The sequence below is a fragment of the Lynx rufus genome, unplaced genomic scaffold (genome assembly GCF_022079265.1).
Source record: "Lynx rufus isolate CCGP_SWC_20201006 ecotype Redwood Valley unplaced genomic scaffold, mLynRuf1.p SCAF_5, whole genome shotgun sequence".
Classification (NCBI taxonomy): Eukaryota; Metazoa; Chordata; class Mammalia; order Carnivora; family Felidae; genus Lynx; species Lynx rufus.
In genome coordinates, this window is record NW_025814867.1 from 100,624,282 (window position 1) to 100,757,242 (window position 132,961).

A 132,961-nucleotide genomic window follows, 5' to 3' on the forward strand; every position below is an offset into this window, starting at 1 on the left:
TCTGTGTCTCCCTCTCTCTCTGACCCTCCCCCGTTCGTGCTCTGTCTCTGTCTCAAAAATGAATAAATGTAAAAAAAAATTTTTTTTTAAATATTCTTAGGTCTTATGTCCTTTTTTTCTCTAGTTTGATGGTAATAATAACTTTTAAAATGTCCTTTGAAAAGTTAGAACTCTCTCTCTGAATGTTACTTGCTTCTTTTTTTTTAAGTTGAAAATTTGCCTGTCAGTTATTGGGACTCTGCTTTTAAAAGCTCACCTTGTTACACTGTGTTTTCCATTCCTTAACTATTGTGTAATCATGACTGAGTGGCCTTGGGCAAGTCACTTCATCTTGCTGAGCCTTAGTTCTGCCTTATGTAAAACTAAGAGGATCCTGCATGTTCTAAAAGCGTATGACTCCAAGGGAGAAGTGGGGGGAGGGTGGAGAGGGGTTGTGGAGGAGACACAGTGAAAAGGGAAATGTTGTGGGTGTGCCTCAGGAGGCTGACTCTTCTTAATGTTGATTAAATGCAAGGACAAATATTTCTCAGTTTGTGCTTGGGAGATAATTCGATATTTATTTTTGATACAGCTTCCTAGTGTTTCAGCCTGTAAACATTTTTGGTAGATTGACAGAGGTCTCCCAGGCATCAAGAATGCCACATATAGGATGGATTTTAAAAGGCACAGCTTGTAGCAAATATAGAACCAAGGCATTTTGGCCTTTGTCTCATGACAGACTGCGTTGTGGAATCCTTACACATGGATTGAATTGCTTTCAAGTATGGTAGTCAACAATAATAAGAAACAGAAATGCTTGGGGCGCCTGGGTGGCTCAGTTGGTTCGGCAACTGACTTCGGCTCAGGTCATGATCTTGCAGTTTGTGATTTCAGGCCCCGCGTTGGGTTCTGTGCTGAAAGCTCAGAGCCTGGAGCCTGTTTCGCATTCTGTGTCTCCCCCTCTCTCTACCCCTCCCCTGCTCACGCTCTATGTCTCTGTCTCTCAATAATAAACAAACGTTAAAAAAAAAAAGAAACAGAAATGCTGTGGCAATGGCTGGGCCTTGTAGTTACTTATCCAGTGTCTGAGCAGAGAATTAAGAAAGGGTGGGGCTGTTCAATGACCCATGAGATTAGTGTGTGTGTGTGTGTGTGTGTGTGTGTGTGCACGCGCGTGCATCCTCCTAAATAGAATTTAAGCCATTGAAGATTCCATATCGTTCTCTTTTTTTCATTAATATCTTGAGTGTCGACTCTTTGTTCATCACTGGTGTTATGCAGTCAGTAGGGGAAACAGATATTGAATAACTAACTACACTAGCACATAGATAATAATGAATTGTGATAATGCTAAGAAGGACAATAAAGGATATAATGACAAACTTAAACAGGGTTACTCATTTAGATTCTGGAATCAATGAAAGACATCTCTGAGGAAATAGTATATAGGTAAGACATGAGACATGAGTGAGAGGTAGGCAGGAAAAGATTTTGGGCAGAGGAATAGATTAAGCCTGAGGTAGTGAAGAGCTAGGGAGAATTTAAAGGGTGCCTGGGTGGCTCAGTCAGTTGGGCATATGGATTTAGGCTCAGGTCATGATCTCACGGTTCATGGGTTTGAGCCCCGCATCGGGCTCTGTGCTGACAGCCCAGAGCCCTCACCCTGCTTCGGATTCTGTGTCTCCCTCTCTCTCTGACCCTCCCCTGCTCACTCTCTCTCTCTCTCTCTCCCTCTCTCTCTCAAAAATAAACATTAAACATTTTTTTTAAATAAAAAATAAAGACAAACAAAACTGGTTATGTCAAGTACCTAGAGAAGAGCTGCAGAGAATAAGGCGTGAAGGCTTGTAGGCCTTGTAGAACTTGATAAGGATCTTAATTTAATTGTATTGTTATTCTTATTGTTTTATATCATACCAATTAGGGATGGAGCACAATCAGATTTGTACGTTTAAAATCTCCCAATGGCTCTTCTATAAAGAATCCCTTAGAAGTGAGCAGGCATGGATTCAAGGAGATTTGTTTATATTTGATGTAAGAGTACACACAGGGATGATGGTGGCTTGAATTAGATGACAGCAAAGGAGCTGGAGAGAATTGGGTGGCTCTTTGACATATTTGGAAAGTAGAACCACAAGGACAATGTTTTAACACCTCTGGAATGTTTTTAAGAGATATTAGCTTACTTTGTTTTCACTACTCTAGCAGACTCTATAAAGATGGAGAAGTATTTTTCCATTTCCCCTCAAGAAAAAAGGACTTTATTTATGAAAGTTAGGGACTGAGACACCCTGAGGGATTATCCAACAGGGGTATGAGCTGCAGAGGTTAGAGGAAGCAGCACGGGTGGGAAAGAGAGCAAGAGTTTTCGAGACTTGAAGATGTGTGGAAGTGGGTGGTCTTATTAAATGTGTATTTACTTTCAAATAAATATGGTCGGGGCTAGTTCTGCTCCCATGAAGCTCACTGGGGATGGATAGATCTTTAATGGAAGCCATTGTGGAGGCTAGTGTGTAGGGCCTTGATGAAAGGTCCCCAGGGACGCCTGGGTGGCTGTCGGTTACACATCTGACTCTTGATTTCAGCTCAGGTCATGATCTCACAATCTCATGAGATAGAGTCTGCATCTGGCTCAGCACTGGGCATAGAGCCTGCTTAAGGTTCTCTCTCTCCCTCTCCCTCCCCTGCTCGTGCGTGCACACACACACACTTTCTCTCACAAAAAAAGAAAAAAGAAAAGAAAAGAAAAGAAAGTCCCCAGCTCCAGCCTTCCACAGAGAGAATAGAGGTAACCATGTTCAAATGGACTTGGGCAGTATGCACTTTGGTGATGAACTAAATTTTCTAGTTAGGGCACCATCATCTTCTCATCCATTTCTATTCCCATATCATCTTTGCAAGGGGAAGGAGATCTTAAATATTGCTGAGATGCAGTTTCCTATGACTAGAGGGCAGAGACCTAAGCATATTTATCTGATTAAAAATAAATAAACAAATAAATATATAAATACAAGTATATCTGATTGTAGAGGAGCTATTCTTATCTATATACCTGATGCAGCACCTTAAACAAAAACCACACATTAGTTGTTACCTTTAATGATGATAGCGGTGGACAGCAGGCAGTTTATAGAATAGTATTGGCAAATAAATTTTTAAAAATGTTACTGAAAACCGGGTTGTGGCTGAAATAAAAATGGAAACAGCTGGAGCGCATGTGGTTCTCTACACATCTGAGAGCCTTTGAAAACAATGGTAAGAGAGGCCTTCCATATGGTTCCACTCCTCAGTCAAGTGCTACCTAGCCCCTCCTTCGTGTCCCATCTTCCAACACAAGACCAAAATCGGAAGCCTTCAGCAAAGATGAACATGGTAAGGGTTGATCAAATGGCTTGCCATTCATGGATCAGGGACAGGGGTTCCAGTCTCATTCTTCATGCTAGGGCCCACATGGATCCAATTCAACCATTTTCCCTTCACAAAGTAATTCAGGATGAAGTGAAACAGGGACTTGTACATTTTTGGTGGGAATATACATTGTTTAATTTTTCTTGAGGCCGGATCTGGTGATATCTATAAATAGCCTTCAAATGTGCATTTCCTCCATTCTCCTCATTGCAAATGAATTAATCACAATCTTGGTTAATTGCACACACATGGCCTTATTTTGTTTATTTGTTTACTCACTAGCTTATTTATTTGTGATAAATTCTTAGAATGTACCACTCAAAACAAATGCTCAGATCTTTAAAAAAAATTTTTTTTTTAATATTTAGTTTTGGGAGACAGAGTGTAAGCAGGCGAGGGGCAGAGAGAGAGGGAGACACAGAATCTGAAGTAGGCTCCACGCTCCTAGCTCAGAGCTGTCAGCACAGAGCCTGAGGTGGGGCTGGAACTCACAAAGTGCGGGATCATGACCTGGGCCGAAGTCAGACATTTAACTGACTGAACCACCCAGGCACCCCCAAATGCTCAGATCTTGATGATAACTGACATCTAACTGTAAGTTCTATGCATTTCATCCTTCTGCTTCCCTCCTATCTGAAGTCATCTGAATCTCATATTCATCACCCCATGCCTTGGTTTTGATGTAGATTTTTTTGGTAACATTTGTATTTCTAAAATTTTATTTTGTTATGCACACACATACGTGTGTGAGCACGTGTTTTTAGTTTTTATGGGCAATTTTTTTCATTTAATAATATATTGGTAAGATACCCATAGTGCTGCATGTTACTTTGATTCACTCCTTTTGGCTGCAGAATGATTTTACTTTTTATATGGCACAGCTCATTCATGCCTTCTTTTGATGGGCATCTGGGTTTTGTTCAGATTTTACTGACTTAATCCAAACACCCTAATGGAAAATAACCAAAAGGTATCAACGGAAATTTCTAAAAATAGGAAATATATAACTAACAAAAATATGAGATGATATTTAACATCAGCAGAAACCAGGAAATGTAAATCATGATTGTAATAAAATAGCATTGGAGAACCCATTGATTGATAACCAGTACCAGGTGTCAGAGAGGCTATAGAGCCTCAGCATCTTGTACATGTTATTGGGAGAGTCTGAGTTGGTGCAATAGCTTTGAAAAACAGCTTTGCATTATCTCCTAAAGGAGAGCATTCATCTACCCTATGGCTGGGATGACTATATATTGCCGAATCCAAGACACCTTTGAAAATAAAAAAGGACACATGTAGGGTGCATCCCTGGGTCAGCAGGTATTAACTGGGACTGCCACGGGGAAACCAAGCCATATGATCATTTATCTAAAACCCAGAAAGTCTACTCCCACGAGAGAAACCACTGCGTCTGCTCTGTAGGAGTCTGTGTAGAAATGCTCAGAGAACCCTTTTTCACGTGAGCAAAATCCTGCACATAGCCTTTCACTTAGCAAAGGCTGTATCTAGGAGTTGGTACTAGGAAATGATACTAAGGCAAACATTTATTTGCAATGTTATTCATCAAAGTATTTCTGTAATACTGAAAATCTGGAAACTATTCAAAGAGTGACAATTCAGTCTTGGTTAAATGATTGTGGTACATTCATAACATGGATTATTGGGCAGTAAGTTAAAACCATATTACAGAGGAATGAAGAATAAAGAATGTTTATAATATGTTAAGGGGAAAGCATATTACAAATCAGTTTGCTCAACACGACACCATTTAAAAAATGAATATGTACATTAAAAATAGATTAAGAGGATGCATTTTATAGCCTTAATAGCTATACCTTAATAGCAGGTATTGGTGGATTTCCAGAAAACATTTAATTTTTAAAAATTTTTATCTTTATATTATTATGCTTCCTTTTAATAATCATACATTTTTTAAATTTTTTTTAACGCTTATTTATTTTTGAGACAGAGAGAGACAGAGCATGAACAGGGGAGGGGCAGAGAGAGAGGGAGACACAGAATGTGAAGCAGGCTCCAGGCTCTGCGCTGTCAGCACAGAGCCTGACGCGGGGCTCGAACTCACGGACCGTGAGATCATGACCTGAGCCAAAGTCGGATGCTTAACTGACCAAGCCACCCAGCCGCCCCACACATTTTTTAAAGTACCTGTAAAAGGAAGCAAACCAAATGGAAAACAAATCTTATACCAGAGCACTGTTTGGGCTAAAAGCTGTCCAGAGTGGTAGGCAGCCTTCCTTACACTATGCTCACCTCACCAAACAAAAGTTTGTACTGCATCCGTGAAACAAGGTTATCTTCCTTGGTCAAACCCTGCCTGGGTGGCCACAAACACAAGTTAGTTCATTCACTGTCATCGTCTGGCTCCTTAACTGAAATCCCTTATCAACCTAATGAGACAGTCCTGATGCCTTAAGTGTTATGAAAAGAGTATGAAGAGACAGGCTCTTAATTATGTGGATTAGAAACTTCTAGAAGGTAAATCGAAAAATCTTCAAGGACTTTGGACCTTGGTTCCTTATCAGAGGAGACATTTACCTGAGGAGTTTGAATTAATCTGCTTTAGTGGACAGAAAGGAGGCACTTGGAGCCTGCCTGGAGTTAAAGGGCAATCGAGTGAGTCCCTGTAGCGCTCCAATAGCAGGAGCCTCTCTCTTAGCCAGTCTCTAAGTGGAGAATGGCCTTTATTTCTGATAGGGGAGGCTGAATATTCAGGGCCATGCTGTGAGCTCTTCAGAATTATGAAAACCCTAGCCCTTTTCTGACTAGAAACAAACATTAAGAAGCTAGGCTTCTACTTCCTGGTAGCTGACTGACCTGAAACACCTCTGAGGTGATGGTAAGATCCATTTACCTACAATGTTATTTATTCATCAAAGTATTTTTACAATACTGAAAATCTGGAAAATAGATTTTGTTTGAAGCTTTCTGTACCCCCTTCACCCCAGTTAAGCTACTCAAGCTCATAAGACACTATAGCAGATATGGTGGCGATGAACTCCTTTCGAAAGTTCTAAGGTGGTTTTGTCTGGACAGACTCTGACTGCCTAGAACATGGACTTCACATATGGTGTTGGTGAGAATCAGAGAGGTTATTGCTTCCAAGATTTTTTAGGAAGTCTGTCTTGCATTGTTCATTTGGTTGAAGATAAGGGTCAAACAAAAATGCACAAGGCACATAGCCCCCCAGTGATGGTAGCTTGGTTGATTCTGGCAGTTAGTAGTCATTACCACTATATTAACCACTGTTTATTGATCCATTCCCTATAGGGTCAGAAACTATATGAACTAAGTGCATAATACACATTTTCTCATGCAATTCTTTTTTTAAGGCATATTTAAAAATATTTATTCATTTTTGAGAGACAAAGTGAGCAGGGGAAGGGCAGAAAGAGAGAGGGAGACAGAGGATCCAAAGAGGGCTCTGTGCTGACAGCAGTGAGCCTGATGTGGGGCTCAAACTCACAACTCTGAGATCATGACCTGAGCCTAAGTCGGACGCTTAACTGACTGAGCCACCCAGGCACCCCTCATGTAATTCTTAACAACCCTACAAGGTAGGCTATTACCATTGACATTTACAGAGGAGAAAACTGCATTCCATGAAGGTTAAATAGTTTTCCCAAGTCCACAAACCTAGTAAAGAAATTTGAACTCAGGACCAACTGAACCCAAAACTGTACACTCATTCACATGGCTTCCCATGTGTATATGGCAGAGCATTTCATTATTTCTCTTTTTTTAATGGGAAATGTACTTATAAGTATTTACAGCAAAACTATTTTGTTCTTATAGCTTCTGAAATCACCCAGACAGGAAGATGTATGCTAATTGTATAAGCAAATATGAATGGTATTTCTTTAATTGTTGGTTGACCAAGTAACTACCTGGTTCCCATAGAAAGTATATTATTATACCTTCTAAGAAAGAGGACTAATAAGGAGTTCTATCGAAGACAACAATCTTTCCTTCAAAGGAAATCCTAATCTGATGCCAGGAATCTGATAGAAGCTTCAACTACAGGCATAATTTGTTGTTTAGTAGTACCTTCCTTGACTGTGAGGAGCACTTCTTTGTCCAGTGCTTTGTTCTAAAGCCTGAAGTGATAACCAGAGAGAATAAATCTCAGTTTGCAAAAGAGTCACAAAGGGATTTGATGTGTGACCTTGGTTTCTTTCTTACCAATTTAACTCCCACGAGGGGCAGAACCTAATGGAGTGCTTATAATGACACTTCTGTGCCCACATCTTGTAATGTGTTTGCTCTGCCAACAAGGGAAGAAGAAGGGGTTAGTCTATGATGGGCTCTTTCCCATAAGTTATCCTTTAATATTTAAAGTATCCTTATGTGGTAGTTCTATTCGTTTCAATTTTGCCACCACATCTCAGTCTCTCTTCAGAGAGAAAAATAAAAGGTAGATCAGTTAGAGAAATAAGAGAAGGGCCAAAGGGCACTTGCTGGGATGAGCACTGGGTGTTATATGTAAGTGGTGAATCATTAAATTCTACTCCTGAAACCATTCTTACACTATATGCTAACTTGGATTTAAATATAAATAAATACACACACACACACACTCAAAAAAAATACTGGCAAACCAAATCCAACAATATATTAAAAAATCATTAACTACCCACACAAAAAAAGGAAGTGTTATAGGAGCCTTTCCATTTAGGGAGTGTCAAATTAATGTCATTAAAAAAATGTTTTTTAATGTTTATTTTTGAGACAGAGAGACAGAGCATGAGCAGAGGAGGGGCAGAGAGAAAGGGAGACACAGAATCTGAAGCTGGCTCCGGGCCCTGAGCTGTCAGCATGGAGCCCAACTCAAGAACGGCGAGATCATGACCTGAGCCGAAGTTGGACACTTAACCAACTGAGCCACCCAGGCGCCCTCAAATTAATGTCATTTAAGATGATATTGGCATATTCTTTCTCTTCCAGGCCTTTTCTACCATTAGAGTCTAAAGGCCTTGACATTAAATAGCAGGACTGATGGCCACAATTTCCAGGTTCTACTTCTGATCAGGACTGAGTCTATCACTATGTCAGTCTTAGTTTTTAGTCAGAGGAGGGTAACCATGCAGATGAATCCTGTGGCATTCATAAGACACAAAAAGACACCTATCTAAATTAGTACTTTGAAATTAAAAAGGAAAATGTGTAATGGTTCTCTCCACTTGCTAGTTCCTTTGTCTGAATTCCTTTCACTTGTCCTTTAACCACATTTAAGGCTGGAATGTTCTATCGACTCTCTTCCTGGAAACTAATGACCCCCTCGGTTCAGAATGCACGAGGTGATCATACTGGTTAAAGTGAGGAACCTATTTGTGACTAGGAATCTTGGCCCATTTCCCATTCATGCTCCCATTCCAGTCTTTGCTGGATTACAGAGTTCCTTACCATCTATTTTTAATATATTTATTGAAAAATTTACTGCTTTATTCTCAAAGGCTTATTTTGGGGGCCTACAAAGTCTATGTTTGTTTTAAAAACTGTAGAAAAAGTATTTGGTGTATCTTCAACTTGATGTTTTATTTTAGAGAAATATGCAAGAAGGCTGGATCCACCCGAGAATAGCCTGGGTGGGCTGCCAGTGGTTCTACCCTGGGGTGGTCCTTTCTTTCTGGCCGTGGTTGTGGAATGTCTCTGTTTTCTCCCATGGGGGGCGGGGGGGGGGGGTTCTGTCTTCCCCGAGGCAAGGTGGACCAGAAGGGAAATGGCAAGGTCAGAAGCAGAGCTCCAGAGAACAAGGGAGAGAAACTCAGAGTCAACCCAGGCCACCAGCCATGTCTTTGGAAATCTATAGAAGCAAACTGAGCATCGCAGTTCTGGTTTGAAAGTGCTCTAATCTGTGGCAGGTGCTGGGCCACATCACACACCATACAAAGTCAGGAAGAGAGTCTGTGGATGACAGAGTGGAGAGAGTCCTCACTTCCAGCCTTGAAACCCAACTGCGAAGAAAGTGCCGAAAGAGAAAGAAGAATCTTTCACTTCTAAGGACCATCTGATTTGACATTAGCTATTCTCTAAAGACATTCTGATAGCATAGCCTGCTAAAGAGAGTACAATAAATGCACCTAAATGGTGAATTATTGAACTATTTAAATAGAGAATACATTCACTTTGAGTACCTTGAAATCATGAGGGTAAGAATTGTAAGCTGGAGTTTCTCAGGTATTATATGGAGTATGTAACGGCCCAATAGCTACTGCTCCACAGTAGGCACCATAAATACCAAGAAAACAGAAGCACTGGGATACTACTGAAGAATGGGAGAGAGACAACTGTAATCTTAAGTATGTTACCCTCATAAATGGTGTCCTATCTTCCTCATGCTGATTTATATCAGGTCACTGGGTCTACCTATTGTGGATGTGATCCACCTATACAATACATCAAAGAGTCATTGTTCTATTCATATCATTTCCTCTGGCCCCAAGGGAACTCTTAATGATATTTACTTCCAATCTTATCTTTATTCCGTTTCTGAGAGAACTCTCTCTGAAGACCCTTAGTGGATACAGAAGCCTGGTTTGTCTTGAGAAGTTCTTCAAGACGGGAAAGCATTTGTCAAGCATCAGCTGACTATCTTCTAGGACAATGGCTCTCAAAATTTGATGCCTCTACCAGCAGCATCAGCATCACCTGGGAACTTGCTAGAAATACAAATTCTTACATGTCACGCCATACCTATATGAATCAAGAACTCTGGGATATAGGTCAGCATTCCATGTTTCCACAAGCCGTCTAGATGATTCTGAGACCACTATTCTAGGACATGTTTTTCTCTGTTGGGCTGTGGGATACCTGGAGAGGTGTTTTTATTTGAAATCTGGTAGTGGGAGACACAATCACATGCGTCAGGGGACTGTTGAAATGTTCTCTTCTGTCAGCTAATGTACTTTCCTTTCCTCTGTTCCTGATCATGAGGAGCTGGCAGATTATTTCTATTGAAGCAAAAGCTGAGATTTCATAAGGTGAGAGTCTGAGGGCTCAGTGATATACAAAATAGAATATTAGAATCCTGCCCCAATTGTTTGCAGGCTCTAAGAGGCAGATCTTAGAACTATCTCTGCAAAGGCCAGCTTTAGACCACATGAATCACTTTCCAACCATTACTCAAATCAGTGAACTTTGCCATTACAATTACACAAGAAGATATGATCACTTGTCAGTGTGTCATTAGACCCTTCCCTTAAACAAAATGTACTTTTATTGAGCAGATAACTAAAGCACAGAAAGGATATCACATTAGGTTTTATTTATACCATACTAAGAAATCTTAGATGAGCCGGCACCATGGAAAATGTTCACAGAAGGTAATTATCAGGAGGGATTTATGAAGGTCATTTGTGGTTTGGTTGACAGACTCCAGAGGCATCTTTAATCTTAAACAGGCAGTTGTAATTGAGTCTCTGACTTGAGCCTTGGGGGCATTGCTCAGCATTTGTCTTAATACAACTACCGGTTAGCCCTGGGGAAGTGGGCTTGGTAGGCTAGTCTTCTCTCTGATTGAGAAGGGTGCCCAAGATGTACAGCTGGGAGAATCTTCAGATATCAGCTAGACCTACTATTTAGAGACTTGGATAAAAGATGCCTGTGTCTGAACCTACGGCACTTAAAGACACTCACCACGCCTATCACATTGTATTGTAATTGTTAGTCTACTAGGCTGTCATCACTACTAAACTGTGAAATCTGCGAGAGTACGGACTTCATTTTAGTCATCTTTGACCCTCTGGTGCCTAACACAGTGCCTGATACAAAACAGGTTTTTAATTTTTTTTTTTTTATGAATAATGAATGTATGAACCTTGGGTTTATCCTTTGGATTTGCTTCTAAGGGCTCTCAATGAGATAAGGTATTGAAATGACCAAGATTTGTTAGATCAGGCACATGGGTTTCTATTTGGAAACATGATTATAAAGTTTATTTCACCTACTTATTAAACATAAAATTATAGTATCTTAGACTGTGAGAGGGCCCTTAAATCATCTAGTGATATTTTATTTCACTTCTCTAATTAGAATAACAAACTATAGCCCCAGAAACATAAGTCATGTGTCTAAGGTTCTACTGCTTATGACTGGGCGGTGGGGCCTGGGCTAGTGCACCAAGGCCCGAACTTAGTGCTCGTGTCCCTTAACTGTTTAAGCCATTTTCAACAAAAGCCATTTTAGGAACTCAAACCTACTAGTTTGAAGGGAACAAGGGTTATTTATGAAGCCATTTTCCTCAGGCAGGTCAAACATTTTCCAGAATTGTAAACTCTTAGATTTTTGCAGGAGTCTTAAAGATCATTGGCCCGATATCCCAGGGCAGGCAAGGATCTCCTCTACAAACTTCTGATAGCATTTAGTCATTGCTCGAACTCTTTCAGTAATGGGAATATCAATAAATAAAACTTTCTGAACAGATCTCACTGACACAAAATTCTTCCCTTTATTTAAGTGAAATAAACATTTCTATACCTTCTAGTGCACCAAGTGCAGACATCTACAACTACATGGAATGAACCTAGCTCTTCTTCACAGCAGTCGTTCTTAAATCTGAATATAATTTTCATCAGCTTTAATCTCTTCTCCAAGCAAAACATTCCTTGAATTGTTTTTCAAAAGACGGGATTTCTGGAACCACCCTCATTCTGATGGCCCTTCTCTGACTATCCTCCAATTTATCAATATTCCAATTTAGATGTAAGACACAGAGTGCACTTCATAAGTATGGTCCAATGTATGGAGAATGCAATAGAATTTACTTCCTTTCTTGTGTGTCCTAGATTTTTGTGAAGGAAATTTAAAGTTCCCCTCCCCAATTCATGCTCTGTCTCTCTCTGTCCCAAAAATAAATAAAAACGTTGAAAAAAAATTTAAGAAATAAAGTTCCATTAATCTGTTTGTCTGCCTCATTGCTGCTTCTTACTGTGTTTTAGGTCAGTTAAAAACTCTAGGTCCTTTTTTCTTTCCTTTATTTTTTTGAGGGGACAAGAAAAGATTCATATTATATTCAATATTCATAAGTAAATTGTAGATGGATTAAAAAGCATGTGTAGAAAATAAGATATTTAAGGAACATATTATATTTCATTGGGAGATTTCAGGACATATTCTAAGAATGACTTCCAAAGACATAAGTCACATGGGAAAGACTGCCATATATTTTTTTTCTTTAGCATTTATTGATTTTTGAGAGACAGAGAGAGACAGAGATTGAGTGGGGGAAGGGCAGAGAGAGAAGGAAACACAGAATCCGAAGAGGCTCCGGGCTCCAAGCTGACTGCACAGACCCTGACGTGGGACTTGAACTCACGGCCCATGAGATCATGACCTGAGCTAAAGTCTGACGCCCCACTGACTGAGCCGCCCAGGCGCCCTTTACTGCCATATTTTTTTTTAATCTAAAATTTGCAATTTCAATGTGGCAAAAAACATAAATAATATTTAAAAACTAGAAAACTGAAAAATGTCTGCAAAATATATGATAAGGGTGAGTAGACTTAATATCTCAAGAGCCCCTGTGAATCAACTAAAATAGACAACAGAAAAAGACCATGAACAACTGAGTGACAAAGAAAAGAAATAACCTTCAAACATGTGCTGAAATCCTCCAACAAACTAGCTACTAGAGGTGCTGTCCAAATTAGAGTGGTGAATATGAAAATAGCCAACATCCTGCGTAGAAAAGTATCTGACAAAACAGGATTTCTCGCGCACAGCTGGCGGGACTATATATTTGTAGCACTTATTTTAGTATAATTTAAAAATATATAAGAAAAGCCCAATAAGGCAATAATCTTTTTTCCTCTAATACCACTTTTCTAAATTTAACCAACATAAATACTAAGGATATGCACAGAGTGTCAGCATAACATTAATTATCACATAATAGGAAAAATAAGTTTAAAAATAGGGGATTGGTTCAGTAATGAATGCAATGTCCAAGTGGTGAGCTATTATTACCATGCAGTTGTAGAACTGATGCTGTAGAAACATATTTGCTTTACAATATAATAAAGTGAACCGGTACGTTACAAAATAGAGTACCATAAACACATCTCTTCTTATCTTTGTGTTCAGAAATGCTGGTTTATTAGTCTAAATAGGTTAAGTTTTACTGCAGTAACAAAGGTGCCCCAAAACTCAGTGACTTAATAGAACAAAAGATTAGTTCTTGCATATGCTATATCCCAACTCATGCTGTGAGAGAGGGGGCCTACTCATCATTCACTCAGAAACACAGAAAAATGGAGGCTCCAGAAGCTTCCATGACCACTGAGACAGGAATATAGAATGGAACAACTTGTACACGCTGCATGGCATTTCTGCTATTTTGTTGTTAAAAAGAAAATCACAAGGTCATGTCTCATGTCAAAGGGAGTAAGGAAGTGCAATCTTACAATGAACTTGGAAGGAAAACTGTGATTTTTTGGGGGCAGTTCTAAAGACTACCACACTGACGTTTTTTTCCTTCTTATTTGCTTGTTTGTATTTTCTGACCGCTCTATACCAACGTATAGAATGCTTGATTAATAAAAATTACCGTTCACACATATATCCTTCATCATAAGTTTGTGGAATGTTGGTGATTATATTTATTGCCTGTTAAAATATTTCTCAATCTTGATCTTGATTCCATCAACCAGCATATTTTCCTTCCCAGTTTTGTGCTTTTGGCAGTTTCTAAAAACATCATCTAAATCATCATCAACATGATGATGAGCGCTCTGACCTGTTAGAGAGACTATTCCTTCCCAAGGACGTGGCTGCACTAAAGAATTCCCTTTAATATGTTTGTTCATTCAACTTTGAACCCACGCCACTGTTTTCATATAGTCCTCAGTTTACCATCTGCTTCTTAAAATGATATGATAACAAGCTTTGAAAAGAGCCTTACTGAAATAAAAATTGAATTCCTCTCTGGTATTCATCTGACATAGTGTCTTAAATTTGACAAACCTTGATTTTAACAAAGCTCCTTTGGGACAAACGTAAAGTGTTCTGTCCCAGCTGTCCACAAATTGGCTATTTAATGTTCAACCTAGAATCTTGCTAAGGACCAATAAATAGCAAGTTTGTTAATCTCTAAATCAGGACATTTCTGTCTCTGGAGCACAGCTTCCTTCATATGGATGCCTCTCTCCCTGGGGGTTCTCTGATGGATCTACAAGTTTGTTCTGAATGATCTGAAGTTGGAGACTTGAATGCAATTAAAGGAAATGTTTTATCTTATCTCCTAGCCTTGTTTATGCTCCAGTTCCTTTCTAGCCATGCCTGTTCCATTCTTTCTTGTTAAAGAACTTGTCCTTAAGAAAAGTGGAAGTAAATTCCAAAGCACAGTGGACATTCTAGATGTTGTTGCTATTGAGGCTACCCATTTGAGAGAGAAGTATTTTATGCAAAGGTAATCAAGCGTTGGTTCCTGGGCGATTACTCAGTCGAGGACTTGAGCGCATTCATTGGAGGACTCCAGAAACCTCCTTCTGTATGGTAAGGGTTTTCCCATGACCTTGGTGCTGAAGCCACAGACCTCAGAACTCCAGCAAGCACAGTTTCTAGAAATAAACACGTAAAGCAAGAATTCTCAGAATGCTGAAACACAGAGAGCTTTTGAATTTTAGAAAGTACTGTCCTGGAATAGCTGCTGGGTCAGAGGAGAAGAAAGCAAATAGGAACTAAGAAGGAAAACAAAAACCAAAACTGGAAGTAAAATGAAATGATATGTGACATAAGGTTAGAATGTAAAGACTCACTCGAACTATGCAAATAATATGCAAATACATATAAAGATAAACCCGAAAAAGTGGAGAGTATATATAGAAATATTTCAAAATTTCTCTTCTTTCTGAATGAGCTGAGAACAAAATCAAAGCTCTACATGCCATTTTGTATGTGCTAAGCAGCTGTTCAAAATGATGTGGAAAGTAGAGAGCGTCATTGCCCTCAGGGAGTTTACCGCTGACCAGAGACACAGACCATCACTACACAGGAAGAGAAGTGTGATGAATAATCTGCAGGATCTGTCCTTGGCACTACAGAAGCTCTGGCAGGAGTTAGTTCACCTGGTTTAAAGGGAGTAGGGAGGCCCAGGAAGGGTGTCCGGCATAAATGTTCAAACTGAAACCAAAACGATAAGCAAGGACTAGCCATAGTAAAGAGGAGATCAGACAGCATTCCAGATTGAGGAATAATAGGAACAAAAACCTTACAAGATTAATTAACTATAAAAGCTTGAACTCCAGCTCTTGAACTGGAAGAGTGGTCAACATTTCTGGGAGTCATGCAGGCACAGAGCACCTGTCTTTCTTTCCACTCTCACTTCGCATTTGACAGGTGCGGAACATGAACTACAGAACCAGCTCAAGGTTTGACATAACTGTCTGGAGCCTAACATCCTTTCTAAGACTGACCATTTAACTTGGAATAGGTTTCATCTTACCTAAGGTCATTTTCAGTACAAATCTGGACATTTGCTATCTAGTGTAAGGGCAGTCACTGCCTATCTCCACATTCTGTTGTTATTGTCATTTGGATGCTGATTGTGACTTCTGGCTTTATAGTTTGTCTTTTTCCTTTAAATCCCCTCACCGTATCTTGGTCCTGGCCTTGGAACCTGTCCCATTCCCGAGATATTAAATAAGTAAATAGAATTTTTGCCTGAGAGAGCCAGAGCGAAGTCATTGTTTCCTTGCTTGATAAATTCAGAATAGGCAGGTTGCATCATGGCCTTTGTCTGGGGTAATTTGGTGCTGGAAGCAATACTGCCTCTGTCTACAGCTGCCACCTCATACTTCAAATACAGAGGGCTGTGTTTCATCTGCACCAAGATGAAGGCTGAGGAAAGCAAATCTCTCTCAAGTTTTCCTCAATTAAAAAAAAAATCCCAAAACTTCTGTGCTTAAGAATTTGAGAGTTGAGAGTATGGGGAGAAAGAAATGCACCTGCAGAAGGCTGAAGAAAATTCTTGCTTTTAAGTCGAACCATATTTGGAAAACTAGTGATCATTTCTACCCTCCGCATGAGCCCAAACTTCCTGTGAATGTCCACAGAGGAGAAAGTCAGTTGTGATTCGTTAAATATATTTAGAAAGCAGAAGTGAAGAATCCTAGAAGAATGGGCTCTTGGGATGAGGCTACTGTTATTGAGGAGATCCTAATAAAACCCTCAATTAAGTTCAGTATTTGGGCACAATATGAGTATTCCACCAAACTCTCTTTGTAGTCTTGCCTTAGAAAGACCCTTAATACAGAGTTTGTTACAAAATTTGGAGCAAAGGGAGAAAGATAGAGAAGGATGAGAGGCATGGGGGCTGGAGTTGTGAGAAAGAGGTTTCCTTGGGAGTGTTAAATAAGTTTGGGAAGAGAAAAGCAGGTGGAGAAGGAAAAAGAAATTTTAAGGAAGTGATCACCATGGTCAACAGATTCCCTTCATAGTTCTTCAGAAAAAAGTAAAGTAGTTATATTTTGAACTTTCTTTTTTAGCAGTTAGATTTTTCTTTAACTGTGATATTACTCTGTCATTGGACCACAGGGGTGTCAGCTTGAATCATGAAAGCTGAAAAATGGCAGAGATGATGCCAATGGAAAGATTCTGTTACTACACAAATATAAAGAATGGTGACCAGACATTCATTGATCAAGTACTTACTAAACATCTACTATGTATACAGCTCTATGTGTGACCCAGGGGAAAACCAAGATTTAGTATGCTGTAGAAGAGCAGAGAGTCTACTTATAAAGACACACTCAGTTAATATACCTGCATGTAAAAACTCCTACGGGGGCACCAGGGTGGCTCAGTCGGTTAAGCGTCCAGCTTGGGCTCAGGTCATGATTTCACGGTTCGTGAGTTCAAGCTCTGCATCGAGCTCTCCAATGACAGTGCAGAGCCTGCTTGGGATTCTCTCTCCCTCTCTCCCTCTGTCCCTCCCCAACTTGCACTCTCTCTTCCACAATAAATAAATAAACTTAAAAATAAAACCTACAAATATCCCCTATAGATTTTATCTTTATTTTTTTATTTTGAGAGAGAGAGTGTGAGCAGGGAAGAGGGGCAGCGGGAGAGAAAGAGGGAGAGAGAGAGAGAGACAGAGAGAGAGAGAGAGAGAGAGAGAATTTCAAGTGGGCTCCATGTTCAGCATGGAGCCTGATGTGGGGCTCAATCCCATGACGCTGGGATCATGACCTGAGCCAAAATCAAGAGTCGGATGCTCAGCTGACTGAGCCACTCAAGTGTCCCATTTTGTCCCTGCTTCTGATGCTATTGCTGCAATTGAGTCCATCCCCTTGTCACTAGAGCTACAAGTCTGCCACAGTCCATCATAATTTTACTGAAGAATCTCTATGAGATAAAAATTCTAGGAAGCCTGAGTTAGAACCATGAAGGTGCTTTTTCCTTAGCATGACTCTGTTCAGTATGATTTTGAAATGCTATGCTTTTTAATAATAATATAGTATGAAGTCAACATTTGAGAACTCACTGTGACAATTATCTATAAAAATAAAGTTTTGGCCCACATTTTGTACACCAGACCATGGTAGACTCCTTGGCCAATGGACCTACTTATAAAATGTAGGGGGGTGGGGCACTAAGTAACTAAATGTGGGGATGCATACTTAATCTTTCATTGGCCACAGCTGATTTTATTACTTACACTAAGTGTTCCAATATATATGATGGTCAGGGACTTATGTAGCTAAGTCAAAAAGATTTAGGTCAGAGCTCTTTAAAAAATTTTTTTTAATGTTTCTTTATTTTTGAGAGAGAAAGGGAGACAGAGCACAAGTAGGGCAGGGCAGAGAGGGAGGGAGACAGAATCAGAAGCAGGATCCAAGCTCTGAGCTGCCACCACAGAGCCTGATGCAGGGCTTGAACCCACAAACCATGAGATCATGACCTGAGCCAATGTCGGGCACTCAACTGACTGAGCCACCCAGGCGCCCCAGAGCTCTTTCAAAAATATCATTTTTGGTAAAAATAAAAAATCATATGATCTAATAATTCCACTATTGAGTACTTACCCAAAGAAAACAAAAACAATAATTTGCAAAGATATATGCACCCTTATGTTTAATGCAGCACTATTTACAATAACCAAGATATAAAAGCAAACTATGTGTCCATCAATAGACAAATGGCTAAGGGAATTGCGGAACAGATAGATAGATAGATGATAGATAGATAGATAGATAGATAGATGTAATGAAATACTATGCAGCCATATAGACATATAAAGGGATGAGATTGTGCCATTTCAGACAACATGGACAGATATAGAGGATTATGCTAAGTAAACTAAGTCATACGGAGAAAAACAAATACCATATGATTCCAGTCATAAGTGGAGTCTAAGAAAAAAAAAAGAATAAATAAATAGCAGAATCAGACCTATAAATACAGAGAACAAACTGATGGTTGCCAGAGAGGAGAGGAGTGGAAGGAGAGCAAAATGGATGAAAGGGAGAGAGGTTTATAGGTTTCCAGTCATGAAATGAATAAGTCACAGGAACAAAAGGCACTACATAATGAATATAGTCAAGGATATTATAAAGTGATGTCATGGGACAGATGGTAGCTATGCTTGTGATGAACATAGCCTAATGTATAATCGTCATATCACTAAGCCATATTCCTGAAACGAATGTAACATTGTGTATCAACTCTACTCAAATAAGTAAGTAAATAAGTAAGTAAATAAATAAATAAATACGTAGAATATTGATTTTGGGAACCTGAAGGGTTGTTGATGAGTAATCAGTGAAAACGGAAGCAGAAACGTCATATTATATACCAGTTGTTCCCACAGTGTGGTCCCTCGACCAGCAGAATCAGCATCACCCAGACGTGTGCTAGTGCTCCTTCAGACCTACTGAATCAGAAGGTCTGTGAGTAGGGCTCAGCAATGTGAGTTTTACAAGGCCTTCAGGTAATTCTGATGTCAATGAAGTTTGAGAACCGATCTTGTAAAAGTAGCCAAAGAGAGGCTATCTGAGTGGCCTAATGGACAACACAGAAACTAAAGTGAGTCACTGAGGAACTCTGTGTGGGTGAAAGAAGACTGTAGGTAGAGGAGAATGGATCCCATGACAGAAGAGAACTGGGGAAGAACCTTGATCTCCACAGATCCCTCAGTTCCAGGTTTTGCCCAGTTATTTCTACACAATAATTGCCATGCTTCTTTTAGGGATTCAGAATGGGGCTTGGGCTTCTTAGGACCAGCCTGGCCTGTTTTGAGCCCTAGGTGGTAAGCAGAGATGTTCTATACAAGATACTCTAAGGTCATGGATATTGTAATGAGAGCTGAAGTGCATTTCATGTGAGAGCATGAGTTGTCTTCCAATTTCACTGAAACTGTAGTCAAGTGCAGAGTTTTAGGAAGGGCAGCGCCAGCCCTCAAACAGTTACAGCCCAGTGAGGTGGATCTATAATGGGCTCTGTATTAGTTTGCAAGGGCTCTCATAACAAAATACCACAAACTGGGTGGCTTAACCAACAGAAATTTGTTGACTCACAGTCGTGGAGGCTAGAAGTCAAATCAAGATGCTGGCAAAGTTGGTTTCTTCTTAGCGCTGTGAAAAAAGAATGTGTTCCATCCATTCTTCTCTCCTTGACATGTGGATGTTCATATGGTATTTTCTCTGTGTGTGTATTTGTGTGTAAATTTCCCCATTCTGCAAGGACATCAGTCATCAACTCACCGTAATGACCTCATTTTAACTTGATTACCTTTGTTAAGACCCTATTTCCAAATAAGGTCACAACCGGAGCTATTGTGAGTTAGGACTTCAACATATGAATGGGGGGGAGTGGTATATAATTCAACACATGGTAGTATACCTATTTTCAGTTTGGTTGGGTGATGGCATGCAAACCCAAAGCCCTCCACATGATTCTGCTGACCCCTATGCATATAAAATATCTTTTCTAGGGCTTGTCCAGTGGTCTGGATTTGCCAGAAACCAGTCCCCGTACTGGGATAAGGGTGTGGGGACAATGGTATAGGAAAAATACCTAACATCTATCTCAGGGGAAAACACGTTTCACATCTGAAACTAGTTGAAGGATTTAGCGCCCCTGATTTTTGCCCACTAGAATAGTGCCATATATTCCTTGGAGGAGGATCAAATGAATTCAGCTGACGTGACAGAACTCTTAATTCTTTTCTATTGTGTTGCACAGATGGCATCAAAAACAAGTTGAGAACATGATGCATTCGAGGGTTACCACAAACCAGCATCCTTTTGAAGGAAAGAAAAATGTGGTATGCAATTGAAAGAAATCACATAAAGATGCACAGAGAAGGAAAAGGCTGTTTCTAGTAATCTGGAACCAGAGTGTTTTTGGTCTTCTTGTTCTTCTAAATATTCACATTTGAGAGTAGACTGGTCTGCTTTATAATAACATATTAAATGTCCCTTTGTTAGAAGAAAAGAGAAAATAAATACCATAAATTCTGAGCCTAAATTTTAGAGCTAGATAGTAACTTCAAATCATATTCTGTATATTTGGGGTTGTTTTATAAGAAAAAAAAAGAAAAGAAAAAAAACCCTATATATTTATTTGGAAAAGTAGAATGACTCAATTTTAATAACGACTTCCTTATTCCTCTTGCATAGTAGAGGCATCTTTCATAAGCAAGAACCACTGTCTACATAGAGTCATTTTCTCAGAACTTCCTATGGCACATGACGTTGCCTTCTGTCAAAGCCTTTCTGTCTAGACTTCCTGTGTCATTGCATGAGACTGCCTCTTGGCTTACCTTTCTGTCTTCTCTTTTTTTATGCTGTCTGGAGGTGTTTCTTCTTTTGGCTCTTAAACTGTACACACTTTCCAAATTTTCTTAGCTTGACCAGAAGTTCCTTAAGACTAAGAATCTATCTTCCGTTTCCTTAGCAATATACTTAAGTGTTTTCAGCGTAAGCATCTTTGGATAGAATGTATTTCTATCTTTGAGAAAGATTAGGAAGGAGCAAGTATAATCATTACCATTGGCTCCAGGGCCAGTTGCCAAATCTACAGGCAAATGCATGTTATTGAACTTCCCTATAACTAAGAAAAGGTGAAGGTTACATGCAATATCAAGGGTGAACTGTGACTATTTTATACTCTTATGCTGGCCTAGATTCTTTGAGTTTCACATCCAGGTGCATGAATCATTACAAATCCCTTCCTTCGTATTTTCCAAGATAAGGTACAGTTGATTCAGTATTTTGGCAGGGAAAGATTTACCCTCAGGAAGCTGGATTTTCCAGAATGATGGTGGGAGATCCCAACTGGATCAACGTGGAGGGTGAGGCATAATTGTAGGAATGTGCACTCAGATAGTAAATTAATATTTGGCTTATAAGACAGATATAAGCGCCCATAAATCATAAGTATTTTGGAAATACGGTGTAAGAGTAGAGAGGGACTTTCCATAAATTGAAATGTTGCCCTATGCAGCATACTAAAGAAAGAGACTTTGCTTTTCCATCTTCTTCCTTTTCCTGCTCCCTTTCCTCCCCATAGTTCCACTTGATTAGTGAAGAAAGATTTAGAATAGGACTCAGGAAAGTTTATGTAACAATGGGGATTCTCGTCCAGATCCATCTATATGGTATTTCCCCAATCTACATTTAAAATGCACTTCGAGAGTGCATTCCCCAGTAGCGGTCACCAGGGTTTCTCAGGGTTTCTCATTCTACTTACTCATGCACCTCAGCCTCAGCCCAAGAGCTTTTTCTGTGCTGTCACACTATGCTTCAGGATCTCCTGCCTTTGGCATTGCTGTGGGGGAGCTCAACATCTCTGAAAAACAGCTACCTATGTTCCAAAGTTTGCACCAGCAGCTCTGAGAATTCTTCAGGGCTGATTTTATAGCAAAGCAATGAGGCACACTTAAACACCTTATTTGAGAAACGAGTGTACATTTTCACAAAGTCAGTGTAAATTTTGGGCTCTCATTAATTTGGCAATAAGAAATAAATGGATTCCTAAACTGTAGGAAAAAAAATATAAGAATGTATTTGCTAGAGAAAAACATATCTAAAATAATTATTCCCCGGGTCAAATTTCAAGTGAAAATTTCATTATGCCCAAGTTTATAAGAACATTATTTTTGCTTAGTCTACATTACCTCCATGGTAAACCAGATTTCATGCATACGAATTGCATGACGTTAAAAAAAAAAATGTACAGTTAGAAGAAGGTCTGAGAGAGGCTGCCAAAAATCTGCCAAATCTGTCATTTAGGAGTTTCCAGGCCCCTTTCCAAGACCCTTTCTGCCACCAGAGTGCTCTGGGCTGGAGCAAATTCAGGCCATACACTCTGCGTCTTCGACCCTTACTTCTTGACTCACTAGTCTTTCTAGACTATCATCTACATGCCCTTCCATGTGATTTCTTTCCACGGTTACTCACCTTTTAATCTCCGGGGCGGGCGGGAGGGGGCGGGGAGACTAGATTAGACCTGAGTTCTTTTACTACGGGTGTGGACCGACCCTGTACCTCTGGCAAAATGATAGGCCGAGCCACCTCCCTTTGTCGGCCTGCTCCTCTGCTTCGGTTGTAAACGATGATGGTGACCATGATAGTGTCCACTCATAGGTTGTTGGGACGATGATGTATCTACAAAGCTACTAGAGGAGGGTGCTGGAATAGTCGGGGCTCGGTCATTGGTAGCTATGATTCTCATAACTGCTGGGAATTGTTTTGATAAAAACCTTCATATTTTTCATATCACATGTAACACTATTAAATATAAATCTTAATTTGGTTCTCCTGTTTCTGCATTGCATTCGCCACGGTGCGTCTCTCATCAGATACAGGCGGCAGCCGACCCATCCACGGTATTTTCACATTTCAAGCCAACCACTGTGTTTGTTTCTCAGCGGCCAGAGGCTTGCCGAACCGGGGAGTGAAACCACACCCGAGCTGCGGAGTCAATAAGAGAGCTGGATAATGAAAATATTTCTCTTAGGGCTAGGCTTGGCAAAACCCTCTGCTTAAATTAAAAACACCATGAAGTTTGGGCCTTGTAAATTGACAGTGCTCTTTGAAATGCAGGGAAGTTAACAGGACACAGAATGTGCCGGAGTTAGGGTATCCATACGACTGAAATTCTTTCAAGTCAGCTTTATGTCAGCTTTTTTCTTTTTAAAAGATGAAAACAGAAAAAAACAAACAAACCCTGAAAACCACCCCAAGCCACGGTGGCGGTGCCCTTTCCCAGGACCCCGTATTCCCCCTCTTATTTCTGGTCCTGGCACTTCTTCAGTCGGCCCGTCTCAAACCAGATGTGCCCAAGCACTCAGCGCTTTCATCCCCGGCCTTTTCCTGTCCGATCTCCCATTAGTTTCCTGGAGATAGAGTGCTGGTTAGCGCCAGGACTTGGGACAAAATTTGTTTGTTTGTTTCTGACTTTATTAATTTCCTAAACCACTAAATCATCCCTGAAGGGTCACTAGTCAGAGGGTAAACGCTTCGCCAAGAGTAAGTTCGCAGAGCACCTGCAGTGGGTGTTGTTCGTGCAATCGTGCATCGGCACCGGGTGCCTGCCAGCCTCTCCCTGAGCCTACCTGGGAGCCTCAAGAACACTCCACAGGGAGGAAGGAGGAGTCAAGCATGAGCAGCTCTCCAGGGCACTGATCTTCCTTCTCTGCTGAGTCTGTGGTCCCTGTGCACTTGGAACAGCAATATGCAGAGACCAGCACCTTCCTAGAGCCTCTGGTAGGTGATCCTAGGCCTTGGCTAGATAGACAGAGTCCTGAATGTATAAGTCAACTAAACACCATTTGCCACTTTCTTTCTAATACGGCCGCACGGCCCCCTTCCTGCTACCTGCTATCAACACAGCATTTCCAAAAGGGGTGAGAAGAGAGTGCTTAAACATGTTTCCAACTCGAGAGATGACGTGGAATCTAAAAAACAAAACAAGTGAAAAAACAAAAGCAGAACCATGGGCAAAGTGGATGAAGGGGAGTGAGAGGAACAGGCTTCCAGTTATGGACTGAGTAAGTAACCGGGATGAGAGGCACAGCCTAGTGGATATAGTCAATGGGATTGTAATAGCGTGTGGTGACAGATGGTAGCTACAGTTGTGGTGAGCAGAGCATAATGTGTAGAGAAACTGAATCACCGTGTTGTGCACCTGAAACTAATGTAACATTGTGTGCAACCTATACATCGATAAAAAAAGAAAGGTGATGGGGGTAGCATTTGTGATCAAACTCTACAGTTTGGGGATATCAGGAATAAAGCTAAAGGTCCAGGGGCGCCTGGGTGGCTCAGTCGGTTGAGCATCCGACTTCAGCTCAGGTCATGATCTCAGTTTCTGGGTTCAAGCCCCACACCGGACTCTGTGCTGACAACTCAGAGCCTGGAGCCTGCTTCGGATTCTGTGTCTTCCTCTCTCTCTGCACCTCCCCCACTTGTCTCTCTGTCTCTCGCACTGTGTCTCTCTGTCTCTCAAAAATAAATAAACATTAAAACAAATTAAAAAAGAATAAAGCTAAAGGTCCAATCAGACCTGGCCTCATAGTAAGCCTGTGCTGTAATAAATCTCAATAGTTTACTGAGATTAAACACAAATCCTTTGCTTGCTAAATTCCCGGTGGGTGAAGCAACTATGTTTATTTATTTAACCATCAAAGGTTTATTAGGCAGGAGCACTGCCAAGCCAAGATATATAGAGTTGCAGAGATAATAAGCCTTTGTTTCTGCCCGAGAAAGAAATTCAGGTAAATCTGATCACAAAAATCCAACAGCCTGGAGGGTGTGCAAAGCGTTGGAGAAAGCACTGAGGTATAGAATCGCACTTAGCAGAGATGTCAGGAGTCATGGGAGAGCCTACCTACTTTCTCTAAAGCTGGTGTGACAAATCACTGATTTTCTGAGTCCTCCAGGGACACGCAGGGACATGTCGGGATCCATATTCACATAACCCTTGGCTCCTCACGTACATGTGGGTCATGCAGTGGCTCTCATACCTTATTGTGTGTTGAAGGCACCTGGGCAACAATACAAATGAGATTCCTTTGTATCGTGAGATTCCTCGTAAGAAGTTCGGATTACGTTGGTTTAAAGCGGGACCTGGGAAACCTTGCTCATTTTTATTCACAAGCGTTCCAGGTGGTTCTGCTCAAAGTGGTTCTCAGACTGCACCTTGAGTAATGCTGTCAGAGCACGGAATCTCCCGTTTGCCTCCACCAAGGGCTGGGCTCAGACCTTTACGGTTGCAATCCCAGTAGCAAGAAAGTTAACGACTTATCTGTTTCCTGGAGTTGTTTGCTTCTGTGCTTAACCATAGGAAAAATATACTGGGAATCAGAAGTGTCTGATCTACACATGAATGGGAGTAGACAGAGGAGGGGGTCTGGGCCTCTCATCTCTCTGTGGAGAAAGCCCAAACTGCAGTCCTCATCTGCCCCAGCCCTCACATGGCAGTGCAGCCTGCGGGGCCTCTGAGGAAAGGGTGCAGAGAGAGGCTGTGTGAGGGGTCTCTTTAATGAAATACTGTCTTTCCCCGAGGCACGAGGATATATGAGGAGAACAGATACATTCTCGGGAAATAGGTAAGCGCTAAGCCCTTTGATGAAGAAAGCTACGTTGGTTGTTCCCTTATGCTGTCACCTGTGAATCCGAACCGAGAAGAATGCTAACGCATATCAAAAAGAGAGACGTGGCACAAAACTGCTTTATAACAAGCAAGCCATTCATTCCCAGCGTCTGGCTAGGACAGGGATGACGCGGGCACTTCTGAGCCCAGAGATCAGACAGCACGCAGAGCTTCAAAACGTTCTCCAGCTTTGGGGTTGACACACAGTCACGGACACCTGCAGCCACAGGCATTTACACGCTCACTGCTCGTGGGCTTCCTCTTCCTCCTCTCCTCTCCCTTCTTCTTACTCCTTCCCTCTTCTCCCACTCCCCCCCACCTTGTGAAAAAAATCTTTTACTATAGAAACTATAAAGGAATTTGTTTTAAAAAATAAATCAGAAATATAAGGTTAAATCCTTTAGAAAATACACCTTGTACAACTTTCCCAGCATCACACTGGAAAAAACTTTCCTCTGAACAAGGTCTCCTGAGTAATAATAATAATAATATAGATTTTGATCCATTTTAAGTATGTTGCTTGTTCTCCATGATGTGAGTGGACAGAATTCATAATTCAAGTAAGAGAGAAGTAATAAATTCCCGTAATGATGGCAACTTTGTATTTTAAGAGAGCATTTATCTCCGGGGGGGGGGGCGGTAAGAGTGAAGGTATCCTGTACTAAATTCAAAGGGTCATTTGTCAAAATACAGAAATTAAAAAAAAAATTTTTTTTTAATGTTTATTTTTGAGACAGAGAGAGACAGAGCATGAATGGGGGAGGAGCAGAGAGAGAGTGAGACACAAAATCGGAAGCAGGCTCCAGGCTCCGAGCCATCAGCCCAGAGCCTGACGCGGGGCTCGAACTCACGGACCGTGAGATCGTGACCTGAGCTGAAGTCGGACGCTTAACCGACTGAGCCACCCAGCTGCCCCCAGAAATTTTAAAAGCTTAATGGGAAAAAATTTGATCTTTCTAAAAAAATAGTTAATTGCTATGGTTAGGGTAGATGAAACCAAAATGGGCATGTCAAGGGTGACTATTTTGGAGTAGGGGTGATCTTCAACAAGAAACACTGCATTTACTGCTATGGACTGAAGTATGTCCCCCAAAAGATGCAGAGATCCTAACCACCAATGCCTATGAATGTGACCTTCTTTGCAAATAGATTCTTACAGATGATCAAATTAAGATGAAGTCATTAGGGTAGGCCCTATTCCAGAATGACCGGTGTCCTTATAAAAAGGGGAAGTTTGGGCACAGACATGCACACAGGGGAGAACGCCATGTAATGAAGAAGGCCAAAATTGGAGTGATACATTATAGGGCAAGGAACGCTGCAGTCAGCCAGCAAATCACCAGAAGCCAAGGAGTAAGGCATGGAAAAGAATTTTCCCTCATTTGGCCCTCAGAAGGAATCAAACTGTCTACACCTTGATTTGAAATCCTAGCCTGTAGCATTATTAGACAAGAAGCTTCTGCTGTTTAAGCCAGCTAGTATATGGCACTTTGTTTCAGCAGCCCTCGGAAGTGAATGCATTTACCGCAGGCTTGCTGATTGACCTGAGTGGGTTGACTATATCAGAATTGGGGGGAAAAGGGACAGGTTCACACTGGTGTGTGAGGAACCTTGGGAAGGTGGTCTGGGATGCCACGAGGCTATTGGGCTCCATGTCTTTGCTACAGAGACCTACCAGCCTTTACTCCGGCTTACTGGATTGTCCCAGTTATGTTTTGTGCTGGGGCCACTCCTCTCTGTAATGAGCTCTTCTCTGTTGGTGATCAGATCCCTGATTAGCCCACTGGGACTAGGATGTTAACATTATCTTTCTTTGCTCATCTTCCAAAGGGAGCCTCACAGCATATACTGGCAAGTTCCCGAGTTGAGAAGTCAGATTTTTTACTTTGGGTTTCTCATTTTAGCTCTGTAACATGGTCACGTAATATTAGCATGTGACTTCATATGTCTGAGAAGCTTTACATTTGTGAAATGGGTACAGTGAGCTTTGTCATAGTATTCCTATAATAACATAAAAGTATTTTGTACACTGTCCAGCATTTTCCCAAGTGTGCTTCTGCAGTCTTATAACCTCGTAGATTCAGGTATATGGGCATGTGTGCGTGTGTGTGTGTGTGTGTGCGCGCGCGCACATGCCTGGGCTGAGAAAATCATTCCTCCTGGAAAAAAAGTACAGCACGAAAGTCACAGAGGACAGTCACTTAACATTTGCATGAAAAACAGTAACAAATAAATGCCAAACTAAATCTGCAAAGTCTTACTAATTGATAATCTCTAAGGAAAAGTGTACAAACCTACACATACACACGGGGAGATTAGAAGAAAAAGTAATGAACAATCACAGATCTAAATACTTGCTTAGGGATGATAAATGTTTCACCAGACAGTTTCAACATCCCAAGGGAGCCTGGTATCTGGAAAAATACGTTGATGATGTAATGAGAACCTTTCCCAGAGGAAGCACCTTCTGCTGAGGGAGACAGGGGCCTCTGGCACAGCCAGGCATTCTCGACTGTGGGGCTCTGGCCTGTCTTTCTCATCGCCTCAGTTTTCCACTTAGGAATCGATGATCCTGCTCCTCTCTCTAAACTTTTTTTTAACGTTTATTTATTTTTGAGACAGAGAGAGACAGAGCATGAACAGGAGAGGGTCAGAGAGAGAGGGAGACACAGAATCCGAAACAGGCTCCAGGCTCTGAGCCGTCAGCACAGAGCCCGACGCGGGGCTCGAACTCACGGACCGCGAAATCGTGACCTGAGCCGAAGTCGGACGCTCAACCGACTGAGCCACCCAGGCACCCCCTGCTCCTCTCTCTAAAATACTATGTTGGGATCCTTGAAAGTGAACTCAAGTGTGAAATTACATGAGAAGCTAAAACAACAAAGGAACTAAAATTCAGCAATACATTCTACGGGTTAATTTATCTTTCTCTTCTAAACCACCAGGACCCTTGTGGCAATCACTGGTCAAGCATCCCAAGCCAGCAGGGCCCTTCATCTCCATCTGTATAAACCATGTGTGTTTCATCAGTTTGCATCCGTCTGCCCAAACACTTACTGAACAGAGCCGCACAAGATCACACGGTCTAGGGATGGAACAACACACAGAGGGTTGATGGGAAAACTTTCCAGAGCAGCAGGTAGTAGACAGAATTGCACACGTAGAAAGCTAAGAGTGTACGTACAGTTTCCCCGTGTGCATTTTTGGCCTGGGAAATTGTGAGGATGAGGACAGCCAATTCTCCAGCATCCTTCTCCTAGTAGATTACACAGGCTGGAACGCGCCATTAGCACTTTGACTCTCTTATTTGGGAATAGAGTGGTGAAAGTCCAACAAACCTTGATTTAGAGCTGTAAGATGTCCAGATTGAGGGCAGCCAGATGATGACTACTTGGTTGGCAGGGTCGTGTCAGACAAAAGAGGTTGTCTTTATAATCACTGGGCTGTCAGAATATGGAGAGAGGAAGGTGTGTGACAGCATGGCCGAACAAGGCTCCGGACCCAAGTAGAAACATTTATTTGGACATTGCACTCCCTCCCAGACCAGTAGGCCCTAATATTTGGACTGGCTTTTCCATTCTCCCTCTGGCTCAGGTGCTTGTGAAGGAAATCAAAGGGGGCAGATTCTTTTCTCTCCCACAGGCCAAGTCACGTCCAAACACAAGGTTTCACACACAAGATTGAACTCGTATACTAAACAAGAGTCAAGCCCACTGGGTAACTGAGGAGTGCTGCTCTTAGGTCACAAATAAAAGTCCCATTGAATGTGGATCTTCACTAACAATTTCCATCTGGCAACACTCACGGCCACGTGTCTGACCACGGGTCAGAGGTGAAAGGAAAGCAGCAGTTCACTGAAGGCCCTGTTTGCATTGGCCCATAATTAAAGACACAAGACGTTGTTCACTGGTGGCCAGAGGGCTCCTTGGGCATTTGTGAATCTCTCCCTCAGGCAAAAATGAGAGTGGGAGTTGGTTGGATGGTATGTTGAAGCATTCCAGACGTGAATCTGAGTATTGTCTCTGAGGACCTCTGCACGTAGGCCCAGCCAGACAATGCAAAATGAGCTGGCAAGGCAGAGCGAACTCTGAGAATGCAGGAGACTGGGTGCTGGGAGTGAGCAGGAAGCCGTCTAAATCGTAGGCAGTTGTACAGACCTTTGGTCGGCAAGGGTCTGTTAGCCGCACCGGTGATTCACGTGTTTGTGGCCAGAGGGTGAGGGTGGAGGCCGACTGGCTCACCGATGGGTGGACCTACAACTCTCCAGGTAGTCCCTGAATGCCTGAGGCTAGTCACTTCCAGTGTTTTCACTCTGGGTCAAGGTTTGGTCCGGGAGAGAGAAGGGCCTTCCGTACATCATGTTATCAGTACCTCAGCTCTCACCGACTGTCCTTTTACATTTCCCTCCTCCCCAGGCCATCAGAACCTAGTCCGCTGTATGCAGAGAATAAGAACCTTACTTCAGTGTGGAAGACACTGTGACAGACTACATACACGTAGGAAAGTCAGCCATGGAGGCCAGGTTGACGGGACAGGATTTGATGATAACGTGCCTGTTTTCCTTGGTGTGTGGCATCACTTCCCAATTCTGCCCCGAGCACAGATTCTCTTATTTCTGCGATCCAGTTTCCATTCAAAACCATCCAAAACAAAATGAGATAATTTTCCTGGACATTATTCATGTTGTTAACACAATCTATTGCCCTAACTCCTTCCTAATAAGGGTAAGTGCACCCACTGGTTGCTTCTCTTCTTGCCTTTTGCTAATTTTCTTCTGGGCACTCTCAGTGAGGATCAATCATCTCTCTTTCTGCTTCTTCACTTCCAATTTAACTTCCAAGCCTCACCCTTTTTTTTTTTTTAATTTTTTTTCAACGTTTATTTTTTTTGGGGACAGAGAGAGACAGAGCATGAACGGGGGAGGGGCAGAGAGAGAGGGAGACACAGAATCGGAAACAAGCTCCAGGCTCTGAGCCATCAGCCCAGAGCCCGACGCGGGGCTCGAACTCACGGACCGCGAGATCGTGACCTGGCTGAAGTCGGACGCTTAACCAACTGCGCCACCCAGGCGCCCCGAAGCCTCAGCCTTTATCACATCTTACCAGCTCTTCTCAAATTCTACCTGCTTCCCCTATGAAACCCGATTCATATACCTCTCAGTCCGGAGCTTGGAAAACCGAGCCTCAGTTATTACAAAAAATTAACATCTTGGCAGACAAATCTAGCGGCCAGATCTCTAAAATAATATTCTGGACAATAGCAGCTACAACAAAACATGTTTCCCATTGCTAGTAAACTCAACGGGCCTCTGGCAATAGCTAAGGATACAGCTGTTGGGAACGGGGTCATGATAGTCAAAATTGTTACCATTTGCTGAGCTGTCACTAAGTGCTGGGAATCATTCTGAACACTTTATATAAAGTATCTCATTTAATCTCACAACTAAATGCAGACGTCATGATTATTTTCAGAAGGAAAATATGCTTTTTTATGATTTCTCAAACTGGAAAGGGTAGAGTAATTTAAACCGTAGGTTGATTGAAGGAATTTAAAAAGAAAGAAAGAAAGAAAGAAAGAAAGAAAGAAAGAAAGAGAAAGAGAGAAAGAAAGAAAGAAAACCTTTCCTCACAGTGAGAATGCCAATTTCTGATTTGGGGTTATATTACTGGAAATATTTGATTCTCTAGTTTGGCAGCAATAATCTGCAAGATTCTACTTAGTAGAATGTGGAAGAATGGCAGATGTTTACAGATGCCCTTCTATTGGCATAAAGGGTTCCCACTGGGAGACTCAAGGACTGTGAGGAATAGTGTTTCGCCCAAAGCTGAATACAGTTTCCCTCTGGTTGTCTGCACCCAGATCTTTCCTTCACAGAGCTGGGAAACATCCCTTGATATTTTTGTACACAGGTTCCCTGTCTCAAATAAGCTATGACCCCACTGCCCTCTAACTGACCAGAGTAACCCGACAGGGGCTTTGAGGCCAGATGCCAGAGTGAGGTGACCTTCTCAGTTGATACAAAGCATAGGAAGGAACTCTTTAATACAGCTTTAGGATTATTAACTCCTAAAGGATAAGGATATCTGTGCCTCTACAGACCCAGTACCTAGTAAGACACAAGTAAGGGTTTATCAAATAAATGAATGCCACACCCTAATTTATGCCGCCGTGGGAAAATTCTTCATTTGTTCAGACTGGAATATTCCACATTTGGTAAGCACTTTTAGAGCAGGTGTTACGCTGAGCTCTTCAGGTAGTCTGTGAGCCCTCTGGAATTACATGTAAAACTTTACGTCTACATGCAGGAATTTTGGTGGAGGTCTTTAGCATTCATTAAATTCTTAAGATCTCAAACCAAACTACTTTGGAATTACTGCTTCATGGTTAAAAGGCAGTCACACTTCATTATTTTATCATACAACAATGCTATGGGAAGGACATTATTGTAATCCTTAATTTACAGAAGGAGGAGATGTGAAGTTGTGAAAGATGACACAGGTAGCCTATAAAAAAGCCTGGTGTTCTCACTCCGGATGCCTGTTCTTCCCACTTGCAGAGTGTGTATATGAGTGCATGCAGAGAAAGAAAGGACAACAATGAAATGTCAAAGTAGATTCGACATTACTAAATGAAGGCTGGCTTTCTTCCCACCTCAAGAGTCAAAGAATGGGACCATGTCCTCCCAGCCATCTATCAGTTTCACTTCTCTGGAAACTGCTTGAGAGAAGCTGGCTCTGATTTTTAGTTCAGGCCCCGAGGCATCGCCCAACCCAGCAGAGTAGTTAAAGAACCAGAAAAGAAATGTATCACCGTTTACTTCTGGACTGTAGTTTCTTTATCCACATAATGGAGCTAAAAATACCATTCACTCTGACCCAAATACATTTCTCTCTCCTTTAAAAAGCAGCTGAAAGCATAAGTGACTTCTGGATCGATCATCTTTCCTGGATGCTTCCACTGCCTGACATCTGGGACTTGTTACCTCGTCTGCGAACTGAGAGCCTTAGGACGAGATAATTTTGTCGATGACTTATAGCTCGAAATTGCTTTTTCTATGATACTGTTGTGGAAGAAGCAAGTGGAGTGTGGGGAAGGGGAAGTATAAAAGCAAAATAACATCCACTTGGTTAGGGCTCCTGGAGTCATCACTTTCCATGATCTCTTTCCACTGGTGTCTGGGTTCATCCATTTTTTCCTCACTGTACCTTGAGTGGCGACATCACTACTTTCTCCTGCATCTTCAGGAAATCCTGAATGTCATACCTAGGCACTTCAAACACAGATGCTGGTGGAGGTAGCCAAGGGCCAAGGGTGCATCAGCTCTCCTGGTATTCCCACCCTCCTGCTGTGGGAATGACAGGTCCGGGAATTCTGACACTCCTCGCAAGTGGTTTTCCTCCCAACAAAAGGCAAATCGGAAGCGTGCTGACAAGTTCCCCCGGAGGCACTGGAGGGGGTTGGCCTGATGACCTGTGTAGGTTTTCCAACTCTCAGAATTGGTGATTCTGCAATTCCTCTTCATGGCTAGATCACCCAGGGATGAGCACATTCCCCCTCAGCAAGTATACATGAAGGCTTGGGAGGCAGAGTCTGACTCATGAAAAGTCAGGGAGGGGGGTGGTTAGACTCCGAGTGTGAATAGGTGGACCTTATATCCTGTGTTTTGGGATCAGAGCTATGCTGTTGCACAACTCCAGGGGATGCTTGCTCTGTTGTATTCTCTGTCAAAGTCACCCCATGAAGCACAGTTGTAACACAATGTGACAGAATCCACGATCCCTGGAGTTGAGCAATGCTATTACCCTGCTAGTGATACCTTAAGGACCTTCATTTCATCACAAAATTTCACATCCTCTGGAGGTTGAAATCTGAAAGTCTGGGCAATACGTTCATCCTGGTTCCCTTATGAAACCTGGCAACTCCACACCAACATGCATACGCTGGAACAAAAATGTGATCAACAAAGAAAAGAGGCTAAATTGAGGCTACATAGGGATGAGAAGTAATTTATCAACCCAGACAGCAAGCCAAGTTTAATGCAAGAGACAGAAGAGCGTGCTATTGTACCCTGTACTCTTTGACAAGACAGAACTTCCTCGGCTTACAGGGAGGTTGCCACCGGGATGAACTCATGGTAAATTGAAAATATCCTAAGTCGGCAATGCATGGGGTACATCTAATGCACAGAACATCACAGGTTAGCCTGGCCTACTTTAGACATGCTCAGAACACTTCCATTAGCCTCCAGTTGGGCAAAATCATCTCACACCAAGCTCGTTTGATAAGAAAGTGTTGAATATCTCCTGTCATCTATGGAATGGTAATGAAAGTGAAGACCAGAGTGGTTATAAGTGTATCGATCGGTGGTTGACCCTCGTAATCATGGGGCCGACTGGGGGCTGTGGCTCGCCCGGCTGCCCAATATCCTGGGAGAGAGGTGGGCTGCCTACTGCCTGACAGATCAATGTTCCAAATGTCACGTATGCTTTCTACGGGATGCATATTGTTCTTGCACCATCATAAAGTTGAAAAATCCTAAGTCAAGCCACTGTAAGTCAGGAAACTAATGTACACATAGTTTTATTTTTTTATTGAAAACTTTTTTAAATGTTTATTTTTTAGAGAGAGAGAAAGAGAGAGAGAGAGAGAGGCAGCACGAGCAGAGTGGGGCAGAGAGAGAGAGGAAGACACAGAATCCGAAGCAGGCTCCAGGCTCCGAGCTGTCAGGACAAAGCCTGACGCAGGGCTTGAACTCACAAACCGCGAGATCAGGACCTGAGCGCTGCTTAACTGACTGAGCCCCCAGGCCCCCCACTAATATTTTTTTTTGTAAGAATCTTAGATGTTGGAATTATTTTAGTCAGTTGTATCAAGTAGGGCGGTCATAAGTGATTTCTGCAGTTAAGGGGTTTCTTTGTTACGTGACCAGTTTACCATATAATCCCCATCCTCTGGCTACTGACCAAAGGCCAAGTGCTTCCTAAATATTACTTCATTGGATCCTCCCAGGAACCCTAGGAGGCAGGTGTTACTGTCTCCATTTTATAAACGGAAAACTGCATCTCAAAGAGGTTCATAACTTACCCAAGGTCACTTAACTCAAGCAGCAGTGTTAAGGGTCAAAAGGTCAAGTCTACCTGACTCCACAGGTGTGCCATTACCAGAACACCAGACTGCTTCCTTCCTCTTATGCCATTATGTTTTCTTGAGCAGATGTAGCCGGAACTTCTCCATTACTTGCCGTAGGGCAGAAGTAGTAATAATAATAATAGCACCAACTGTAGAGCTTACTGTGTGCCAGGAACTTTCTTGAACACTGTATAATGTATTAAATAACTCATTCCTTGTAAAATCTTACAAGGTGGGGATCAAGCCTCATTTCTGGATGAGGAACGAAGACACGGAGAGGTCGAGAAACTGGCCCAAAGTCAGCCGGTGGGTTAGTAAGGGGGCGGGGCTGGGAATAAAAGCCAGGCAGCTGGGCTCCAGAGGCTGTGCAGTCCCCCACTAGGTCGGGGCAGTTTGTCAGAGAGGCAAATCACTTAGTGGAAATCCATTGCCCTGTTGAGATCGGTCCAAGCTCGCATTAGACACAGTTTGTGAAGGGTTGATGCCCTAGGAGGGAAAAATGCTAGTGAGTCAGTGACTCAAAACTCTAATCCTTGCTTTCCATGGTTTGACTGTCTGACACACCCAGTTTCAGGCAGGGTCATCGAGCTAAGGGCAGCCAGGCTTTCTTGTCTTTCCTCGGTGTACCAGTGGGAGCGGAAATTACAGCACACCACGGGAGGGGAGCTGAAGAAGAGGCCAGCCCACAGAGCCACATGTCCCGCATCAAAAGAGCAGGTAGTTTTAATTTTCCCATTTCTTTTCTCACTTCTTAGTTGTGGCTCTGCTTTTTCAGAAAAGTGAAATTAGTTGTTTCGAATTCCTAGGCACCAGTGTTCTGCTGAGAACACTGGGAAATGAGGCTTCTTTTTGCACATGAAGTCATAGTTTAACCCAAACCAAAACAAAACAAAAAAAAAAAAAAACAACAACCAACTTGAGAGTCTGTAGGGATCAGAGCTGGGTATTGTGTTACAGAAATTTTCCATTTCAGACACAAACTACATACAGCAGCATGTGGGCCAAAAAAGGCAGAGTGAGAATCCAGGGGGGCCTGAAGAAATAATATCTCCTCCTTTAATCCTGAGGAGTGTGGCCAGGTTCTCGGGGAGGGCTGTCCAGAAGTTCTGGATCAGATCACACTTAAATATCTGGGATTAGAATGATGATCAGAGCGGCATCTCGGGGCATAACTTCAGAGAGCTCCCGAGGATGCTCCTGGGCAAGACGCTTAGCCTCTCAGAGCCTCAGTTTCCAATATCTGAAGATAAGACAGACACTACAAAATTTGTTGAATGTCATAAAAGTGCTATACATAAGGCTATATAATAATGGCGTAATAAGGCTAGTTATATTACTACTGAACAGTACCTAACAGCTAGTGTTTACGGAAGCTTTATTACACTTGAGTCACTATGTTAAAGATTTCTAAACGCCATCTCACTTCATCCTTACAACTCAGATCAGTGGCATTATTTCCCGATTTTATACGTGAGGAAACTGCGGTTTGGAAAAGCTAAGTGACCAAACAAGGTCATAATCTTAGGTAGTAGACTTGGGTCTCAAATCTAAGTCGAGTCTGGCACCAGTGAACTGGTACCTTATCCTGCCTCCCCAAGGACAAGCTGACCTTGGCCCATACTGCTCTAGTCCTGGGTAGAATCTGGTGAGAATTCTCTAGATGGCCCTCAGAATAGGGGACATTACTTGTTTGATGAAGTCTGGTCCTTTGGCCTCTCATCCCAGCTCTTAGCAGCTTCCCTTCCAGGTTAACATGGAAGTCCCTACTTTTAAGAAATATTGGGCTGGTTTTCCAGGTAGATAGACTGGTCCTGGTCCCTTTGGCTCAGTTCTTTAATGGGTAGTACCTGGAGCCCCGGGTTCTTAGAGTTCAATATCCTTGACCAGCAGCATCAGCACCACCAGGAAACGTAAGCAATGAGAGTCTGTGGCCCCGCCCAGATCTACTGAACCAGAAACCCCAAAGACTTGGCTCAGCGATCCGTCCTTTAACAAGCCCTGAAGCTGATTCTGAGCAGACAGTGCGAGAACCAAGAGCCTCTGGGGCAGATAAAAGAGGGAGTTAAATCAGGAATAGAGGCCTATGATTCTTAACAGCTGCTGGTGACTCATTCTCCCCAGCCATTCCCTTCTGGGTTTCTGTCCTTTTTAGGATGAAGGATTTGCTCGCATCCCATCCTGTGTGATAAATGTCATCAACAGTGTCTGTTCCTTTCTGAATCGACGTGCCTGAGGAGACTTTTAGCTTTATCCGCTCCCGTGTGCGCCCATAGCCCACTTCTGTTCTGGGAACCACTTGCCCAATTTCCAGTCTGGGTGACTAGCTACAAGTTACTCTTCATGTCAGAAGAGAAAAATAAGGTTTATTCAAGCTGAGGTTCTAGGCTGAATTGAAGAATTGCAGAATTGGGGTAGCGTTCCAAACTTGCTTAGTTCTAAAGGCTCTGAACATTGTGTACCACTGTCCCCCCTGCACCCCACTACTTAATATTAATGGCACAAGGTGAAGCAATTAAAGCTGAAAATGGGGGAAACGATTGCTTTAATTTTTTAATGTGAGCTCTGCCTCTTGGGCTCCCTGACCCCACACGTCTCTCGACGGGAAAAAAAAATTAATGGGTGTTGCAGAAACAAGAAAAAAGAAAAAAAATTTCTTCCTTCTGGTTCCTTCCCCAGAGACTAGTGTAAAATGGGTCCCCAGTCCAACACAAATCTGCCTTTTAATAACCACGCAAGCCTCACTTTCAATAAGAAGTATTCCAAGTTTGCCGGTTTGTTCTAAAAGCCTTTCGTGTCATCTGAGATGCCGCTTTTCCTAGTAGGAAATTTTATTCAACTCTGCCAGAAAATGGAAGCTTTGGTTATTGATGTGACCCATATTAGCATCGTTGGGGTGGGACATTTTCTTTTATCTCAGCAGAGATTCACTGACATGAAGTTCTGGTTTGAGAGGGTCCCTGAAGTATGTCTTACGTCTCTAAATGAGGTAAAATCAGAATTTAAAAAACGAAAACTTGGTTTCTGTTGCCAGAAACTGGTTTTGAGTTTCAAAAGAGTTTTTTTGCTCAGTACTTTGTGTTTCTAATCCAGTCTTATTTTAATTCACTGTAGACTTACTGAAGAATGTCAGCCACGAGTAGGGGTTAGCAACGTGCAAACGAAGACGAGCTGTGTTATAGGTATTAAACCCTGACCTAGTGGAAGAGGAGACCCAGCCGAGAGATCTTTCCTGAGATGCTTTTGCAGAAGTGTTGCAGCTACAGCCTAAATCCAGGGGAAAATGACGAAACTGGGACTCTACGTGGTCTTCCCTTTTGACACATACACCAAGTTCTCTGCCTCAAAGACCCTTGCCTTACAAACTGCATGTTGCTGCTATTAGGAGCCAACAATAAATATTGTTTATTGCAACATAAAAATTTGAATAAAAATTTTGGAAAAAGATATGCCTGAGTCCAAAATCTGACTTGTCTTTTTATAGCTGTGTGCCCTGAGGCAAGTTACTTAACCTCTCTGAGACTGGTTCCTCCCCTATAAATTGGGGGAAAAAAACGATAACCATAGGGTTGCTATGAAGACTGATCTGGGTAACGTCCAATGCTGGCATTTAGTAGCTTTGTTATTATTATTATTCGCATCTTACACATCTTACACATATCTTACACTCTTGTTCGCATTCGCATCTTACACGGCTTGTTGTATCTGTCTCTCCCGAGCCTAGTACAGTCCTGGCTTCATCATGGTGGTTGACTCACCCCATGTCAAGCTATGGATTCTTCAAGCTATACCCACAGCAAAAAATATATATATTTGAAATATTTTGTTCAAAAAGAATTTAATGATAATTTGATGTTCCTAATAAATTGTAATTCTGGTATTGAAAGAATGTATGTGCTCAAAAAGTCAAGAAATAAACTTTTAATATCAAAACATTATTATTTCTATGTGTTTTATAAATAAACTTTTTATTAAGGTCCCTCACAAATTCAGGATTAAAAAAGTGGGGAGTCTGTGCAAAAAGGGAATTTTAGAATGTGTTAGGACATAAGTACAGGCATTTCTTTTGAAAAACAAACAAACAAAAACCACATACATGCACACGCTGACGTTTAGAAAGTGCCCCTGGTAGATGGAGGCAGAGAGAAGCAGAGCATGCGCGATGGAAGCTGGTGGAGGAAGCGTTAGGTCATCTGCTCCACCCGCCGCAGTGAGATTATCCCCCATACGGCAGTTTATGTTTCTGCGGTTTCCTGAGGGCTTGGGCTCGTTTTAAGTAATTTTCTTCAAGGTCCTCTAAGTCAGTTTAAAATTATTTTGTGAACTATTCACGCTATCATACGCTCCAGCCAAATCTACCACAATCTAATAAGCATCTGGATATGCTCAATGCGACACAGCCTGGAGTCTCCTTTCCTTACATTTCAGCTCTCCACTCGGATCTCTTTGCCTCCCTGGTGTTTCAGTTTTTCCCAGGCACTGAGTGCACCCCCTCTTGCGACACCAATCCACCAGAGACTCGTTAAGATGCGTATGTGTGTCTCCAAACAGAGATTTTATAAAATGAACTGAATATAAGGTGGTAGGAAGTAGGTCATTCTTGAGGGTTATAACTTTTTTGGTCTTTGCTTCAATTTTCATTTCAGCCAGCATCAGGTATTTCTTGAAGCTCAATGATGAGAAAGACACTGAGCCATAGCTGTTCGGCCCTGGACTTTGCACAGATTTTCTCTCCCTCCTCTGCCTCAAGGTGATCATACCCACTCACTCACTCACATAAACATCTTTGTCCCCATCTGCTTTTTTTCTTTTTTCTTTTTTTTAACATTTAGTACTTGTTTAATGTTTTATTCTCTGAGGTCACAAAGTTGACTTAGAAACGTTTTTTTCTCAAACTTCCCAGTTGAAAATAATCACCTGGGACAAAAATACAGTTTCTTGGGCCTTCTGAGTCAGTTTAGCATTATTTAATGAAATTATATTTAATTATTTAAATATAAATAAAAGAAGGTTCACATATTCCTTGGCATATATGTTCAGTAGGGCTAAGGAAGGCATTGTATATTTTATTTATTTTATTTTTAAGTGTATTTTTACCTTATTTTTAAAAACAGTTTTTAAATGTTTATTCATTTATCTTGAGAGAGAGAGAGTATGAGCAGGGGAGGGGCAGAGGGAGGACAGAGAGAATCCCAAGCAGGCTCCGTGCTGTCAGCTCAGAGCCCAACGTGGGGCTCTATCTCATGAACGGTGAGCCAAAATCAAGAGTCAGACTCTGAACCGACTGAGCCACCCACGTGACCCAATTTATTTTTATTTTATTTATTTTATTTATATTTAACTTATTTCTTTTAGTTCTGACAGGTTTCTCATATGATGCTTGTCAATAGATACGTTTAGGAAACACTTGAGGCGATGATCTCCCGAGTCACTTCCAACTTTAACACATTACACTTCAGACAATCCTGATGACTTTTCTCAGAGGCCTTCATTGATAAATGACATCAACCTTCTTCTGTAACCTCTGGCCCCCAAACGCTCTTCCCTCCTAAATTCCATAGCAACTATCTGTATTCTTCAGCAGTGATCCATGCACTAATTTCTTCAATGCCTCAAACATTCGCTTAAACCTTTCATTTTATTGAGTGTTTTGAAATTTTTCGTCTTGCCTACTGAGGCTATGGCAGACTCCTCCAGAGGAAGGTAACGTTTCATATATTTCTATTTATTCTTCATTTGTGTTCACACAATGTTTTGCTCTCAGATGAATAAGGTTTTGTTCCTAATTTAATTTTCCCTGTAAATGTATTTTGCTACATGCGTAAAGAGTATATCATTTCATTGCATACACCCAGAGGCATACGATTTAGGAACCCCAGTTTTATCCTCGCTGGTGCAGCTGTTAGGTACTCATATAACCCCCTAATCCTTTATAAAAACTTAACAGGACAGCTGCCTTGATAATATGCAGTTTCAATAACAGCCTCTGTTGAGGAAAATAATATCCCATTGTAGTGAGTCTCACAGATTAATGATGTTTCTGTGCAAAGAAATGTCTAATGGACAGGAGTCCCCTAAACTGGGAATGAAGCTAAACACTGAACAAAAGTCACCCTTAAAATTTCTGCCACGAGATGGAATTATATTCTTTGGATTTAGCAACTGCTGGTATCTTTGTTATATTAGTGGTTTAATGAGACTGTTTCAGTGTAGTGGAACAGCTCTTTAAAGTACTTTTAACAAGGATACTATTGTTAAAGAAAAACAGCTCTTTCATTTGAGCCATTAAAATTATAGGGGGAAAAAATGAAAAATTATCCCTGGCAGCATATTTTTGAGTTCAGCTGTGACTTCTCCAGCCTAATCACCAAAAAACTCTGCAAGGCACTTCTTGTTTACACAGCAGTTTGATCTGGATTCTTGTAAAATTAACATAGGTTGACAAATTAAAGTTAACACCACCACCCTCCAGGACATAGAAGGTAAAGGAGATTAAAACAAACATGGGGAATGTTACTGGAATCACACAGTATACAGTCAGATCCAGTAAAACAAAAATCTTACTTGTGAATATAACTGAGTGCAGAATATCAACCCGTAGGTGATATTAATTACTTTTTATATGTATCTACATCATCTCTCATACACCGCTAAAACAGATGTCTTTATTTCCCCACAGATTTTTTTTTTTTTTTTTTACCGGAATTTACCAGAGACATCTACTTGGTTCTCAGGTTAAGCAGTTCAGTGGTTTTGTGCTATCACAGTTTAAAATCTCTTTCAAGAATTCATGAAATAAGCATCTTACATTGTTGGTGATTAATCACATTAGAAAGCTCAGTCTCTTTGAGCTTATCTTCAAACTGAATTTTTTTTTTTTTAATCAAAAAGGCTCACAGGTAATTCGAAACTTATGTCCTAATAGAATTTAACAGGAAATACTCCTCAGCTTCGTCCAAGTTTGTTTAGAAGTACACATAGAGGGGCGCCTGGGTGGCGCAGTCGGTTAAGCGTCCGACTTCAGCCAGGTTACGATCTCCCGGTCCATGAGTTCGAGCCCCGCGTCAGGCTCTGGGCTGATGGCTCAGAGCCTGGAGCCTGTTTCTGATTCTGTGTCTCCCTCTCTCTCTGCCCCTCCCCTGTTCGTGCTCTGTCTCTCTCTGTCCCAAAAATAAATAAACGTTGAAAAAAAAAAAAAAAAGAAGTACACATAGAAAGACTCAAAAATTTTAAATGAGAATCTCATGTTTGAACCCTGACTTTAAAAGGAAAGGAAATATATGTTATGTAAGTGTATTTAATCCAACACAAGTTACTCTGTTTGGCAAACTGCTCAATTTAACAAGGGAAGTGAGGTGAGAATAAAGAGAAACATGGTTGCTCTGGTACTGCCTCACAAAGTCACCAAGTGAAGTGGGCTTTTGTCATTTTTGCCTGCCCTGCCTTCCTATTTCAGGGAATCCCAACAAAGAGACCCAGGCCCAGAGGGCCAGATGTTTCCTACCCCAGTTCCCTGGCAGTTCAGGCCGCCAGCCGCATCTGCCCGAGACTTTGAGCTTCGCTGAGGATTGCAAATGTGCAGGAGGCCTTTCGAGATTACGGCCAGTGCCCCCGAGGGAGGGTGGCATCCAGATGTGGCCGGTGGAACCATAGCTCGTATGTGTGACAGCATCTTGAACTGTTCTGTGGTGCCATCTTGGCTCTGTGTTATCTTTCCTGTTTCCTCCTGTGTTTCTCTTCAGCCTGCCTACCCGTTCCGTCAACCATGCGACATCTTTCCAGTAAATCCTTTTCTGCTTAAAGCAGAGTTAGTGTCTGTGTGTGGAACCAAGAACCCTGACTACAAGGTTAATTCCAGCCACTTAGGACCAGAAACTCCAGTGTATCCATCTGCCCACAGGTTCGTAGGGTTAGTGTCATTGATATTACTTAGATAAACTCTTCCTCAGTCCAAATAAGATTTGAAATTAACACAGAAAGACACAATAAGATTAAAAAAAAAATAGTGAGAAATAGGAGTCTGCAAACAAAGGTATGGGCGCATGAGCCAGGTTCCTAAATGTCCTACTTTATTATGAGAAATGGAACTTGGAGGCAAATGAGGGCATTCCTTTCAATGGATCCTCACCCTCTCTTCCCTGCAGGAGACCTTTCTGGGGAGCCAAAACAGTCAGAGGCTCCCATGGGGAGGGTGAGGAATATGGAGTCTAAGCCAGGGAAACTGGGCTGTCTTCAGGGGGCAAGTCACAAATAATAGTCCCTGGGCTCCTCTGCCCTGGCTTTGCTGTGGCTGATGAGTATCTGCTTTTGGCTCTGCAGTGTCTTTTAAGGCTCTTCTTTTAAAATGTAAATATAGGGGCGCCTGGGTGGCGCAGTCGGTTAAGCGTCCGACTTCAGCCAGGTCACAATCTCGTGGTCCGTGAGTTCGAGCCCCGCGTCGGGCTCTGGGCTGATGGCTCAGAGCCTGGAGCCTGTTTCCGATTCTGTGTCTCCCTCTCTCTCTGCCCCTCCCCTGTTCATGCTCTGTCTCTCTCTGTCCCAAAAATAAATAAACGTTGAAAAAAAAATTTAAAAAAAAATGTAAATATATTTGGATGAGATAATATATTAAGCCATTAACTTTAGCAAAGTGTTTCCCAAACGTCAGTCATTCATGTACTATCCTCACAATCTTGCCATATTCATATACTGTCTGTTCTATTATATTTCTTTTTGATTCCTATATCCCTCTGATACTTTGGTTCTAAATAATTTACATGAATGTGAAAGCTTGTTATGCCATATGTTTTTTCACACTCGTGGAAATAAACCAGTAGTATTAAAACAAGTATACACCATCTTGCATTCTACAGAAAGTTTGTCAAGTGGACTAGGACCTTGTCGTTTAAAAGATTGTGCAAAGAAGTTAAAGTTTTGGAGTTCTTAGTGTATCTACCCAAAATGCCTATATTGTACTCTAACCCTGCATTTATAGTTTGGCTGGGTGTAGGATTTGGGGTTGAAATCATGTCCTCTCAGATCTTTGAAAACATTTTCCCAACATCTATGGGCACCATACGTGATGTTGATGAGACGTGAGAAGTCAGTCTAATTCATATTCCTTGTAGGTTTCTTTTTTCTCCTCTGAATGTTCTTTTATTCTTTTAATCTTTGGTATTCTAAAATATCACAAGGTGGCTTAGTTGTTTTGTTTGTTTCTCTGGGCTTTTTGTTTGTTTGTTTTAAAGTTTATTTACTTTTGAGGGAGGGAGAGAGAGAGAGTGTGTGTGTATGAAAGGGGGAGGGGCAGAGAGAGAGGGAGAGAAGATCCCAAGCAGGCTCCACACTGTCAGTGCAGAGCCTAACCCAGGGCTTGAACTCATGAACTGCAAGAGATCATGACCTAAGCCAAAATCAAGAGGGACGCTTAAGTGAGCCACCCAGGCGCCCCCTTTTTGTTTGCTTTTAAATTCATTTTGCTGTACGTGAGCTCTTTTAATCTAAGTATTGTGACTTCTGAGCGCTAAGATTCTACTTTTGGATACTTAGTAAAAAGGGATACTTTTTTCCCCTTCAATTTGCTGTGCCGTTTCTGGGACACCTACGAGTTAGATATGGGACTTCCTGGATTGGGTCTCAGTGTTTGGCACCTGAATCAGTCAGAGTTTGATCAGGGAAACAAAAGCCCTTCTGTGTGTTTTCGGTAGGAAATGTTTTAATACAAGGAACAAACATTGGAAAGGCTGGAAGAGGGCAAGTTTCTTGAACTGTTACTGACTAGCTCAGTCTGCAGTCCCAGTGTGTGGGATTCTCTAGATGTTCATCTTGAAGCTGCTTCAAACTTCGCATGCAGCTTCTGCCTGTGCATCTGCTGGCCACTGCTCCGGAGAATAATGCCTCTTCTTTTCAACCTTCCAAATCACAGAGACCCACCAGCAGGCTCTAACCTGAAGCCAGGTGGGGAGGGCAGTCTGGGAAATGCAGTTCTTCTTTCTTTGTGATGCAGAAAAGCCCTTAGCAGGCGTGGCAGCGAGCAAGGTGACAGAAACAATCTAGCACAGAGCGACACCGGCTCTGTGCGTGTCCAAAATCCATCACATACTAGCTGTGACCTGGGGAAAATTTCTTAATTTCTTAATGCTTTAATCTCTCCAATGTAAAGAGAGAGACTAATATTACTAGCCACCTCATTGGTTTTCTGGGACAACTGTTTGAAATAATGCACGAAATGGGTGTGAATCAGTGCCTGACACAAATTCAGGGCTTTTTGTATATGTTGGCTATTGTAATTTTTTTAATGTTTATTTTTTTTGGGGGGGGAGAGAGAGAGAGAGAGAAAGAGAGAGAGAGAGAATGAGCAAGGAAGGGGCAGAGAGAGAGGGAGACACAGAATCCGAAGCAGGTTCCAGGCTCTGAGCTGTCAGCACAGAGCCCGACACTGGGCTCGAACTCACGAACTGGAACTGGGAGATCATGACCTGAGCCAAAGTCAGACGCTTAACTGAGTGAGACATCCAGGTGCCCCATATGTTGGCTATTCTAATTTTTCTTATTACTGCTTAATTATCTTTTATCTTACATTTCCACCAAGGTCATTTTGCTCTAAATTTTGGGAAAAAAAAGTCTTCAATATTGTTTTCCAGTCTATCCATTTTTTTATAGCAGTAATAATTTCAATCACAAAGGGAAATTTATTAGATTGTTTTCTTTTTACAGTGTCTCCTTTTCTGTTATGAGTTTATTCTTTTTTAAAACATTTTTATTTTAATAAGGTCTTGGGAAGATCAAGACTCCAAACCTTGGGTCTGTTTAGTTTGTCATTTTGTGCGGAAGCTGAAAGTTTGGGGTCAAGAGGCTTGGTCGCCAACAGCGCTTGGGCTATTCTGTCCTTGGTGGGTCAAGTCGTAGTCTGAGTGATTTACTTTCATACTCTCACCCAATTCGGCTCCATTGTAAGACACAGGTAGTAGTATTGTCTTTGTTTTTAACGATGAGATAACAGGCTTAGGTCAAATGACTTACCTGGGTTACACAGCTCATAACTGGTAGACATTCATTAATCATAGATCTATTGGTGACAAAGTTCGGTCCCTGACACTAGATGGAGCTCATCATGTGAAATGGCTGCAGAGTACCCACAAGTATGGGTGTGTGCGCGTGCGTGCGTGTGTGCGTGTGTGTGTGTGTGTGTATGTGTGTGTATTCATTCAGTCCTTCTCTGATGAATAATTAGGCTTTTTTCAGAATTTGCTGCTATAAACAAGCCTTATACAGATATATGTGTACTGTGGGAAGTTTCTAATGCATCCTTCTATTATTGTCTAAAAGTAAGTCCTAGAAGTGAATTTGCTAAGTCAAAAATTACCCACATTAAGACATTTTTATGATTTGACAAGCTGCCCTTAAAAAAGGGGGTTGCAGCAGTCGGCACTTGTACCATCTCAGTGTGTGAAAGTAACCTGTTTCCCACTTGCCCACCAATACGTTGTGTTACCCTAACTTTGCCAATCTCATAAAAAAGAAAATGTCATCTTATTGTTTAACTTGCCTTTATTTTCATTTTTAGCGTGGCTAAACAGCTCTTCAAATGATTATAGGTTATTTATCTTTCTTTTTTTGTGAACCGCCAGTTCATTTTCTGCCTAGCTTTCTACTGAGACAGTGCCTCTGGCTGGTATGGATTTTACTCTTTGGGGATAGTAACCTTTTGCCTGTCATTTATATTGCAAATATACTTTCCTGTTCACTGTTTCTATTTTTACCTTCCCTTATATGTAAAAGGAGTTTTAAGTTATTTAGTTTTTAAGTATTAGTATTTATGTGGTCAAATCTATCCTAATCAACTTTTACATATATTTTTCCCTCCAGTGGATGAAAGAGTGAAACCAACATGTAAGTTGGCCCATGAAAAGTGTGATTTATGATCTGAGTTTCGAAAAGATTCAGACAACTCCACAATCTCTTGGCCCAATTTCAGGAAATGGATGCATTATTTAAGATGGTGAACATTTTCACTTACACACTAAAGATTTACCCAAACCAACTTAAGAAGATTGGGAAGGATTTCCAACCTTCCAACCCAGGTTAGGTTGAAAGCTACTAAGCCCACCCTTCTACCGTATGTCCTGCTTCAGACATGCGGTGTTAAAGTTGGAGTTGGAGTTCGATGTTAATGGAGGCCATTGGGATGGGTGCTGGTAAGGTTATCCCTCTCCTTAAACCTTGAGCTTCCAAACTGGTGCCAGCTGCTGACATCACAAGACTTCTCTGCTGTTTCTCTAATGTGTTGTTCTGTGTTTCTATTTAAGGTTGCTCCCAGGATATATGGAAATTCAGGTCATAGCTGAGTAGAGATCAGATTCATAACAAGACAGTTCGCCAGGCAAATTTCCCCAGTGTTCGCGAGAGCTTGTGAGGCCTGGGCTGCAGAGAATGATTCTAAATTGAAGCTCCAAGTTCAAGGAATGTGAATGAGGCATAGACTCTATTTTAGGGTAAAGTTTTAGTTCTTCCTGTTCCTGCCTTTCAATTAGAAGGATCGCTCTGGACCTTCCTCTTACCTTCCTTCTCCAGGGAATCAAATCTGCCACAGTCATGACTACCACAACTATCTCTACTCTTGCATTTTTTCTTCTTAGGATATTCAGACAAATTTCTAAAAGGAAGCAGCCTTCTCTTTGAAGTCTGAATTCTTGAAAAGGAAGGATGCAAATACAAATTTCCTTTTCTTTAAAACACCACTTGGACCTCAACTTCGTTGAAGGTCTTCTTGAGCATCCATCTAGAACTTTTCTGTGGTATATTCAATTATCACTGTCCCTATAGCCTCATACATACATTGATGTGCTGGCTCCTTATTGGTTCATTTGCCCTATGAAAGGTTTGTCCTCCTCAGGGCAAAACTGTGAGCTACTCATTTCTGTATCTATAGCACGTAACACAGTGTGAAGCATATATTAGGAACTCTATAAATGTCTTTTTATTGGATCTGTGTTAGAATAATAGAAAATGTTTGATTCCAACATGCTGTTATGACCTTGGCTCGGGGAAAGTGGGAGTTAATAGCTTCTGATACAAATTTATATGAAAAATAGCAGTATCCCAGTGGGAATTAGGTTAGATAGTCATTCAAAAAGGAAAAATGGTGACCTTCAGATAATCCCTTTAGGGGAACAGCCAAAAACTGAGCATAACCAGACATGGTCAGAGAGCCTGTCTGCGAAATAGGAGAAAAAAATTTGGAGAGTGGGCTAAGCACACAGTGCAACCAAATAACACTTAGGCCATTGTATCCATTGACCAGCTTACTCAAATTTCATTGGTGAATCTTTTTTAAAAATCATATTAAATAATACGCTAATGAGATATAAAATCTGGCATGCCAAGAGTTACTTGAAGATATGAAATCCAATATACGGATTCATTTAGATATCTCAAAGGAATGTTTTACATGCCAAACCTTCTTATAGTGTGCCTTTTCTAAAAATGATCAAAATGTGTTGCAGCAATTTTAGAGAAGGGCTATGCTATCAATAGAAGTCATTTAAGCCCATGTTTTGAACAGACATTTGCTAATTAATTCCAGAAATTAAACAAGTACCTAGATTTGTGTAACGTACATCCAGGAATAGTTCAGATAACGGATTTTTCTTCCTGCACAACTGATCTAATGCCTTTCTCATATTAAAATTCTTTCCATGCATTGCACACATGTACACACGCACACAACTTGTAAATTATTTTAGGTTTACTGCAATTACGTTAAAACACTTGTTGCCCCCAAATGCCTGAAGATTTATAGTATGAAAGTCTCTTCGGTTTAAAATGCTGCCTCTTTGCCTTTCAGACTATTGGGCAGTAAAAAATGGGATTATAGGAACAGTCTCTGCATTTTCTGGAAAGTCTCCACAGGATAAGCCCCTCCTTAACTTCACTACCTGGCAGAGTCTTGGGCACAGATAGAATACTTATGGACTCTGGCTCCCCTGACTATGTGCTTAGTGAGGACTATGGGTAGAATAAGAATAAGAATGGCCAGATGACTTTTTGAAAGTAGGAAAACAGCATTATGTTGCTTCTGAAATGGTTTTTCTCTTACTAGAAAACTGACAGGGCTGGAGAATCCAGTCCCATATTGGGAATTCAGTTCAAGAAATGATGGTGTGCTCACTGGCTCCGTAGAAGAACCTGTGACAGGACTCACCGGGGCTTTGTTACTTGGTCACTTTGTCACATGCATTAGAGAATGCATGGGGTTGTCTCTTGTTTCAGCACTTGACTGTTTTATTTAGTGTTTGTTTTTAATTCCATGAAGTCTGTGTTTGAGCTACATTTGATATTGATAATGCTTCTTGGAATTATGGGCCATTTTGGTTTTCTGGCTTCATTAAGAAGTAGTCCATGTTTGAATCATAAGCTTATTTTCTTCCCATCCCGCCTTACCTGAATGCATTTGGTGGGCAACCCAAGGGTGACTTTTGCTATTTGGTTGTTTGTTTTGTGGCTTCTAAAAAGTGAGCCTAGGGGCACCTGGGTGGCTCAGGAGGTTAAGCGTCCGACTTCGGCTCAGGTCATGATCTCGAGGTTCATGAGTTTGAGCCCGGTGTCGGGCTCTGTGCTGACAGCTCAGAGCCTGGAGCCAGCTTCAGATTCTGTGTCTCCTCTCTCTGTCCCTCCCCTGCTCATTCTCAGTCTCTCTCTCAAAAAAATAAAATAAAATAAAATAAAATAAAATAAAATAAAATAAAATAAAACAAAAATAAAAATAAAATATAAAGTGAGTCTAGCCAATATGGTTGTGGACAGTATCAGCTACACATTGCTGTGTTACCCATCCCTTTCCCCAAGAGACCACCTTAGAAGAAGTCAATTAGATACTAGAAATGGAGTCAAATATTAGAAATACACACTGAGAAAGTGTGTAGATGCAGTAACATTTCTGTTGAGTACAACAGAAAATCACTTGAGGACCCTGCCAGGAAGTCAGTCTATTCTTACTGAACTCACGGTGTTCCCTTATCACCTGGAAAATTACCAGATATCCCTTGGTGATCATAATTGAGGTTGACTTTCCCTCTCTCATCTTTTCTTTTGTTTTCTGTTTACTTATTTATTTTTGAGAAAGAGAGAGTGAGTGGGGGAGGGGCAGAGAGAGAGGGAGACAGAGAATCCTCCCTCCAGAGAGGGAGACAAGACAGCGCAGAGCCTGATGCAGAGCTCCGTGTCACAACCTTGAGATCATGACCTGAGCGAAAATCCAGGGTAAGAAGCTTAACCAACTGAGCCACCCAGGCGGCCTTCTCATCTTTAAAAAGGGACAAAAATGGGCAACAAAGTGACGCAGCTTCCTACTGAAAGCATGAGACCATTGATGCCTAATTTCTTTCAGTGCTTTCCTGTTGGGGCCAGAAGTTCTTCGCCATTACTTGTGAGTGTGGTTCTTCAGGGCCTTAGAGCTCCCCAGGTGTGGGTCCCAACTGACAAGTAAACCCATGTGGGCCATGACGCTGCATGCTTTCTTTACCAGCACTTCCAGTCACGCCTTGGTGCTTGGTGCTTGGTGCTCGGTGCAATTAGCTCTTTCCTTTGAATAGTCCTGCCCTGGGCTGCTTTCTCCTTGTCACAGTGAGCAAGCATTATTCTTTCCTTTTTATGGGAGAAATAGAGCAGAGAGGAGTGAAATAACCCCAGAGGTGAAAAAATAAAAATTATCCATGCTTGGAACGGGACGTCCTAATTCTGTCAGTCATCCCGATGACTATTTCTGTGGAATATAAGAGGGAAACCAGCGTGTCTCCCAGGAAAACTGCCCTTTCAGTCCAGGGCCTCAGGGAAGATCTTTGATGCATTCTTCTTCCTTGTTGTGCCCTCTCTTCATTACACATAGCCTTTCATGAAGCTTACAAGAAGGGACATGAGCACAGGCGCCCAGTTCGCAACAACCTGGGTGAGTAACCCTGGGCAGGGCAGCCGGGAGGGGAGTCCGGGAGGGGCAGGAGGATGAGAATGATCCCACGATTCAGAGCCAACTTGCAGCTCTCCCAGAGTCCTTGACCATTGTTTTGTGAACTTAAGAAGAGGTGCCGATATGTCCCTCACTCTTCCGCCTTTTGCTTGTAATGTCACCAACGCACACAGTTCCATCTGACTCACTGCCATGTTTCTGTAACCTTGGGCAATCATGTCACCTTTAAGGACTTTTGTTTGTTTACAAAGGGAGGATAATAGTCATGACCGCCTGCTCGCTGGAGCGCACATTAGTGACAGGTGTGGCAAAGCTGAGTGTCAGCGCCAGATTTGGTGGCAGCTGGACAAGAGAACTCAGAGGTGCTTGCCTCCAATTTTCCAGCTGAGTGGGCTTCTTCTCCAGAAAGTATCGATGCCCACCCTCTCCGATCTTATAACAACCTCGGACTTTCGTTCCTGAGATCTTTGTAGCGGTTTCTCACTCCTCCCAGTTCACACGCCTGAGAGGTAGGGAAAGTGGCTCAAGAGAAATAAAAACCATATGTGTATTTTCTTTTTAATTTTTAAAAAATGTTTATTTTTGAGAGAGATAGAGCATGAGCACGGAAGGCGCAGAGAGAGACACACACACAGAATCCAAAGCAGGCTCCAGGCTCTGAACTGTCAGCACAGAGCCCGATGCAGGGCTCAAACTCACAAACTGTGAGATTGTGACCTGAGCTGAAGTTGGACGTTCAACCGACGGAGCCATTGAGGTGCCCAATGTATTTTCTTTCTTTCTTTTTTTTTTTTTTTTTTACTGTTTATTTATTTTTGACGGAGAGAGAGAGACAGAGCATGAGCGGAGGAGGGGCTGAGAGAGGGGGAGACACAGAATCGGAAGCAGGCTCCAGGCTCTGAGCTGTCAGCACAGCTGACAGATCGCGAGTTCATGACCTGAGCTGAAGTCGGATGCTCAACCGACTGAGCCACCCAGGCACCCCCCCAGCGTATTTTCTTTTGAAAAGAACTGTCGATCTTAACTTTTCTAGTTTTTCCTAGAAGATGGAATATTACAACTAGAGGAGACCATAAAAAAGAATACATGCCGACCTCCTTATCTCCATTAAAAAAAAAAAAGAAAAAAGAAGAAAGGTAATTGAGGCCAAGAGAGCTGAAGTGATCTGCTCAGTGTGGCACCGTCAGCTGCAGCAGTAACAGAATCAGACAAAACCAGTCTCCTATCTGCTGTGCTCTTCTGTTACTGCACATCCAGAGAGCAAGGTACCTTCAACGCACCGTTCCCTCCACACCATAGGTTGATACTTCTCGTCCTTTCTTTAGCCATCTCTGGCAATGACAAAGTCTTTTTCTTTTTTTAAAATCACTCTCTCTACAGGGGCACCTGGGTGGCTCAGTGGGTTAAGCGTCCAACTCTTTATTTATCATGACACTCAGGTCCTGATCTCACAGTTCTTGAGTTCGGGCTCTGCACTGACAGCGTGGAGCCTGCTTGGGATTCTCTCTCTCCCTCTCTCTGTCTGCTTCTCCCCCACTCTCTCACACTCTCTTAAAATAAATAAATTAAAAAAAAAGATAAATCACTTTCTCTACAAAATCTCCGTCATCTACCAATTTATTACCATCAATGAATATTTATTGAGAACTCGTAATCTTCAGACTACTGTACAAATAATTAAAAGTTCACACACACACACACACACACACACACACACAGACCCAAACAGGGGACTCTAAGGAGGCTGTGGTTTGGCTCACTTGATAAATGAAAAACCTTCAAGATTATTTAATCTTGTCTCGAAAATAGTGCCTAATATGTTTCTCGGAAAGAGTAAGTGACTCTAGCAGAACTGAGGATGACCCATTGATGACCCATCAATGAATGTTTGTGGTTATTCACAGGGAAGATGCAGAGAGTAAAGAATCAGAACTGAGTCACCACCAAGAAGTTCAAAACCCACAGAGCAAAATACTGGTGGAGTCAGGACCAGAATGCCTCTGTTGGGCTATGTTTTATGTTCTATTGTTTGGACTACGAGTTACCAAAACAGCTACATTGTATAATAATACCTCTTATCGAGGGCTTTTCCATCTTGCAGAGAGAAACAAAATGAGATGAATTTTTGAAGTGAACAGTCAGATTTCGGGAAGTCTAGCCATTGGTTCTTCCCTATACTCAGGATTCCGGTCCAGCAAATAAAGCTAAATTTTGTGGAATACATATACTTGAACTTGAGGGCAAATCTTTTCAGGATTGAAGGATGGACCTTCTTCGGGTCATAGAGAACCTACCATCTGTTCCTTCACTGCAACATCCTTGCTTGGCCTCTGTGTGGTCTCTGGGTTTTTTGTTTGTTTGTTTGTTTGTTTGCTTGTTTTTGTTTTTGTTTTGCAACTTGTTCACTTACTAACCACAAGCTTCCAGCTGCTTATACTGTGAAATCTAATGAGATTACAATAAAGCAGGCCCCATGCACAGCCGTCATTATGCAGAAAGACACAAGAGCCTCAGCTAAACACACCATAAAGGGTTTATCTTAAGATATGAATCCTTGAAAACATCAGCTCAGCGATGACAAAAAGTTCTGCCTAGAGTTCTCTGCAGGAAATATTTTTGATATTGTTTTGACTTTAGGAAAAGAAAAACAACTAGACTTTGTGGGGGTTACCTAAGTGCACAGTGAAACTGCAAATTCAGACTGAATCCTGTCCTCCAAATACAGAGTTCTTATGTGGAAACAATCTCATTTTCATTTTGCTTTCTGGGAAACCCTCCAAGGCACCGTGAACTGCCAGCTTTTTGTGACCTTCAGTTTCCTAACTGCTCCCAAGGGAAACTTGACCTTGGAACTGTGGAGAGGAGGGGAACAAGTTGGCGTGGAACAGGGCAGAGGTTTCATTCTCTCTGTTTGCTCATTTCCCAGAGCATATGGGTTCTCCTGCACCCTTAGAGCCTCTGAGGGCAAGGAGATGGGGACAAAAAGTGCAATGCAAATGCACATTAACCCCAATGCAAGGACACATACAAGACTGTCACATGGGATGGAGACTCAGATGGCCAGCTGGGAGCAGTTCCCAGTGAAGCATTAGGAATAAGAAAACATTCGGCCACCTGCAGATGCACAACTGATACAGGGCTCCCTGACTCCTCAGAGCATCGTAGGACCAAAATGAAGTTCCTAAGTCACAAGAAAGCTTCCTGTAACGTTAGCTGGCTTCCATAGGTATCGGGGACACACCCATGACAGATTCCCGATTTGAAGAAGGACTTTCTTGGGTTTCCTATCATTTGGCAACTTCTTGACTCACAAGATACCATCTGGTCATAGAGTTAACCAAGAGAGGAACTGTGTATATCAAGAGACGCTATGGGGGCCCTGTAGCCCCTACCTACATATACTGTCCTATAGGCATATAGCCAATGAGAGGAGAGTGGTTTCTTAGCTTTTTCCCAGCAAGAATTCCTTCCATCTCTTTCTTTGCTTATGGGCACATGGGTTGAACAAATTTGCCTTTAAGGCAGATTTTATTAAGTATCAAGTAGTATCTTCATTTCCATTACTCAATGAAAATCTAATTAGAGTAACATTACCACACTGACCTGATAGAATCTCCACCCAAAGCAAAGCGATCAACATTTGAGTAGGTCTCTGAAGCCTGAGAACAGGCTATGTAGTCAGTTGGCATTTTTAATTTCTGAAAATAGCTTGTATTGTCCCATTCGCACCATTTGTAAGCCTGAAGGATCCAGGGAACTGCTTGTTTGTTAGAAAAAAAAGAGAGCAAAGCCTATAGGACTTGTTAGCAGAGTGATTCTGAGAGAGCAGTCACCTTTATGGAGTCTTAGGTTCCTTATCTGAAAGGATGTCATTTTACCATGACACCCTTCTTACAGGGTTATGATGAAATTAAATAAAACCAGACTAGAAACTTTAGACATATTCAACTTTCCCAAAGAGAGAAATTTGCAGAAATAAAAAATCTGGGTACAATAAGTGAAAAAGTTTGTCTCTGTGTTACATTTAAATCAAACAAATAAACAAAACAATGTTCGCAAACCAGGAGAAAGGACAATTTTCTTTTTCACAGTTTCAGAAAGGGATGGAAAAACTGATGTAAGGGCAATTGTGTGTGTGTGTGTGTGTGTGTGTGTGTGTGTGTGTTTTCTTGTTACTTTCCTGGAGGAGAGGAAAACCACTGTGATGTTGAGTGTTATGCCTGTATGGGATCAAGAATGCCTGGCTGAGGGAGTCATAAATATGTGCCCTGAGGATCCAAGCTAATAATTTACAAAGGACTCCGTACTCTTTTACCCTTAGAACACAAATAGTATAGACACTGCTGAGTATTTTTCCCAAAACAGAGTGCCAAAGAACATGGGTTTTGGCCAGGCAGACCCCAACTCAAATTTCACCTCATCTTACTACCTGTCCAATATACAAGAACTGAGCAAATTGCGTAAGTTTCTTATAAGGATTAGATTTTTTAAAAGGTAGATAAAAAGGCAGGAGTTCATTTCCTGCACGTCATAGGCACTGGTTAAAGGTGAAATGTTGTTATGCGTCCTCATATTTCAGCTTCAACTTTTCCTCTTTATCCTAATGTTTTAGTTAGCAAAAATGATAGCATGTGAATACAATTCTTGTGGGGTCAGCTGCATCAGGAAAGGGTACTTAGCGGCCTTGGCAATGCGATCTCTATTTGTAATGCCTTTGCTATCACACGCTTAAGTATGAGGTGGGTCTGGAAAAAGAAGAAATTCTTTGTTCAAAGATATTCAGCCAACCACATTTCACGATGGCACTTCTTTATCTTGATCTTGTAAATGCTCAGGAATTGTGGCTGCTTTGGAATTTCTGCCAGACAGCTAATGGAAGTTTTAGGATGTATCCAAACAAAAGCAAAATGGAGGTTAGGAGAAAAGGGAGATTTGCTGCTGTGCCTTACTGGTTCACTGCTTGAATGACAGCTGTCAGCCATTTGGACTCCAAGCTGACATGGGCCTCTTTGGGCTGCAGATACTGGGAACCTCGATATGATAGATTGTTGAAGGTTCCTCTTGCTTTAAGCCTCTTTCTGCCCAAATCCCTTGGATTTAGATGAGTAGAGATTAGCTAAGGTGAAGTGAAATTGTAATTATTAATTTTCGTTCCCAGAGGAGGACTGGAATGGTGTCATTTGTTTCCCTGGAAATAGTTCAAATGTTGTACTTAAGTTGGGGCTCATGTGTTTGAGTCTCTGGAATAGAAAGGGGCAGAGATCTAGCCTGAAAATTCCCTCGGTTTACTTAAGAAATATCCAGGACTGGGGGCACCTGGGTGGCTCAGTCGGTTGGACGGCCGACTTCAGCTCATGTCATGATCTCACAGTCCATGAGTTGAGCCCTGCGTCGGGCTCTGTGCTGACAGCTCAAAGCCTGGAGCCTCTTTAGTTTCTGTGTCTCCCTCGCTCTCTGCCCCTCCCCCACTCGCACTCTGTCTCTGTCTCTCCCTCTCAAAAATAAATAAACATTAAAAGAAAGAAAGAATGAAAGAAAGGGGAAAAAAAAAGAAATATCTGGGACTGGAAAGACTGCAGTGACTGTCACTCCTGGAACTGGGAACACTTCCCTCTGCTCCCAGCCCGTTGTTCCCTTTACTTGCTCTTGCAGAAGGTCTAGTCTAGTCCATGCTGCCATTTTGGTAATAGTGGTACCCAGCTGCCCTCGAGCATGGCACATCCAAGGGCCAGTGGAAAACCTCTGGCTTTGTTAGTCAGCCTTGCTTTCCTAGGTGACTGCCCTCTCAACACCCACACACCCACAATTTATGTTCCTGCATGTGCTTAACTCCACGACTGCCTTGGAAAAGCATTTGATAGGGAATGAGGCAGGATTTGGTAGAATCCTGGCTCAGCTTATGACTGAGTAAACATGGGCAAATTAACTTCTGGGTTCAGGGCACCTGGGTGGCTCAGTCGGATGAGCGTCTGACTTCGGCCCAGGTCATGATCTCACAGTTTGTGGGTCGGGCCCCATGTCAGGCTAATTGCCCACTTTGGATGCTCTGTCCCCCTCTCTTCTGCCCCTCTCCCACATATTCTCTCTCTCTCTCAAAAATAAATAAACATTGAATTGACTTCTGAGTTCTCATTTCCTGACTTGTAAAAGGACTAATACTGTCTATCTAGTTTAGTCAATCCCGAGAATAACCTCCTCCTACCTAATATCCAATATGCATGAAATGGGAAGAAAAGCTGGATATATTCTCAAGGGCCACCAGTGTTTTGGCCTATTCCAGATGCTGCAGAGAAAGGACAGATAAGACCTATCTGTTTCTAAGGCAGCCTAAGGGATTGTGGGTAAATCTGGCCAATGCATTGGAATGCTCTGGCACACTTTCCCCAGTTCCAAACCACCTCCATCACATGCATTATCTACAAACATTCTCTGGAAACCAGCCAGACACACACTTAACATTTTACAGAGTTAATATCTTCACAGAAATGTATCAGTTACCATAATTCTTCACCACATTCCTGGGAGTTAGCCACAGACTCAGCCCAAATCACACATGGGATTTGTGTCCAGGCCACCCTCTGCAGTGGCTTACACTCCTGCATCTAGTTAACTTCCCGAGCCACATAAAAATTCCGGCCACAAACCGCACCAAAGGGGATTCACTTCAGTTCCATAAATGATTGACAAAAATACTGTCAAACATTACCTTGTTGAATAAATTGCCCGATCCCTCTCCTAAAGGGAGTTCAGAAAAATAGGGCTTCTCTTTCACCATACTTCTAAAAGTGGAAGAGCTAGGAACCATTGCACAGACCTGACAAGTATATGGGTAACAATATGACAACATTTCTGGAGGGGTTGTATTCAGATCTAAATGTTTATTTAAAATAACATATTTTTGGAATGTGTAGACTTGAAAGAAAAATTCCATGTTTTTTGGTGATTACTTAATAATCTTATCCCCCCTCAAGAATCACTCGCTAACTTGTTCTATAGTCAATTTTTTCTCTCTAAACCTCCAGAAGTAAGGGAAGCTTCTTCAAAATCACAAGCTCTTATGCCTGAGGTGACATCAGGTATTCAGTTTGTTCATGAGTCTCGTTCGTGTTCATTTATTGTTGAGCTAGGAAGGAGCCCGTGGCATTTACTACTCTGTGTAGGATAAAAATGTCTCTGGTCAGCTATCACTGCAGAGAACAGTTATCTTCTACATTGCCTTGTGTCTCTTCTATAGAGATAGGCATGGGCTTTAGCGGTCTTCTGTCAAAGTTAGGAAACAGCCTTTCATCAGTAAATGATTGACCTGGCCAGCCTGGGTGATAAGCTTAGGTAAACAGACTTGATTCTGCTCCAGCAATTTGAAGACTTTTAACTCCTTAGGTTCCAGAGCCGAATAATGCACATGGCTTTCTGGGAAATCCTATCACTCGAGTTGGAAAGCTTTTTGCATAGACAGTGTGTTCCTCAGATTTATAATGCAAACTGTCCTGGTATATCTTGAAAGTGGAAAGAACTTATGCCAGCAAAATCTGGAACAAAACCATGTTTGAAGAGTCATAACTAATGGAAGAATTTCATGAAATCACAAATACAATTTTTATGACGAAAGATAGAAAACTTTCTAAACCTTTGAAATATGTAGAGGAAACACAACAATTTTCAAAAGGGAAAGAAGATGGAAGAAAAATACAACCCACTTTGCAGAACACGTTGGTGGACGAATGATTGAATTCTCTCAGCATGCACCCACAACTAACACATCTCCTTCAGTAGACCATCATCAGAGACGCTCTGGCTACAAGGCTGGGCAAAATGCCTGTTTTGTGATCTTGAGAGAAAGGCCCATGACCAGACAGATCGCCTACCTTGATTGCTGCTTTTGGAATCTGGACTCTTCTCTCAACTTCCTTCCTGACTCAGCAGTGGTGTCCCACAACTGTTCCAATCCTGGCCAAAGAGTTTGGGACGATGGTAAGAAGCATCAACACAGGATTTCACTTTTTCTCAAGCACAAAATCAAGGTGTTCCCCTCCATTTCCTTTCCCGCTTTCACTGGCCCCTGCGGACAGTGGTCACGAGCTGCAACTTGCTTGCAAGCAGGTATGTTGACAGATGTGAAGGAGGGAACCTGTGCTGGTTTCAGCTGCCTGGTCTGGCCAATCACTACAGACCAGTCCAGGCTCTCAGTCCTGCTCAAGCCCAACCAGCGATCTGGATGACAGAATCAGATAGCAGCACTGCAGGGGAAGAAAGCAGATTTGTTAGCTATTGACTATCCAGAAAAGCAGTGACCTTTCTACAGGATCTGTGAAGTAGACAGGTATATATGGGAGAAAAATACCTTTTATTTCACCTCTTTTTCCTGTAGCAATCTCAGAATGCAATTTCAAGGTCATTTTAACAAATCTCTCATTTAATAGAATTTGTTCTATTGAATTCCTGTCTGGTGAGAATCATTTGGAAATTCCTTGAGCAAATATGGCTGCCACTTACTTGAACCTTGAAATTTTATTCCTATTTTATAGATGAGGGAACAGAAGCTCAAAGGGGTAATAGTCATGCAAGGAGTAGGTGCTTAAATCAGGATTCGAACTCACTATTCTAAAACCAGTACCAATGTCCAATGTCCATACACTTTCCATAGTATTCTGTGGTAGACTGAAGAGGCCCCAAAGATGTCTATGTCTGAATTCTTAGAACCTGTGAATATCTCACCTTTCATGGTAAAAGGGACTCTGTAGATGGATCAAGTTAAGAATTTGGAGATGGAGATTGGTTATCTTGGGTTGTCCATGTGGGCCCAGTATATCACAGGGGGGCCTCAGAAGATGCTAGGATCAAAGGAGACGTGGTGACAGGAGTGGAGTCAGAGAGAGATTGAAGATGCCACGCTACTGGCTTTGAAGAAGTCAGGAAGGGCCCCTGGCCAAAGAAGGTGGCTTTTAGAAGCTGAAAAGGCAAGGAAATGAGTTTTCCTCTAGAACCTCCAGAAAGAACACTGTCCTGCTGGCCCATTTTAGACTTCTGACTGTAGACTTGAAAGGTAATACATTTGTATTGTGTTGCTGTAAGCCACTCAGCTTGTGATGACTTATAGCAGCAATAGAAAACTGGGAGAGCCAGAAATATTCTGCCTGATGGTGAGCTCTACCTTCTCGAAACGGCAACTCATGGCTCTAGTTCTTTTTTGAACATCAGGCACTCAGGGGGGCAGTTGCAAATGATGGGGAAGGACCCTGGGAGGAGACTCAGAGACCAGTTCCAGGCACTACCTTAGACCAGTCATTTATCTCTGGCTTTTAGTTTTCTCTCTTGTAATATTAGCACCTGGACAAATGTTCTTTGGTCCCCTTTACGTCTAAATTCATGAGATTCTCGGTTAAGCGTCCAACTGTGGCTCAGGTCATGATCTCATGGTTCGTGGTTTCGAGCCCCACATCAGGCTCTGTGCTGACAGCATGGAGCCTAGAGCCTGTTTCAGGTCCTGTGTTTCCCTCTTTCTCTCTGTCTCTCCCTCACTTGTGTTCTCTTTCTCTCTCTCTCAAAAATAGGTAAACTTAAAAAAATTAAAAAAAATTAAATTCATAAGATTCTAATATCTCAGTCATACAACAATTCAAAAATAATTGAAGATATCCCCATCATGTTTCTCTTGGTATTTTTTAGTTTATTTTTTGTAATTTTGTTTATTTATTATGAGAGAGAGAGCAAGGGAGGCTCAGAGAGGTAGAGAGAATGAATCCCAAGTGTGGGGCTGGAACTCTCGAATTGTGAGATTATCACCTGAGCTGACATCAAGAGTCAGATGCTTAACCGATTGAGCCACCCAGGCTCCCCTTTCTCAGTCTTTTCTAAACACAACATCCCCAGTTCTCATGTGACACCACTTCTAGACCCTTCGCCCTCCTAGCTGCCTTTCTCTGAAAAGGCTCCAATCTGTCCACCTCCTTCTGAAATGTGTTGTTTGGACTCGTGTGGGATACCCAGCCATGCCTCCATATCTGCTCCTGTGCCTGGTTTCTTCCATCTCCCGCTGCCCTCTCTTGCTAGAGCCCATCTGACTCTCATTCTTTAGGGTCTTTTGGACTTGCTTAGTCTGTTCCTTTTTATCTTCTTTTATCCAACCTTACCTCTTGAAAGAGAGCATCCATAATCAACAAATTCATATGAGTCTTAATTTAGTTCATTTTTTAAATAGGAAAGACCAAAATCTTCTAGAGCTAGCCTATGTCAGCCATCTTTGCTTGCTTAACAACCTTGAAATGATAGTTAATTCTCACAAATATTTGAAAGACAGTGGTATGTAAATTTCTTAGAATCATAGATTCCTTTGAGAGTCTGATGAGAGCTATGGATTCTCTATTAGAAAGGTGTGCTCATAGTTCATAGTTTCAAATTATTTTTTACTTTTTTGAGAAAGAGAGAGAGAGAGCAGAGGGGGAAGAGGGGCAGGGGTGCGTGGGGAGAGAGAAAGAGATAGAGATGAGAGAGAGAGAGAGAGAGAGAGAGAGAGAGAATCCCAAGCAGGCTCCATGCCCCGCGTGGAACCCAATGTGGGGCCCAATCCCATGACTGTGAGATCATGACCTCAGCTGAAATCAAGAGTAGGACACTCAACTGACTGAACCACCCAGGCGCTCCAGTTCCAAAATTTTGTATGTCATGTCAGGGCATTCTGGCACCAATGAAATAGACCACTGAACCCTCTGACGTGTGGCAGGTTAGTTCTAAACCTGCAAGGTTGTTAGGGAAGGGGGGAGCTTTTGCAAAAGGCAGTCTAATGTCTTCTTCCAGATCCATTTATACTTCATGGAGGCCTACAAATGAGACTCCCGGGCCCAGATTGAGCAAACACCCATTAAGCGTCAAAGCAGGAAAGTCTTTAGGCCACAAAGCAGAGAGGTTAAACAAAGAATAGCTTTCGGTGGCCTTCTTTTGCAATAAGAGCTCTGCTTCTTAGGGCCTTTCTCCACAGGATAAGTCCCATTCTTTAGACACCAGGCCCCTTAGATTAAAGCCATCTGCTTGCCTAAGGCTTCTCTCAGTTGCATGATGCTACTGGACAGAGGCTGACAATTCTGTGTCCCCTTTCCCCACCCATGCTTTCCAAAAACACTGCCCAGCTGTGCAAACACCCTGGTCTGACTAGCACTTTTGTTTAACTGGCACTTGCCCAGGCCATCCGGGGTGAGGTTTGAGGCACATGGGCTTTGGACACTGTTCCTCCCTTGCAACCTTCTACCCTCTCTGAGAATGAAAGGTTTCAAGTCTTAAAGATAATAACAATCCTTCAGTCACAGTGAGCAGATTTGCAGAGGGATAAACAAAAAAACATACTGCTGATCAAGAATTCCTTTGGGGAGAAAAAAAAAAAAACAACAACAAAAATCCAGAGCATTCAGGCATTCTAACCTCAGGGATTCACAGAAGAGGACTCACTTTCCAAGTCAAAGAAGCAGGGTCTGGTCTCTGCATTGCACGTATCTCCAGCGCAGCCATCCGTAGGACTAAGTGACTCGGGCACCTTTCTCCTGCCACACTGGATGGCACGGAGAGAGGGCATGGACTGGGCACAGACTTCTACAGGAGACATTGAGAGTCTCCTTATGAAAGAAGAGGTGGTTTTCTAGATCAAATAGCAGTCTGTTTATATACTTATTTACTTAGTTAAGGATGTTTGAAAGAGCATGGCCAAACCCAATTCTTGACAAAAGCGTGCAGTGGAATCAACTATGGTGGTTTTCAGCCTGGAAAGGATCATAAACAAAGGCCATTCCCATAGCTTCACAGTGGAATTTTTTTTAAAAACTTAAGGAAATTTTATATCACTGTTGAAAAACCCAGTATCACTTGCCATAGAGAGAAGGTAACCATAAAAGAAAGAAAATGCACACAAAATTATATTAAATGTTAGCTGGATATTACTGGCCTTTTTGGGGTTGTTGTTTTTGCTAGAAAAACAAGGGTTAGAGAGTTTTCGTCACTAAGCTGAGACTTTCCTCTCCACTAATCAGGATGATTAAGGGATTGATGATATAAATTCTATTCAAAGCTATGGCCATTGTCCCCCTCACATCATCTGGCACACCACCAGTGGTGGGAACCCTACTCACTCTCAGAGCAGTGCACAGATAGTCCAGTGATTGTGCAACTTTCTCTTTCACTCTCTGAATTTATCTGCTTTCCTTCTTATTAATTAGCTCCTGCTAAGTCATTAGCAATAAACACAAGAGTTAGTAGTCAACCATGTTGAAGGGATTGTGCCAGGTACTCTTTGGAGGGGGTGGGTGCAAAGTCACCACCCCTAATACTAACTACTCTTGAGAGTTTATTGTGTGCCAGGCTCTGTGCGGAAATGTTTTCTGTATAGTGTCTTATGTAGACTTCTCAAAAACCCATCAGAGCAGGTATTAGTAGTCCTATATCCTGTATATTTAGAGATGTTAGTTTTGTTTAGAGTTATACAGTCGGGATGTGATAGAGCCGGGATAGAAACACAGGGCTATGCGTCTCTGAAATGCCTGTTGCCCCAGCTCCTGTACTCAATAGAATGTTCATAAGCTAGTTGTAATATGAAAAATTAATTTGTACATAATATACGCGCTCCATTTTCACAGAGGCAATGTTTCAACCCAAGTGTGTGTTCAGAAATTGAGGCAGTAGTCTTTGCAAATACATCATGTGGATGTTGGGACTCAGACCTATCTCCATCATGCCATTTTCTACTAAAAGCCAATGGGGATGACTGAAAGCAGTGCTTATGAAAGCCCATCAGAAGACCATATGGTAGGAGTGCCTGGGTGGCTCAGTCGGTTAAGCGTCCGACTTCGGCTCAGGTCATGATCTCACGGTCCCTGAGTTCGAGCCCCATGTCGGGCTCTGTGCTGACAGCTCAGAGCCTGGAGCCTGCTTCGGATTCTGTGTCTCCCTCTCTCTGACCCTCCCCCATTCATGCTCTGTCTCAAAAATAAAAAAAAAATTAAAAAAAAGACCATATGGTAGATTTACTAACCATGACTAAAAGTACAGGTGAAAAATCTATGATGTGTTCTTCGATTGCTAGGTTAACTTGAACAGAAATAGAATCGTCCCTAATTTGCTGCTGTAACATTCAACTATGTGAAATGAATGATTACTTAGAATTAACTTCATCTCTGCTAAATTCATACACAGGTGTTTCACCAGAGCCCGTTATTTTTGCAGGGCATAGGGCAAAAAGAGAAAGTCACTGAAATTAAGTGGGCTCAGGCATTCTACTAAAAAGAATTAGGAATGAAGAAAATATTGGAATCTTCCTTGCCAACAGATTGGACGCCCACTCTAATCTCTGCATTGTTTTATCTCGGTGCTTGGCAATCACTCAGAGTAACAAGGGCTCACCATGGTGGTCAGGTGAGAATATGGATGCAGGACCTGGCCCAAGCCTAGCAGAAATGGTTGAAGTGCTGAGGGCAAAGCATAGAAAAGGATGGGTGACAAGATTGGGTGCACATTTCGTGCACGGCTCATCTTGGGGACTGCAGGTGTGGTCAGCTGATTCCAATATGTCTTCATCCAAAGTCGTATACTAAGATATTGGATTGACACTGGGTCTATAACCTTTAAAAAAAAAAAAAGATCAGAAGTGGGCCAACAATAAAACGTACAGAGAAACAAGGAAACATGCCTGCTAAAGCTTTATATTTATTATTAGGTTTAAGCCTATTTAGGTCGTTCAAATAAAATACAAGAAAAGACATAATGTCATCATACCTATTAAATTGTTTTTTCACAGTTAAAATGAGGTAATCTGGCTTTACAATGTTTTAGGTTGAATTAAGCAGAATAATCCAGGTTACAAGAAAGAAGGAGAGATATATTTGAACAATTACTTCCTCGGAGGGAAGAAGCCAAGTGAAACGTGTGTGAATAAGATAATTAAGCCACAAAATACATTTCAGAGTACCAAGAAGCATATAAGTTAAGTACCAAACTTAACTCTAACCTTAAAATTGGTACAATTTACTATTCTGATTTTATTACTTTTTGTTACTTAACTTAGCAAACAGCATGCACTGTAATATAAAACAAGCATAGAGGACAAACAGAATATCTAACAGAGTATTTATCAGATTCACATATCATATCTGAATTGACCAAGACTTATTTTCACTATGACAACCTCTGTATTTTCTAATTGCTGATCGGCGAGGTTAAGTATAACAGTTGGCATATACACAATACAAACACTGCCCACACAGTCTGTATGTGACGCTTATTAACACAGGGGTGCAAACTAGTAAGTATAATAGCAGCAAGGTACCGCCGTGCCTAGAATATGTTCTAAGATTTATCATGTTGATACTACAGATTCATGACTGAAGTGTTACTAGTGCTATAAAGCAATAACATATGTTAAACTGCAAATATACAAAGCAACGGAAGGCCTATCTGACTTCAAAGTGCTGTGCTTCTCATTGGGCTCCAAGCTTGTGAGCATGCCCCTGCGATTTGAATGAAGTATTGGCCCCGAGTTCTGGGCCCCAACCAGATTGTGTATGTGTGTGTGTGTGTGCGCGCGCACGCGTGCATGCACGCACACATGTGTGTGTCGGGGTCAGAATTACGCATTTGGGACCAGTAAGGAGCAATAAAAACCACTGTGACAGGAGTGGGCTTGGGCCTCATTGAATGTGTGTGTCTATTTGGATGAATTTCACCGGTATTCTGTTATTAACAGTAATCAGCAGATGATCAAGGATGGCCAAGAGGAGAGGAGAGAGTGGTATTCTGTGCAGATCAGAAGGAATGAGAAGGAAAATGCCTCTAGACTATTGAGGTTATCTCAAGATTGTGGGATTGGATTCCCAGCAAAGAGAAGAAAAATATTTTATCCAAACTATGTGGCTTAGAAAGGAGTTTGAAAAGTACTAAGAATAAGTGTCGTTGGAGAAAAGACCAGAACACGGTATCCACTGCAGGATAGAAAGAGTTATCTTAGAATATTTTCTGAGCATTTAAGACTGTGCTATTTCAACACCACCAATAGCATTTTGTACTGTATTCTTCCAGGTTAAGGGCCAGTTCAGCAATATAGTACCTTTCGTGTCACTATTTCTCCTAGGAAGCTGGGGAAGCCAGAAGGTAAGAAGATAGTAAGTCTCTTGGGAGAGTAAAGAGCTGTTCATTACCATTTGGAGTTAGGGTGAAGTTTCCAGCTAAATCACTTATCACCTAATCAATTCACTCCTGTGTGTCCCAAGGCAACATTTCTGAGTGACAAAGCCATGATGGCAAACACTAGGAAGCAGTCTGAGGCCGAGGGCCGAGGACTACTGCAAAGTTAGTGGAATTGAGAGGGACAACCATGCTCTATGCCACACAGAACAAACTTCCTGTTTGTATGGACATTTGACGTGATCAATTTCTGTGCACTTCCTTTTGGCATAACATGACTGCTTAGCATGCATTTGGGAAAGCCCCCTCTTGGGAACTCAAGTGTGTCAGCAGATTTCATTCAGCTCTATTCATCTCACTATATGGATCACTACGGAGCCAGTGTTGCACCAGCTGTCGTCCTAGACCACACTTTTGAGAAATGAACCCAAAAAGCATTTCTTCACACACGCCACACGAGGAAGAATTACCATAACTGCACACCTCGCTCCCTGAGTATAAGGCATTTAATTTAATCCTAAGGGACCTGACATTTTGGGGAGCTAGTTGACCAAGGTTTTCAGAACATCACTAAGGTACCCGAAAACATCTTTATTGCAGACTAAGGAACCGAGGTGGATTTAGCACAGGGTTGCTTACTTGCTCAGCCACGAGAGAGAAGTCTCATGCCTGTGCCCCACTCATTAGGCTGTTCCATTTCCCAGAACCTAACAATAAAAATCTGCAGTTAGCCAATAAAGAACATTCCAAAAACTTCAACTGGGCCATGAATTCATTCTGTAAGACGGCCTGAATTTGTGTAGCCCTACTGCGTCCACGAAAAGAAATCGTTTCATTTCCGTCGTAATTTCTTCTGTTTCTCCACCTTTAGCTTAGCACTAAGCTTTCTCGCCAGGTTGTAATGATGTCTCTTTGGGGAGCACTTTCTTATGGCAGGATTCAGAAAAACAGAAACAGAAAATCCTGACACACCATAAAACTGCATTTAATTCTAGAAGGCTCCACTTCATTGTCTTCTTGAACAGAAACATAACCTTTGTGATGTGAATATGAGGTCATGAAAGGAGAGCCAGGATTCTTAACCTTGGTCATGACCTGGGCTCAGATCTTGTGCTTTTGAGTCTATATAAAAATCCTGGGTTTGGACTGTGGCTCAACTATTTCCAAGAATTCAGGGGTCTGGTCTCAGTGTTAAGGAAAATAAATTACTGGAGAGTCTAATACAGCATATATATCATTTTTGGTGGGGCATGACACCCTTAGGTCTGTCAATAATTTAAAAATTAATCCTCAATAATTTATCATTCCCTTCCATCAATTCCATCTTGACTTCTCTCTCCAACCCTAAGGATATCTTTTCTGCCCATGAAACCGCAGTGGTATCTCTAATAGGCTCCAAGTTCAACCCTTTAAACATTGCTCCAATCTAACTGAAACCTGTGATTGTCCCCTTTGCCACAAAGCCATGGAAATGTGGCAAATGGTCTAGGGAGTTCATGAAAAACCATTTGGAGTTACCATTTCAGAATCACTATGGCCTACATTTCAGAATAACTATGGCCCCAAATCCTATGAAACTAAAGCCCTCTTTGGCTCAATCAAGTAGCTTTTTCGTTGATCTTGAAGTTAATTCTGAGAAAGTATGGTAGGCTTGTTTGATCTCGTGAGAGTGAATGATGCGGTTGGGTCAACCATTTTTATTGTTGGCAGTTGTAGAATGAGTCATAGAACTAAAGTCTCCTCTCCCTCTGTCCCGTCACTGAGTCTTCTTCTTGGCCTCATGTCCAAGAGCAGAATGCATATATCCTTTGCATTATATCAAACAACTTTTTCCTGGAGCAGAGATTCTGCCAAGTCAAGGTGTTTATCAAGGGCGAACTGCCAATAATCCTCCCATCTCCCAGAACTCTTGTGTAGAATTTCAAAATGCAAGCCAGGCTGGCAACCCAAAACAGTATGAAGGAGTGAACACCTGCATGTGCCACATAGAGTAGGACTCCATGCACACGTCCTTGGGACCATTTTCTGTGCTTCTGTGTCACGCTTGATGTCTTTCCTCTTACTATGCAAACACTGAGGTGTACTTCAGTGTTACAACCCAAGTGAAGTGCGGTTATGTATCTTAAGACGAAAGGAACAAAAATCAAGTAAACATTTCACTGAACAGTCAGCAGCCCTTGGGTGTCACTGGCATCCTCTGTAGACACCCTGCCAACACACCTGGCCTCGTAGCACCAAGCACCTGGACAAAGCTGAGGCTCAAATAAAACAGAGCAGAATAATTCTCCTCTTGCCTCCTGATCTCTTTGCCAAGTAACAAAGGGTTAAAAGAGGGGAAATGACCTAGTCCCTAGCAATTGACCAAGAGTTAAAAAGAAGACCAACTGAAACAATGAGACCACAAATAAAACCCTGAGGGGTGGCCAGGAATTTCAGAGCTTGTCACTGGGGTTTAATATTAGAATTGAAGAAAAGTTGAGAAAGTGAGGGCACTTCCTTTCTTACCCCTTTCCAGAGAAGGCCCCCCAAAATTTGATGATACAATCCCAGGAACCTCTTTGGAGAGGGGGCTCAAATGCAAGAACAGGAAAAGTTAGACCAGATTTTCCCGGAGGCATTTGTGTTGTGGCCCTCCTCAAACTGCAGAAGCTGGAGGTCAGGGATTAAATTATTTTACAGACAGTAGAGGCTGGAAGACCAAGATTTGGGGGTGTGCTTTTGGTAGCTCACCCCGGATACCCGCCATTGCAGGAGACATGTAAGATCCAGCTGTGAGCATGGAAGAATAGAAATGGGAAGCTCCCGGGGGGGGTGGCCTAACGGTCTTCACACATACACACATCCATCCAGGATTCCACGTTTATTTTTCCTTCTTAAGAATCCAGATGCTGACATTTCCTTACGGATCCTCAGACAGTCCTGAGGAGCCTCAGTATGTACACACTCCATGCCCAGTTTTCTTTCCAGCTCCTTCCTTTTCAACCTTCTACTGGAGAGTCTTCCTCAAGAACTGAGAGTTCTTCATGACCCATTGTATCTTCTGACCCAGTGCGTGGCCTGGCAGTGGCTTCTCAAGTCTGGACCACACCCACGCATGAACACTGTCCCAGCATGACTGGGGGAGCTGGGAATATCTGTAGCTGAGTCAGAGGTCACTCACAGTGCTGAAATGCACGGTCCTATTGAAGGGAGAAAGATCAGGGCGGCATCGGGCCTGGGTGAAAAGAGTTCGGGAAGCTCCTTTGTGAGTGCTCTTGAGGTGAGAAGCACTGAAGATACTTAATCTATAAATAAATAAGTGGATAAATAAATAAATAAATAAAACACAAGAGGACTCTTTATAGATAAGTACCTCTTACCAATTAAAAAAAAAAAAAATCCCCCCTTGAGTTTCAAAGCCCTCATGCAGTGGTGATTAGCAGGCTCAGAACAACCTGCAAAAAGGAGAACAATCAAGACACAAACTGGAAAAGTTCCCACACTGGGTATTTCTCACTTGATGACCCACAAGTCATCCTAAATGTCCCCGAGGTAGTCTTGTTTTCAAGGAGTTACAGAACAGCTCCCAACCCACTTGGAGCTTCCTCATTAAATCCATTGCACTTTCCCATGCTTCCTGTGTCTGCCTCCCCGGTGTCACAGACAAGGCGCCTTCCATTAGCGTTGTGTCTCACAGCACAGACCGAGTCCTAGGCAGATGACAAGGAAATGCGATTCCAAGATCTGGCTTGAAGATCCCACTCTTCAAAAAGGACTTTGCCAAAATGATGCAGGAGTTTACCTGGCAGCCATTTTGGGGAAAGCTACAGATTTAAACCAAAGAAATCGGGCGTGCAGCAAACATGCATGTCTATCTCCTGTTGGGCCCCACACTGAAAGGATCTTCCACCACTGTTCCTTTCACTTTTAAAAAGGGGCCAATAGAAATAGAAAGGGATCAATGTTTTAAAACTGGGAAACACATTTCTGATACCAAAGGCAGTACGTATTGTTTATCTAAAGAATGAAGGTGACCAGTTCCCAAGCATAAGCTATGGAAGAACAGATTATGGCTGGTACAGCCTGGTGATAAAGAAGTCTTACTCTCTCAGGGAAGAAGTGGTGACATTCAACATGCCAGAGAGAGCTGGTGCTTGGCCCTTTTTCCCCTCAAAGCCTCGGGTTGATGTTAGGGCCACCCCATAGGGCCATCCACACCTGCAATGAGCCATTACTTTGACTAAGGATGCCTTTCTGATTCATCTCCTCACAGGCTCAAATACAACATCCTGGAAGAAAACAGGAAACTGGGCCAATTACGGGACACTCAATGGAACCTGGAGACTCCATTTCCATATTACATCCAACATCATGAGCCACTGGGGAGACCTTGACCTTGATCACATGAGATATGCTTCTTCCCTTGGACTTAAGTTTTAGTCTCATTTGGGAAAAATGCAATTAAAATCTCTGTAGTTTAATCCAAATGGCCCTATGAAGAAGGGAAAACACCCTCCTCCTCCTACTTCCCCATCACTGCCCAGGGACCATCCTAACAGGAAACCCTTCAGAACTCTGGCCTGGATCAACAAAGTCAACATTAAGTTAAATAAATTTAAAAAAAAAAAAATCAAATCAGCATTTAGCCAAAGCTCTATCCTCCTGTAGGAGGTCGTTCAATTCAATGACAGTAGTGGCAAAGTCCACAAGGTCCACGAAGTCCGATGTGATGATGTTGACACCCATGGCTCCGGGCTTCTGGGTTTTCACCCAGTCCAGGATGGCAGGAAGATTCCTGCACAGAAGAGAGAGCAGGGAGCAGAGTTTAAAAGGACTCTTCCAGAAACAGAAATAAGACGTTTCCATTAATGTAACACAAGTATGTCAATAAAAGCACAAGCCCCCAGAAGTCCATCTGTTTAAACTTTGTATCTCTTTGAGGGATGGAGTGATGTCAACTCCAACAGAGAATTGTACTTTCAAGGTTTCTGCGCTGGAAGACAAGATTATTTGCCGCAAGCACCAAAGAAACAGCCATGTCAATGGGACCTTGAAAGACTAAGATCGAGACCTAATTCTTGGCAGGCTCTTTAATTATTTTTAACATGAAAAAGTTCAAACATATTGATTGCAACACTGAAAGAAATTTATAGTAAGTGCATCCACCATCTAGCTTCCAGCACTAACATTTTACAGCACTTGCCACATAACCGTCCATCGACCCACCACTCTATCCTTCCATCAAAATATCTTACATTTTTGACAAGTTCCAACTGCACAGATCTATACACATGCCCTAACGCCTCAGTATGCATCTCATTAAGGAGGATTCAATATCTGTTTTAATTTGTTTCTCTTTTGACATAAACTTGCATCCAATAAAATGCACAAATCTTACATGTAACCTAGCTGAGTTGTGACAAATGTAAACACATAATACATACCCCGTGTCAAGGTACACAAAGAACATTGCCAGCATGCCAGAAGGTTCCTGCATGTACCTTCCTCATCAATCCCTGTCCACATCCTCCCAGAGGCAACAGTTGTCATAACTTTTGTCCTACCATTGATTAAATTTGCCTGTTCTAGAACTTCATGCAAGTTCACGCACTCTGTATTTTTTGTGTGAGGTTCTTTGACTAAGCATTCTGGTTTTGGATTCATCTGTGTTGCTATATACGTCAGTAGTCTGTTCTCCTTTTTAATCACTGCAGTATTCCACTGCATGAATACAGTAGGTTGTTTATCCATTTTCTTATTGATGAATAAATGGGAAGCTACTTGTTTTTAGATATTGTGGATAAAACTGTTATGAATATTCTTATCTAAGTCTTTTTGTGAACATTTATTTTCATTTCTTTTGGATAAGTACCAACACCTGAAATTGCTTTATTATACGGGAGGTTTACATTTAGTTTTATAAGAAACTTCCAGATCTTTCCCCAAAGAGGTCGTTCCATTATATATTCCCAGCAACAAAATATGAGACTTCCGGTTGCTTCAGAGCCTCACCAACATTGGCACGATTAGTCTTTTTAATTTTAGCTATTCTAGTGGGTATGTAAAGATATATGACAGTGTTTCAGTTTGCATTCTTTTGATGAAGAATGAGGCTGAGCAGTTTGTAATGTGCTTATTGGCCATTTGTATGTCTGCTTTTTGAAGTTCTTGTTCAATTCTTCTACGTATTCTTTTTTTTCTTTTTTCTTTTAACTGTTGAGCTGTAGAAGTTATTTATATATTCTAGATGCTAGTATTTTCTCAGATATGATTTTTGATATTTTATCCTTGCCCATATGTTGCCTATTAATTTTCTCAGTGGCATATTTTGGTGAGTTGAATTCCTTGATTTTAATGGAGTCTAACTCATCAATTTTTCTCTTATAATTTATGTGACCTATCTAGGAAACTTTTGCCTAGTCCCAAGTCACAAAAATATTTTCCTGTTTTCTTCTATAAGCTTTATGGTTTTAGCTTTCCTGTTAGATCAAAGATCTACCTCCAGCTAATTTTCATGTATGGTATGAAGGAGGTGGTCATTTCCCATCTGTATATACAGTTACTCCAGTAGTATGTGTGGCTTCTTAATGGACCAGTGCTTACTCAGTGGTCTCACAAACACAGCCTGCGAGTTACATTGTACAATTTGAGGGTTTTCTATGTGATAGCCAGAATGTTTTGTCCAAAGCAGCTCACAATTTAGTGACATAAACAAATGACAACAATTTAATGTGATGCCTTCTGTATTAGCAGGAAATGGAAATATCATGAGCGGTACAGAAACTTCATAGCTTTGCATCATGGGAAAAATAGCTCACTGAATACCTGATAAGCTGAGAAGACCGTGAGGAAGACAAAAACCGTGGCTTACGTTTTGGTTAAGGGACTGGGGATTTTTTAGGAAGAATTTGCTCTAGGCAAAAATTGAAAATAAGTTCATCTTAGTGGACTTCGTTCTCTTGTGGTGACGCTGTCCTTGGTTGTCATCTTCTCCTTTCCTTTTCTCTTTCAGAGCTGCCCTTCCTGACCTCTCCGTCTTCTTGACAACCTTATTGAGGCCTTGGTACCATTTTGCCTTCCTTTCTCTTTTCCTCTTACCGTGACAACGATGGTCAGTCCTGCGTTGTTTCCCTCACTCAGTGGACTTGATAACTGGCCAGGGGCTAAAACGCATCTCATAAGTCAATTTGCATTTTTATATTAGTAGCCTAATTGGGATTTAAAAAACCACGATCACATGAGTAATTACATTTTTAACTGGGTCTCCTGAAGACTTAATAACCTCAACTTGACCTCAACTTACTTAATTTCTTTGCACCTCAGTCTATCCCCCTGTAAAATGGGGATAATAATACTACTAACTTCATACAGATTTTTGAAGAATTAAATAAGGTAATACATGTGAAGTGCTTGGAACTACGCGTGGGATATAGTAAGCACCATGTAAGTGTTTGGCAGGAGAGAAGGAATCGTAGAGTGTAGGGTAGAGATATTTGAAGGCTGAGAACAAAGCGCCACGAATAGTCTTCCCTTGGCGATAGAGGCTTGGCATACATACAGTGGCCCACAGGAAGGCCACTGCAGTCCTGAGCCTGATCCATTCAAGACTTCTTTTTAAAATGTACTAGTCAGGGGCAGCTGGCTGGCTCAGTTGGTAGAGCACAAAACCCTTGATCTCGGGGTCGTGAGTTCAAGCCCACGTGGGGTGTAGAGCTTACTTTAAAAAATGATAATCTGCCAGTCAGTGTTTAGGTATGTAATGCTGGCGCCATCTTCTGGTCATCATGGGAAAATGAGAATTACAGGCTTGGTGGCAACTCCAGGTGACTCCAGCCGAGCCAAACCACAGGGGATCCCCGGAGCCTGAGCAGAGAAATGTGGGAAATGTGCGGTCTCTGGTGACAAAGAGCTCTGTGTCAGCCTCAGGTTGCTCGTATCAACCTTTCCTCAAGGCAAGGATCAAATAACCAGGATTACGTACAACGACAGGAAAATGTAGAACTCATTGTGAGGAAAAACTGCTTTGTTTTCTTAACTCCTGGCCTTTACCAAGGTGGGATCAGTGCAGAAGGGTGAGCCAGATACTGCTGATAGGCCTGTGAAGCACCAGGCCCCACGAGCAGAGCAGTTGCTTAGAAACTTCCCTTTGCCTTTGAAGCCCACTGGGAACAAGGCTGGCCCTCTCCGTTTCTGGCTTTCTCTACAGGTAGAGTTGGCATGCCTACTTTGTGCCAGGCACTGTGGTAGGCATTGTCACGTAAGATTCTACAGTTTTGTGCAGTATTGTTAATCCTCTTTAAGTGGCGAGAAAGGGACAGATCAGAGACCTCAGGAAACTTGTCCAAGGCCACCTGTTAAGAGACAGCCTTAGTTTGCTAGGGCTGCCATAGAAAACGCCTGACTGGGTGGCTTACACAACAAAAACGTATGTTCTCCCAGTTCTGGAGGCTGGAGTCTGAGACTGAGATGTTGACAGGTTTGGTTTGAGTCTTGTCTCCGTGGCTTGCAGATGGCCACCTCCTCACATCAGCTTTTCTCTGAGCACACCCATCCCCGGAGTCTCTCTGTCCAAATTCCCTCTTCTTATAAGGAGACCAGTCCGACTGGATTAGGGCCCACTCTAACGACCTCATTTTAACTTAATCACTTCTTTAAAGACCCTCCAAATACAGTCACATTCTGAGAGACTGGGGCCTGGGGCTCTAATGTATGAATTTCCAGCGAACATAATTCAGCCCATAACAGGGACCAAGTCAGGTTTCAGTCTCAGGCCTCTGATTTCAGTCTGTGTCCCTTTCTATGGCCTCATGGCTGCTCTGTCCTTGGGCTTCAGCATAACCTTTTTTCCAGTTGATTTCAGTGTGAGTCCAAGGTTTCTAAGAATCTAGGGGCAACTACCATAGACATTCAGTCAGAATGGCTGTATTTTTCATGGCTTCCTTTCAGGGTGATGAACCATAGCAAACAAGATCTCAGGTCCAAAATTTCACCCAAGAGTTAGGTTAACTTCCCACTGAAAAAGAAAAAAAAAGGCACCTCTACATTTGTGGGAAAATATACCTGATCTTTTTCCTCTTGGTGCAGCTGATAACCAGTGCCCAGGACCAGTCTGACAGCACCCTTGTACCTTAGTTAGGACAGACTTTTGGCATGTTGGAGTTGCTTCTTGGCTATGCTTCTTCAACTGCCCAGAGAAAATAACAGCTGCATGTCATGCTGGGGGTTTGGGAACAAACTCTTGACTGGGTTTGTTTCTCCTGTCTGTGGATGTGGAGGCCTGGCAATGCTTGTACTATTCTTGAGACCAGCACGGTGGAGAGGCCCAAGTGTCTTTCCAGTCTCGAGACACCTGCTTACTATCAGTGGGCAAGGGCTTGGCATGCTAGGATCTCTTGGCTTTGGGCATTTGCCGCCATCATTACCACTAAGGTCAAGACTTTTGTGCTTCATTTGCAGCCAGATTAAAGTTCTAGGAATTGACAAGTATGAACAAGTATGAATTGTGACTCTGTGGGTTCACAGCTGTAATCAAGAAGATACGACCAGATTCAGGTACTAGTAAGACAATTACAGGCCAGTGGAGCAGAAAGGAGCAGAGCAATGAAATATGCTATATTCAAGTCAGTGGTAAATATGGAAAAGGGCAACATTAGAATAATCCAGAGTTAGGGCTTTTACCCTAACTCTGAGTATTGACTCAGAGTCTCAGAATATTGACCCTTACCAGCTATGTGGGTCCGAGTCACTTAACTTTACTGAGTCCCATCTGAAATGGGGACAATAATGTACTCTAGACAATATGCCCACCTGGAGGCTGGCTTAATTTAAGAATGAAATGAAAACATCTGCAAGAAGGTAATTCATATTCTGAGTTACAGTATGCGGATATAACGTATCCTTATTTTTAAATACTTCCTCTCCCTTGTTAGTACAGCTCCTTGTACAGGCTTTATTATAGTTATTTTCACAATGTTTATAGAAATGTACATGTTTATTTTTCCTGATAGACTTAAGTTCCATGAGGACAGAGACTATATTGTTAACCTTGTATCTTTATTTTATTTTTTGTTTACCTTATGTATTTTATTTATTTATCTTTTGTTTACCTTGTATCTTTAGACCTAGCTCCTCCCAAGTACTCAACCTTTGTTGGACTAATGAATGAATGAATGAATAAATAAATAAATAATGTTAATCCATAAATTTACCAATGCATGCAGAAAATAGTGTGGATACATAAACATATATTATAAAAAAAGAAAGTTTGTAATTCTGGGTCTTTCAGAGATATATCATTGGTTTATGACATTCTCTTTTCCAAGTTCAGCACAAGTAATTTAGTCAAAACTTAATAGAGTCACAAAGTAAAGGTTTCTGGTTTTGTTCATGGCCAACATAAGGCAACATAGGAATTTTCACCAGCAAACAAAAGTGCAGGTGCTCCCTGCTATGTGAACTCCTGCCAGGTAAACTCCTGTTATCTGGAATGATGCTATCCAAACTCAGAACCAAGCAGGCAGGGACACATTTTTGGAAGAACCTTTCTCTATGTAAACGCTGGTGCTTACCACCTGGAACTCAGGAACCAAAGTGAGTCTTGTAAATATCCTTTATCACCCCAACACTTCCTCAGCTTGGATAACACGGTTGCCCTGTTATCCAAATGTATTTATAACATTCCCTTTATCCATATCCATATGCATAGGCACACACACACACACACGTGCGTGTGTGTGTGTGTGTGTGTGTATAAGTATCTGGAGCTTCTCCTACCTAATTGTACAGTGAGAATAAATTGTGCTCTGAGGAAGTATTTTAAGCTGTGACAGTGCAGGCAGCATCCTCAGTTGCTTCTTAGGATTCATGGTCACAATGGAAGGGACAAACCGTGGCAGGCTATCTCTGCATACCTAGCACCTAGCACAGCTGCCTCACTTAATGCTTTTTTTTTTTAATTTTTTTTTAACGTGTATTTATTTTTGAGACAGAGAGAGACAGAGCATGAACGGGGGAGGGTCAGAGAGAGGCAGACACAGAATCTGAAACAGGCTCCAGGCTCTGAGGTGTCAGCACAGAGCCCGACGCGGGGCTCGAACTCACGGACTGCGAGATCATGACATGAGCCGAAGTCGGACGCTTAACCGACTGAGCCACCCAGGCGGCCCACTTAATGCTTCTTAAATGAGTGAGTACTTGGGCCGGCTGCAAGGGCAGGGCAAGTTCACAGTGTGACCACGTGCCAGAAATGAACAGAGTGCTGTTGGCTTAAAGTGCTTTGCCTTAGCATCAAAGTTCGGAGAGTAGTTACGGTATACTGTATATTCCAACAAAGTATTCTGAGATCCTTTGGCCACAGTTAATGCAAACCACCTCAAATGCACAGATTTTTCAAATATAAGGTTTTCTGTTTTGTCATTATTCTAAATGTTCAAACTATACAATTTTACTGTTGATTCAAAAGAGAATCAAGTTGTTTTTTTTTTTTTTTTAACCTTACTTCTGGGGTGGAAGCAAAAATTTTTTTTTTTTAATGTTAATTTATTTCAAGAGAGAGAAAGACAGAGAGCATGAGCAGGGGAAGGGCAGAGAGAGAGGGAGACAGAGAATCCCAAGCAGGCTCTGTACTGTCAGTGTTCAAGTTAGAGGAAGCAAACTCTTACCTATGAACCAGAGTGTTCTTGAGGCCACCAACCAGGCCTCGGGCGATGGTCTTCACTCGGGGGGTGAGAATCGCTTGAGAGACATGGAAGGAGCCCCGTGGGGCCCGCTCACTCAGAGTGGTCTCCAAGAAGAGGATTAGTTTGCGCACACTTGTGGTGTTTGCCCAGGGCGCTGGGATCTTCTTTCCGGGCCACAGGAAGGGGTATTGCTTGTAGAAGGGGCAGTGATAGAAAATAAGAACCTGAAACATTCAAAACAGAAAAAGGAGAGCAATTTATGAACAAGCTGAGTGTTAACTCCCTGCTTTGTCCTGATTGCTAGGATTAAAGACAAACGAATACAAGCATACAGAAATTAAATCATTATATTTAATATATATTTATATTAATTATAATATATTATATATTATATATATTATACATATATTTAGAAAAATCAATAAGCAAAGGTTTAAGTACTTGTATATGACTTGAAGATTCTTAGCTTTATTTTTGTCACAAACACCTCTAGAAGTATGGTAAAATCCCAAACCCCTTCTCAGATTATGTTTTAAATGAATGTCTAAAATAAAATAGGATTACAAAAGAAATTATTAAGACTGAAATATAGCTATTAACATATTAAGTTTATAATAAATTAATGTATGTGCTTCACAATACATACATTAAATAAAAGTATTTTGTTGTAAGTGTACTAAGTTCCATCATTTTGAGTTATGATGAATTTAAGTGATATTTCAAATGACTGAAACGTAATATGGAAATAGCTGTGATTTCTGTGGGGACAAAGTCACCCGTACGGCCGATAGTGCTGTGGCTGACTGCCTGCACTCATTGTCGATGAGTATACTAATTTTCAGCTAAAAGTGACAGGGAATAGACATGTAGATTTTTCCCATGCAAATTCACAGCCTACTTAAATTCTACCCATGCCCCTTCCCTTGGGGCTCTGAGCCCCTGATGGAGAGCCCTGTAGCTGGCGCGGTCTACAAGTCATGGCTCCTACGCTCGTGAAACTGACACTCCTGGGGTTGTGACCAACACCTTGAACTCATCTGGGAGTACCTAGAGTTTCAACAGTGCGAGCTGACTGAATGAAATAACCCTTCCCACGAGGGCGTGGGAGGGCACTACTCCAGGCAGGGATGACTTCCAGGAGGCGATGGGTCTCCAGCGGGGCCTCTGGGGACTGGTAGTGATTTTGAAAATAATTAGCAAGCCACAGCCACAGCATTAATTAGTTTCTGAGAGGCAGCTGAGGGACAGGGAATTGCTATTTTGATTGTCCCAATTCAGAGCTCTGCTGCCTAGGTTTCTAGAAGTAATAGATTCCCCCTGCTCCCAGGCACCAGTAATCTCTTCCCGGAGGAATGTCCAGCGTGTTTATACTCCCTGGACCGCAATCCTCAGAGAGCTAGCCCGAGAGCATAATCCCCCAGGCACCCAAGAAGGAAGGCTATGAATGTGTGTTTCCTTTGCAGTGTGTTTAGCTGGTGACTAAGGTGCCTGACCAACTGCTCCTGGGGGCCTAGAGCAAGGGCGCACCAGGCTGGATGCACCCAACAGGCAAATAGTTGTTCTTGTTGTTTTTAATGGTGTTGAGTAATGTCTGACTGACTGCTAATGATGCCTGTGGTAAATACGTGTGTCAGTGAGGTTAATCACAGGCTCATAGTAAGCAGATTGCCTGGGAGATTGGGAGGATTTCCCGCTGGCGGTGTAATTGGCTGGCTGGAAGGCTGGGGTCTCCAGCCTGGGGAAGGGGAGAAAGCTGGCCTTGGAAATGGACTGTGGGAGAGGCGGGAGGCTGTGCGACCCTTCTCCGGCAGGCCATTTTCAGAGCTGCCTGGACCCTGAGCAGTGTCAGGGGATAAGAGGACCGTGCTATTCTTTAGTCTTCCTTGGAAAAGGTGTAAGGAGTACAAATTGTACAAAAGGGGCTTTATGCCTTTCCTCAAGAGACTTCTTGAGCAATCTGACCCTAAGAGTTATAGGGAGAATTTCTGCTGACAGCAGGAGGCTGACCTAGCAAACCAACCTTATTCTATGGAATTCTAGGGCAGTAACTCTTGCCCCAGGGCCTGTGTTTCGCATCTGCCTCCCTCCATTGCCCTGCTATATTTTTCTCTTCCTTCCAGCTCAGCAATTTATGTTCAGGGTTTCTCTTGAGGCTCAGATTTGAAATCGAATTTCTTTTGAGAATTATTCCTTGATTGACTTCCTCTTTATTTTGATGGGTCCTTTACTGGCGGCCCCTGGGCTGTAGATTTATGCTATGTACTATTTTTCAATTGATTGATTACAAACCCCTTTCTTCATAGAGTGCAGGTAGGGCAGTTTTATCCTGCAATTGTATATCGGTCGTTTTGTATTTTAGGAATGTTTTGTACTCCCACCTTCTCATTAAGATTCGAAATACTGCCACATTGTAGAATAAATCTTCTAATTCACTGTACCTCAAAACCCATAGCCGCTACGCACATGTATCAGTGAGCTGGGACGTAACTGTCGGGTAAATGAAATTTGACTGAATGGTAGTACGCTTCGTGCTATTAAATTGTAGTGATAAAATACTCAGGGGGTTACATGCCAGGCAGCTCATTACGTAATGAATATTTAAAGTTTAACCACCAGCACAGGGTAGGTGACTGATGACTGTGAGGTCTCTGTTTAGGTGTTAAGAAGAGACACGGCAAGGAAAACTTCGGGAAGCGAAGAACAGGGAGATCCTCCAATTCAAATGGATGACAGGCTCCCTTTTTCTGATATGTCATCGTAATCTCTTCCCTTCGTAATTTGAGGTGTGTGGTAGTTGGAAGACACAGATTAGCCCATACTTGAAAATGAGGATAGCTCGTCCCCCTGCTGCTAGAAATTCACTGTCTGCCCTAGTCAGTATTCCTGAAGATAACCTGTTACTCTTGCAGACTTCCAAACAATTTCGTATGCAGGAAGGCATTCCATCCAGGATACTCCCTGGGAACAAAGTATTAAATCTATATTTATGCCAGATATCTGATTATCAAACTTAGCTTTACTCAGATTTGTTCTTACCTGAATCCCAAATTCAAAGGCCCTCCTACAGGTCTCTAGCCCTTTCTTCCATTCTGCTAACTCTCTGTGACTCTCTGATAATAGGGGCTCAAGGGTAAGGAGAACATGTTTTTATGAGCGTAAGTAACCCACGATATCTGTTCTGAATGAAAACCACCAAGGTGAGGGAACGGCGCTGGGACGGCATCAGAAGCTGCGGGAGCTCTGGGGAGCCAGGCAGGCTGTGACTCAATCCTGGCTCTTGCCACTCACTAGCAATGTTCTCTCCGGCAAGAGGCTTAGTCTCTCTGTAAGTCTCATCTATAAGATGAGGATAATAACAAACACCTACCTCATAGTGCTGTAGAGAGGATTAAATGTGCCAATCCATGTACCAAACACGGAGCAGAGAGGCTCAATAAATGTTAGCTGTTAAGGCGACATTGTTATTACTATTATTTCATATCGTAAGAGAGACTCCACTGAGAGAAAAATCTCTCCAAATTAGGCCTTTGAGTCTGAAAAAATATCAACGTAGGTTCAGGGGCAGAGGTGTGATAAATATTTGGCAAACTATCACAAAGTTTCAGCGAGGAAAAGTGGTTTAGAGAAATTTTAAGAGATACTAAGAGTTAACTCATTAGCCTCTGTGGAGTCAAAGACGTTTATTTAGCCCTTTTATAGGTGTGCAAAACCACCTGGCATCTCCAGTTACTGAGGCCAAACCTGGGAGGCATCCTGGAAGCCTGTTTCTTTTGCACCCTGAATCCCATCCACTAGCAAACCTTGTTGGCTCCACCTTCTGGTAGATTCCAAATCTGACCACTTGCTACCAATGCTCTCCTCACCGGTTCCCCTCCTACCCCTGGCTTCTTCCTAACAGACACAGAGACTCCATTAACGTGTAATTCAGGACACAGCACCCTGTGCTCAGAACCCTCTCACAACCTTCCTCCCTCAGAGCGAGAGCTGGAGTACCTAACCGATCACCCACGGGCTCTGATCTTTGCTGCTCTGCTCTTCAGCCCCATGCCCCTGCTTCTCCTCAAAGACGTCAGGCACTGGCTGGTTCCTCTGCTGGCAAAGTTCTTCCCCCAGTGTCCACACGATTAACTCCCTCGAATGTCTACCCTGATCAACCTATTTACAATTGAGATCGACCCTCCAACCCACAGAACGCTGGTTCCTCCTAATCACACTTGCCTTTCTGTTTTCATTGCTTGCATCCCTTTCTAGCATTTTCTGTAATGGTTTTGTTATGATGATCATCTATGATCTATTTCCTTGCACCTGAATCAAAGCCCCATGAAGGCAAGGATCTTTGTTTTATTTATTAATTTATCTCAGGTGCTTAGACTGGTGCTTGGCACATACTTGGTGTTCAATAAATATTTGCAAGTGAAAAAGCTTTAGTTGATTTTTAATTAAAAGCTCTTCCCCAAGTTCAAAAATAACTGCCTCTTTAAGATGCTTTGGTTGATGTGCATGTATGAGTAAGTGAGCAGCTGTGAATGAAAGGGACTTGCTTTTTTTCTTTTTTTAAAGATAGTCCAAATGGGAGGCTGACCTTTCCTGAAGCTCCCCTCTCCCATTATCTATCATCCTGTGGGATCAGAGCAGCATATATCTGAGGCCCACATTCCTTTTCTGGACGTTCCTCAAGGCCTAGTGTGGAGGCTCTACTAAGCTTAAGGGACCTGGGAATTCTCTCCAGCCTGGATCCCTTTGTTGGGCTCTTCCTTCCTTAACTCTCTCCAGCCATGACCCCAAATCTGTGAAGGGAGCCTTTTAAAATGTTAAGCCTCTGAGTCGAATCACTTACATGCTTTGTCAGCTAACGCAGGGATTTTCTGACATTGAGGTAGAGGCAGAATGGGCCGGCCTATCCCTGAGGGGAAGTAGGAGCCTGAAAATGGGATTCTATGGGAGATAAAGAAAGTGGTAATCACCAACTGGTCCAATTTCACCACACTGTTGTGCGCTGGTTCTGGCCAGGCCATTCAAAGGCAACCTAGATGCTTCGAACAGTCTGCCAAGCAAATTGTAAATACTTGGCAGGTGTCAATCCCAGTTCACAAGCGCCCAGGAACTGGTGTGTGTACATTGAACACTCCAAATCATCTCTGCCATCCAGCCTAAGAGCTCTGGGGTGAGCTGCCCTCCAGCTGGTGATATAGAAAAGGGAGAAGGGGGGGCTCCTGGGTGGCTCAGTCAGTTAAGCGTCCAACCCTTGATTTTGGCTCAGGTCATGATCTTGCAGTTTGTGAATTCGAGCCCTCAAGTCGCTTCCATGCCGGCAGTGCTTGGGATTCTCTCTCCCTCTCTCTCTGCCCCTCCCCTGCTTGGACATTCTCTCTCTCAAAATAGGTGAAAAATAAAAAGCAGACAGACTTACGTTCGTGCCCTTGCAAGCATGTCTGTTTCCACTTACCTGGCACTTCTTCTCCCACAGGGCCTGCAGTGTCATGCTCTCCACGCTGCAGGCTGAGCACAGCTTGTTTCCAAAGGCCTCCTGGATCCGGAGAACGAGGCGTTTGTGGTGGGCCTCATCCATGGCGTAGAAGTGGTTGAAATCCAGGAAGACAATCTCTTGGGGGTGCTGTGTAAGAAATGAGTCAATCTCCATCAGCCCATCCGAGACCTTGATGCCAAAAAGTCCGTGAATGAAGTAGATCTCCTGGTCGGCATCCCCGGGTTTAGAAGACACACGTAGGTCGAAGTAGCGGATCCCAGCTTCCAGCTGCTCTCGGAACGTCAGGTTCTGAGTCACGGACCATTTCTTCATTAGCTTCTTCACCAAGGAGATCCTGGCGAGGCGTTTGATGGCTGGGGTTTGGTCAGGCCCCACTGGGGACTTTTCATCTACCCAGTAGCTAAATGAATCATGTGACCCTGTGCAAAGCAACAGAGGTGAGAAAAGCGGTTGAGACTGGAGCTGGGAAAAATAAGCCAGCTGACAAGGAAATAGCGCAAAATTAGCAAATACGCACAAAAAATGTAAATGAACACTTGCAAAACTTTCCAAGCTTGCTATAAGCACAAATAAAAGTCATGTAGTCTTATTAGCAGCTTGTTAAGCGTGGAATATGGCTGTAATTCTCGTATATTACTCACAGAAGGTGAATTAATAAATACCCGTTTGGAGAGCTGCTTAGAAACATGCTGAGAAAGAGGAGCTTTAAAATATTCATACCACTTGATCCAGTAATTTCATTTCAGGAAAGCTATTATGGGGAAATAAGTTAATGTTTGGAAAACAAAGATGTTTGCTGAAGAATATTCCTAAGACGACAAACTGCGGTTGCTGACGTGTCTCCTACAGAAGGTGGCTTAATGCTGGCCTATCTGCTTTATTCAGGCAGCCATTGACACAAAGATGAAAACCCTACATCTACCTCGATAATTCTGGGACAGGCATTTAAATTCCAGGAAAGGCAGAATTTTAAAGAAGACAATTGCTATTATGTATACTATTTTTTATGTTATTGTACATGCTATTTTACTACTGTAAACACCTGAGTCAGTGGGAATAATTTCTTGACAAATCAGATAATGATTTTTAAGAGCTCAACACAGGTTACTCAACAGAGCCCTCTTTTTGGACGCATATTTTAAAAAGTCAAATCGGCTATTAAATGATCAAATGTATGTTCCATTCCTCTGCCTTCGAGAAAAGAGGGTAGTTTTCCATCTAGACACTGAGATGATCTTATTGTTATAAAGTCTAAGTGACTATGACAGACACAGTTCTAACTCTGGTATGAAAAAATTTCAGGAGTAACTTCAAGTGAAAATTATCGTGTGTGGGGGGGTGTGCGCGCGTGCGTGTGTGAAAATTATCTCTGACAGATATCTTTCATTTGTCATTGGTTTCTATCTACCAGCAGCTAGATGGCTCTGTGACTGGCTCTGACACTGGGGACCCCACATAGGTGACTGCACTTGGCAAGCAAAGTGTAGGAGGAGAATGTCCTTGTGTTGACCTTACTAACTTTGTTCTTAACCACTACCACCCATTTTAGAATCAAAATTATTTATTTATTTATTTATTTACTTCTTTATTTATAATTTTTTAAAGTCTATTTATTTTTTTTGGGAGAGGCAGTGCGAGCAGGAGAGGGGCAGGGAGAGAGGGAGACAGAGAATCCCAAGCAGGCTCTGGGTTGTCAGTGCAAGACCTGACTCGGGGCTTGAACTCACAAACCGTGAGATCATGACCTGAGCTGAAACCAAGAGTCAGATGCTTAACTGACTGAGCCACCCAGGTGCCCCTAGAATCAAAATTTTTTAATTCATAGGGTTCATTATTATCAATTATTATTTTGACTAAATTTTAATTTTTTTTTAATGTTTATTTATTTTTGAGAGAGACAGAGACAGAATGTGAGAGGGTTAGGGGCAGAGAGAGAGGGAGACACAGAAGCAGAAGCAGGCTCCAGGCTCTGAGCTGTCAGCACAGAGCCTGACGTGGGGCTCGAACTCACGAGCTGTGAGATCACGACCTGAGCCAAAGTCGGACGCTCAACCGACTGAGCCACCCAGGCGCCCCTTGACTAAATTTTAAATGTATGTTATTTCTATTTTCTTTTAAAATAAATCAATCTGGGATGGCTTTACTATTTTATCTTCTCAGAAATAAAGCAAAAAAGCAAAAAAGCAAAAAGATGACAAGAAATGTTTTGTTATCCAGTCTCTAGAACATGGAGGCTATTCAGTAACTATTAAGAGAAAGCATATTTATTAATCCTTAGGCAAAGTCAATTTTACAAGCGAGAAAATTACTAGCATATTTCAGGTAAAAAAATTGCCATTACTAACAGAAATGTGGAGCAAGTCCCCCTGGATTTTCCGTATTGGTTGTTTCTGTTAATGAGACTCACTGGATACTTGCCTAATGCTCTGTTCCTTTGGCTTATGCAGCAACAGGAAATCTTTACACCTCCTCATTGAGAGATTTATTATGAATACATTATACATTGATGGTGAACAGCCAGTTCTCTCTTCTTTTTAAATTGTACTCGCAGCCCAGCTGTTCAGGGCTGAGTGTGTAATATAGTGTGAGGCACACGTTGAACTTAATTCTTCCCTGGGTCTCAGGGAATAGCCATTATCCAAGCACGGAGAAGAGACAAATCCCTTCTGGTGTTCTCTTGGTGCTGAGCCCAGTTTCAACCTCCAGACAGTGATGTGCTAACAACCTCCAATGCTTTTCTTCATGCCTGAGGGTTGTGCAGCAATGTGACAGCAGTGGGGCCCCAGGGACCATTTCTGAATACACAGGGACACACACGGTACCCAGGCCATCCCGCAGAAGAGGGAGGGTGTGCACATTCCTTAGGAACACTGAGTCTATCTCTTTGTTCCCTTCTCCAATTCCTCTTTTCCTTTCTGACATCCTATGTCCAGTGCCACACCCCTCCATCCCCTTGATAGGAAAGGATGGGACAATGGAACAGATTGCTGAATGTTCTACAGCATTGTCCTACCTAGACTTCCTACAGCAATCAAAGCCAGCCATCACTCATTAACCACTATCAATATTTTTGCTTTTCCACCTTTTTTGTTTTTTTCCCCAGGAAGCTTTTACCTCATATAGAGTGAGTGAAGTAACCTTCAGGCCTGAGTGCATTTAACTATTTGTTTTTCAAAACACAGGGTAAAAATACCCTCCCTTCTCCTGCACATAGGATATTTAAAAGGTACGCAATTTGCTAACAGTTCTTATAAAAAGAAAATCCTAATATTTTATAGCCCAAATTCATTAGCAAGATTTCTTCTTCCTATACTCGATAGAAGTTATTTTACTTTTTAAGGTTGCCTATAGTGATGGCTCCTTCTCCCCCTTTGCCCTGGGATGCGTGCATTAAATTCATGCATTCCTCCAGAAGAGGAGGAAATACCTGTTTAATTGGCCCTGGCCTTATTTTCTTGGGAGAACTGTTGTGTGGGAGTTAAGGACGGCAGCTCCATGAGTTCTGGTTTGCTTTATCATAAGGTTTGAAACAGTTTTAGGACCTCATCCTGCTGGGATTTCTGCCATGGACAGTACTTTTGCTGCTTACTTATTTTTGCTTAACTACCGACAGTACCTATGCATCCTCACTCATCCCTCTCTGTGGCTCATCGGATCTCTAAAATAGGTTTAATTGGTGCCCTTTACCTTAAGAAGGAAACAAAGCACTTTCCCTCACGTCTCATCCCTTGCAGCCACTGTCTTCCTTTTCTTCATGCTCAAGCTCTCCAAGGTTGCCCCGCCCTGCTGCCTTTGCCTCTTTTTCTCCACTCCCTCCTTCCCGCCTGAGGCCATCTCCTGTCCTCTTGATCCTTAGAACCTTTCAATCAACCCAAATGGCTTAATTTTTCTGGGTTTCTCTGAGGGTTTGCTAAGTCAGCTTTTTTTCTGGAACCTTCCATCCCCATGTGTCCTGTGATGCAAACTTCTAGATGTTCATATTCTTCTGTTACCACTCTCCTTCTGTCTCCTTTGCTGGTTCCTCTTCCTCCTTGCCCCCAGATGTAAGTATTTTCCAAGGATCTGTTCTTTATTTTCTTCCTTTTCCCGCCTCCAGAGATCTCATCCACTCCCCAGGTTTCCCATAGCACCTTTGTGCAGATGACACCAAAATCTTCGTTTCAAGCTCCGATTCTAAATTCCAAACATGTTTCCAAGTTCCTGTGGAACTCTCCCACCTCGATAGCCTGCTCACTGACAACAAATCGCGTATTTTCAGAGTCCAGCTACTCACGCTGTTCCTCTCACCCCTCAAAGTGCCTCTTCTGAGTTTCTGTCGGTAGTTCAGTGACTGGAACTTGAAACCTTGGATTTTATTCTCCCCTCTCCCTCACTCTCTTCATCCACCCAGTTACCAAAACTTTGCATTTGACTTTTGCAACATAGATCAAACTCACCTCTTCTTTAACCTTCAACGGATAACCCCCCTGCTCATACACTCATTATCTGTCATATAATCCAGACCAAAAGGACCCTAACCTAATCCCTTTCATTCCAGCCTCTCTTCAGTTTGTTCATATTCAAAAGTGAATCATCTCAAGATAAAGTGCTGATTATGTCATTTTCTTCTTCCCCCCTTCCAAATCAGATTCAAACTCCAAACACCGGTGTTCAGGACTCTTCACTATGATCCCTGTGCATTAGTTTAGACTCCTCTCTCACCAGGTCTCTACATGAAGCCTGGCATCTGTTGGTGTCCAATATCCATGGATAGGCAGGCCTCCTCCTGGACTTAGTCCACTTCTTTAGCTGAACTTAACTTTCCGTAAAATATTCCCTCACCTAACCCTGTCTACAGCTTCTCCCCAGCATTTGTAGCCCATAATGGACAAGCTGCCTACCCTATTTCTGTTTTCTCATCTGTGAAATGGGCTTAACAGTGCCTCTTGTCACAAAACTCGTTGTGAATATTGGAATGGGTACGGTGTGCTTGGAACAATGCTGACATGTAGAAGTGCTGAGCTATTGTTATTCTTACTAGCCATGCTCTGTGAGTTAGAAACTGGAGGCAGGAGGGGTAATTAATTGGAAGTCCTCATCTTAAATATTTAGGGTCTGGAAGATTTTCTTTTCTGCACCTGACGTGCTGTCCCTCTTCATCTATTGGTGGACATGGAGACAACAGCTTAGCTTTTACTTTGTTCACAGGAGCTGCCACTCTCTCTCTTGGTCACAGCCTAAGCTTTGTCATCACCCATTTCTAACATCTTAAAATTCAGTATCTTACTTTCTGAATTCTTACTTTCTGATCACAACTTACTTTTCTTCTGCCTCCTTGTGACTTTACTTCTATTTCCCCCAATGGGAGAGCCCCGTGTTGGCTCTACTTCTCCTTCAGCTATAACCAAGGTTGTCAATTGTCACTTTCATGTGTGGAATTATTACTTATAACTATTTGAAAGCTGTGAAGGTCACGGTTGGGCACGTCTTCTGCCTATACATGCAGATCATGTGCACTGCCCAAAATGGACTTGGAAATATTAACATGATCTTTTCTAACATACGTCTTGACTATCAACAAATGTTTTTCTTCTTTCCTCCCATACTTCTCATTTATAGAGTGGACTCAATAAGGTTTAGGAACTACCAGACATCAAATATTAGATGACTATTTTCAGACTCTGGGTAGGGGATTTTGTTGTCATCTCAGGAACAGTCTACACAGAGCAAGAAATGTGGCCACACAAGCTCCTCTTTCATGTTCTGCACTCAATGGACTGCTAGCATCTCTAACGTTAGCGCTACAAAGGTGAGGCTTTTTTGTCCAATACTTGGAAAATTCTTTTCTGCTCACCTTGCATTTTCACAATTACTACTCTTTCTCCTACTGTTCCCTTATACAATCAACAGGCATTACAAATGTTTCCCTTTCCTGTTTTTAGGTGTACAAAACCCTGGCTAAAGTATGTGAAAACACTTTGAAATCTAAATCAGGGGGTTTAGATTTAGGGGGGTTTAGAAATCCTCTCAGGGAGCTTTTAAACACAACAGTGCCCAAGACCCAATCCAGACCCATTGAGTCAGAATTTCTCTGGGGTGGGCGTTGAGAATAGAAAACTTGGAAAACCCCCAAGTGATTCTATTGTGCACCCAGGCTTGACACCTGCTGCCATAAATAGCAGGTCTTCTTTTCCCAACAAGCTCTCTGACTTCTGGGATCACCTTGTCCCGTTGGTTTTCTAGCACTTTCAAATCTTCAAATAATAATCGGGCGGACTGCCTTTCCCATATCTTGGTAGAAGCTTTCTTCACCATATCTTTCATTCCAGGAATTCCTACTTCCTGCCTTTTGATCAGTTGGATAACCACTGTTTGTTTGTGAAGAAGAAAAATATGAGGGAGAACATAACTTTCCTTACCACGCTTTCTAGTAAGTGATTCAATGAGGTTATGTAAGGTTAATAAGGGTCTTTGAGATAGGGGCTGGGTTACAGAGTTCGGAATAAAGTCATCGTGGCAGCAAAATCATGAGGAAAGAGATCTGAATGGGAAGAGTTAGCAAGCTGTGTGCTCAATGTTATTTTCTCCTGGATAGCATTAGGTTACAAGATTGTCGAAGAGAACAGGTCCAAGAAAATGAGCTGGTCTTCTGGGCACCAGGGACAACCAGTTTGCTCTTCATCTGGAATACCAGTTGCTACTTGATTCTTTCTGAGGTTTGTTAGTTTGGAAGTACTAGATCTCAAGTGAGCACACAGCAGTTTTTAGTTACAGCATTTTCATTACCCATTTCTTGCAATTTGGAGTAGCAGCCATTTTTTTTTTTTTTTTTCCTGAATTCACTTAATTAAAAGGAATTTAAAGCAAGCTTCTTGGGAAGCTGGTCTCTACATGAAATAGGAAATTCAAACCACACACCCTGAAATGATACATTTCATTAAAACACAATGGTAATTCAGATTACACGGTGACCTACAGCCACGGAAGGAAGACTGAGACGAGAGTTAAGTGAATAGTAGGAGAAAAAGAAACGCCTGATCACATCTCTGGGTGGCACTGGGGAAGTGGGGATGGTGACCCCATGACAAAGAACTTCTGACCTCACATATTTAAGAAGATCTCTCCCCCCCTCCCCCCCCACCCCCTAGATACTACTTCACCTTTGGTGAGCCCTTCTAACTTTGAAGCCCATTAGCCCCCTCCAAGCTGGTTTACTGAAACCCATACTCCCACCACGCACCATTCAATGTCTCTCTCGGTGCCTCTAGGCTATGTGTTCTCAATGGGGTGACATTCTGTCCCAGGGGACAGAAATCGGTTCTTGGGGGATGAAAAAATCCCACTCTTTTTATGTATAAAGCAACACAGTACTTCAACAGATATACAGTATATCTGTGGTATTAAAATATCATTGTGTGTGGAGGGAGGGGGAGTGGTGAACAGGATAGAAATGGCTAAAGAGACTCCTGAAGTGATAAAAAAACAAAAGGCTGAGAAATATCACTCTAGACTGAACTCTCTGGTAGCCAAATGGACATCTGACTTGTCCGGGCTGGACCTCTGGCCCTGCACCTCTTCTTATCCTTAACCGGCATGTCTCTCAATGCCTCCAGCAACTGTTTCTCCATGGACATCCATCCATAAGTTGCCCCAGTACTGGAAGGTTCTCTTCCCTGCTGCCAGAACACTCATAAATTGGGAACCAACTCAATTCCCTCTTGTCCAGTTATCTTCTGAATATTCCCACTAGGCATCTCCAAGTTCAACAAGTAATTTCTCTGCCTCCTCAGCCCCAAAGGACCCAGACTTGACATTTACAAGGTACCAACTGAGCAAGAGGAATGTTCAGTCCTGAGACCCAACTTGATGAATTACCAGAGCTCTGAATAAGCTAGATGGAGAGTGACCACGGTGGGTAAGAGCATGGGGTCTGGTGCCAGGTTGCCTAAGTTCATAATCGTGGCTCTCCTGCTTACTAGCTATGGGACTGAAGTGCTGTGCCTCAGTTTCCTCATTTGTGAAATGGAAATAACAACAGTACCAACATCAATGGTTTGTGATTAAGGTTAGATGATTAACTCAGGTAAGCATTTGGAAGAGTCCCTGGCCAACAGGATGAGCTCAAACATATCATTATTATTATTTCACTATTAAAGAATTTGTGTCATCTTCCACTTGGATGATATTATCCGGTTTTTAAATAATGTTGTGAAACTTCATTAAACATTTTATATTCAGGATCTACTGTGGCGGTTGAATAGGAAAAATGAAATTAGCAGTTGAACTGATTTATTTTAGGTTACATCCAGAACCAACACCAAAAAGAGGAAGTTCAGATCATCATATTTACAGTTTAAGTGTAAGCTGGCACTAAACATAAAATAATAAATTATCTCTAGTCTGCTCCCATGTAAATAACTCAGGAATAAATAAATACACTGACTACAGAATTTGAAAGTATAGGAGAGGAAGTTCCAAGGATATTCTTTATTCTTGAACTTTCTGTTTTTAACATCATAGCATTAGACATCCTCAAGAGATTTCTGTACTAAAACAAGTACAGAAAAACAAATCCAGCCTCTTTCTATTATTTGAAACGGAAAAAACGGCAATACCTTCCCGACCCATCAGTGTTCACAAATATCGCTGCAACACTCAAACGCTGAGATACCCATCCAAGAAAAGAATTTTTCCATAATATAGTTTAAACACCAAATACCAGAATCAACAATACTTTCAGAAGTTTCTCCATATTTTCTTACACATTTGAAAATATTGATGCATAGTTCCTAGGCACAGGGGCATGACCAAGTTGATGTTAATTTGCCTCTCTCAATATGCTTCATCACCTCCTAATTTTCTTTGCATGTATGGGCTTTTCAGGCCTCTTGGGCTCACCTGTTTTATTCATAGGCTTTTCACTGTTTTAGAAGACATTCTCACCGACATGGGAAGTGGAGAGCACATCCACATAACTCAAGCCTGCTGGGTGAGCCGCTGAGCCATGGATAACAACATTCTCCATCTTCTCGCCTGGATATCCCTGCAACTTCAAGGTGTTTGCCCGCCCACACGAGTGAATTCATTCTGAGGGGATTTTGACTCGTGGATTCCAGGTGAAATGAATTTACAAGTTGTTACAGCAAACATTTAGCCAGTGAGCCTTCATAGCGGGGTCATGATAGGGGTGTTTGGGGCTAATGTCTCACAGTTACCAAAGCTTTTATGTACATGTTTGTGTGTATATGCTGACACTAAAATTGGCCCATCTGAGATGAAATCCAGATAAACTTCTTATTCAGGAGGAAAAAGACACCATGCTACAATTACTTCGAAAAGTATGCTTTTAGGAATCGAAAAAAAAAGACACCACTTCATGGGAAGTATTTTTACTAATATCAACAGAGAGCTTCAAATAAACATAATAATTATTATGCTACATTTCTTTTAAAGACAATTATTATGTTGAGCTCATTTTTTAAGGTGCCATCTAAACTCCACGTAAACTCCAGACTTTTATCAGGACTTAATCGTATCATCTCTATCGACACCTAAGACATTCTGGTCCATTGCGAGCTTGCTCTTAAAATGTATATTGAAAGTGTATGCATTGTCTATTAGGAATGTCAGAATGTCCAATTAGGGCTTGTCTATTTTATCTCAGTTTGAACTTTGGGTCACATGGTTTGTCATTTACATGTTCTTTCCCTGATTATTAGCCTATACCCTGTCAAGTGAGGCCGGAGTAATGCAGGCAGCTTGCAAGAAAACAGATGCAGTTACCCATTGGAGCCAGTTACCCATTGGAGCTGATGCTGCAGAAAATGGCACTGAATGCCAAATTAATTTTGCCAAATTAAGGTAAAATACAGATGCTAAAAAAAATATCCAGGGCAAGTTAACAAGATCTGAGCTGCAAGGAAGACTCCTCCCCTTCCCCAAACAGCAAGAACTAAAGCATATTAAGGATACCCAAATACAAAAGACCACAACCTTGCTTACACTCTATTGTAACAGAGCTACGCCATTCATATGACCAGAAGGTTTCTGGGTAGGAATATAGGCTCAACTAGACCCAAAGTGCAAACAGCAGAAGAGAAGCAGTATCATACTTTAAAAAGGGAAAAGATATTACGTGTTTAAGCCAAAGAAAGAGACTAATCTTCTCCCATCTCTTAAGGAGGAAAGGAAGAGAGAACAGATCCCAAATGGAACTGGGATCAGCACCTGAGAGGCCCAGCTGAATAGCTCCTCCAGATATTGTCCGTCCATCTCTGAGGTTCAGAGATGATAGCCTGGTGCCTTGTTAAGCCATTTTATTTATTTAATTAATTTTTTTTTAAATTTTTTTAACGTTTATTTATTTTTGAGACAGAGAGAGACAGAGCATGAACGGGGGAGGGTCAGAGAGAGGGAGACACAGAATCCGAAACAGGCTCCAGACTCTGAGCTGTCAGCACAGAGCCCGACACGGGGCTCGAACTCACGGACCGCGAGATCATGACCTGAGCCGAAGTCGGTCGCTTAACCGACTGAGCCACCCAGGCGCCCCCAATTAATTTATTTTTTAAACATATTTTTTTTTATCTTCTTAAGTCTATTTATTTATTTTGAGAGAGGGAGGGAGAGGCAGAGAGAGACAGAGAGAGAGAGAGAGAAAATCTCAAGCAGCCTCTGCGCTGTCAGTGCAGAGCCTGACATGGGGCTCAAACTCACAAACCATGAGATCATGACCTGAGCCAAAATCAAGAGTCGGATGCTTTGTTAAGTCATTTTAAAGGGTTAAATTTTTTCTGAGAAAATAAGAGGATTTTATGCCTTATTATGTTTCTTTTTGAGAGAGAGAGAGAGAGAGCGCACGCACGAGCGAGCATGAGTGGGGGAGGGGTAGAGAGAGGGGGGAGACACAGAATCTGAAGGATTGGAGACACCACTACTTAATTTTAGAAATGGCTAAACATACACCTCAGTATGCACATGGAACTTATCAGCAAGGCCAAGTTTAGAAAGAAGAGCTATTTAGGAACTACTCACTCCCTTAGCACCAGTGTCCACTCTCAGACTCAGATGGTGACAAGGAATACAAGGGACCCCTCTGGCCCTTCAGAGATCATTGGCTCAACTGGACTCCAGATCCCTTACTGTTCAGCTCTTTCTGTGGACGCCTGTTCAGCTCCTTCTCTGGCATCTTCCTGACTCATGACAGCCAGTTCTGCCAGGACTGTGGGCTCCCAGGGACAGCCATGTGGACGGGTGCACCAGCAGGGCGGGAGCTGAGGGGACCAGTCCACAAGGGACCTTGGGTAAACTGCAGATTTGGTGCCAGATGACACAGGTTCTTACCAGTGACTTCTTATAAAATAGGCAAGATTTTTTTAAAAAGAAAGAAAGAAAGAGAGGGAGAGAAAGAAAAGCTCTTTTTAGCGCACATAGTAAACTCTTTATCTCGGATATGAACATGTGATAAGGAAAAAAAGGTCCTTTTTAATACATACTCTCCTCTAAGCAGAGTGAGTCCTGGTAACTGTGGTATCTTTTGTTTGCTAAGCACAGCTGAAATATTCATCTTGGGCACCAACGGCTTCAGACACACTTGAAGCAGTATTAAGCGGGGGTGGGACGCGCGAGCTTGGAGACAGAAACTTGGAAGGCCCTGAAGGGCTCTGCTGAGGAAAGGGAGACAGGAGGGTGGGAGGCCCGGAGGAAGGCTGGGAATCCGAAGGGGAACAACGAGGGAATCACAGGGGCTGCAGGGCTCAAGGGAGACTCAGGGGAGGGAACAAACCTAATAGGGAGTTTTCAAAGGTGTGGTACCGTCTCAGTTCTGCCTTTTTCTCTAAGTCGAGAACCAGTAGGGTTTAACGAGACAGTGAAGGGGTGCTGCACTATTAAGCTGCTCAAAGCAAACTGTGTCTCTGTCCAGCCCTGCTTATGGCCCCGTCACAGCAGGGCTCCCCTTCACGGAACTGTCCCTCTCTGCCTCTCGCACCCTGCCTGGGCTGGAGTCTGCAGGCAGGGGTACACCTGGCTGGGGAGTGGGGGTGGTGCCACATGGAGGTGGGAGAAGGCGGGAAAGCAGGAGGAGGCTTCTCTCTGATTGAGATGGTCTTCAAAAAGATCCCTTTACGAAAAGTCTTTTCTTAAGTATGCTGGAATTAAAACCCTACCACAGGGCTAGCAAGGTTAAGCATCCATAAAAGCAAGATGTATAAATTTTAGGGCCATTCTACGGAGAAAGGCAATGTATCAAGACACAAGAGCACAATGCAGAAAAAGGAGACAAACGGCAGGAAGAGCGAGTTTCACAAATGCTACTGAGGTCACGAGAGCAGCCACACGATATACTGTTCAGTTAATCCATACAAATAGGAGGCCTGCAAGTGTGAGTCAGGGAATACCTTTCTGTTAGTTGACTAAAGATTTACGACCACAAGGCGAGTCTAGCTCAAGCTTGCCACTGCCCAGAAGAGCACCGCAACCGTGCAGAGTAGAGCCTTCTGGAGCTGACGTGGCACCGCTGTGCGTGTGGCTGAGCGTGCTGCTTCCCGCTGTGCGGTGCTGCTGAGCATGGTGTCTCACTGCTGGGACTCACACGCTTCCATTCTGTTCCTCCACAGACAGAGGTAAGCTCGATGAGCTGCCCATAAATAATAAATGCCTTGGCTTCGTGTGTGCATTTGCCTTCTTTAAAGGCACCAGATTCCCAGAAAGGATGAACGACCCCAGGGGCGAGGCTTGCAAGCTCTGAGCAGCCTTTTATCTGTTCTTGGAGTGCCATCATCTAAGGAAACCTCCCAGGGACAATGGTATCTAGAATAAGCATTTAGAAAACAGAGGCCGGCCCAATCTTTCCTTTCCTTTTCCCCAGTGATGTAAGGACAAAAAGATCGAGGATCAATGCATAGGTGACGTGTTCCGTCACCCCACCACCTTTCCGGCTCACCTACTATTGGACTATTTCTCTCAACTCTCCAACAAGTTCCTGAAAGGTACAGACAGAATCGCCAGACTCTGCACTTCCACTAACAGTTAAAAGTCAAGTCTCGGGGCACCTGGGTGGCTCAGTCGGTTAAGTGTCTGACTTCAGCTCAGGTCATGATCTCACGGTTCGTGGGTTCGAGCCCGGCATCGGGCTCTGCGCTGACAGCTCGGAGCCTGGAGCCTGCTTCGGCTTCTGTGACTCCCTCTCTCTCTGCCCCTCACCGGCTCACACTCTGTCTCCCTCTCTCTCAAAAATAAATAAACATAAGAAAAAAAAAAAAGTCAAGTCTCCTTGTAGTGTACGTAATGATATCTCCCTCCCACGTGTATGAAAAGGATGGCTGTGAGAATTACTGGAGGGAGGAAGGAACCTTTGCTCGTTGGGGCAAGAACTTGATTTACAGCAGTTCTGCCCAACACTTAGGCTGAGATAGTTTGTTTCACCAAATAAACAGTTAAGGCAAATTAAAATCAAAGGATGAATTCATCCAGCTATTGTTTTTCACCTCTGCTCTTATTGATTTCAATATAGTTACCCCTCTCAAAAAATAAAGACTTCGAAAAGAACTGGGTCAATGACATAAATAAATCCAATTTTCAGACCTTTTTTCAGAGTAGAAACTTTTTCTTTGATTGCTGGACCCTTGGTGCCAGGGACCAGATGTTATCTCTGAAAGAAATTTCACCTATGGGAGAGCCATTTGGCCTAGTTCCATTTAAATTTCCCCATCTGAAGGAAGAATTTATTTTGGACGAATCACATATCGAGTACATATTTCTTTAAAAATTAACTCCTTTTCCCTCTGCCCCTGGAGCTCATGCAAACCTCTTTATCGGAGAGCTAAAAGTATCCCAAAGACAATCTGTCGACCTCCCCAGCATTTGCATTCCATTCCTTCGTCATGTACTCGGCGGGTGATCCCTGGTAAGGGCTCACGTCTGACAATAACAACTACTTCAATCTGCCGAGTATTTATTATGTACCCAAATGTCCAGCTGGGCATTTTGCTTACACGATCTCATTTTATGATAGGAAAAGATAGGATTCAGTAGGCAGAGAGGGAAAGGATAGGACCTGAGGTCCTGGGTGGGGAAAAACACGTATTTTGGAACAATGCTGGGAGTGTCTGACCACGGCAAACCCCTTCAGACATAAGGCTCCTCTTAAGAATGTAACAGAGACCACCTATTCCCCCCAGATTTCTCTCAGGAATTTGACAAAAGACCTGACTAAAAATGAGTAGACCATAAAACCTATGACCCACAAGGAATGATGTGGCCTTAGACCATCCCTCATACAATGGAAACAAGCCAATCAGGAATGGACAACCCAACACCTAGAGTTAGTTATCCAGCCAATAAAGGTAAAAAGTGAGAAGGAACAAGGGAGAAGTTGGGGGGGTGGGGATGACCAGAACCTTATAAAACAAGGACCCTTTCCTATTATCGGTGGGCACTCACTTTCAAATGCCCCCTCTCTGAAGAGAGCTTTCTTACTGTTCTTCCTTTCTAATCTTATACTCTAATAAACTTTTGCCTGCTGCTCATTTTGTGTCCACTTCTTTCTTCATTCTTCCAAGTGGCAAGACCACGAACCCCGGGGATTGAGGTAAAAAATCCCACAACATTTTCATCTCTGCCACAATCCTGCAGGGCAGTGATTACCAGCATTTTACAGATGAGGAACTGAGGGGCAGGCTGGTTTTGCGACTAGTTCAGGGCTACAGAGATCTCAAGTGGCCTGGGACAGAAATCCAAGTCTGTTCAACCAGAATCCACACAAAGCAGCTCTAGGGATATTGTTGCTTCCATATCCTTAATGATGAAATAAGTCAAATGCACTGCATATTTACTTCTGAAAACATGGTGATCGCAGGGTTTGTTTTTAGTGCTAAATACCTGCCCTCATCCCAATGCAGGAACTTGAAGGAGAGATTAAAGCGACTCTCTATTTTGTAAAGACATGAATAATTTCTATGTAGGGACACACGAGGGCACTGTAACCTTCTCTCAGTTGAGGAAACATTTTCTTTGTCGTTCCTCAGCTCAGAGCTTTCAATCCCAGTGCTGGTTCTGCTCTGATTACTTGTGTGAACTTCACATTGCAAATTCACACTGGAGGTTGGTCGCTCCATTTGCAAATTTAGGAAGGTGGGTCAAATGAGCCTTAGGATCTCTTCTTCCTTAAGAACCGGATGATTCCAATTTAGTAACAGTTCACTAACGGAATTCATGACCCTATTTTAACAAGGATTATTAATCATTGCAAAGCAATAAGATACGTTTTTTTCATACTGCCTATACTTAAGCAGAAAATGTGCTTATGAACTTGACTCATCATATTTGCAAGAAGCAAATCAATCCAAGCCTGAGGGGTGGTCTTTTATTTATTTTTGGCTCATCTGAGCATTTTGTGAAGTTGCTGGAGAAATTCCCTTCACACAGGTGGAGGTCCTCATTTTCCCATCTTGCGATTGGCTAGTGGTGGATCTGCACATTGAACACACTGGCCAGTAGCTCACTTCTTGTTCAGCCTTTATGTGACAGCTCCTTTCACTCCAAAAGCTGGTGTTTGATGGCTCTGTGGGACATCTTTATGAAATTTATTGTGGGGACTTTAAAAAAAAACACCTTCATTGTCACTTAGCTCGGCTGAAATTTTTCACAGGGCAGGGTTATTTTAAGATTCATTTGACAAACTGCAGAATGGTCACGATCCAGGGAAGCTCCTCGGCTAGTCCCCTCAGGAACGAGGGTTTTTTTCTCTGTCCTGTAAATGAAAGACTAAGCTTGGTACTCTGACAGAGGAAAGGGAAAAGGGAGGAGGAGAAATCCAACAAGTAGCAGTCTAAATAACATGAAATGATAGGTTTAAAGGAAATTTGTACATTACACACAGCAGGGAAAGTGAATGAAAACACACCCCACTCTGGAAGATGAGTGTCCTGACAAGCTTACACACATGCTCAAAGCCTCTGCTGATCTTTTGGTATCAAGGCAGAAAGATTTTTTTCTCTGCTGGAAGCTTGCTGGGCGATTACTACACAGACCACTTAAACCACTGGGCTGCTTCTGTTCTGAGTCAATAAAAAGTCTCCTAGATGTTTGGTCTTGAAAAAAAAAAAAAAAAAAAAAGATGTGGCTTGTTCAGCCGGAACAGGTTAGCAGGCAGTCTTTCAAACACAACCATCCTCACGGGTACTCAGGCATTAGAGTCCTGGCATGGAAACAAACGCCTCGGATGAAAAGAAAACTGTTCTTTATTACGACCAACAAGAGGAAGTGAAGTTGCAGTCCAGCACTGGGTCAATCTCCATCTCCATAAATGTCTTTTACTCAAGAGCACTTAAATGGATTTGGCAAGATCTAGTTTTTACGATTCTAGTACTGTTATCAGGACTTTTGTGGCAATTTGCTTAACTTCTCTGAACTTCAAGTTTCTTCATTTGTAAAATGGAGATAATAGCACTTGCATCACTGGGTTGTAAAGCTTAACCAGGTTTACATCAATCAAGTGCAGCAATCTCAGGCACCTAGTAAATGCTTTATACGTGTTATATAAGTAAGTTCTATTATTTTTATTTTATTTTATTTTATTTTATTTTATTTTATTTTATCTTATCTCATCTCATCTCATCTCATCTCATCTCATCTCATCTCATCAAGCCTTGGGATACCCTGAGGGGACTTTGCTAGGCACTTACAAGATTTTGTCTTACCTTAGGTATTTCTACTTTCTCTTTGTGTCCTAGTTTCTCCTTAAATTAGCTAGAAATATGTGTTCTTTTTCCTTAAATTTTCTGTAGATATTTCCAAATTCCATCTCCCTCTCTTTGGCTCCCTCCTTTTTATTTGCGCAAGGTACTTATTCTGAACCAAACACTGAGTATATAGAGGTGACAAAACACTGCCGTGTATAGTGGAAAGACAGGTAAGCAGTCCCAATGGCATACAATGCGTCCCCTAATGGAGGTGTGCACAGAAATGACACTGAGCTGTTTCTTGCAGGAGGAGTTGTCTTGGGCCAAGTGAAGTGGGGGCTGTCGGGAGGGAGGCTGTGATGTGTGATGGTAGAGGAACGAGCGGGTACAAAGACTGGAGTTATGAAAAGGGATTGCATTTTCTTTCAGGGTTTTCTCTGGTCCCTAAATTGCCACTGGCTCGCTACAGTCTGCCAGATAAAGCATGAAGTGCTCCACACCACACTGAAAACCTCTCTCAATCTGCCTTAAGTCTGTCTGCCCAGTCCTTTCCCACCTCCTTCTGTCACTCCTTCTCTGTCCCCTGAAGGTACCCTTGTTTTCCCATCTCTGATTTCATTCCTTTGGTTCTCTGTGTCTGGGATGCCCCTCTTCCCCGTATCAAAATCCTCCCCATCCTCCACCAGCTCCCAGGTGTCCTCCCTTGGCAGCTGAAACCCCATCTGCAAGTACCTGTTCCCTTCCCCAGGTCCCTAGCACACTTTGCTCACTTCTTTACTGTTGCATTCACCACATTCTGCTCTCATTTGCTTTACTTGAACCTTAGTATCTCTCCTACAAGATTACACACTACACCTCGTTAATTTTTCAAAGATTTCCTATAGTATCCAGTATGATGCTAGGTATACATTAGACAATCAAAAAGGCTTATTAATAACATAGCTGTGTATCCAAAATTCATGTTTATTTTGTGTTAAGCAACATTCTAAGCACATTGCAGGTATATCTCATTCAATTCTGAAACAACTTTGTTGTGTAGGAAAAAGAATGTAACTTTGCCCAAGGAGAGGGCTGGTCTTTTTCCTTGGCCCTGGGAGGTGAGGTAATCTCTGGAACCCTTGGAATAGCTTGCCTGATATGAGCATCCTTATGTACCTGGGGACTTTGGGGCCACATCAGAAAAATCTAAGGATGAGATTTATGGTAATGGCTTTGAGTCATGTAGATATAGGCTTGACCTCAGAGGGGCTGGATACTGAGGTCAGCCATGTGGAGCCTCAGTACAGACTCTGGACCCCAAGGCTCAGGTGAGCTGCCCCGGCCAGCAGTACTTTGTGCATACTGTCGCCCGTCAATTCCAGGACAGTAGCGCTGTCCATAGCTCCAGGCGATGGGACAACAGAGGTTCCACATTTGGAACTGTGCCTTGTGCACCTCTTCACTTGGACAATTTTAACCGGTAGCTTTTAGCTGTAACAAACAGTAACTGTGAGTATAACAGTTTGCAGTGAGTTGTCAGTCTTTCTAGCAAATTATCTGGCAAAACTAAGGGTGATCTTGAAGACCCCCAAACTGGCCATTGATGTCAGAGTGAGGGCAGATTTATGGACTGTGTTTTCTCTAACCTTGTGCTTATGAAGTAGATACTGTAATTATTTCCATTTTACGGATGGGAAAATTAAGGGACAGAGAGATTACACTTTTCATTCAAGGTAATGTAACTAGTAATTAGGATTTGATCCTAAGTATGCTAAAACAGAACCCTTCTCAACTACTCTGAACTACTTCTTTACCCTGTTTCTCATGTGTATAAAAACTAAAAATAGAGATAAAAAATATTAAGAACAGACCTAAAAATGAACATGTCTTTAGATGATGAAAATGTTTAGGGCAGCTTTTATAGAAAACATCTTGTGTTATGGATCAGGTATTTCATCTCTATGAATGTGGAAATGTGATATGAACAAATTGTAATTTTGCATGTTAAAGTGGGTCTGTGGCCTGAGCTTAGAACACACCCATTTGCAAAGTTATATATAAGAAATGGGCCTTGTGGTTACGGGATATAGCAAAAGATTTGCTTAAAAAAAAACAAAACAAAACAGAAAACCCTCACAGTCCTTGGAAATAAATTCATTGTTCCCTGCCTTTTCATTTTAATTACCTGTATGTGACCCAGGTCACAATCATTTGTCTGTGAGCTCACTGACTCCGCCAAGTAGATTCAACCGCTTTTCTCGTTGTGCTCCCACGGACTTTTGTCCACATGTGATGAACCCGGGACACTGTGTGGCAGTTATCTCCATATCTGTCACTGCCATCTGACTGTGAGTTTTTCAGGGTGGGAGCATATCTTATCACACCCATACCCCTACAGTTCCTAAGTTTCTGGCATATAGTAGGCACCGAATAATACGTGTATGTAGAATAAATGCAAGCATGATTGCTTGAATGAACAGATGAGACAGTTGCCTAGGGCAGGTAAGCCTAGGGACTCTGATCCTTTCCCAAACTTCTCTTTGGTCCGTCCATCCTCTTTAAACAGGCTGAGTTCACTGTCTGCACCTCCTCACCCCCAGCACCTATATACCTTGTTCCATTTATCTCCATCTGTCCTAGCTTGAGTTATTTGGGTCAACGAGGAGGAATATGTCAGAAAACACACAGGACAAAAATAAACCAAAAAGGATGACTAAAGGAGGAGCTATAATAAAACACTGAATTGAACAATTTAAAAGGAAAAGTCCCAGAGAGTAGATTTCCTACAACTTATGCCTGTGTAAAGTATTTTCTAATAACATCTCTAATAACATTTCTAATAACATGGGTCTCCCATGTCACACACCTGAATTAGGTCCTTGGGGAAAATACAGCATTTGTAGAGAATTTGACTCCATGCTGACAAGTGCAGAAAGGCTGAGGCATCTTTGGCCTTTACAGAATCAAGTCAACATGAGTCCAAGTCTCGAGATCAGGGGACCATTTAGCGGACTCCCAAACCACAGAATAACATCTTTAAACCTTGTTGGCCCAAAGGGATAAACTTTACCTATCCGACTGGATTATTTTCCATAGGACATGTGGTAGAGTATTAATAATAACTGTCAATCTGCCTGGAAAATCTGAGAGAGCCATGTGGCCAATTTAATTTTTAATCAGGTGCCTACTGAATTCAGAATTATTCACAAGGCAACAAAGCAACTGGGTAAGGCAAAACACTGGAAAGCAGAGGATGCTGATCAACTTCTTTTTATGTGCTCAGAAGCCAAGAGGCATCCCACTGCCTGAGGACCAATATTAGCCCAGGAATCCAGAGAGCTACTCCTGGTCTACCCCTCCCTGGCTGGATGAGCTAGACAGTTGGAGTAAATCAGGGATTTTAGTGGTGCTTTTCAGACCTGGAATGTTGTCAAAAGAGGTATTTATATGTCAAACAAATACAAGCAGGGCTTGTTAAGGGTCTTCCCCAACAGTCCCCACTTCTGGCCTTGAGGAAGGAGTCCTGAGGGGCACCAAGCCTCACAGGGGCTCTGTGGGGCACCATGAGAATCCAACTGCCCTAGATATTCTCTGAATTGGCCCCAACATCCTAGGGTTTATGTGAGTCAAAGGGGTTTCAATTCCATGCATGGGAGGCATTAAAAAAAATTTTTTTTAATGTTTATTTACTTTTTTTTTTTTTTTAATTTTTCAACGTTTATTTATTTTTGGGACAGAGAGAGACAGAGCATGAACAGGGGAGGGGCAGAGAGAGAGGGAGACACAGAATCGGAAACAGGCTCCAGGCTCTGAGCCATCAGCCCAGAGCCTGACGCGGGGCTCAAACTCCCGGACCGCGAGATCGTGACCTGGCTGAAGTCGGACGCTTAACCGACTGTGCCACCCAGGCGCCCCTAATGTTTATTTACTTTTGAGAGAGAAACAGAGACAGAGTACGAGTGGGGAGGGGCAGAGAGAGAGGGAGACACAGAATCCAAACCAGGCTTCAGGCTCTGAGCTATCAGCACAGAGCCCGACGCGGGGCTTGAACTCATGGACCACGAGATCATGACCTGAGCCGAAGTCGGACGCTTAACTGAGCCACCTGGGTGCCCAGCATGGCAGGCATTTTAAAGTCCTCTACAGATGGATGGGTATCTATTTTCTTTTGAAAGACTCTTCCTCAGATAATCCAGTAGACTCTGATCCCCACCCCAAAGTAAGAGATTGTATAGGTAATTCATTAATAAGAAATTTTTTCTCTATTTTGCTAATTATCACTCTGCTTTGTATCTGAACAGATGGCATCATCATTGGTAGAGTAACACCTCACAAAGGGCACTTGATCATCCCCTGATAAGCCTTCTCAGTTCTAAGATAATCACATTCTCTTTAACAACTTTTCAGTTTTTAACACAAAAATAAGACTAATACAAACGTTCAGGGGAAAAGTAGAAAATGTTTAGGGTAGAAGAAAAACCTATATTAAACTAAATATTCTACTACAAAATTCTCCTGCTTTTATGAAGCCTTTAGTGTAACCCTAGATATGAGTGTGTGGCATAAATGGGATGTGATGACGTGGTAAAGTTACTAAAGTTTCCATTTCACAGCTGGTTTGTGCTGGAGTGCGCAGAGCTAACCTCGACTCCCGCCCCCAAACTGCCACTGTAGTTGAAGAAATCATTAAACAAGACATGATAGAATTCATGCAGAATGAGTGAATGCTAGATGAGCTTCCGAGGGTTGCTTATTTGGGACTAGAAGTTCAGGACAGAGTTCCTGAACAAAGTAAAATTATATATATATATGATTTTACATATATATATGTATATATATATATATTATATATATATACACACATACATACATACATATATACAAGGCACTAGTTTCAAACTCAAATCATCTTATATTAGATATAATAGTAGCTGTGGGTGAGGGTAGAGGGTTGGGCAAATTGTGAAAAGTAAGATTGAGCTCTGCAATAATTTCCACTGGGTGCTGTCTATGCCCTTCTCCCAATTCTGGTAAGTCCCACAGGTACCTCGACCTCAGCATGCCCCAAACTAAGCACACCTGCTTCCCTCCACCACCTGTAACTTGCTCCTTCTTCTCTGCCCCTATTTTCACCCTCCAATGAATTGCCAAGTCCTATGGATACTTGCTCCAGTATATCTCCAGTGTCTCCCCTTTTCCTTCACGCACACTGTCCCTGTCCTCAGGCAATCGATACGTATGTACTAAATAGAATGAAAGAAATAAGTTTCTCATATTATCCCTCAGCATTCCTAATAACTGATGTGTCACTTTGTTTCTATTCATCCGTATGAGATTATTTGAGGGCTTTTCATCCATTCCTGACCAAGTCTTTCAATGGCTGCTGTTTGCCCTGGGATAATGTTTAAGGTTTAATCTAGCATGGCACACCAGGCTCATTAGCCTACTTTCCCCGCCTCGTCTCTGTTCCTTTGTTTAAATGAAATCTATGTTCTGACCACACCAGACTCCTCGGGTTTCCTCAAGGTCACGCTAATCTCTCGCTCCACAGTACCTCTGCATTGTGACAATCTTCCCTCTACCTGTAACACCTGGCTATTTACTACTTGCTCTTTGATTCCACAAAGGTCATCCCTTGAAAGCCCAACTGACTGGGCTTCCTGCCTCCTACCAGCAACGGAAGTGGGAACTGGCTTTCTGAGTGTTACAGCACCCCACTCATTCTTCTCCCTCAGGTTTGAATTTTGACTTTCTTCTAAGATCATAACTTCATGAAGAGAAGGGAGAAGAAGCTTCTGCTGTCCATATTCACCTCATCTAACACAGCACCTGGCACAAAAGGTACTCAACGAATATCCTTTGAGTACATGATTTTCCTTGAAATGAATACATTTTTTCAAATGTAGGTAATGAAAACCAAAATTAAGCACCTGCAATTATTTTTAGCCAAATTGACACAATGTGCTCACGTATTTCTTATGAAGATCCACACGGGTACCTCCTGTCAGGTCAATGACCTGAACTCCAACCCAGGGACGAAGGAGGGCTACTGTCTTCACCTTTATCTCTGGCATTTTTTCATCCAGTTTCAATTATACTTTATAAGAATATTGCTTCCAACAAAGAAGCCTTCAAATCATACATGTTCATAAAATATTCATCTCAATCTGACAGAGTCTAGGAACTGTTCAGTTCCACCATTACTGCAGACTGCTGTGCACCCCAAGACGTTAGCTTTACAGGGTACAAATGCTTCCTACTTCTCTCTTTATTTTGATCTTGTCAGGTCTGTACAGAGGAAAAAATTACTGACAGAACGTTCTCTGGAAAAAAATAATACCTTATAGCCAATAGTTCTAGGATAATTGGAAATTCAAAAACAACAACAACAACACATGTCATTCTCTTAGAAAATTCCAGCTGCTTAGTAGAAGATGCATCCAAGGAAGACTGGCTGACCCTTCACGGTTAGCGCAACCTATATCTCCCCCTTAGAGCAATGCAAGGCCTCTGGGGCCAAACCCATTTCATCTTGGAGCTACCAGAGGCCTACTAATGTAATCCTCCACCGGCTGATTGATCCTTCTGGGCACTCAGCAATAGAATCCAAATTCCCATAGCTGAGAGAAGGTGAAGGGCCCTCGCTGCTCAACCAGGTACAGAACTACTCAAACCCACCCAGCCAGTTCGGTTTTCCATGTGTGTTCAAATCCTTTCCCTCCCTCCCTCCTTTCTTCCTCCCTCCCTCCCTCTCTCTCTCTCTCTCTCTCTCTCTCTCACACACACACACACACACGCACACGCACACACACACACACACACACACACACACACGCACACACACACACACCTACTACAATGTCTATAAATAATCCCTCCTCTGAAGACCTGGTTTGAAACTCTAATTAGGGTTACTCAGCATTTGTAAAGAGGTCCAATCTTTTCCCAAAGGCAAAGCATCTCACTAACATTCCCTCCAGTGTGCCTGAACTTAGAAGTTCTTAGGGGCCTGGGAGAGACTGGAGCCAACCTGTCCCACAGAGATGGGGGCAGGGGGTGGCGGGGGTGGTGGTGGTGGCCAGATCAGCTCATGTGATAGAAGCCGATTCTCAGCTTCAGAAGCAAATCTGAAACAGCAGCCTGTAGTTGAAGGCCGTGGGCTCCTAGGATTTGAGAGGTCAGTAGGAATGTTTTGCAGGATCTTTATCAAGGGAAAACAGTAAGAGGCATGAGAATTTGGGCTCTTCTGGGGGTGAGGCCAAGGTCAGAACTCAGTGTGCCTGCACTGGGCAATGGGTGGTGGTGTGTGTGTTTGGAGATTGTGAGGTTATTCTGATGGCTGCGGAGAGAGTTATAAAGTATGTAAAAAGACCTATTCAAAGGAAAGCATTCTGTAGCATCCCTACGCTGGAGCTGGGAGCACAATGACTAGGCAAGGAGGGCCAGTGATGGGGAAATGAGAAGAGCAGAAGAGGAGTTCCCAGTGTGGTCTTGTCAAAGAGAGTTGTGTCTTTTCCAAAGTCTTTGGATGGCTGCAGATGACAAAGCTGGACAGCTGAATGTGGGATGAGAGGACACAGTAAGTAGCTGAAGAGGAGTTTCTGGCTCTCTTGGTCAGCCCTCATCCTGCAACTTACAGCTCCTTTGGTACTCACATCCTGGGCAACCCTCCAGGTACCCTTCCCTTAATTCTAAGTCCCTTGAGGGGATGACCAAGTTATCCTGATCTGATCAGACAGGGAACACTGAGCCACATGGCTTAATTGGAAGGTCGGCTCCTTAACTAGACTGCAAATTACTTTAGGGTATGGATTGATCTTATACTTTTTCTTGGTTGTCCATTCCAGGTGCAGGTTTTTAATAAAGGACCATCATAATTAATTTTCTAAAGACACATTATTTTGTGACAGAAACTATTCTAAGCACGCTATATGAATGAATTTATTTAATTGTCATACTAACTAAATGAGGTAGTGCCATTATTATCTTTGTTTTACAAAGAAGAAAACTGTAGCACAGAGAGGTTAAGTAACTTGCTCAAGGTCGCAAAGTCATGAGGGACAGAGTTGGGGTTCAAATCCAAGGAAATCTAAGGATGTGATGAGCTTTCTTAGAATTAGAAGAAACAGCTACTAATAAGAACACCAAAGTCATAGCCTCTTTTTATTACTCACCATTACCACCCAGAGGAAAAAAAAATGAAAACCAACTAAAACTATTCTCACTTAAGAGTCCATTTTGGTCCCATTAGATTGTTTTGCTTGATTGGGTCAATCCTGGTAAACTCAGCTTGGTCCTTGGTTTTCCACAGCCTCAAATCCTGTAGGAGGATGGGTTTCTTTCTAGGGCCAACTCATGGTTCATGCTACCCTCAAAGCAGAGCCAACCTAAACTTCTTGTACCACAGTGTACGTTATGCTGTTTTGGGTCCCCAAATCTCTGTTAGATGCACCAGACCTAATCCAACTTCCCAAAGCAGGATTTGAGTAATGATCCTGCCCCTGTAGTAATGTTGTCTACATGCCATGCGTGTGGGATGTGAGAAGAGCTAAAGAAATCACCACGTGGCCAAAGGCAGAGCTGCATGGGACATGGGACAAGGATAGAATTCCAGAAAGGTAAAGAAGGGGATGATCGTCAGTAAGATGAGAATGGAGAAGGGTCTGGGAATTGGAGAGCACTGAGGAGCATCTGAGCAAGGGCTGACACTGGAAAGGGAGAGGCCAGGTCAGTGGAAGAAAGGTGAAGAGGGGAATGAGAAATGAGAGCAGACTGAGGCTGAGGCCAGACAGGTAACACGAGAAGCTGAAATTTGACAAGGGAAGAAAGGAGGCAGAGAGGATGCCGGGAGAAAGAATTGTTCCTAGGACAGAAGTTACATCAGAATTCTGCATCTGACCCTCCTGACCATTTTGCTCTGCCTCAGAATTTTCATTTTTTTACATTTATTTATTTATTTATTTATTTATTTGAGAGACAGAGAGAGACAGAGCACAAGTGGGGGAGGGGCAGAGAGAGAAGGAGACACAATCCGAAGCAGGCTCCAGGCTCTGAGCTATCAGCATGGAGCCCGACTCGGGGATTGAACTCACAAACCGTGAAATCATGACCTGAGATGAAGTTGGATGCTTAACCCACTGAGCCACCCCGGTGCCCCCAGAATTTTCATTTCTAACGGGGCTCAGTGATGAGCCTATCTAGAGCTATGGGAACATTATGCAGAAGTAACAAGAAATGGTCAGAAAACATTCAGGTTGCTTCATATGGTTTTTTCACCACGTAAGCCTCACTGACCTTTTCAGTTTAGCTCTGATCACAATGGAACAGGACAGTGGCTGTGAGCAAGCCACTCTCCAGCATCCTTACTCCCCAGTTCCATGCATTCCATTAATCACTCATCATCAATGACCAAGATACCTCCCTGTACTAGGAGCTAGGATTATAAAGAGAAATCAGTCATACTCTCCATGTGCAAGTTGTTCATAGACGATGTGGAAGACAGATAGCTAAAAATAATAATGTAATTAGAAGTGCTAGGAGACAGGTACTAACAAAGCATTACTGGGAGGCAAGAAAGTCAGTCCTTCAACCACTTCCCATATATACCCCCATCCCTTACCTTAATTGGCTCATTTCACCAGGAAAGTCCCCTTCCAACCCAGATCTCCTAGCCACATCCCTTGAAATTTTGACCATTCTTCAAATCTCAGGTTAAATGCCATTTTTTTCAACAAAGCAGTTCCTCATCTGAAAAGTAGGGACTAATGGGAATTAATCTTTCTATTCCGTGTGCCTCTATAACACCTTCTTTATATCTCTGTTTTAATATTTACCCCAATCATTTTTCATTATGTACAGTAATATATGTATATAAACTACATCGTAAGCTCCTTTACACTAGGGTTGATGCCTGATTCGTCTTTGGGTCTTCCCCCAGGCCTGAGCACGGAAGTTTCTTAAAATGTACTCAGGGTCAGCTTATCTAGAGCCACTAATCTACAGTCCCTTTTAGGATGCTAAAGTGAGAGGGCCTTGCTTCATTTTGGCAATTGTGAGTACTTGTTTGCACATGCCAAAATCATCTCTTGTTTTAAAGAGGCCTAAAAGAAATGGCTTTTAGACCTAACATAAGTCATTCTTCCCATCTCTTTTCTCATTTAGGTAAAGAACAGGTATTAAAAAAAAAACAAAACCTCCAATTAATCAAAATATTTTTAATTTGGAAAAGACTCTATATTTAATTTAACCCAATGTCTTAATTACAAATGAGGAAACTAAGTCCTGAGCAATTCAGATACTTCTTCAGTATCAAACAGCCAGAATCAACAATATCAAATTTCTTAAGTTCAAGGCTCTCTCCAATAGACTAAAGAGTTTACCTTCAATAAAAAGAAGGGGGAAAGCATGGTTTAAAAGAGAAGGAATACACTAAAATACAAAAAAAGAGTTCATTTAAAAGCTATGCAAATTACAGAAAAAATTTTTCCTACCAGTCCATTTGTCCAAAAAGAATATCATGCCTTCATTAACATCAGTGAAAATATATGTAGATTTTGAAGCCTAATTTAAAAATCTGATTTTTGCAATTTCCAGATCCTTTACCCTTGGGGTCCCCAGTCATTCTAAACACTTGGCAATGAGATTCATTCTGAGGTTCTTGTCCGGGATATTTCAATATATTTGGGTGATGTTGGCCATTAACAGGTGTCCTTAACAGTTGTGTAAGTAAAATAATACATCAAGGCTTTGTTGAGAGGTGCACATTCACACATGTTCTCTCCCATCACGACTTAGGCCAATGTAGCCGATGCACTTGAATCTAACAGTTTACTCGATTCCAGTTCTGTTATTGCCTTTTCTCTGACCTTTCCCAGGTCACTGCTGTCCCACCCCCATCCTGACAGATTTGACACAATCTACAGACATCCCACATCGTCGGTCAGACACAGGAGCACACGCCCACATACATACCACACAAAATAGATTTAAGCAATACATTTGAATTTGAAACTTACTGGGTTTTAGTTTTAAACAGGGATACTTCTGTACCACTATATATATATATATATATATATATATATATATACACACACACACACATACACACACACATATCATATAAAATACATATATACATATGAAATTATAAACATGAAAATATATATTACTCAGATATATGATATTTATACAAATATGAGTGTCTATCTATCTCTTCCCAGTGATACATAATCACTCAGATAAAGATCACCTGATTTTAAAAATTATTTCATTGCTGCAGAGGACAGTCTGTGAAAACTGGTTTTTAGCTAGAGACTACCACCCCCTCCCCCAATACACACACACACAGCTGCTCTGCCCTTTCCAAGGCCCCCCTCGGAGGCACAGGGATAGTGTATGGGTTTGGAGCCAGCTAGATAGGCGCTTGAATGTTAGTACTGTTATTCACTATTTGTGTGATCTTAAAAAAAATTAACCTCTCTGGACAAGAACGTTCTTATTTCCAAAATGAGGATGTTAGTACCTATCTTGGAGGTGTAAAGATCTGAGGCAATGTTTGCCAGTGGGTGCTGCAGGTTAGTGCTTAGTAAATAATAACTATTACGATGAAGGTGATTATGGAGGGGAAGAGGGTGAGGGCAGATGGGGGAGGAAGATGATGAATACCACTTCCTGAATGCCTTCTGTATTTCAGAATTTCTCAGCAAGCCTTGGCAGAGCTTGACTGCTAGCCATTAGCTAGGGGATATTAAGCTTGAGGTAGGGGAAAGAAAAGCAGTGGGGAGGGGGCAGGGCTGGGTGGGGGTGGGTCCATAAATGGCTAGCACTTAATATGTGATTTTCCTGTGTTGGACTTATGCAGACATATACTCAAGCCCCTTCCACTGCTGGGAAAAGGGCATTCACAGAAGTGAATTCAGCATGTTGGGGAGTCAGAGGAGTCAAGGTCATTTTTCCTTTCTCTCTCTCTCTCTCTTTCTTTTTTTTCCCCCTGCATAGAAGGACCAGACTTCACAAAGCAGGGTGAACAAATCCTGTGTCTTCCATGGTGGCTAATCATAGCATTTCCAGTTACAGCATCAGGCTCTGGCTGTTTTGCCCCCCTCCCCTGGTAATTCTAGTAATTCTAGAGAGATACCCTGTAGATTGCAGAACAAATGCCCAGCTCCCTTCTGGAGTCACGGTGTCAGAGTGCAAGGCCACAGGCAGAACTGCTGCTGTGCTTTGAGCCGTCCAAAGTACAACAGGAAGGAGGAAGCTCCAACCTACCCCGGACATGCCCAGAATGACAGAGCCATTTAGGGCCTGCCTAAGATGCCATGCTGTTTGCAAACACATACTACCTGCCACACCATCTGACCAAACAATTCCACCGGAAAGCCCGAAGACAAATGACTAATGTTAAAAGAAGCCTGTGCATCATCTCAGTGATGACTCCACAGGCATCAATTAAACACGGAAAAGACCTGTTCAGGAGCATGACCATCAGGCATTTATTTCCCAAGGAGCTATAGTCAATGGCTGATAAAACACAAGTGATCATAACCATAAAGAGACTTAGCAGCCCTCTCTTTGCTCAAAAGCAACAAGAGCCCACAGGGACAATGAACCTGGAAGACCTCCAAAAGAAGAGGCAAGTAAGGAAAAGGCTGCATCTGAAGCCAGCCCCGCTCTTCCTCATGCATAGAAAGCAAAGATCTGGGTTGCATGAGGTCATCTTTTCAGCCACTAAAAAATCAGACTGCTCCCAGGGATGCCTGGGAGCTTGTCTGGTAGTCTAGGGGTGAACATCAACTGTTATGTCTCCAGGTGGGAGAAACATTGGCAGTAGTCCCTCCCCTGCCCCTAGGGGTACTTTTCAAGTTGAGGCGGCTGGAACTTTGTCCAGCACAGCAGACCAGGATCACTGTAGGCCACACGTCCTTCCCTAGAAACCATGCTTTAACCAGCCTTTGAGTGGAAGGAAGAGGACACATTTAATAAATTTAATGAGAGTGATGCCAAGGCATAAAACCCCCAGGCGAGAAACAGTGGCTGGAGCGGAAGTGCTTTTCAAGGCTTTAGTTCTAGATCAGTCAGGCAGACACCTGTATATATATAGAGAAATCTTCAAACACCAGCTCATCACACCTAATGACTGCCTGTGACCTCTGATGAGCATTTGTATTCTCTAATTCTGGCTTTTCCAACAGCAAAAACATGTGTCTTTATACTCAGTCCTGGTTCTGAACCTGTTCTCTAATGCTAATCTTTGTTTACTTGGTTTCTTTGTTTGTTTGTTTTTCGTATATGCAAGGTCAGATGAATGAGACACGAAATACTTTTCAGTTTTGATTTTGATCCAGATCGAAAATTGTTAATGGCTCTTTATTCATTACTCTTGAGCTCTCCTTTTTTCTTTAAGTGATTCAGGTAAATGCACCCCTCATGTGGCCTGGTTCCAACATTAAGAATGTAACATTCTTAGAATGAGGCTATCAAGTAAAAACAAAACCAAACAAAACCAAAAGACCCAAACAAACAAATAAACAAAAAATGGTGTTCCATTCTTCTGAGTCTCTTTTGTCAATGATGCAGTGTACTTAAATCTGTTTATGGCAGCTGCTTCAGTGTTAAGTTTTTGGTTGGAAATAAAAAGAGGTTTGGTAAGGTCACTGACAATTATTTTCTCAGCGCAACAGAAAAGCAACCCAATCCATTAATGACACTAAAATGGCAGAAGCAAACACAGTGGGAACAAGTAGGAATAGAAGAGTACCTGGGATTGCCAGATTGGAAAGGGGGACGTTGTGGAGGTGAGGGGGGAGCGAGGCCATCCAGTCGGCATTGCAGACCTCCGATGATGTCTTTGTCCCGGTGGGGTTGGGGGAGCAGATGGTCCCCATCCTGAGTTTCCTCCTTACCTTCCTAACTGCTAGCATCCCTCTTTGTCGGTCAACAAACTGCCCGGTGCCACTCACTCCGTGATCATCATGGTCCAGACTTTAGACATTCCAGGGCCACCTTTGTCACGCCAGTCTTGCCAAAGGGCCTTCTGCCTGGGAGACGGGGCAAATAGATGGTTCCCTACCCCCCACACCCACCCCCCAGCACCCGCAGTCCCCACCCTCTCTGGCCCAGCCACTGTTCCACTCCCTTAATCTGCTCAGACCTGGCTCCGTTAAACTTCTTACGTTCCCCTCTGGAGCCGGGGTTAGGTAGGCCCCTAGAGATAAATCTTACAGAAACTGAACGTCCGACGAGCAGCCACGCCCGGAGCCACTCACACGACAGGTGCCCACACGGCACACAGAGAAGCCGGTGGGTCTACACACACGTGAGCGCCCGGCCGCAACATCACGAGCCAGATTTACCCCGCTAGTGTGTCACTGGGCTGGCACCGAAGCTGGGCCTGCCTACTACTCCTCCCCCGGCTTCTCAGCACACACTCCCCCTGCCCTGTGGCTTCCCGAAGGCGCTCAGAAGTGTAACCGGCGGCACCCGGACTCCCTGCAGCCCCGCCCCGCACTGCCGGGCAGATTTGCCGGGCTACGCGGCCCGTGATTGGCCGCTGGCGGAGCGCGCTCCGATTGGCTGGCGCCCTCCCGGGCTGCCCCTCCGAGCGCTCCCACCCTTCCGCGGCCGGGTCCCCTCCCTCCGCTACTCCTGCCTCAGTGAAGCTAGGCAGGCGCCGCTGCGGGGACTGCAGGCAGGGAAACTTCAGACCTCAGGTCTTACCTCCGGCCTTCCACGCAGCCAAGCACTCAGGTGTTGAACACGACCACAAATGTCTCTTTCCTTCCTTCTTTCCCCTAGACACACACACGCTGACAATTACATAGAACGTATTACACTTTCCATAAACCACAGAGGCAGCAGACACACGGGAAGTAAAGAGGCTGAGAAACGTGCAATATCTCATACTTGGATGACAACGTCAAGGATGGTTTGTTTCAACCGTTACATAATGAAGATTCACTTGCCCCTTTTCCCCATTTTACGGAGGAGGGGATCGTGATAACTTACATTTGTATTATTTTGTTATTTGAAACCTTCTTGCAAATTCTTTCTTCCATTTGCTCTTCACACTACCCACATAAGGCAGGGAGGGTTGCTGGGGCATTCAGGGAGCAGTTCCTATGTCGGCACTAGTTGGAAATCCTATTTTGGAATGAAATCCTCAAGCCCAGAGGCTTTGTAGGCACACAAACCCATTTCCATGCTTTCTGCAATATTCCCTATTCCTTCAAATGGTACTTTTTCATGGTGGTAAACTATAGGGTCTCAAATGACTTGAGAACATTGGATATTGATAATCACAGAAACATCTTGGCAAACTGGCAAATTAAGAAAAATCTGGAACTTGATAGGCCCTGGAAGGCTTCAGGTCAGGCAGCTCCTGGCTGACTCAGGAGGGGCTTATATGAAAAGCAAATAGCAAGCTTTGCTGAGGGAAAACTGGAGGCTGACATTTAATCACCGAATGACCCCCCTCTCCCCAACCCCACAGGAGCAATGCCTGCGCCCCAGCCGCATTTCAGTACATAGAACTCTTGCTGCCTATGACTCCCTTTTGACATCTTACTAAAAGTTCCTCTTCTAGGCTATTTTTAACATTCATTTAAGCCTGTTTTTTCGGCGCTCTGAGCTGCATGGTATTACAGAAAGTTTTTTTCCCCCTTAGAGGAGTATCTCCTGTTTAATAAAAAGAAAGTGTACACTATTTATCATGTATCTTCTGATATTTAAAGGGCACTTCAATATAGCGCTCTTTTTTCAAGTACACCACAGGATATTGAGAATATGTTGTCTGTTTGAGTCCACAATTTTTTTTTTTTTTCCTCAGAGAAAAATCACTCTGTAAAGGACGAGCACAACATTTACTTTTGAAATGTCACCTTTCTGGGCTTTCCTTGAGCTTCAAACCTTTTAAAAAGAATTTCTAAACACAAAACTTTATGAAACTGGCCAAGGCAAGCAAAATGTGTGCTTTAAGCTCTATTGTGGAATGTCCATTTCAATGTCTTTTCTTCCCCTTGAGTTTTGAGCTCTTCGAGGAAGGAGTGAGCATATTAAAAAAGCGTGAAACTTTAGACTTAGAGACAGCACTGTGAAAATTCAAACACCAGAGAAGTGGAGTCACTGAAGACGAGAAGGTTTGCACCTCTATGAAATTGGCAGCTTTTTTGATCACAACTACTTGATTTGGACAAGAAAACAGCTCCAAAGAAGGCAACACTCTCTTCGTATGTTTTTCATATATTCTTGAGTCAGTCCTGGGAGAGATCTTGCAGATGAAATCACGGTATTTGTACTTGGTGTCCAGCGGGTGCTGTTTGTTAGAAGGAGGCAGAAGCTTGGGGGTTCTCTGCAGTGTCTTAGAGGGGTGATTTTCACACATTAAGGTGTAAATCTATCATATTCTGATTGCACTGTTCTGAGATGGGCACAGATTCTGCATTCCTAAGTGTGTGGCTGTGCTGGTTCAGACCACACTCGTAGGTAGCAAAAGCCTTAGAATACAGGCTCATGTTTGATAGGTGGGAACGTGTATTGCTTTTGTTCTTTCTTTTCCAAGGTTTTATAATATTTTTACATCGCTTTTGTAATTTAAAAACCTTGCGTGAAGAATCTCAGCTGAGAATCTGTAAGTATAAGATAATGATTTTTCTTTCATATAATGTAATGGAAACCACATTATCAGTGGGATTTTTTATACTATGCCAGAGATATTTAGGGGAAAATATATATATTTTTAAATTTACATTCAAATTAGATAACACACAGTGTAGTCTTGGCTTCAGGAGTAGAACCCAGTGACTCATCGCTTACATATAACACCCAGTGCTCATCCCAACCAGTGCCCTCCTTAATGCCCATCACCCATTTAGCCCATCCCACTACCCACCTCCCCTCTAGCAACCCTCACTTGGTTCTCTGTATTTAGGAGTCTCCTATGGTTTGCCTCCCTCTGTTTTTTATCTTATTCCCTTCCCCAATGTTCATCTGGTTTCTCAAATCCCACATATGAGTGAAATCATATAATATTTGTTTCTCTCTGACTGACTTCTCTTGCTTAGCATAGCACCCTCTAGTTCCATCCACATTGTTGCAAATGGCAAGATTTCATTCTTTTTCATCGTCGAGTAGTATTCCATTATATAAATACACCACCTGTTCTTTATCCATTCATCAGTCGATGGAAATTTGGGCTCTGGGAAAATAATTTTAAAATAAAAGTAATGTTTGGGATTTAGTCAATATATTATAAAAGTTACTAAGGGAATGGAGGACCAAACTAATGAAAGGACTGGGATAATTTTCATGGAATGGAGTGCTTATCATGTACAAATATTTCTGCTAGGTGCTAGGAATGGAGGAAAAGTTAAGTGAAATTTGGCATCTGAGGAATCTCAGCTAATACAGAATTCAGGAGAAAAGGGAGTGAAATATGTGAATTACACATTGCGATATGGCATGAAGGGGTGATAGAGATGCGTAGAGGATGACAAATACAATTTGATGACTGGGGGTAGGGAGGGCCAAGGGATGCATTATCACAGGAGGCATTCAAATCCAGACTGGAATTCTGAAAAAAGTTTCTGCAAGTGGAAAATGGGTGGAGGGTTTTGGAGTGAGAAAGGGATGTGCTGATGAGAAACCATGAGCAGCAAAGCTATGACAGTGAATGGCAGAGAAAGAAAAATGGAAAATCCCCTACAGTGGTAGTACATGGAACAAGTGGGAAATAGGACTCATTCATTCTCACTGAACTTTCACAAGAGCCCAGTGAGTTAACTATCACTATCCCCATTTTACCAAGGACAACTAAAGCTTAGAAAGTAAGTAATTCTGCCTACGATCTCATAGCTAGTTAGTGGCAGAGTTGTGACACCAAGTCTCTCGATCACTATGCCAGTGGCTTCCCATTCTATGTTACCTATTAGTGTTTTAAATCTGGTAAAGATTGTTTACGACCGAAGTATATTAAAGAGTGTGAACCTTTCCCCACCCCTGCCCCATAGACAAAAGAGGCCATTGCAGATTTTTGAGAAGGGGAGTAAAATGACTCACATTGTACTTTAGGAAGATAAGTCAGTATAATGAAGAACAGATGGAGAAACACAGTCTTTCAAGTAAATCATTGGAATCTGTCACCTAAGCAAGAAAAAAGTGGGAAAGCATGCAGAAACTCTGGCACACAGAGAGGAAATGCATAGACTTTCTTAATGACGGTGCTTGCCTCTCATCCCCACTTCTCATCTCCAAAGATGTAGAATTCTAGAGCCCGAGTGGACAGGCTGACTAGCTCTGAAAGAATTTTTTATCACTTGCAAGTCTCATTAAATTGTTCATCCACTTTTGTTACCTACTACCAAATCTGTTTCTATATCTACAAACTTCGTTTTCTTTTCTGGACATTTTGTCTATTACTTGATCAAGGACCCCACTGAATTCCTGAAGAGGTGACTGCAGGCTTTGCCCTCTTTTGGAGGCTACATTCTATTTTGAAAGTGTCTAACCGGGTTCGTGTTCTTTGGAATCATGTCATAAATGAACAGTGAGGGTCCCAGAGCAAACACCCAAAAGGCTTGCCATTTGGCCATGTGTGATTGGCAGGGCCAGAGAGCCTGGATTTTATGTGATTGAAGGCACCCTAAAAATCACAGGGGGAATATGTTGACTTAATGACAGTGCAGCTGGGGCTGTCTCTGGCCTCCAAATCCAAGACCCAATCTTACCTCCCAGTCTGTGTGCTAGACGGGAAAGGAACAGACCTCAAAGAGAATCACAATCTAGGAATGCTTTTGGTCCAGTGGCATTGCCAAGAGGTGAGTGAGGTTACAGGATGTTTTGAGTTCCACTGTGGTGTCTCCTTTACATTTTTTTTTTTTTTTTTTGTCCTGCCAGGAGGGTGTGGGGAGGGTGAAGGACTGGCATGAGGAGGCAGGTAACTGATATATGGGATGTAGGCTGCTTTGTTTTGTGTCTCACATCAGCAGAGCTTATCCCCATTCCGGACCTTCTTTCCCCAATTCAAGCTGAAACACTGTGCAACAAGGATCAGAGTAGGATGAAGAAATGTCACCAACATGGGTGGTGCTGAGGACATGATGAACAGCAGCAGCAATTACCTCCAGGAAGAGTGACATCATTGTTGCAACTCGAGACATTCAGGAGCCTGCAAGGAAAGGGCGGGAACCAAGAACATCGCCTTATGAACACATAGGGTGCATCACAGACTTTTCTGACATCATGGGTGCAATCGGAAGCTGGGGGTCCGGTTATTTTGTTGATTAGGCTGGAACCAGACACCATGTCATTGGGACCCATGCCCTGCTGGTACCCAGCTGAGTGTCTTTGAGGAACTGGGAAAGAGGGCAGCAGAAGCTGAAACAGGAAGTGTTGGTGTGTGGTATCACGTCCCGTCCACCAGGAATTTATGGCCACGACTGGGATTCTGTCAATGAGAGTGAATAGTGGTAGTAGCCGGCCATAAGATTGTTTCTCCCAGGTTTGAAAGCTTAGTGCTCAGGAAGATCCTGAGAGCCTCTGTGTCTTTTATATTTAGTGGACATCCAGTTTTGGGTTTTTTTTTTTTTTTTTTTTTTTTTAGTATACTTCAAGGAAAATTTCCTTTAGCAACAACACTTGCTATAATACATTTGAGAGGAGCTAATAACCAGTGATGATTTTAAAATTCATTTAATATCCATTTATTCCTTCCACACACCGCATTCCTGCATCTTTTTCTGCTTGCCTTTTTCAGCCGTTCCTTACCTCCCAAAAAGGTAATTGAGAGAAAATAAAGGCCTCAAAACCTAGTTAACTAGTGGCAAAATGCCTGATTTAATATGTTATGGAGCCACCTTCTGGTACTAAAGGCACACTTCATGCACACGGTAAATTTCCTTTCAGTTTCAATTACCCTAAAACTGATGTCCATTACCAGCACCACCAGTAAGACCAAGGGGAACTTATGCAAAAATACGGATTCCTACGTTACACCCCCCCAACGCTATTGAATTAAATGCCCTGGGGGTGGCCCCTTTTTTCCTGCCCTTTAAAAAGCTCCCAGAAGGACTTTAATGTCCCAAATGCTTTATTTATATCAAGACTTTGAGATGTCAATTTCTCTGTCAAAAAAGTTAGACTAGGACGGGGCGCCTGGGTGGCTCAGTTGGTTGAGCGTCCGACTTCAGCTCAGGTCATGATCTCTCGGTCTGTGAGTTCGAGCCCCGCATCAGGCTCTGTGCTGACAACTCAGAGCCTGGAGCTGCTTCGGATTCTGTGTCTCCCTCTCTCTCTGGCCCTCCCCTGCTCATGCTCTGTCTCTCTCTGTCCCAAAAATAAATAAACGTTGAAAAAAAAAATTAAAAAAAAAATAAATAAACATTTAAAAAAAAAGTTAGACTAGGACGAATGGAAAAGTAACCAATTCTTATCCATGTTGTGTGCAAACGTATGCAATTAGAGAAGCATGTTTTGGCAGAAATGCTTGATCTTGGCTTAAGTGGCCAGGAACACCAACTGCTGTCCTTATTTATCCCACCTCAAGGTTCCTGGCATTGCGAATGACATCAACTATTAGGAGAGCTTGTGTGTACTACTGTAAACTAGTAAACACTTGACCTTCAGTCACAGTTAGAATGGTTTTTGTACCTTTGTTATTCACTTAGCAAATTTGATCTTAAAGAGGAATGCATTCTTTCTAATGACCTGACTCTGTATTTGGGGTTGCAGACATTAGTTGGAAATTACATGATGACACATTATCTGTGGAGTAAATATCAGAGCAATTAAGAGCAGATATTATCATTCTCTCCCAACTTTAATATTAAAATTACAAGTTTGAGGGGTGCCCAGTCAGCTCAATGGATTAAGTGTTTGTTGATTTTAGCTCAGGTCATGATCTCTCGTGTTGTGAGACTGAGACCCACGTCGAGCTCTGTGCTGACAGAGCAGAGCCTACTTGAGATTCTCTCTCTCTCTCTCTCTCTCTCCCCTCCTTCCCCCTCTCTCTACCACTCTTGCCTCTCAAAATAAATAAAAAAACATTAAAAGAAAACAAAATTACAAGTTTGAGAAATCTACTTTGACTAACAATTTTTTTAAAAAAAAAAACATGGTATATAAATTTTAGTACAAATAAAAATAATGAGTCTTTAGTGTTTTTCCCTTATCCACGCTCCCTGAATAGTAGGTTATAGTCAAGACTTTAGTATGTTTCTTGGCTGTTTGACGATTTGGTATCAAAGGATTCTGATTTGCTTAATTTTCTGCAGGTAACTCCCCAACCCAGGCACACATCTTGCTTCATGGCAGAAGTTGTAGTTTGTCTTAACAATCTATCGGTCCCCACACTTCTGCTTCCTTTTAGTAGCATCAGGAAAAAAGAAAGTAAAGTTTATCCCACACATCTTTCTGTTCAGCCAAGTATAAAAATGAATGTTCTAGCAGTCAGCGTTAGGCAACAGAATGAAATAAGGGAAGTTTTGAGTCCCTGCAATTGGAAACATCCAAGCCAAGTTTGGCAACAAGAAGATAGTAATGTGTTAGAAGGGGTTGAAGCATTTGATAGATTAGACTAGATGAGTTTTTTTGGTCTCTTGAACCACATTTTGTTCCTCCACCCGTTCCAGCTGCAAATACTTTTTTACCTTTTCAGAATTAAGCTCTTCCTTTCTCTCTTCTCTATTGCCTTTCCTCACTTTGACTTCTTTGCTAGAACTGGGTCTAGTGGAATATTTTATATGTAAATATGTACCTGATATCCTAAAACCATGCTGCTATCCCCCAAATCTTGAGATGTGCTTTTGGGAGTTCCTTTTTATTATTATTATTATTATTCTGAGAGAGAGAGAGAGCAGGACTGGGGCAGAAGGAGAGGGAGAGAAAGAATCCCAAACAGGCTCCTCACTGTCCACACAGGGCCCAATGCGGGGCTCACACCCATGAATTGCAAGATCATGACCTGAGCCGAACTCAGACACTTAATGGACTGAGTCACCTAGGCTCCCCTTGGGAGTTTTCTAATAGAGATTTTATATCAGTCACACACTCTTACCTGTGAGACAGCTCAAAATGTTCTCTAGCCCCTCCTCACATTTGGTACCCAGGATGAGATGCTCAGACCTCAGGAAGCCAGCCTCAGAAAACACTTTTAAAAGTTCTCAGAATGAGGGGTACGAATGACCTGGATGGGGGTCGCCTTTTTGGGCTTCCAACAGCTTCACAGTGACAGGACTGGTGCGTGTGCAGTCCTAGGGCAGAACTTCTCAACCTTTCCACCAAGCATGAAGAAGAGGATGTGCACACTGCCCAGAGCCCCATTTGGCAAGCACTGATCATGACATTTCTTTCAAGTTGCATAGTTTGCTTTTTATGAATCCATTCAAATTTTGTTATATCTATACGTGTATATTATATCTATACATGTATGATGTTCTAGATGTGCTAAGTTTATCCTGTGGCTTGGAGCCCTTCCTGGCACATATTCATATTGATGAGCATTCATGTCCCCTCATATGAAAATTTCAGGTCTGAGAGAAAGTCACCAAGAATCCAGATATACACAGTAAAGTTCTCTTGGTTCATTCTCCAACCTGGTTCAGCAAAGTACAAGACTATGGGTGGATTTGAGGCCAAAGCTTGAAAGAGTGTCCGTTTTCTAAACCTTAGGCAACGTGGGGCAACAGCAGATTGAAAACCCAGGATATGGGCCAAATTTTTCTTGCCATCAGAGACATAACAGCCTCCTTAAAGAGAGGAGAGGATCAAAGATCTCCTTTCTACGGCTGAACTCTCTGCTCTTGACTTGATTAGGGAAGACTCTCACCTGTAGAAATTCCATGGCTATCCTTTGACCCACTGAGACCTGTTCTTGCTCTCAAAGTTTCAGACCATGGTTCCTCACCTGGCTAACTGGTGTTCTTTTTTATTTTCCCAGCTTTATTGAAACATAATTGACACATACCAATGTGTACGGTTAAGGTGTATGATGTAATGACTTGTTACGTGTGTACTGGGTAATGTTTACCCTAATAAGGTTAGTTAACACACCTTTCACCTTGCTTAGTTGCATTTTTGGTGTTGCTAATGTGAGAACATTTAAAATCTATTCTTTCAGCAACTCGTAGGTATAAAATACAGTATTGTCACCTGTGGTCACCATGCTGTTTGTTAGGTCCCTAGAACTTATTACAGACAGGAAGTTTGTAACGTTTGACCAACATCTCCCCATTTCCCATCACCCCTCGTGGTGTTCATGTGTACTTATTTTAGTCTTCACTGGTTCCCAGGATCTGGCCTTTCCTCCGCACATGTGGATACATGACTGATTCTATCAAACTGAGCGAAACTTTGACCCAGAGTCCCGTTCAATCTAAGGTATCACTGCCAAACACCCAGATTGAGGCCCTGGTCTGGCTGACGTGCCCCAAGAAAATTCTGAAGAACATAGATGTCAAGTGGATGTATTCATCTGTGACACAGAGTAAGTAAAAAAAAAAAAAAAATCTCAGCTCACCATGTTGAGTCCTGTTTCAGCTAAATTCTCTGTTCCACAAGGCATTTTTCTCTCTCCTAGTCACCCATTCGGTGTCCCCTGTCATTCATTCAGACAGTACTTGAGTGCTAACCTGTCCCAGGCCTCGCCCTCACTCTGAGGGTGCTGAGTTGTACAAAACGACTTAACACTCTTAAGGACATTCGAGAGGAGTTCATGGCTGGCATTTCCTTACCTAAAAATTTTCATTTATTTATTAAAAAAATTTTTTAAGTTTATTTATTTATTTATTTATTTATAGAAAGAGACAGAGAGAACGAGTAGGGGAGCAAGAGAGACAGAGAGAGGCAGAGAGAGAGGGAATCCCAAGCAGGTCCTGCACTGTCAGCATGAAGCCCGATACGGGGTTCAAACTCATGAACCGTGAGATCATGACCTGAGCCGAAACCAAGAGTCCGACGCTTAACTGACTGAGCCACCTGGCGACCCTTGAAACCTTTCATTTAAACATTGCACTAAATACAGTAAAAACAGCAAACTAAAAAGTTTGGTCTCAGTAAAACAGAGAGTATCTTCAAATGAAGTGTTTATTGAACAAATATGTATCAGTCAAGCTGTTTATCGAAAATTTGGGGGTGATGGACGAAGTAATCTAGGAAGAGAAGGGAAGGGATTGAGGGGCCTTCTATTCCTAGCTTCTGCTTGGGGAAGCCTACATCTGCCGCTGCCCTGAGTGAGGGCATAGTTTCTATAGTTTCCATAGTTTCTACCAGGGTGACAACAAAAACTGCTCCCCTCGAGGGTTTTAGGAAGAACTGAAGCCTCTCTCTCTCGGGTGAAGTCTGGAGGGACACGGCTTAGTCTCCTTTGATATGAAATGGTTTAATGGTAAGAGGAAAAGCTTGCCCTGGAGTTCTGGGAAAATCAAAGGGCTCTATTCATTTCCTTAAGAAAGAAAAATTGATTGAAGTTTTGGTGGATCCCAGCCAGTACCTAAGGCAGAATAAGACCCAGAAATGAAATAAAAACAGCCAACTTGCATGATCAATCCTCATTTATTTTCTCCTGAAATTTCAGATGAAATAATTCCCAGAGAATAGTCAAGCAAAAGTTCCTCGACCTAAAAGATCTTTGTGTCTTATCATATCATCTAAGGGCTGCTAAGTCTGATAAGACAGGCTGGTTTTGAGTAAAATTAAGCATTATTTATTAGGTCTTACTTAAGCACTTTAAAAAAAATTTTCTATTTGGAAATAATTTCAAACATTAAAAAAGACTGCAAAAATAAAAACAGAAAAAAAAAAAAAACCCAGGCATTCCTTTCACTTAGAATCCTCTATTGTTAATATCTTTACCATCTGCTTTTCTCTCTGTATGTATATGTGCATGCATGAATGTATATGTGTGTATTACATACGCACGCACACACATCCATTTGAGAGTACGTTATATACATACTCATACGTATATATGTATACATATATATACATACATGGCCATCTACCCCTAAATACTTCAGTATGTATTTCCTGAGAATAAGAATATTCTCTTACATAACCACAGCAGAGTTGTCAATATCTTCCTCTAGTCTTCTGCCCATAGTCCGACTTTGTCAGCTGATCTGACAAATGTCAGATCTGAATTGTCAGATTTTCTCTGTAGCTTTTCTTCCCCTCCAGTAAAGGATCCAGTCTGATGTTAGATATTGCAATGAATCAGCATGTCCTTTTACGTCCTTTCATCTGGAATATTTTCGAGAGCCTTTCTTCATCTTTTAGACATCTCTTGTTTTGTATTTATTTGATGTTACTCAGTGATTGGATTCAGTTTATTTGTTCTCTGCTTTAATACTGCATAGGTGATATTGTGTCCTAAGGTATCACATCTGGAGTAGCGCTATGTTCATCTACTCCTCACTGGTGATGTTCATTTTGATCACTTGGTCAAGTTGTCATTTAACTTCTCTACTACATACTTACTGTTTCTTTTCCCTCTCTTGTAACTAATAAGCATCCTTCTGGCAAATCCTTAGAGACCATGTAAATACAGTAATTGTCACCAAAACTTCCTCCTTGATTTAGCAGTTGTTGATGAATCTACCCTGATCCCATCTTTACTGTGATTCCACCCCCACCTCCCACCCCTGCCTTGTCTCTTTCTCTCTGTTTCTCTTTGCCTATATACCAATCATCTATTACTGGTAAGGACTCATAAGTTTCAGCTTTTTTTTTCAATGGTTTCCAATTCATCAGTATACTTAATTGTATCAGTATTCAAATTATCCTAGATTTAGCCAATAGGAGACCCTTCAAGCTAACTCTTACATCCCTCGGGTATACCCCAGTGTTTTTTGGAATAAGTTCTTATTTTCTGACATAACAAAATACTCCATATCATATTATATCTTCTTTGCCCTCAATCAGACACTGCTTTGAACAGTTCTGATTCCTAGGGCGCCTGGGTGGCTCAGTCGGTTAAGCTTCTGATTTCAGCTCAGGTCATGATCTCGAGGTTCGTTCCTGAGTTTGAGCCCCGTGTCGGACTCTGTGTTGACAGCTCGGAGCCTGGAGCTTGCTTCGGATTCTGTGTCTCCCTCTCTCTCTGTTCCTCCCCCACTCGCTCTCTCTCTCTCTCTCAAAAATAAATAAACATTAAAGAATTAAAAAAAAAAAAGTTCTGATTCCTTTCAGCAGGAAATTATGTTACTGAGCAGAATTTGAGTGCCAGGTGTGTTCATTGCTACTAGAATATCTTGCTCATTAGTCCTTTCAAAAGACATACCTGGTGGGGTGCCTGGGTGGCTCAGTCGGTTAAGCGGCCAACTTCGGCTCAGATCATGATCTCGTGGTTCGTGAGTTCAAGCCCCGCGTCAGGCTCTGTGCTGACAGCTCAGAGCCTGGAGCCTGTTTCAGATTCTGTGTCTCCCTTTCTCTACCCTCCCCTGTTCATGCTCTGTCTCTCCCTGTCTCAAAAATAAATGAAACGTTAAAAAAAAAATAAAAAAAAAGACACACCTGGGAAAGATAGCCATGTCTATATACTTAAAACACAACACAGGGGCGCCTGGGTGGCGCAGTCGGTTAAGCGTCCGACTTCAGCCAGGTCACGATCTCGCGGTCCGTGAGTTCGAGCCCCGCGTCGGGGTCTGGGCTGATGGCTCAGAGCCTGGAGCCTGTTTCCGATTCTGTGTCTCCCTCTCTCTCTGCCCCTCCCCCATTCATGCTCTGTCTCTCTCTGTCCCAAAAATAAATAAACGTTGAAAAAAAAAAACAAAATTAAAAAAAAAAAAAAAACACAACACATGCACACATATACAATCAAAATTAACACCACCAATGAAGGATAGTTGGACATCGTATTATATAAATTATACATTTATAATTTTTCTTTCTTATGGACAGGTAATATATTATACAGTCTTTTTACATTGCTTTTTCTTCTTAATACTATCTCCTGGAAATCACTCTATACCAGTCAATGGAGATTTTCTTCTTTCTTCTTTTGACAGCTGTACAGTTCTCCATTTTGTGTATTTACTATAGTGTAATCAACCAATCTCCTATGTTTGGACATTTAGATAGTTTTCAATTCTTGGCAGTTACAAATAATGCCACCAAGAATAACTTTGCGCATATGAAATTTGATATTGTTGGAAGTAGAGCTTCAAGGTAAATTCCTGAAGAGAAATTGCTAAGTCAGAGGATTACTTCCTATATAATTTTGCTAGATATTGTCAAATTCCTCTCCATAGTGGTTGTACCATTTGGCATTCCCTTCAACAATATGTGAGGGTAACCGTTTCTCCACAGCCTTGATAAGAGAGCATGCTGTCAAACACTTGAAATTCTTCATGAATGAATGGGGAAGAAATGGTGTCTTTGTGAAGTTTTAATTTGCATTTCTTTTAATATCAAGGACTGAATTTTTTCAAGTGTTTAAGTTATTTTTACAAAATATCGACAATAGCCAAATTATGGAAAGAGCCCAAATGTCCATTGACTGATGAATGGATAAAGAAGATGTGGTATATAGATACCGTGGAGGGTTACTCAGTTACTCAGAGATCAAAAGAATCAAATCTTGCCATTTGCAACAATGTAGATGGAACTAGAATGTATTGTGCTAAGCTAAATAAGTCAGAGAAAGAGAAATATCATATGATTGCCTCATATGTGGAATTTAAGAAACAAAACAGATGAACATAGGGGAAGGGAAGGAAAAATAAGATAAAATCAGAGAGGGAAGCAAACCATAAGAGACTCTTAAATACAGAGAACAAATGGAGGGTTGATGGAGGGGAGGTGGGTGGAGGGATGGGTTAATTGGGTGATGGGCATTAAGGAGGGCACTTGTTGGGATAAGCACTGGGTGTTATATATGCATGTTATGAATCACTGGGTTCTACTGAAATGAGTACTACACTGTATGTTAACTAACTTGGATTTAAATTAAATGTAAAAATAAAAACAATTTTTAAAGTTATTTTTATCTCTTTTTTGTGAATCATTGGTTCATATCTGGCTCATTTTCCCACAGGTTTTTAAAACTTATTTATCCTCAATATTTGTAAATTCTTTATCACCCCTTATCTATAATATATGTTGTGAATATTTTCACCTAGTTTATCATTTGCCTTGACTTTGGTCTTTTTCATGCAAATTGCTTTATTTTTAAGTAGTCCAATGTGTCCATCTTTGTTTTCATTGTATCAGCACATACATATTTCTATAGTTATATTGGTAGTAATAGTTACAGTATATATGCACTATGACTATATTATATATAACAAATATATATGTATACGTACCATAGTATATGTATAAATATAACTATATAGTAATAATATCTATGCACTATAATAGCATATATATGTACATATATATAGATATAGATATGCACACATATTATGTATAAACATATGGTTAAGGAAATATACCATTTCTCAAGAGTTTTAAGAATGGGCACAGAATTTTGCCAAAGGCCTTTTAAGCATCTTCACCTTTTAAGAGTAATTGTATATTTTTGTTCTTAAGCCCTATTTATATGGTAAATTATGTTACGAGATTTTCATTATTTAATCCTTCTTATATTCTTTGTATACATAATCCTTAGGTAAGGTTTTCAAGTCCTATAACTATGTCTCATGCCTTTGCCTCTACTGACAGTCTCCTCTCTGAAGCTTTTTGAAAATATTTCTCATACTCTGTCCTGATATGATACCCTCTTCTCTATTCATCTCTCTTCTTTTCATATGTTTTTATTTGTTTAAATATCTGTCTCTCCCATTAAATTCTATATTCACTGAAGGCAGGGAGGGTGTGGTTCTTAGATATTTTTTATATCAGTTTCTTGAGTTTGAAATCTACAAACCCTAAATGGCCATCTAAAAGAGGTACTCAGGAACAGTGCTTGTCATACTTTTCTATTAACTGGCCACAGAAATTAAAATCAATTCCTATTAAAATTATGCCAGATTCAGATCTATGAGGCATCAAAGCACGCCCTCTGAATCAGTGCAACAGTTTATGTATAACAAAAATCCAATGCGACCCAATTACCTATAAGAGTAGAATTATGCTGATCCCAACCTCGTGGTGCAAAAAATGGTTCTACCACAGATGGGAATCTTTTTTTTTTTTCTTTTTTCTATTATTCCAGTAACTTATTTTTTTTTAATTTTTTAATATGAAATTTATTGTCAAATTGGTTTCCATACAACACCCAGTACAGATGGGATTCTCAAATCTCTTTTCCTCTTCCCATTCAGCATGAGCAGATACTTATGCCTTGACCAGAAAAAGTGCAGCATAGAGAGGCTACGTCTTGTGCGTGGTTCCCAGGTTATCAGGATCACCACCAAATCTTTCGTCAAGATTCATGTAACTGTTGTTCCATCCCCTCTGCTCTGCCTTCCCAGAACTTTTGAGTATTTTCTGGTGACAGCTGAATGGCATTATTACTGTAATCAGTTTTATTTGTTGCTAGGACTTCTTTAGAAAGTAAATTGGGAGTCCTGACAGAGTTCATGGCAAAAGTGCACATGCACCTGGCATTTACCAAGGGTAGCTGGATGCAACCCCATCGGTGTTCTCTTCTTTATGCTGTGATCTTGGATTTGTTACTCTGCTCAGTGTGCCTCCCTATAATCACAATCTCACAGAGCCGTTGGGCAAACATGAGGAATCTGAGTGAGCTGACCAGGCGAAGAACATAACAGAGGTTAGAAGAGTACAAAGTTGCCGGTGGAGGAGAAAAAATTGTATTCTGTTCTACTGTGTTCTCATTCCTGTGTTAATTTGCACCCGACTAATGTCCAGACCCATCACCGAAGCACTAGACCGAGTTTAAGAGCAATTTCAAAAGCGTGCTCTGGCCCTGATCTTGCCTAAGGTCCTAGTCTCCTGCTCTCTGCTCATGCTTTCCTGGCATTCTGTTAGTAATCACAGAATCCAGGAAAATGGTCCCTATGTAGGAGCTGGGAGATAAAATGACCTGTTTTCACCATCTCATCTTGTGTTTCTCTTTGGTACATCAGCCCATTTCTGCCAGTTAATGTCTTTTTCTCCCATGGTGGTAACTTTCACTCACCATTCCAGCTGTCTCTGCTGCACACTCAAGCTTTGCTGTTGTCAAAAACTCAGGCTGTGTCTGTCAGCCCTCAGAGAACAAAGTTTCTGTATTTCTGCGGAGTCAATCTTCAAGTTCAAGCAAAGCCAACACCCTTAAATCAGAACGCCAAGAGGGCTGTCCTCAAGAACCTCTTCACTTGTTCAGAGCTTCTGAGACAACATTCTTTTCATTACCTCTGGCCTTTGTCAGATTCTCTAAACTTTTTGGCTTCTGATCTTGATTAATCTTTTTTCTTTTCTTAGTCGTTTTTTTTTTTTTTTTTTCCTCCCACACTTTCTTGGCCATTCTACCTTCAGGGGTCAATGATTTCTACTTTTCTTTGTTTTCTGTCAACAATTTTGGGCATTAAAAAAATCAATATTTACTTAAATGCACACAAAACATCTCTTGTCTATAGTAAAAGGAGACACCAAAGCAATGAAATATTCTGATATAATGGAGATTGATCACACTGTGGACTGGAAAATCAGACATTGGATTTCCATCATTTTGGCTCTATCACTTCTAATTATGTGATACTGGGCAAATCAATTTCACAGAGCTTCTTAACTCCTTTTTTTTTTTTTGTAATATGACCTCTAATGCCCACCCTAGCCAAAGGTTTTATGATTTTAAAGACCTATAATGTGAAGTTGTTTGGTCCAGCCAACCACATATTCTTCAGTTAAAACAAAACTTAGGTTGAATTTTTTTTTCAAAAGACTATTTGATGAATGCACATTTTATCTCTCACTCTAGGCACTTGCATATAAGCCAAAATATGCCTACCTCTGGACTTGCATATGAGCCAAAATATGAACCATATTTGCACATGAACCAAAATATACCTACCTCTGGACCTTATAGGTTAATCATTGCTATAATAATGCAGTGTAACAGTTATACAATTTCAGGAGCATACGATATTTAATTTATGTACCTTTGAGGTAGACTGGAGGGTATTTGATCTAGACTGGGCTTGGCTTGGGTGGTTCTGCTCCCCTGTATGGGTCTCTCTTCTGCTTGGAGCTAGCAGGCTAGACTGAAAATGTTCTTCTCATGGTAATGGCTGAGAACAAGAGAGTGAGTCCAATCATACAAGCACCTTTCAAGTCTTGGGTTAGTTATACTCATGATATTCCGCTGTCCCAAACAAATCACATGGTCAAGCCCAAAGTCAAGGGCTGTTTATGGGTAAGGAAGCAGATATTTCTGAACAAGTGCGTCTAACACACTGTGCTTTGGAAATAGGTGTGAAAATGCTTATGCGTGGCTTCTTCTCAGTGAAAATGAAGGCAGTGATGAAGACACGCAGAAACCTTGGAGATTTGACTCTAGTGTTGCTGTTTCTTTTTTTTTTTTTAAACATTTATTTATTTTTGAGACAGAGAGAGACAGAGCATGAACGGGGGAAGGTCAGAGAGAGAAGGAGACACAGAATCGGAAACAGGCTCTAGGCTCTGAGCTGTCAGCACAGAGCCCGACGCGGGGCTCGAACCCACAGACTGCGAGATCATGACCTGAGCCGAAGTCGGCCGCTTAACCGACTGAGCCACCCAGGTGCCCCTAGTGTTGCTGTTTCTTATGTGGGAAAGAAGTAATTCCACCTCTGGAGGGAGGGGTTGCTGGCTGAAGACAGGTTCTATGAACTTACACACAATTTTAAGGTGCAGGTGAGATGGTCATGTCATTTTAGTCAAATGAGGGAGATTAAGATCCCAGCCCTGCCTGGAAAGCATCTCGAGTGTCTTTATTTTGCAGATTTGTCAAGAATTCCTCTGACCCACTGAATGCGTGTCCCTCTTGGGGGTAAGCAGATACTCACTGTATTCACGCTGGAGACGAATTTGCAAATGCCGACCAGAACTTATTTCTAAGACGAAAGAGGGGCACTTCCAAGAGGAGCTGATCTAAAAACACTGTGAGACATCTGTCATAGGACAGACTGAAGAATGACATGGATTTGTGTTGTACTGTAAGTGTCCATCCCTTTACTGAAACAATCTAAACATCCTCCAACTCTGCCCCTTCCACCCTAACCCCTCTGCTTGTTTTCATGCCTTTTAATGAGACAGTAAAATAAAGCTGAACATAAATTACCGATGACTAAGTTGTATTAAATAAAAATGACTACATATGGAGCAACAGTCATACATATATGAAGTTAGTCTTATTTATTTCTTGAGAATTAATGAGGAATTGAGGGCAATTAAGGCAGGCAAACATTAGTTTATTTTCCCATTCATTGGGCTGTAGTCATCATCTATTACTGCCTAGCGTATCACACCCAAAGTCAGTGGTGTTAAAGAACCAGCATTTATTATCTCACACCGTGTCTTCAGGTCAGGAATTCAGAAGAGGTTAGCCGGGCGGTTCTGGCTCTCACGAGGTCCCAGTCAAAGGATCAACTGAGGTTGCAGTTAACTGAAGACTTACGTGGGGGCTGGAGGAGGTGCTTCCAGGATGGCTCACTATGTTAGCAGGAGGCCTCAGTTCCTTGACGGGTGGCCCTCTCAACAGGGCTGCCTGAGTGCCCTCACGTCACGACAACTGGCTTCTTCCAGACACAGTGGGCAAAGAGAGATCAAGGTAGAAACCGCAACGTATTTCATGACCTAGCCTTGGAAATCGCACTCTGGTGACTTCTTATTGGTTATACTAGGCCTGGGACTGGTACTCATTTACAAGCCCGTGGAAGAGTGTGGCCCCGGATTTGAACACCTCTTTACAGTTTACACCCTAGGTGTCTTGCTTGCCTTACCCTAGCCCTGGTCAGCTACAGAAGTCAGTTGCGGTCACTATCACAGGGGACTATATAAGAGGCAAGGATCACACAGGACACACTGGAGGCTGGTC

At 42.2% G+C, this 132,961-nt stretch overlaps 1 protein-coding gene and 1 long non-coding RNA gene across 5 annotated transcripts; one reads left to right on the plus strand and one right to left on the minus strand.

Annotated features, from left to right (window-relative positions):
* The first annotated feature begins 50,771 nt into the window (after nucleotides 1-50,771).
* Nucleotides 50,772-92,765, plus strand: LOC124526431 (uncharacterized). 4 transcript variants are annotated; one of them, XR_006965671.1, is made up of 5 exons: nucleotides 50,772-51,052; nucleotides 83,351-83,808; nucleotides 89,680-89,780; nucleotides 91,141-91,261; nucleotides 92,264-92,765. It is a non-coding gene; the product is annotated as an uncharacterized LOC124526431 (long non-coding RNA). The 4 variants fall into 4 exon arrangements; XR_006965668.1 differs by having other exon boundaries at nucleotides 92,281-92,765; XR_006965669.1 differs by lacking the exon at nucleotides 89,680-89,780 and having other exon boundaries at nucleotides 92,281-92,765.
* PLCXD2 (phosphatidylinositol specific phospholipase C X domain containing 2) lies at nucleotides 64,734-114,369 on the minus strand. Its single transcript, XM_047099422.1, has 5 exons — nucleotides 114,232-114,369; nucleotides 113,768-114,047; nucleotides 83,330-83,790; nucleotides 77,866-78,107; nucleotides 64,734-71,000 (listed from the first exon to the last, which is right to left on the minus strand). Exons 2-5 carry the CDS (start codon nucleotides 113,928-113,930, stop codon nucleotides 70,841-70,843), a joined length of 1,026 nt encoding a protein of 341 aa, XP_046955378.1. The 5' UTR covers nucleotides 113,931-114,047; nucleotides 114,232-114,369; the 3' UTR covers nucleotides 64,734-70,840.
* Nucleotides 114,370-132,961: the final 18,592 nt, after the last annotated feature.

Coding starts and splice junctions, on each gene's coding strand:
- PLCXD2 (XM_047099422.1), bottom strand. CDS start 113,930: ATGCTAGCAGTTAGGAAGGTAAGGAGGAAACTCAGGATGGGGACCATC. Junction 83,791..113,767: donor TTCCAATCTGGCAATCCCAG/GTACTCTTCTAT, acceptor TGCTTTGCACAG/GGTCACATGATTCATTTAGC. Junction 78,108..83,329: donor TGTGGGAGAAGAAGTGCCAG/GTAAGTGGAAAC, acceptor TGAATGTTTCAG/GTTCTTATTTTCTATCACTG.